Source organism: Bos indicus, chromosome 9 (assembly GCF_029378745.1).
Source record: "Bos indicus isolate NIAB-ARS_2022 breed Sahiwal x Tharparkar chromosome 9, NIAB-ARS_B.indTharparkar_mat_pri_1.0, whole genome shotgun sequence".
NCBI lineage: Eukaryota > Metazoa > Chordata > Mammalia > Artiodactyla > Bovidae > Bos > Bos indicus.
Genome location: NC_091768.1, coordinates 34497940 through 34615520, shown reverse-complemented (window position 1 = coordinate 34615520; position 117581 = coordinate 34497940). Strand labels below are relative to the sequence as shown.

Here is a 117581-nt window from a genome sequence, read left to right as displayed (position 1 = left end):
TAGATCTTCTGTTTTTATGAAGCATAAAGTGAAAGTGAAGTTGCTCAGTTGTGTCTGACTCTTTGTGACCCCATGGACTGTAGCCTGCCAGGCTCCTTCATCCATGGGGTTTTCCAAGCAAGAATACTGGAGTGGGTTGCCATTTCCTTCTCCAGGAGATCTTCCCAACCCAGGGATCGAATCTGGGTCTCCCGCATTGCAGGTGGATTCTTTACTGTATGATCCACCAGGGAATCCCCTATGAAAATATATGGTTCCCTATGAGGACCATGTATCTAAGAAAATGGTACTATCAAAATAGAAATTCTCAAAATAATTTCAGTTTCATGTATCATATAATGAAGTAATGAAAAGAGACTAACAAACGTGTTTGTATCTGAAACTACAAAATAGAGCTATCTGATCACCCTCCTTTTTGATGTATATTATCTAGATTATTAATATTATTTTACATATATGTATGTCATTGTATTAAAATCTACACTATTTTCGAACCAAAAAGATCCTTAGAGATCTTCTACACTGGAACTTCTCAGACTGGAGTCACCTGCAGAGCTTTAAAACTTGCTTAGAGTAGGCATCCTGTAACAAATCAAAATTTCTGGGATAGGGCCCCAGGCATCAAAGGTTTAAACATTCCCCAAATGATTCAATGTGCAGCCTAGTGTAAGAATAAGTGGTCGAAGCCAGTAATTCTCAAACACACTGTGCCTAAGAACCACCTGTAGAGTTTGTTAAAACATGGACTTCTGGTCCTTACTCCCAGAATCTGGGCTTGGCGCTGACATTTTAAAAAATCCCATGGTTCCCAGAGGAGAGGGGTAAGTGGGGAGGAGAGATAAATTGGAAGATTGGGATTGACATATATACACTGTACATATAAAATAGATAACCAATAAAGACTTACTGTATAGTACAGGAACTCTACTCAATGCTCTATATAGGCCTATATAGGAAAATATGCTAAATAAGAGTGGATACCCACTCCAGTGTTCTTGCCTGGAGAATCCCAGGGACGGGAGAGCCTGGTGGGCTGCTGTCTATGGGGTCACACAGAGTCGGACACGACTGAAGTGACTTAGCAGCAGCAGCAGCAGCAGACATATGTATAAGAGATTCACTTTGCTATACACCAAAACTAACACAACATTGTAAATCAACTATACCTCAATAAAATAATTAAAAAAAAATTTTTTTAAGTCCCAAGTTCCATGTACTGAACTGTATCCCCCACCACCTTATATATTGAAGCCCTGACCCTATATGACTATATTTGGAGATAGGACTTTTAGGAAGTAAAGTTCCATGAAGTCGTAAGTGTGGGGTGATAATCCAGTAGGACTTGTCTTAAAAGAAGAGGAAGAGAGAGAAAGTTCTGTTTCTCTCTCTACACTTGCATGCGCCAAGGAAAGGCAGTGTGAGGTTATAGCAAGAAGACAGGAAGAGAGCTCTCACCAGAAACTGAATCAGCTGGCACCTTGATCTTGGACTCGCCAGTCTTCAGAACTTTGAGAAATAAATTAATGTCATTTAAGCCACCCAGTCTCTGGTATTTTGTTGTGGCAGCCCAAGCTGACTAATATACCACGTAATGCTGATGCCAGCAGTCCATGGGCCACATTTTGAGTCCTGCTAGCCTAGGCTGCATTCCCCAGAACTTGTTTTAATTTGCCTGAGGGTACTGCAGAGTGTCATTATTTTTTAACGTTTGCTGGGTGATTCTAGTGTATAGATAGAATTGAAAACCACAGATCAAGCCCAGTTTCTTCAACTTATAGCTAAGGACACTGAGACTCAAAGACGTTGAGTGATTTTGCCCCAAGTTTTAAATGCTGAATTTTAAATTGCTGAAGTTTTCCAAATTTATAGGGGAAAAAAAGAAAATGTATTCTGGGGTTACACTGCTGGCATCTGAAAGACTTAGCCCTAGAACCCAGTACTCTCAGTTTCTAGTATTAACCCATTTCCTGTTTTCCCCAAACAACATTAACATCCTGTAACAAATCAAAATTTCTGGGATAGGGCCCCAGGCATCAAAGGTTTAAACATTCCCCAAATGATTTTCCATGATAATACAATCCAAGAATGTTGTAGTCTATACTCTGAGTCTGCTTAATAACAGTTGCTGTTTGTTGCAACATGCTTAATGACTAAATAGAAGGTGAGATCATACACACACACACACACACACACACACACACACACGTGTATATGGGCTTCCCTAGTGGATCAAGCAGTAGAGAATCTGCTAGTAATGCAGGTGCCATAGGAGTTGAAGCTTCGATCCCTGGCTCAGGAAGATACCCTGGAGGAGGAAATGACATCCCACTCCAATATTCTTGCCTAGAGAATACCATGGACAGAGGATCCTGGTGGGTACAGTCCATGGGGTTGCAAAAGAATCAGACATGACTAAAGTGACTTAGCAAGCACGCATACATGTATATGAATATACATGTGGTTGACCTTCACACAATAATATTAATTTGCTCACCGTGAACAAAAACACTGGTACTGTCCTTCTTGTATAATAGCAAGAAACTTAGAAAATTGACTTGTGCAATAGAAAGATGAAAATTTAAGACTTCTGAATGCCTTAAAAATCCCAAGTATAATGTGAATAAATTACCAAGATGAGTAAAATTTTACTGAAGATTTCACCCCAATGACAAAAGTTTGGTTTGGTAGCAATTGCAAGTATGTGGTACTGAGCTTACTTTGCCTAAATCTCAGTGGAAAATTATATCATGAGTAACCTATAGCATCAAATTTAACAATGATAAATGTGCTATTTGGAGTAGACATTTGATTTTTCCCTAAAATAAAGCTTATTTCTCCTTATACATTGACATTCTGTTAGTGGAAAAAATGAATCTTGACATTTTAAAATAAATTGCCATAGTTCATGTGAAATATGAGGACCTCGAAAAAAAGAAGTTAATTGTGCTTTTTTGGTCAATGATGCAGCATGCAGAAGTGGGAGAAATGAAGCTTGGCTAGAAACCAGGAGGACTGACATCTCTTCCCATCCCTGTCAGTAATTAGCACCAGGAACTGTAACAACGACCACTTATGTTAACCTCAGTTTCTTTGTAAGATGAAAGGGTGGGTATTATTCCAAGTTTCTTTTTACCTTCATTGTATAGATCATAAGCACCTCTAAGGAATAGTGCTTTTCTGTCAAACTTTACTTGGGTTTTTAAATTTTGTTTCCATTTGTCCACAAAGAGTAAAAATGGCCACTCAAAATTTGCACCATTCTAAAATAAAAACTAACACAGAAGAAGAAACAATCTGTATTCTTTGGAGTCAGGTTAGAAAAAGATGTTGAAAAATACCACTGGATCACATCAGTTCAGTTCAGTTCAGTTCAGTCACTGAGTCGTGTCCGACTCTTTGCGACCCCATGAATCGCAGCACACCAGGCCTCCCTGTCCATCACCAACTCCTGGAGTTCACTCAAACTCAAGTCCATCGAGTCGGTGATGCCATCCAGCCATCTCATCCTCTGTCGTCCCCTTCTCCTCCTGCCCCCAATCCCTCCCAGCATCAGAGTCTTTTCCAATGAGTCAACTCTTCGCATGAAGTGGCCAAAGTACTGGAGTTTCAGCTTTAGCATCATTCCTTCCAAAGAATACCCAGGACTGATCTCCTTTAGAATGGATCACATACTTAGCTTTAATATCAGTAAACTGTTAATTATTCCTCATCTAAAAGATGCAATACATGAAAAGCAGACAAGAATTTCATTGCTTCATACAGTTAATCTCACCAGTATAAGAAAAAGCCTGAATAGCCTGGCTATTGGAATTCAGTATTTATAATACTTGGGCAGCAGAGATGTGAAATGAACATTACAATCTGAAAGCAGTTTCACTAGTTCAACCAATACTGAAATCAAGTATCACTTCCCCAAATTGCATATCCAACAAATGTATTTAGAAATAAACATATTAGTGAACTGATATAAATGAAACTGATCTTCACAATATTTTATATAATTATTAAACCAGGAGAAGCATGACAAACAAACTTATTTTTTAAATCTAATGCTTCGTTTGATTCAAGTGCCCATTACCCCTGTAGAACAGTGGTTCTCAAGCTTTCTCTACACTGGTGTCATAGGGCTTTAAACACTGAGTTATTATGCTTTGATTGGTACAGGCTACAGTCTGGCATCACAAGTTCTAAAAGCGCCCCCAACCGGGTAGTTCTAAAGTACAGCTGAGTTGGGGAACCATTGTTGCGGAGTATTGGTTCTAACTTTGGCTGCATTCTGGAACCATCTGTCACCTTAAAAAGAATATGGGATGCCTGGACTTCGTCCTAGAAAGAATTAAATCAGAATTCTGAGAGTAAGTCTGAGCATTGGTGTGTTTTAGGTCCTCCCCTAAAACAAATAGTTCAGTTCAGTTCAGTCGCTCAGTCCTGTCCGACTCTTTGCAACCCCATGAATCGCAGCATACCAGGCCTCCCTGTCCATCACCAACTCCCGTAGTTCACTCAAACTCACGTCCATCGAGTCAATGATGCCATCCAGCCATCTCATCCTCCATCGTCCCCTTTTCCTCCTGCCCCCAATCCCTCCCAGCATCAGAGTCTTTTCCAATGAGTCAGCTCTTCGCATGAGGTGGCCAAAGTACTGGAGTTTCAGCTTTAGCATCATTCCTTCCAAAGAAATCCCAGGGCTGATCTCCTTCAGAATGGACTGGTTGGATCTCCTTGCAGTCCAAGGCACTCTCAAGAGTCTTCTCCAACACCACAGTTCAAAAGCATCAATTCTTCGGCGCTCAGCTTTCTTCACAGTCCAACTCTCACATCCATATATGACTACTGGAAAAACCATAGCCTTGACTAGACAGACCTTTGTTGGCAAAGTAATGTCTCTGCTTTTGAATATGCTATCTAGGTTGGTCATAACTTTCCTTCCAAGGAGTAAGCGCCTTTTAATTTTGTGGCTGCAGTCACCATCTGCAGTGATTTTGGAGCCCCCCAAAATAAAGTCTGACACTGTTTCCACTGTTTACCCATCTATTTCCCATGAAGTGATGGGACCAGATGCCATGATCTTTGTTTTCTGAATGCTGAGCTTTAAGCCAACTTTTTCACTGTCCTCTTTCACTTTCATCAAGAGGCTTTTGAGTTCCTCTTCACTTTCTGCCATAAGGGTGGTGTCATCTGCATATCTGAGGTTATTGATATTTCTCCCGGCAATCTTGATTCCAGCTTGGGCTTCTTCCAGTCCAGCGTTTCTCACAATGTACTCTGCATATAAGTTAAATAAGCAGGGTGACAATATACAGCCTTGACCTACTCCTTTTCCTATTTGGAACCAGTCTGTTGTTCCATGTCCAGTTCTAACTGTTGTTCCTGACCTGCATATAGGTTTCTCAAGAGGCAGGTCAGGTGAAACAAATATTAGGTGATGTTAATATTCAGCCTTAGGGTGAGTTACTATTATAGAACACTGCCTGAATATTCCCCATGGCCTCCCAAATATGTAAGTGTGAAGTCCCATAAGGTTTGTCTTCCACGTTAGTGGAAACCTGGCATAAACTCAGCTACTTTCAGCAGGGCTGTGAGGGGGTGGGTGCATGAAGACAGAAGTAAGGCTATTTCTTGAAATAACAGACCATAACAGTACACAGACATTGGGCAATCATATTCCTGGACCATGAACCTGTCCTCAGAACTTTAACATAACTCTTCACTAATTGTACTTCTCTAGAAAAAGCCAGAGTTTGGTAAAAAGAGAATTAAGTACTACCTGAGCACCTGAATAGCCCAAATTAAAAAGTCTCAGTAAATATTTATTTTCTAATCTTCTCAGTGATACCCACATTGCTTTACGTTCTCAAAAGCCATGTTCAAAAGCATGCTAATGCAATGTCAGCAGTGGCAGGCATCTGAGAATGAGAACTTGAATGTTGACATGGCATACAGACTCAATTTGCAGAACACATGAAGGTGGGAGGTAGAATTATTCAATTACCTCGATGATACCTAACATGTCAAGGTAAAAGGGCCTCACTTAACATGTGATTCTATTAAATTTTATTGTGCAAAGTGCTGAAAAAACTATAATGGGAATAGGCTGGGAAGAAGTACTTTGGAGAAGACATGAAAAAGTCTTTTCTGCTTTCGAGTTTTAGTAGGTTACAACATAGGAGTCAATAGGGTGACATTGCTCCCATAATAGTTCCTAGGATTTACTTGGGAAAATACAGTAATTAGAACAAAGCCATTAAACATTTGTGTTATTTGAATGAAACCTTGAATTTCATTTTTGGGGGTCAGATTTTGAAACGAGCAATGGCAAAGTAAACCACCTTCCAAGGGCTTTCAGAAAAGAGGAGGAAAAGCTGATGGAGTTGGTAGATATCCAGGCAAACTGAAGCACTCTCCCTTGGAATTAAGGCTACAAGCATCCTGGAAGACTCCAGAGGGCAGGATTACAGATCTTTTGAGTCCTACTATATGGGGGACCGTTTGCAAGAGGTAGATGTTACTCAGAAGCAGATTTCCAGGTCAATTTACAGCAAAACGGGGGGCAAAGGGGAATAAATGACAGTGGGTACTGTCTCCTTTGAAGATTTCTTAATCCTGGTTGCACATTCTGATCACCAGGGAAGAGATTTTCAAATGCTGATGCTTACATGTTAGCCTTAGAGATTCTGATTTATTGGTCTAGTGTGGGGTCCCCATTAAAAACTATTTTATCACATCTCCCCCGTTGCTTTAACGTTTTGGGTTGGAGAATCACTGAGTTAGATGACTACTTATGGGGAGGTTAAATAAATCAAACCAGATGCTTTTTCTAAGGTCTCTTCCAAGTTTGGGAAGGTAAGTAGAAACAACACTTACGGGTTACATACTACAGCTAGACCCTTTCACAATTAATCTTCTCTAATAGCTGAATCAATACATGTAATTCGCTTAGCACAGCATCTGGCATGTAGCAACTCTCAAATATTTGATATTCTTCAATGGAGGTATTATACCTCTGTTACAGTTAAGAAAACCAAGGCTCCGGGGTTAGCTTTCCAAGGACCCTTGTAGTAAACTGCAAATGAGGATTATCATTATTATTTATTTTTGGCTTCGCTGAGTCTTTGCTGCTGCACCTGGGCTTTCTCGTTGCTGTGAGTAGGAGGCTACTCTTCTTTGCAGTGTGCAGGCTTCTCACTGGGGTGGTTTCTCTTGCTTGCGCAGCATGGGCTTCACAGCACCAGCTCAATAGTCAGTTGCACTGGGTAGTTGTGGAGTTCAGTTGCCCTATGGCATCAAGGATCTTCCTGGACCAGGGATCGAACCTGTGTACCCTGCATTGGCAGGCATATTCTTAACCACTGGACCACCAGGGAAGCCGCTCAAATGAGGAGTTAAACCAGATTAAACTAGTTTTAAGTTCTAGAGCTCCTTATCTCCTCCACCATCCGCCCCTAAAACATCTGGAAGTTTATGCAAATCAGTGGTGTACTTGATTGAACATTTAATATATTTAACAAAACCACTTCCTCTTGTCCATTTTGTAAGGAATCTCTCTGCAAATGCAATTTCTGGAAAAAAAAAAAAAAAACAGCAGAAAAGTCGACATCCACATTTTTTTTTTCTTTTTTTCTAATGTGGCCTGAGGAAATCTGTAGGTCTTGAGAGCTTCTAAGGACCGGGAAAATGGACAGAGGTGGTCCTTTAGAAGTCATAACAGCGGAGAGGCAAGGGAGTAAAGCACTCCTCTCAGGTAAAACTTCTCTAGTGCTAACGAATGGATGAAGATCTGTCACTTCTGTACCTTGTAGCTTCTGTAGTTTAATTACATGCTAATACTGATGGAGGCGAAGTTATTAGCCCTGGGATGATGGCTCTGGTCTTATCTGACACCTTTCTGAGGTCAGATTGAACCAGGCTGTGTGCAATGGCTGCTTCAAGAAAATGTAGGAAAATTCTCTAAAGACTGTGACTACTAAGGTTGCAGATTGTCCACCTGAAAAACTCGGATGACAGTCTCTCTCTCTTGTCCCCCCAGGATGGGAGATAGGGTAAATTAAATTTCTTCCTGTCAGCTGTATATTTCGAATGTTCTGTTCCTGACCCTTGACCTTTGATTGTAATCTGTTTCATTTGTAGAGTCCCCTGCTTTTGATTTACTGTATTTTGTTCGAAGGGTTAAAGCGGGAACTGCTTCTAAATAGATGATTTCCTCCTTTCTCTCTGAAGAGAGTAAAAACCGAATCCGGGAGAAACGGAGTAACAATTTTGGAAAAGGCGCGGGGAGCGGGGAACAGTCTCCGGTGTAAAGTTCTCTCCACGTTTTCCTCTCCCGGAGCTGTTGTGAAGCATCCATCAGCTCCTCCCCTCGGGCCTCCAAAAGTACCCCGCGGTTGGGGCGATTCTAGAGTCGAACCCAAAGCGTGTGGGGTCCTTAGAAACTAGAGCAAGCTGAAGCCAAAGAGGCCTGGCAGGGTAGGGGTACGTGCATTCGGGCCCGAGTGGAGGGGAAGGCCGACAGCCGCGAGTCCTCGGAGAGGAGGAGGAGAGCGAGAAAGCGGGGCGGGCCGGAGGTTGGGGTCCCGCAGCGGGAAGGGGTCCCCGTTTCCCCCTCCCATCCTCGCCGCCCGGGGCTCTGGTGACGTTGCGGTTTCCTCCTCCCTCCAGCGAGCCTCAGCGCCCGCCGCGTCCCGCCCTCCTCCCCTTTCGCCCACACCCACCCGCCCGCGCCGGCCCGGCTCGCAGTAGCGCCGCCCGAGGCTGCAGCGGCGCATCCTGTGGCGCGGCGCCCACCCGCACCCATGGCGCGGCTGGCGCGCTGAGGGTTCGGCTCCGAGGCCGCCGGGGGCCCGGGCGCCTTGGAGAGAAGGGGGCCGGGAAGGGGTTCCGGAGCCTGGGCCCAAGCTGGAGAGGCGACGCCCGAGAGGACGAAACCGCGGCGGGGAGCGGTAAGCGGAGGGGCGCGCGAGTGGTGGGCAGCGGCGCGCGGCGGACGTGGCTCTGGACCCCGCGCCGCGCAACTTTCTTCCGGAGTCTCGGGAGGGTCGTCGGCCAGACTGGCCGGGAGTCGGCGGGAGGCAAGCGCAGAGCCACGTCCCCCGCCGGGCGCCGAGCGCCGAGTGCCGCGACCTGCGCGCCCGAGCCCAGCTCAGCTGGGGGGCGCGCGAGGCGTGAAGCCGGAGCCGTGAGTTTCCCCGGCGGCAGGGCAGCTTTGAGTCCCTTTCCAACCCTTGGGCGCCCAGCGCAGAGCTGGGCGCACGGTAAAAACTCGGAGATCACTTTTCTGTGCGTCGGGTCCGGCCGGCCCAGCCGCGATTTCCCGGACGGCCGGGGGCTCCGGCTTCCCTCTGCCCGGTAGGTTGGCACAGTTTCGCGCCCTCCTTTCCCTCCGTCTCCCTGTTAATTGGGGTGGTGGTGGTCGGGTGTGCCGATCCTGGCGCTGGCAGCCAGCCTCTGCGACTGTGGAAGCCAGGCGAGCACGTCTCGAGCCTCCCTAGACGCCGGATTCCAAAGCCGCCAGGCTCCACCGACACTTGGAGAAATTGTTGGTAAACCTCACTCCCAGGCAGCCCCTGGTGGTGGGGTGGGGGGTGGGGCGTGCTTGACTCACAGGCTGGGAAGCTCTGTGAGCAATGCCACATGGGCTCTGTCGCGGATGGAATCTAAGCTGTTTGTGACCTCAGAATTTTCTCATTTTCATCGCTCGGCTGAGGCATCAACCTCTGCTCAGGCTGGCGGGCATTGAAGGCTGAAACCGAATCGATTGCTTATAAGTAGGAGGTGAACCTCATTTACTTGGAATTCCTTAGATCAGGAAATGACACTTTTAGTTTCTAGGGATCTCCGTGTTATAGGGTTCTTTTAAACATTTTTTCGTTAGTCATGCTTTAGAGAGTCATGGTTTAGTTGACATTAAATTTGAGAACGGACGTTCTCAACTGAGAAATAGTTTCAAAACAATTTTTTCCCCCAGTATTTTATGTTTCACATAATAGACCTTAACCTTTCAGGAATTTCCTTTTCTTCAGTTGTTTTTTTTTTTTTAATTTCGCAATAAATGATAACTTGTATGAAATGAAATAGGATATGCAATATTTTGTAGAATATTCTGACTACTTCTAAAATGAGATCCCCAAATTGTTTGCAGGATTCATGCAAGAAATTTGTATATCATGTACTACAAGGTTACCATACAGATAGATATGTGTCCTTTTGTAAAGTGTGCAGGTAAGATGTGTTCTATAAAAATAGAGAAGAGAAAATGTGGACAAAAGGGAAATTTGCAACAGAAAACAGTATAGACCCCTTGTCACTGAAGGACTTATTAGCACCTTCCTGGGCCTGCTGGGTAGAAGGTTTTTAAAGTTCCTCTCTCTGAGGTTTGGGGCCTGGTTATGGAAAGACTGGGTAAGAAGTTAGCCACATGAAGTCAGGACCATCATAATACCTAACATTTGTGTGTCTATCTACTTTAGTATTTATAAAGTTAGTCCACAAATTAGCTAATAACATGTTTTCAGTGAGATTTGTTGACCAGTCCAATATCCCACAATGCTGCCTTGAGGGGATCTGATGGTCATCCAGGAGGTTCTTAACTTCACTGAGGTTGTACTGCCCTTCCCAAGACCTCATTATAAAGGTTTCTTTTAATCTCTGAAAAAGTATTTTAAGATCATAGATGAAAATACATTCTGCAATTAAGCAATAAGATGTTTGTTTATACATTTCTTAATATTTGTAGTTGAATATTTTGGTATTTATTTCTACTTGCATTGGATGACACTCTGTCCCATGAAAGAAATTACATGGTTTCCACTCAATATTACAATTGCAACAAATGATTGGAAAGGAATAAGGAAGATACAGCATTTAGATTGGGGTTTTACTGTATCAATAATGTTTGTTTCCCAAAGGGGTAAAGAAACTAGTAAAAAATTAGCATTCTGTAGTTGCAGTGTGTATTAAATATTACTTGCATGCATGCTAAATCGCTTCAGTCATACCCAACTCTTTGCAACCACATGGACTGTATCCATCCAGGCTCCTCTGTTCGTGGAATTCTCTAGGCAAGAATACTGGAGTAGATGGCCATGCCCTCCTCCAGGGATCTTCCCCATGCAGGGATTGAACCCGTGTCTCTCATGTCTTCTGCATTGGTGGGGGTTCTTTACCATTGGCGCCATGTGAGAAGCCCAGATATCATTAGCATGTTTGTACATGTTCTTATCCTTTTTTCACCTTCTTCCCCCATAAATTAAAAAACCAAAACTTTTTTTATGTTAGAATATGTTTGTGGCAGGCCTTTGAGGAGATCAAGACCCTCTTGTAGAGGGAAGGTCATCATTGTAGTGGATCCTTTTATTCCGATTACTGAGAAGGGCTGGATCTTTACTATTATGAAGGAGTGGGTAAGGTGGAGATTCCATGTCCATCAATCCTTCTGAAAGAATGGCTCCAAGTAGAGGACAGGACAGTTCTTTTGACTATATTATAAAATGCCTTAGGATTTTCTCATCTTGGAATTACATTATCTTCACCCATGGTAATTTGTGGGCTTTGCAGGTGGCCCTAGTGGTAAAGAACCTGCCTGCCATTGCAGGAGACATGAGAGACATGCGTTCAGTCCCTAGGTAGGGAAGATTCCCTGGAAGAGGGCATGTCAGTCTACTCCAGTATTCTTGCCTGGAGAATGCCGTGGACAGAGGAGCCTGGTGGGCTACAGTCCATGGGGTCGCAGAGTCAGATGTGACTGAAGTGACTTAGCACGTATGCTTGTTGATTTGTAGAAAAAAAACTTGTTGGGAGTCACCAAATTACCAGTGGGTATTTGGATGACACAGTGTAATCTAAACCAAGAGTCAGTGCCTGACATGGGAATTCGGCAAGTGTATAAGTTCAGAGTACCAAAAAGAAATTACTTCCCAGTGAAATTCATCTGATGAATTAAGGGCAGAATGGAAGTAGAGTTTAAAGTCCTAGATTTCAGTGGCACTGATCCATGCTTCTATTTGATGATGGCAGTAATTAGAAATGGATGAATTTCAAAAAGTCTTACTGATTCTAATGCCCAACTCTAATATAAATTATATATTTTAAAAGTGAAACCTTGCATTAAGTGGATAATATTTTTAATTGAAGTGATTTTTCTTTAAAGAAAATCTTTCTATATATTTTAATAAATAAATGTAGTCCCAGGTTCTTACCCATCTAACTTTAGTGTTTCACAGCTCCTACTTGCATGTAGAAGAGTGGTTTGATTAGGGCGTGGTGGAGAGATATTACTGAAAAGAATCATACTAGAAAAAAAGGTAGTGTTGTGGACAGGATAAAAAGGAGCCTAATAAACTCTTGCTTATGAGTTCCTGTGCATTAGACAATGGAAGGAAAACAAGAGTCCCTGGTAGATCATACAGCTATGTGAATGCTTCTATTTAAAACTGCCTAGGGCTTCCCCATGGCTCAGTGGTGAAAAACCTTCCTGCAATGCAAGAGGCACAGGAAGGGTGGGTTTGATCCCTGGGTGGGGAAGATCCCTTGGAGGAGGAAATGGCTACCCAGTCCAGTATTCTTGCCTGGAGAATCCCATGGACAAAGGAGCCTGGTAGGCTACAGTCCATGGGGTGGCAAAGAGTCAGACATGACTGAGCGTGAGCGTGAGAAAGTAATTCAATATTTTTCCAAAGAATTCTAATATTTTCATTTTTTAGCCTAGCGGAAATGAAGAGTGATATAGAGCAGGTGTCTTATCCTTATTTTAGAGCTGTAGAAATGGAAATACCATGAAAAGAAGAGACTTGTCTGTCATTTACAAGTAATGACGGGGGAGCCTGGTGGGCTGCCGTCTATGGGGTCGCACAGAGTCGGACACGACTGAAGTGACTTAGCAGCAGCAGTAGCAGTGGCCTATTTTAAATTTCAGATTAACCTAAATGGCATATTTCATTCTACTTTTCTCCTTTATGATTCCACATCCATGTTATTAAAGACTCTTACGTTTCATTTTCTTACAGATCTAATTTATTATCCCATTTACTACTCATTACTGTCCATGATTTGTCAGCTCCCTGGAATGCTTGCTTATGTGTTTTTCAGGCTTCTGTAAACTGGCTGCTTTGGGGCCCTCTTCCCACAGCACGCTCCTCTCACTCTGCTTATCTCTTATCATCCTCATCAGGGTTCCATCCTGGGGCCCCTTCTGATTCCCATAGAGCCCTATGCTCATTGCTCAGCTCTCATTTGCTGGCTTCAGGTTTTTGGGTGTTTTACCAGTTGTGTTGCTTCCGTCTGCATGTCTCAGCAAGCTCCAGCATATCAAGGGTATGGATTTCAGATCCTCTGTCAGATGCCCAGAAGAGTATAAACCTGCAGGAGGCAGTGTTTAGAGAGTCTGTTAAATACCACAGAAAAGAAAAGGGAATGATTTTACTTTGGAAAAAGAAGAAATGATGGTTGCGACCATCTGTTTATTTTTTCTTTAATTTTTAAAAATTAATTTGTTTGGAGTACAATTGCTTTTTTTAAATTAATTTTATTGGAGAATGATTGCTTTCCCACCCCCACCCCACCCTATCATGCTGCACAGCATGTGGGATCTTAGTTCCCAGACCAGGGATGGAACCTGCACCCCTTGGCTTTGGAAGCGTGCTGTCTTAACCGCTGGACCACCAGGCAAGTTCCATCTGTTTATTTCTTGAATGGAGTTCTGTCCTTAATTCCAGATAACACTATGAATTTTAGTGTGCTTTAAGATTACCACTGGATTTCCTTCTATTTGTTCCAGCTCCCTTAGGGTAGTCCATAAACATGATCTTGGTAAGTGCTGTCATCAAATGTTAGTAAACAATTTCTGAAAGAACAGAATTTCCCTCTTTAGTAATATGTAGAAGCTATAAACATCCTGGTAATAGCATGATTTGTTTGGGCATTTTATATTTGAGAATAGTTATAACCATTAGGTAAGTGTAGTCCTGTTTTTAAAAATATAACAAAACACATGTGTGTAGTTAACTCTCAGTTATGCGTATGTCGTGTATCCATTGTAGACTGCATCCATCTGCTTTGCTCTAGACAGAGAGAATTTGCAACTGAGTGTATGTGTGTGTCCACATGCGAAAAATATTTTTGGTATTATTTATGGAATTAACAGGGCCTCTCTACTTAATTAGTGGAAAATATTAGGATTATCATAGTAAAATTCCCTGTGTGTTTAGTGTACATGATCATTCAGTAGAAATTGAGTAGGTCCACAGTCATTTAACTCCAGTACTCTTGCCTGGAAAATCCCATGGATGGAGGAGCCTGGTAGGCTGCAGTCCATGGGGTCGCTAAGAGTCAGACATGACTGAGCAACTTCACTTTCACTTTTCACTTTCATGCATTGGAGAAGGAAATGGCAACCCACTCCAGTGTTCTTGCCTGGAGAATCCCAGGGACGGGGGAGCCTGGTGGGCTGCCGTCTATGGGGTCGCACAGAGTCGGACACGACTAAAGTGACTTAGCAGCAGCAGCACAGTCATTTAAATGTTTCCATTTGAAATATTCATTTCATATACAGATGCCATAGGGTTGTAAATTTGTTGATTAAATTAAGGTTTTTGCCTTTTTCTCATGTGTAACAAACTTAGCTACTAAGCAAAAGGGATTTAATGCGTGCAGATGTTATACCACAACAAAGCTGAGTCAGCATTTCATAACTCTTAAAAAGAATTTGTAAAGGAAATGGGCTCACCAAGCTGTGGGTCTATAATATTTTTATTGATGAAGTACACAGGCAATGTACTGGCTTTACTGTTGGAGTCTAATGACTATTGTGAGAAAAATGGGGATATTTGTTAGCAATTCTTGAAGTGGGAGTTAACAGCATTAGTGTAAAACGTAGTGCTCTGCATATTGTGTTGTGAACCTAGAGATTACTAATTTAAAAAAAATAGACTGGGAGCACAGTTGGTGAACCAGGGGATGCCAGTGATGTCCTAGATGAAGCGACAGTCCTCCCTAGCAGAAAGATCAAATGGATCATGGTAATTGGCTGAGGCCCATGGGCCTCTTGAACAAGTCTGTTCTGTTCCGGAAACCAAAAGTGCCCTTTTTTATCTTTGCATACATTTTACTGTCACATCCTCTTCTTCAGACTGTGTGGTCTCTACTTCTTAGGGATTGGAAATCCATGCTGAAGTCACTTTTCATTAGAATTTGCTCATCTGCATTTGTATGAGATGGATGTAGGGATCTTTGGCAGGTTGGCAGGGGAGAAGGGATTGTCATCCCTCTAAAATACCTATTATGAAAAAAAACAGGACAGAATGCAAAGGAAACAGAGGTGGCAGGGAAAAAGGAGCAGAGAAGAGCTGTGAACAATGCTCATTTATTTCAAATAAACATATTTTAAAAAGTGAAAAAAAAGAAATAAAAGACTACAAATTAACACCTTCATTTAGAGTAGTTCTGCACCTTGGAGTATTGAAAGGGTTATTGCATTTCTAAAGTAAGCTTACATCCAGAAAGTTGCGTTAGTGACAAAGGAACTCAAGAATTGCATGATAAAAATCATCAAGTAGTTTAAAAATGTTTCATGCCAGGGTGCACTCAACACCCTGACACCGGGCAGAGTGGTAGTGAAGCCCGCCAGGCTGCAGGATAACACTGCTTACCTTCTTTACAGTTGCAACTGTCAGCTTTTCTTCTTGACACAGTGCTATTCTTGTTGTCTTGACTATATCTGAGGACAGACTCTAAGTAAAGGATTTCTGGAATTCCACAGATTCTGGTAAAGAGCTCTTCTTGGGGCCTTGGCAGTTGGATGACAGCATCCTAGGAGGCTCGCACGGGGCCGAGCTCACCAGCCCCTTGGATAATCGGTTAGGGGCCAGCTGGATTTAGGAATCACCTGCAGTGTTTACACTTCTCCCAAGGGGGAAATGGGCCTGGCAGGAAGGAAAAAGGGGCCTGAAAGGGAATGTTGAACAGCTGTTTTCCATCTTCCCTGAAGAAAAAGAAGAGGAAATCGACTTACAGCAGGCATCAAGAGGGATTTATGCTAAATACGGGGAAGTTTTTCTGAATGTTTTAACCTTTAGAATGGATTTATGAAGGAGGCCTTTGAGTTCTTCTCTGTTTAGAAAGGTTTAAGTGAGGTTGTCCAGGAGGGATGTAAGCATTTGTCTTCTGGGGTTCTAATTTTATGACTGCTGCTCATCTGGATTTGAAAATCTTGGAAATTAAAAGTGACTTAATTATGTGAAGGTAGACGATATGGTGAGTTTTAGTGTTTGAAATACAAGTTGTGTATAGTTTCTACTTAGCACTTTTATTTGTTAGAGCAAAGTATTAATATTTGCTAACTGGTTAAGTATTGATCATGCATAAGATTGCTTCAGCGTTTCATTCAGATACACATAACAGTGTCTGAAAGCCCTTCTCCCCTATGTCTAATCTATTTTCTCCTCAAACGGATCACTTTCCTCTACATTTCTTTTTTATTTTAGAAAATCTTTTTTAAAAAGGGCTTGGCAGCAGATGTGGTGTTGCATTTGGACTTTCAGTAATATCTTTTACATTTCTCTACCCCATTTTTATGGGAGAGTGAGACTGGCAACAGTGGTCACATGAGTGTATGGGGCATTCATTAGCCATGTGGTCAAAACATAGAGGCTGCCCATGTCAGAAAGAGCTCGGAAACTTCGCTTATACTCCAGACTTCTTAACAGCAGTATTTTTGGTTAAAAAGAATGGCATGTATAGAAACAGAACGTGAGCTTTGTTTCATTTTTGTTCAGGAAAATAGACTCTAGTAGAATTAATTTGTGGTTGCAGGCCAGTGGTCGTGTTTTTTCACAGTAATAAAATTAGGCAGGACTTAAGATGTAATCATTTTAAAAGCATGTTCATACTGATGCTGCTAAAGGTGTTAGAAAGCAGACTTAGCCAATATTGGGTCAGTGGGTTTGGGGGATGCCAAGAACAGGAGCCCAACAATGTCAATGTCTTAGGCAGCTGAAATGGAATGTTTCCACTTAGTTTTACAGCCCATAGTTTTAAAGCAATTTTGAAATGTTTTTCACAGTTACCTTTCTCAGAGGAAACTGATTTCTTAGAATCACTGAAAAGCCTGCAGAGTTAACCAGTTAAAGTGTCTTTTGCTGTCTCCCTTAGATATGAGGTTGATTTCTTCTTTTTTCCTCTAATTTGAATGTAAGTCTTTCACAAGTTAGAGCATGTTGGTTCTAATGAGAACCCAGGTGAAATAGAGAGCAGAATAATAATTGATCTATTACTTTTATGCAATAGTTCAGTTTATCATTTCTTAAACTCTAGTGTAAAAATTTAAGATCCACTTCTTTTCTCTTACGGAAACCAGTATTGTTTCCGTAAGAGATCCTGTTAATCACATACTCTGTTAGGGTTCTAAGCTTTTCAGCATGAATAGTTTTTAGATTTACTGTGACTTGCATAGAGTTATTCTAAATAAAATTCAAATTAACAAATGGTATTTGAGTATCTGCTGCAGGAACTTGAAAAATTCAGTTTCACTTCAACTTGTTAAATGTAATCTGGCAAGTTTTAGGGTAAGTTGGGCCACTTTCAATATCTCTTTCTTGGGGAAGAAATGTGTTGGCAGTATTTATACTACTAAATTGCCATAAAATGATAAATCCTGTGCCTAAAGTTGAATGGAGCTAGCAGTGTTCGGGTGGTTATGTAACAGACCCTTCTTTGTGCGCTTACACCTTTTTTTCTTGTTGGTGAAGCCACTGAAGTTTGGTTCAGTGATTGCAAGTTTTAGAAAAGATAAATCTGTGTTACCAGGAATGAATGCTTTGATATATAATTTTTTCCAGTGTACTTTTGAACCTGAGAGTCAGATGAAAGAACGTTCTACTTTAGCGATAGAAATACTGAAAGGATTTAGTCATTCAGCAAGTACTTGCCAGGTACTTCATGTTTGAGGGGACGTCTGGTTGAAGCCAAAGCAGGGCAGCATGCAAAAAAGAAAAAAAAAAACAACATGGTTTCCAGCCTTCAGGAGCTATAAAGTCTGGTTGGAGAAGGATAACTGAGTATGAAACTTTATGAGAACAATTAAGTGTTGAACAGACAAATCCTTGCAACAGGATTGCAGGAAGAAAAATGTCTGTGAAGGTTACGTGGGCGAAGAATACTCAGCAAGGAGGGGAGAATGAACTGGGCCTCAGAGGATTTTATGCCAAAAGGAGGAGGAGAGAAAGCCTTGCACGCATAGCCACCAGCTAAGCAAAGGCGCAGGAAGAGGAGTGAGCTAAGGAGTGGGGTAGCCGCCAGGTCAAGGAGAACTTCTTAGAAAAATCATGCTAATTCCCTTATCTCCTTTCATGACAGTCTCTCTCCTATCTTCTGTACCTTCTTCATGAATTCTTTCCTTGTTTTCCACAAATATTTTTGAAGGCCTGTGTTGCACATAATCATTTGTGCATGACACCATAGGGAAGACAAAGAAGATCTAAGGGGATCTAAGATCCCCGCCTCCCAGAGGCTTATACCTGAGCAGGTGTGATCTGTCTCAGAGCCCTTTTGGATTCAGAGAGGACTGAAACAATAAATGTGAGAAAAGGAGAAAACAAGTATCTTCAAGTAACTCAGTGTGCATGTTATTAGTACTGAGTGTATTAATTAGTGGGCATAGTTAAAGATAGTTATAGATAGATAGCTATAGACATTCTTCCTGATCCCTTTTTAAGACCCAGTTCAGATGCCCCTCAGTGTATCCATCCTTCTTCAACTCAGTTGGAAGTATTGATTTCTATGAATTTCAGTAGTACTTTGTAATTCTCATATAATTCTTTTTCTTTTGGCCTGTAGGATCTTAGCTCCTCAACCAGGGATCAGACCCATGCCCCCTGCAATGGCAGCTCAGAGTCCTAACTACTGGACTGTCAGGGAATTTTCTTACTTCCTTTTTCTTTAGTGGTTTGTGTAGATATTTTCTTTGTTTTACCATTTTATAAAAGGGCAGATGCACTTTCTTGGTTGGCATCATCCCTGAATTCCCAAAGAGTATTGAGCAATGCGTGTATGGGGCCATAGGGGAGGCCACTTGTGGATAGAGTTGCTAGGGAATGCTGTTGCTAGATAGTACTGTTGCTAGATAGTACTGTGCTCTTTGAGAAAGATAGGAGGTTGATGTGGAGCAGGTAGAGGGAACCCTCATAGAGAGTAACAGTGGGAATCGAGGATAAAATATGAGTTGTGCTCAAGCAAGGATGAGCAGTTAAGCATGAAGGGAGAGTTTGTGTGGGGAGGAAGTGAATGCTAAAGTTGAAGAGACAGGCCAGAACTAGACTGTGGAAGCTCTTGGAGGAGAAAATTGTTATTTCTGCTGTGGGAAATAGAGGCTCTTGAGTAGGGAAGTGGTTATGATGATGGTGATTTATTTAATTTGGAAGGACCTTGATAGTTTACAAAGATAGTTATTTCATGGGTAATACTGTCAGACTGCATGGGTTTATATCTTGGCCCCTTCACTTTCTGTGTGACCTTGACTGGTAAAGAATCTGCCCGCAATGTGGGAGACCTGGGTTCAATCTCTGGGTTGGGAAAATCCCTTGGAGAAGGGAAAGGCTGCCCACTCCACTATTCTAGCCTGGAAAATTCCATTGACTATACAGTCCATGGGGTTGCAAAGAGTCCGACACTACTGAATGACTTTCACTTTGCTTTTCCTTACTATTCTGCTGTGTCTCGGTTTCCTCAGCTGTGAAAAGGGGACAATATTAGTATCTGTGTTACGGCATTGTGGTGAAGATTAAATGAGTTAACCCATGTGAATTACCTAGCGTAGTTCCTAGTATTTGGTAAGCACTATATGTTTATTTTTTATAGCAGCCTTTGGTGTATATATAATAAAAATTACGATCCCTACTTTAGGAATGGAATGAGGCCTGGAGTGCTGCAGTCCATGGGGTTGCAAAGAGCTGGACACGACTTAGTGAACAACAATTTTAGGAATGAGAACATTGTAGGACTAGGACTGCATATAGTTTATTAGGGCTACTATAACAAAATGCCTCCACTTGAGTGGCTCACACAACAGAAATCTATTGTCTCACAGTTCTGTGAGGCTAGAAGTCCCAAATGCAAGCATCAGCAGGATCGGTTCCTTCCAAGGCCGAGAGAACCAGCTCCATGCCTTTCTCCCGGCTTCTGGTGGTTTCCGTCAGTCTTCAGTGTTCCTTGGCTTGTGGACACTTCACCCTCATCTCACGCTGCATCTTGTCATGGCATTCTCCCTGTTTATGCATTTCTGTCATCAAATTGCCCCTTTTTATAAAGATAACCATCGTATTGGATTAGGAGCCCATCCTACTCCAGTAAGACATCATCTTAACTTAATTATAATTGTTATATCTTAATTATATCTGTGGTTTATTTGGACCTTGTTTCCAAATAAGGTCATATTTTGAGGGTATTAAAACTCCAACACAGGAATTTTTGTAGGACCCAATTCAACCCATTACTAATTTCAAGTTAGATCTTTTGAGTCTACCATACTATGCCATGACATGCCTAAAGGACTGTAGAAAAGAGGAGACCTCTGTGGTTTTACATGGGAAATAAGTAATGAGCTATCCATGGCTCTCCTGTCTCCTCTTTGTCTGGACTTGCAGTGTTTCCTGAACAGCAGTGGACACATTGTGCCTGGTTGGCCGTGGATATTTGTGTGCTCCCTAAGTCCTGAAAAGATCTTTTTGCCTTTCTTCTATCTTTCCAGGATGGCACTCTCCATGACTTCTTTCCATTTAGGATTAGAGAGAAAGATATTAAGATAAGTTTAGGGACATTGTACTTACACCGGATAATTTCAGTTTTCTCTGTAAATTTGGATGATGTGTCACTGTCCCCAAATATAGGTGATAAAGGAAGAACTGAATACTTTTGAGAAGAGGCAAAAATCTAATGTTTCAGAATAAGGATTTTGCTGAGGAGTTAATTGAAAATGAGTAAGTGAGTAGGTATGCAGCTGTGAGGTAAGATGGAAATTAATGCCTCTGGGCTTCCCAGGTGGTGCCAATGGTAAAGAATCTGCCAGCCAGTGCAGGAGATGTAGGAGATGTGGGTCGATCCCTGGGTTGGGAAGATCCCCTGGAGAAGGGAATGGCAACCCACAGCAGTATTCTTGCCTGGTCAATCCCATGGACAGAGGAGCCTGGGGGACTACAGTCCACTGGGTTGCAAAGAGTCGGACACGACCACACATGCATGCACACAGGTTTTTAGTAGGGTTGAGTTTCCCAAGTCACTGAGAGGTTGAGAACTATTCGAAAACAATAGAAATGACCCATGAAGATTAAAAAGAGTAGAGACAAATAACATTTGCAAGAGATGAACGCGCCAGGAGAGTCACCCCTGGCAAGTCACTGAGGAAACTAAGGTGGCTCCAGGAACGGAAGAGGCTGGTTCCCATCTTGCTTGTGGGTTGGGGAGAATGGCTTTCAGCCTCCATGGAGAGCACAATACAGGATGTATCACTGAAAGAGTCAAAATTACTTCACAGAATCTTTAATTTGGAGCATCTTAGGTGTCATCTCTGCCCCCTGTCCCATTTACCTCAGGAATTGACCTGGCAGATGGTCATCTAGTCTCCACATTCATGTAGGACAGGACATGAGAAGAAGGTCTAAGAAATAAAATCAGTACAAGAGGAGTTTTCTCTGGCATAGATGAAGAGAATTCCTTCAGGTTTGACTAAAAGAAATAGCTAGGTAGAATCCGGCCATGAGCAGAGACGGGGTGAAATGAGTAGGGTGGATATGAGAGGTGTATTCCTAGTTTTGGAGAAGGCAATGGCACCCCACTCCAGTACTCTTGCCTGGAAAATCCCATGGATGGAGGAGCCTGGTAGGCTGCAGTCCATGGGGTCGCTGAAAGTCAGACACGACTGAAGTGACTTAGCATTCCTAGTTTAAGAGATACAAAGAATGGGGCTACCACTGCCAGAGTAGAATGCTAAAGTCAGGAAAAAATGCAGTAAATGCACCGATATGAGGTTATAGACACCAAGTTAAATGTTCATGACCTGGAACATACAGACACAAACATTAGATATCTGGCAGTTTCAGGCTCTGAGTTGGGCTATTTCTTACTGGAAAATGTGTTTTGGCCTGTGAATCTGTCACCATCAATTCAGAAATTATTGTCTTATTCTTCACAGCATGCATGGTCTCCACTGTCTAGTAACATATCTCCGCAAAAATTGTTTCTTGACTAGTAATGTTTTATAGACCGAACTATAAAAACTGTTACAAGAAGTTTTTAGCACAAAATAATAGGAATAATGTAGGTGTGAAAGGAAGAATAATTCATTAGAAAGCACCCTTATTCTTTTGACATCTCTGCATAAAAGAAATGTTGGCAGTACAGAGGATTTTTTAAAAAAATTTCCAGTAGCATCGACATATATACACTATCATGTGTAAAATAGATAGCCAGTGGGAAGCTGCTGTATAGCACAGGGAGCTCAGCCTGGTGCCCTGTGATGACCTAGAGGAGTGGGGTGGAAGGGAGACTCAAGAGGAAAAGAATATATATATATATATATATAATTAATGCTCATTCACATTGTTGTAGGGCAGAAACCAACACACATTACAGAGCAATTGTCCTCCAATTTAAAATAAAATATCCAAGTAATAGCAATAATAAAGCCTTTATAACAAACCATTATGTTATGATGATAATCTTTGGGAATGTGGTTAAAAGAAGGGACATGAAGGAAATTACTTTAAATTTCAAAACAGAAGATCCTCAGTGAAAGTCTTAGCATATGCAGTCATCGTGCATGAAGCAGGTCTGGCTGGTCTGAGCTTGAGAAAGGGGAGCGGCAGAATGTCTAATCCCATGCAAAAGGGGCTGAAAGTTTTGAGGTGACATTTAGGAGAAAACTCTGAGGAAACCCATGAAAACCACTTGTGGAATGCTGGGAAACAGCAGGGAATCCTCAGGGAGTGGACTGTGGTCAGAGGCAGGCCAGGCACGTTGACCAGGACATGGTGGGCTTGGGGGTACGGGAGCCAACCACAATCAAGGGTATACGTGGGGCTTTGCTTGAGTGAGGGTTGGAAGGGCACTGGGCAGAGGGCAGCTCTCAGTCAACTCTGTCATTAATAATCACACTCAGCAGTCTTCTAAGGTTCAGGCATTGTAATACATTTTACCTCCAAAAGTTATACTCAAAAGATCATTATTTCTTCTTTTTATGTAGTTGTATTTATATAGTTATCTAACTATATGTTTAGTTATCTCTGAGTATTTAGAGCTTTGCATCTTAAACACGTTTATTAAATTCATCAATTCCATAAATATTTTCTGTTTCTTAAGTGCTGGGCATGCTTAGGTGGCGGGGATATAGCAAAAAGCAGCAAAGTGCCCTCATGGAGCTTACATTCTAGAGGGGGAAGCCAGGCACACACAAAAAATAAGTAGGTTGTATAGTAATTAGAGAGTTATAAGTGCCATGAAGGAAAATACAACCCAGAAGGGAGTTTAGGGAGTGATGGTGGTTAAACGTGGTAAGGATATAACTTAGATGAGATGGTCACATCTGGCCTCACTGAGAAAGTGACATTTGAGCAAATACTTGAAGTGAGGAAGCAAGCCATGTAGACGTCTGGGGGAGGAACAAGCACACGGGTACTGGGGACAGAGCACCCACATGTGTATGAGGATAGCAAGGAGGCCATGTGACTGGGAGGGAAAAGAGGGGGAGAGTTGTAGGAGGTGGAGACTCCACATAAAGACTTGAGAACTATTGGTGGTACTTGGGGACTTCCCAGGTAATGCAGCGGTAGGGAATCCTCCTGCCAATGGAGGAGATCCAGGAGATGCAAGTTCAGTCCCTGGGTCGGGCAGATCCCCTGTAGGAGGAAATGACAACCCACTCCAGTATTCCTGCCTGGCAAATCCCACAGTCATAGGAGCCTGGCAGACTACAATCCACGGGTTCTTGAAGAGTCAGACATGACTTGCACGACTGAGCAAGCATGCATGTTGGTACTTTGGTGCTGACTCTGAATGAGATGGGAAACCTTTGGAGGGTTTTAAACAGAGTGGTGACATAATCTGAGTTATGGTTGAACAGGTCAGCTCTGGCTCCTGTGTCGAGAATGACCACTGTAGGTGAGGGCGAAGATGGAGATTAGTTTGGAAGCTATTGCAGTGATTTGGGCAAGACATGATGTGGCTTAGGCTGTTATGGTGGTGGCGAAAGTGGCTGGATTCTGGATGTATTTTGAGAATGGAACCAACAGAATTTGCTGATGGTTTGAATATGGAGACAAAGCGGGGAAGGGAAAAAAGGGAGTTTGGGCCTGAATTTCTGGCAGGATTGATTGCCAGTAACTGAGACTGAGATGGGGAAGTCTGAGACAGCAGTGCCTGCGTCTTTGGGTTAATTACATCTCTGTATCTTTGTTCTACAAACCAAGTCTGTGGTATTCTGAGTTTTGATTATGATTCATAGGAGGACATTTGGAAAGTACTCAGGGATTTTAATGCCAAGGAACTATGATCCGTTAGACAAAAATGAGAATGAGAACAAAAGTACACATAAAAATGTTTGAGAATGTGAAGACGGCAAAAAAAAAAAAAAAAAAAGAAGATTAAAAAATGGAAGAATGCTTAAATATAAGTAAGAGATGAAAAGGAACTGTGTATAGTGTTAAAAGCATCACTGCATACCTGCCATCCAATAAATGACATTTTAATTTTAAACAAATGAACTGAAATTGTATGTTTAGTGCCAGCAAATTACTTCCTAGAGAAAATCTTTTCCACCTAACATTATGTATTTCATTTTTAGACTGTATCTAAGGCTTTTAAGTTGTTTAATCCTAAGTCCAGTATTCTGCTGTGTCCTTTACTTCAATAGCAACATCCTTGGACACAATCATATTGAGGGGTTTAAAGTAGAACAATATCAGAAGTTAAGTAAGGAGAAAGAGTTGGTGAAAAGTATCATGACATTTTCTTATGTAATGGGACAAAGTGCTATAGCAAGACTTTCAGAATTCTAACAGAAATTTCGATCATTGAACTAAAAAGGAGGTCAGGGAGTTCCCTAGGACCACGGTTGGGCTCAGTGATTCACTAGAAGGACTCAAAAAGCTGTTACAATTGTGGTTATAGTTTAACACAGCTGAAGGATAGAGACTGAAATCAGCGAAGAGAAAAGGTGCACGGGGTGAAGTCTGGGAGGAACCGGGCACAGGCTTCCACTGTCCTCTGCTAATGAAGTTCCACTCCTGGCACGAATCTGTGACAACCCTCACAAAGAGTTGCCAGCCAGGGGAGCTCACTTGAGCCTTGGCGGTCAGGGATTTTTATTGGGGTTCAGTCTTGGAAGCATGTAGCGCCTGCATGACTGACTGTAGCTATTCAGATTCTGGTCCCCCAGAGCAAAGACAGTTCATTGTGAATCCCATTGTTAGTATAAACTGTCCCATCTTAATAGTACCACATGGCCCAAGGCCTCAGACACCCCAAAATCCTCTTATCACATAGAATATAATGAGAGCTCAGAACTCATCTCCCATGAACCAGACATGGGCCAGTCCTTTCTTAGAAATGTGTAGGATTTGAGTTAACCCTTTCCTGCAATGGCATCCCAGGAGAAGGCAATGGCACCCCACTCCAGTACTCTTGCCTGGAAAATCCCATGGACAGAAGAGCCTGGAAGGCTGCAGTCCATGGGGTCGCTGAGGGTCGGACACAACTGAGCGACTTCACTTTCACTTTTCACTTTCATGCATTGGAGAAGGAAATGGCAACCCACTCCAGTACTATTGCCTGGAAAATCCCATGGATGGAGGAGCCTGGTAGGCTGAGTCCATGGGGTAGATGAGGGTCGGACATGACTGAGCAACTTCACTTTCACTTTCACTTTCCTGCATAGCTAGGTAGGGCTTTGAACATGGTATTAGTGCTTCCTAGAGTCATTATTATTAGAGGGTAAATTTATGCTATAAGGACATATTCTAAATATGCATAGTTTTAGGTAAATAGGTAAATGAATGAACCAGAGTAGATTATGTATGAGAAGTTAAATGTATTTTGTGGTACTTTGCCTGAAAAATATATAATTGTTGTCATGACTTATTCCACAGAAGTTTGCAGATACTGGGCTAGAAAAATAGAGGCATTGACCTCCAAGTATGTGGTATTGATTGGAGTCAGGAAAGAGGTAGAAAGGAGAGAGGGTAGCCTGGAAGTTGATGTTGAGGCAGAAGAATTAACTCATGCAACTCATGCAGCTACGGAAGCTGATTGTCTGCAAGCTAGAACCCGGGAAAGGTTGATGATACAAGTTCCAGTCTAAGGGCAGGAGGAGATGATGTCCGTGCTCATCAGTAAGGCAGAGAGAAAGGGAGGGAGTGGGAGGGAAGAGGGGATTTCTCCCTTCCTCTGACTTTTTGTTCTATTCAGATCCTCACTGAATTGAACAAGACTCACCTACATTTGAAACAGCAATCTGCTTTACTCAGTCTACCACTTCTAATGCTAATCTCTTCAGGAAACCTTTCACAGACACAACCAGAAATAACATTTCATCAAATATCTGAGCACTGTATGGCTGCAGTCAGGTTGACGTATAAAAGTAATCATCACAGGTGCTAAGAAAAGAAGTCATATAGCTCAAAAATCAAAGGAGGAGATTTGGCTACAGAATTAAAGATACTTATGTCCACAAATTCAAAGAATTACATTGCTAACTGAAAATTAATATATAATGCCATTTATGACTTCCCTGGTGGCTCAGACAGTAAAGCGTCTGCCTACAATGTGGGAGACCTGGGTTCAATCCCTGGGTTGGGAAGATCTCCTGGAGAAGGAAATGGCAGCCCACTCCAGTACTATTGCTGGAAAATCCCGTGGACGGAGGAGCCTGGTAGGCTACAGTCCATGGGGTTGCAAAGAGTTGGACACGACTGAGCAACTTCACTTTCTTTCACTTTCATGGGAAGTAGAAAATGTATTTCGATCAAACATAAGATTTAAAAATTTTAAGTTCAGAAGTAAGTTTTTCATCTTTAAACTTCAAAACTGTTGTTTCTATGTTTAGGATATTTTTCTGACTGGGTGAGCACATATACAATCAGAATGGTTATCTCTCTCTCTGTATAAAATTTGGTTGCCGAAGAAATAGTATTAAATGTAGAAACTTCTTTTCTCCTCACATGTGTTCAGTTACTTGGAATGTGTAGCCTCAAAGTTATAAATGTGCCATTGAGCAGGAAGAAAGGCCAACTTCTTGGCATCAAATACTTTATATTTGTCAAAATATCTGATATTTGTAGGCTTTTGAAGACTCTACAAGGTTATGAATACATGGTGCATTGTACCTGTTTTAAAAATAACCTTCTGTGAGTGATGGTTTGTGAGCACTTCCTCCTGGTGTCATAGCACGCTCTCTCTCTTGTGGACTGACCTTGGTGTTCTTATTGGCAAGATGATGACAACTGCTAGCGTTTGTGGAACACTTTCTAAATCCCAGTGACCCTTTTAGTGCTTGAAGCTAATTTAAGATCACAGAAACCCTGTGAGGAATGTATTATTTTACCCATTTTACAGAGGAGGAAACAGGAACATCGCTAAGGATGTGGTGGTGCTGGGATTCAAACTCTTTAAGTCTGGCTCCCGCTTGTGCCCTCAATCACTAATCGGGTTCTGAGGTGAATGATGAGAACTAGCATTTCGGGGGAACCCTTACCAGAAAGTGTTAATTACTTTATAGGTGTTATGTCGTTTAATCTCCCACCCAGCCTGTGAGACAAATACCATTGTCCTCTTCATTTTAAGTAAGGGATTTGGTTTAGCTTGTCCACAGTCACACAGTGGTGAAAAAAGCCACTCTGACTCCTGGGCCAGCCTTCTTAACTGCCTCAGCAGTCTGCCCTTATGAATCTGTGGCAGGAAGAAAATTTTTCCTTTACTTTTCATGGACATTTCCTGGTTTAAATTAACTGTTATTTGAAACTGTATGAGGTTATATTTAGCTCTTGGCTTCATTATCTTTATTCATTTTCTTTACATGCTTTTTGCTTTTAGTCAGTTATGCCAGAAAATAGTGTTTTCATGTTTAAAGCTATTGCTGAGAAAGTCACAGCTAGTTTTTGAAACTCTTCTAGAAAAATCTTTGATTACGAAAAATTTTGAAAACAAAAAAGATTGCTAATTTTCTTTGGGGCCAGGTACAATAAGTTAAATAAATTGCTTTGGACTAAGGGAGAAATTTTACCTTGTAGCCTCATGCCTAATATAGTTTCTAGGTTTATAGCTGCTCAATACATAGCTGAATTAATGAATACATACAAGAAAGTCTTACTCCCAGTATAGGTAGGGAATTGGTATTCCAATTCTGGAAAACAATACAGTGGAAAACTTAAAATACATAAGCTACCACTTTTTAAAAGATTCAGAATGCCAAAAAAGAAATACACTTAATTATACTAAGATCTGCTGAAGAAGGGATAGGCTACCCACTTCAGTATTCTTGGGCTTCCCTGGTGACTCATCTGGTAAAGAATCCACCTGCAGTGCAGGAGACCTGGGTTCGATTCCTGAGTTGGGAAGATCCCCTGGAGAAGGGAAAGGCTACCTACTCCAGTATTCTGGCCTGGAGAATTCCATGGACTGTATAGTCCATGGAGTCACAAAGAGTTGGACATGACTGAGCGACTTTCACTTTCATACTCAGCATTAGATTGTTCTGAAAATAATGTAAGAATAAAAAATTCTGAAAATAGGATTTTGTCGTCCAATGTCATCATTAAGAAAATCCATTAAAACTGTAACAAGTACCAATCAGAAGATATCCAACTGTTACACTGCTAGATAAACTAGAATTTACTTATAGCTTGTCTTAGAAAGTATAAAACCATTTCATTTTCTCTTTGAGCATTTTTGCAGGCAAAATTCAGTACTGTAGTAGTCTCATCAGTGACGTTGTAGATACTTCTCTCCCCCTACTCTCTGTCCTGTTCTCTGTTTGCCTCCATGAAAATTTTACTTCCTCTCTGCTTTCTGTACGACAACCACTCTCTCAAAAGAAGAATCTTAATGGTTTTTAGTTTTGTAGAAATGTGTAGCAGGCAAAACTCTCCGCCTGAATTATACCGTCAGTTTGATAGCCACTAAATTACTCAAACAAAAGTCTGTGGTGCATGCGAGATGGAGATTTCAGATTTGACACCAGAAAATATGTATGACCATTTAAAAATATAATCTAGCTTAATTCTTCTTCTTATATAAAGAAGTTATACAGTTACTATTGTTGATGCTGCAAAGATGTGAACTTCAGAGAAAATGTGGAATGAGAAAATGTGGAATCTTTTAAACAACTCTCCTAGAGACACATGGAAATTTTCTTTGACTGTGCAGGGCTGCACTTAACTTATAGACCTAACCTAAAGTTTCTCCAGCGTTGAGTGTGAAGGGGGTGAACACCATTATTATACACAGTGTGGTTTTGCCGTGTGGGTTCAGGGTTATGATTACTCCCTCAGTAGTTTGTGTAAATTCTTGGGGTTCTGCATGTTATAATTTCATATTGTGGACTTTTGTTTGGAAATGACTTTTTGGGGAGATATATTTCATTTCACCCTTAAGTAAGGAAACAGTAAGCCATCAGTAAAAAAAAGAACTTTCATTTTGATTAAGAGTGCTTGGTTTTTAAATTTTTCTTTTTTGGCTGAGTCCATAGGCTTTACACATCAGGGAGTATAATTTTAGGGAATGATTGTATGGTACCAAAACCATATGTTTTCTTAGCGTTTGATATATTTAAGAATAATATTAGATTTATTTCACTACAAAAGTCTACCAAGGACCTATAAGGTTTTATTTTGATATTGAGGAAAAATAATTTTTAAAATTATCCTAATGATGCATTTAATAAAATTGAAATAGAAAAGCGAGGAGAACTTTAAATATATATATATTCTACTTAAAACATATGGAAACGGTGCAGTAGTATGTGTGAGACCACGGCAAGATGTTTCTCAAATACTTGGAAATAGGTTTCTTTGAGAGTCAAACCCTAAAATAGATCAGAGAAGGAAATATATAGCTCTGCTGGGAGATATTAGTGCTCTCAGACCATTGGTTTGCCTAAAACCTGACTGGAGGCCTAAACAGGAAGGGAACTTGGGTTTCATTGGAAGCGTGAAGAAGAAGGAGCTGTAGCTGCAGACTTCTGCAAGGTCCACGTGTTTACCAGGGCATAAGGTACAATGTCAGGGGCATTCAGTTGTCTGGTTTACTAGACTGTTTTAGTCCTTCATCAATAAGGGCACCTCCAGTTCTAGTGTGGGAGGGTCAGCTATCCTTGACATATATTTGGTTGGCCAAAAAGTTTGTTCGGCTTACAAGACAACCCAAACGAACTTTTTGGCCAACACAGTATTAACTATTGGGCCTGTCCATTGGGTTGGGCAAACTAGAATGGTTACTATTGAGCTGAGCTTAGTGTGGAGGTGGTGCAGGAGGTCTGGGGAGGGGTTGGTGGTGCACGTTTACTCTTCTTTCCTAAATAACATTCAGTTCAGTTCAGTCACTCAGTCGTGTCCAACTCTTTGCAACCCCATGAATTGCAGCACGCCAGGCCTCCCTGTCCATCACCAGCTCCCGGAGTTCACTCAAACTCACATCCATCAAATGAGTGATGCCATCCAGCCATCTCATCCTCTGTTGGCCCCTTCTCTTCCTGCCCCCAATCCCTCCCAGCATCAGTCTTTTCCAATGAGTCAACTCTTCTCATGAGGTGGCCAAAGTACTGGAGTTTCAGCTTTAGCATCAGTCCTTCCAAAGAACACCCAGGACCGATCTCCTTCAGAATGGACTGGTTGGATCTCCTTGCAGTCCAAGGGACTCTCAAGAGTCTTCTCCAACACTACAGTTCAAAAGCATCAATTCTTTGGCGCTCAGCCTTCTTCACAGTCCAACTCTCACATCCATACGTGACCACTGGAAAAACCATAGCCTTGACTAGACAGACCTTTGTTGGCAAAGTAATGTCTCTGCTTTTGAATATGCTAACTAGGTTGGTCATAAATTTCCTTCCAAGGAGTAAGCGTCTTTTAATTTCATGGCTGCAATCACCCTATCACAATTCATTTTTTAGCATTTATTTTTAGTGGTATCCCAGGGGCATTTGTGACAGGGGCTGACAACGCAGACTCCATTCAAGTGCAGTTGTGGTGGTATTCTTGACCGTTTGAATTGCTCCAAGCCCAGGGCCCTTCCCACTGCCTTGGTTCTGATTCCTTATACACCAGGCAATTATCTAATACTTCTGCTTCCTGTGTATTTTTCTAATGAAGCCAGAAAATATTTCCCAGTCTTCTTGATTGTTGTATTTCTGAAAAATGAATGCACTGACATTTATATATGCTGAGGGAGGAGGAATTTAGTTTTATTATCATAACATCAGCTGCCATCTCCTAGGATGATCAGCTGAGATGATAATCTGAGCCAAGACCAGACCCTGGACTGAGGTGAAATCATTAACTCTGGCAATGGCAGTAGATATCCTCCAAGTACTCATGTACTCCTTCCACGATATAAACCTGTTACTAGGAAATAGCTCCCCAACCAGAGATTGTTTTTCCCAGCACTATCCCTTTCCTTCCAAAGAATACAGTAATAAGCAGTCACTTTTTGTACACCGAGAGTAATTAACTGGCCTTGGAAAGCAATCAAACTCAGTTAATAGTTCATTTAATGTTAATGCTTTTCTTTGGGGGCAAAACCCCCCCAAAAATTTTGAAAAATGTCAAGGATTATATGCTTTCCTTTCCAATGAGCGTTGAGCTTACTATGAATGATGCCTTAAAGAATCGGGAGCCTTGAGTTCTAGTTTCAGCTAAGTCTCTTAACATGTGGCATGACCTTGCCCTAGTCAGTTGACATCTCTAGTTCTCATTCTTTTACTTATGATATTTAATTTTTTTCAAATAAAATATTTTATGGGTCAGTTCAGTTCAGTTCAGTCGCTCAGTCATGTCTGACTCTTTGCGACCCCATGAATCGCAGCACGCCAGGCCTCCCTGTCCATCACCAACTCCAGGAGTTCACTCAAACTCAAGTCCATCGAGTCGGTGATGCCATCCAGCCATCTCATCCTCTGTCGTCCCCTTCTCCTCCTGCCCCCAATCCCTCCCAGCATCAGGGTCTTTTCCAGTGAGTCAACTCTTCGTGTGAGGTGGCCAAACTACTGGAGTTTCAGCTTTAGTATCATTAGGTTAATATAATTCTGCATGTCTGAAACGTCTTCCTTTTTGTTAAAAATAACAAATATTTATGGAGCTCTTATTTCATGTCAGGTTTTATGCTAAGTGCATTATATAATATTTATTTGCCTCAGGAAGTTGGGACCATTTTATGAATGAGAGAATGGGGGTTCTGAGAGCCGAAGTCAGTTGATCAAAACCAGTAGACAATAGAGCTGGAACTTATACACAAGTCTGCCCAACTCCACGCCCATAATGTTAATTAGTGCTGTGCTCCTTAGACTTGGCACATATTTTAAGGGGTTTTTAAATCCATCTTAATTTGGGACATGGTTTACTTTCTATAGGGTGATTTCTTACTTCCATCTTTATACTTTCTATATTTCTGAAACCAGAGGAACTGAAAGAACTTTTGTACTACTCTGTGTTTCGTTTATAAATCACCCCAGACTGTTTGGAAACCCACTTCATTTTTGAAACCCAGCGTGCTGGTATAGTTTTCAATTCTGTTCCTTCTCGGTATATGCTTTCTGTGCTTTCTTTGTGTAAGGACGACAAAAATGGAAACTTTTAATGTTATTGAATGTTAAACATTTGGCTAAAGGAGAGAACTTTGGTTTACGCCTTAGGAGATTCAGGTTTATTTCTGTCTCTAGATATTTATGCTGAGATATTGTGAGAGTAACTCTTAGTACTGTTTTGCCACGTTATTAAATATGTGAAGAGCATTTCACACAAAATCGCTGTGTGTCAGCAATCATGGTATCTGCAGTGGATTGTTGGAACCAGAATTAAAGCAAAATAACTTTAGGCTTATTGTTGCTCTGTGTGGACCTACTTAAGATAATTGGAATTCGGGCGGTTTGTTAAATCCTTTTTACGTTATTTGACTTGGCCTTAGCATAATGCCAGTTGGACGGCTGCAGATATATGTGGTGCATACAAGCAGATAAATGATTATATTTCTGTCTGAATTATCTCAACTGTACTGTATTCATTGATTAGGTCTAAAATTAGGAATGTTTTGCTCTCTGAGCTGTGTCGAGTGAGGTGAAAGAATGGGAAGGAAAACTGAATTAGGAGAGAGAGTTGGTGGACGAGAAGAGGAAAGAAAGGCTGTTGGGGAAAATGAGGCTAAAAAGCGTCATTCAGAACCATTCTGAGAACTGAATTATGAGTAAACTGTGCACTACTCATAGGCAGCCTCTGAGCAGAGCTCACGATTTTGCCATTTTGAGGGTGCCTTGCTCCTGAACTGGGCCAAGGGCAGCTTAAAGATGTAAGGGAACTGGCGGTTGTTTTGTGTTAAAGAGATGGGGAGAGTCACGGTTGGTCATTTTGGTAAACTCTTTAGCCTTTAATAACCATTGTTTCACTCAGCATTTTCAGCATCTTCCAAACTTTGGTCATTCAGGCACCACCTTCAACAGTTTTTGCCTTATCCATTTGCTTTTCTTTTAAACTTACTTTTAAACTTAAATGTATTTTAAACAGGAACTTTATGTGTCTGTTGAAATCTGGTTTGATATGATAGTTATAGCTTTTCCTAATGTGCACTGAAATAAGTACATGAAGTTAGCATAAAGCCTAGACACCAGTGTCCACCTAAAATTACCTTGAGAAATGCTCCTTTCATCTAATTCCAGCTCTTCCCTTGGCAAAGAGGGTACACAGAACACTGAGGGTAGATGGTTAAAGGGAAACCCAAAACTTGGATATAGGGGCTTTTCAATAAAAACCTAGACAGATTTAAGATGGTAGATGAGAACTAGGTCTCCCTTTGGGTTACCAGCCTAAAGACTTTAGTTAAGTTTCATTTCTTCTTTCTTTTTTTTGGTAAACTACTGAATGTTTTTTAGGCTACAGGAGTGTCTAGGCCTCATGAGTATTTTTCTGTATTTGTTTCCTCGCAGAAACTGTATCTCGAAAATTCTGAACTTGCTTTAGCTTCAAGTAAGGAGGAGTAAGATTTCTCCTTGCTCATTTTAGTGATAAGATCCCCTCTATCACTTCCTAAGCCCAGAAGTTCAGTGTCTGTGAACTGCCTTGTACATGCCAGGCACACACTGCTAACCCCTGTGATGCAAAAAGGAAGCTGTGGTCCCCTCTTTGGTGAGGTCTGGCATAAACAGCTGAAACAGTCCCATGTAATACAGCCATCAGCCAGATACAGGAGATGTTAACTCTTTGGGTAGATCAGCAAAGGCCTTCATAGCTGGTTGCATGTATGCCGTAAGGAGAGCAGCACAGTTTGTGCCCCTGTGAGTGTCATAGTCTTTTCTCCTCCGTCTTCGTAGATGATCGTTTAGCAGAATTTCTGTGGGTTGTACCCTGGCCCACATGTGTTCCAACAGGAATGTTTTCAATGTGTGGTAACTCAAGCCTTGCTGCCCTGACACCTCCACATGAATTTGAAGCAATAACTAGGGAACCTTCAGTAACAGTTGGCATATTGAGATGGCATCATTCCCAAAACAACATCTTAATGAGGTCTGTGCTTCAGGAGCAATGCTTCTAGTTTAAATATACTCGGGCATGTCCTATGTAACTGGAAGCCATGTGGCAGAAGTGGCTGTGATCACAGCGTGGTTCAGTCCTGCATTGGGAAGGTCTCATTGGAGCAGCTTCTCTAACCTCAGCGACTCCAGACCTGGGTAGGAGGGTGCTGTACATAAGGCAGGAGAAAGAGAATGTAACAAATCAGGGACTTCTCAGAGATTAAGACTCTGCCTTCCAATGCAGGGGGTGTGGGTTTGATCCCTGGTTGGGGAACTAAGATCCCACATGCTGCAGGGTGCAGCCAAAAATTTAAAAATACAACTTTTTTTTTCTTAGAAAAAGAGAAAGTAAGATAATAAAACATATCAGCCTTAGCCCCTTTTAGGGAATGTGTGTATAGAAGAACCCTCCTGCAAGTGCAGGAGACATGAGAGACCCAGGTTCAATCCCTGGATCGGGAATATCCCCTGGAGGAGGGCATAGCAAGCCACTTCAATATTCTTGCCTGTAGATTCCCATGGACAGAGGAGCCTGGTGGGCTACAGTCCATGGGGTCGCAAAGAGTCAGACATGACTGAAGCAACTTAGCATGTACAAAATCTGAGATATAGATTCTAGTCTTCACAGAGCTTCCAACCCATCCCTCCAAACCCCACGCCACCTGCTTACCCACCTAGAACCTGAGCTGCACATTTAAAAACCAGTAGTTCAGAGAAGATTCTCAGTTCTATCTATGTAGAGGTCAGTTAAAGGAGAAACCTCCAAGCCATCCTCACCCTGGGATGCTAATTGCTAATTAAGTGCTAATTGCATTGATGGCCCCATCCAGTTTTAGACCTTTGGGGATTTAATAATGCAGGCTTGTTTTTTTAATTAGCGCACTTGTTCTCTTCAAGAGCAGAAAATAAACTCCAGGGTGAGGGTGGTGGGGAGTGAGCTTTCAGACCAAGCCACGTCTCTTGTGTTACCAGAGACCACACCCCTCCTCAGACATAACCACCGAGAAGACTTGTTTCTTTTGGCCAGCTCTCTGACCTTGAAGGATCCAGCCAGCCGCCTTGAAGATTTGGGTGCTAGACATAATACGGGTAGAGTCCAAGAGTTATTTCTATTTTATATATTTTATGTAGCTTGGCTATATTCATTTTGTATTCGTTAAAAGTTCTGTTCTTGAAGTAAGTCTAAAATACTTAACACACACACTGCTACTGACTTTTTTTATATATAGGCTAAAGCACATTCAGAAATATAAAGAATACTAGAATTTATGGCAGCATCCGCAAATGATGCTGTGTTGCATCACTTGGACACAGACCAAGTTAAGAGTATGGATTGTTCTCCACTGTGTGTTAAACCCTTGGTTTTCTTTCTTCTGAATGTGATGAGGCAGATTTTCCTTGGAAAAATGGTTTGCGTTCAGCTGGGGAGATTGATTTTTTTCCCCATCAGTTTCTCCCTTTAATAATTGAAAACTACTGTTCATTATTTACATAAAACTGTCTTTTTCTGGTCTGCTTTCCATAACCTTTCCCCTCTGAAGAATTTTAAGAATTCCCTGACTTGCCTCTGGGGGATTTTATGCCTGCTTTATCCCAGATGTGGGACATAGACCAGGCTGAGGGGTTTCTTTTTTTAATGTTCCTACTTTGAAAGACATTCTTTAACTAGTGAGCAAAGCTGCCACTGAAGAAAAGGATTTTCAAGAAAGTTAAGCAGTTTAAGAAAAGATGTGAGCTTGGTTTAAATGTCTGACTTAACTGAATGACACCAAAATCCTGAGTGCGAACTAAAAAAAGTAGACAGTAGTTTCAAATAATAATGGGAAAATGCACACGCATTCTTTCAGCCTTTTAAGTTTGGAATTGTATTTTCTGAATGAAGGCATGTCAGTCTCCAGTCCCAGCAGCCCCGTGTCTGATCTTGCCTTGCATGCCTGCTGATGTCATCTCAGGGAGCGCACGGGCTTAGCAGATGTTTACCCTACTTCTGTTAGTCCTGTCCCCACCTTCTGCTGACACAAAGAGGATATTCAGCCTTACTCATAATATTTTGTCTGCTCACATTCATATAGATGTATTGATCCTAATCCCTCATTCAGAATGGAGAATGTTAGAAGGAGGGGAGAACTTAAGAGTGCAGGAGGCTGTATTAAGACAGGATTTTCTTATTTTTTTCCTAACGTCCATTCAGATTCCCAGACATTTCACCATCAGCTTTTGGTTATTGTAGCCTTCATAGTAATGTCCAAAAATACCATAAAATTGAAACGCTTTTGTGTGATAAAATGTGAGAAGAATGCCAGCTAGGGTTTTTCTTCTCTACTCTAGCAAATATTACACCATTTTCCAAGTCCAAAGTTCTGTTTTCCATGATGAATATATCTGATGTATCCTGTGTAATTAAATTATTAGGTTTTGGTTTCTTTCTAGTTCAAATTTTTGTTGCATTTTTGAAATATCTGAAAATTCTTAAGCTTAATTTTCATGTATGCAAAGTGGCTGCCTACCGTATATTTCCTGCTTCACCACGGTCCCCTGGCTGACATAACCTCCTCTCCTTTTTATTCTCCTGTAGGATCTTTCGAAGATGGTTTGGCTGCCTTGGAGATTTGGAGATCTGATGCCACGATGAGGACTCACACACGGGGGGCTCCCAGTGTGTTTTTCATATGTTTGTTTTGCTTCGTGTCAGCCTGCGTCACTGACGAGAATCCAGAAGTCATGATCCCCTTCACCAATGCCAACTATGACAGCCACCCAATGCTGTACTTCTCTAGAGCGGAGGTGGCCGAGCTCCAGCTGAGGGCCGCCAGCTCCCACGAGCACATTGCCGCCCGGCTCACTGAGGCCGTGAACACCATGCTGTCCAGCCCCTTGGAGTACCTCCCTCCTTGGGATCCCAAGGAATACAGCGCCCGCTGGAATGAGATTTACGGCAACAACCTGGGGGCCTTAGCAATGTTCTGTGTGCTGTATCCTGAGAACATGGAAGCCCGAGATATGGCCAAAGACTACATGGAGAGGATGGCAGCTCAGCCTAGTTGGTAGATTTTTGTCTTTTTCTTCTTACTGTATTAACTCTGTGATTTAAGGAATGAATTCATAGGGACATGAAATCTCAGAAGCCAGATTTTCATATACTGTGTATGTGTGTGTGATTGAGGGGGAAAGATTGCTTGTTATTTATGTTGTCAGTGGCTTCTGAATGGTCTCTAGTTTCAAAGACCTAGTAACTTCCAAGTTTAAAGTTAGAAGAAAAATATTTATAGATACAATCTAACCAAAGAAAAAGTAATTTGCTGCCTTGAGTAAACAGTATCATCTTGATTGTTGAGATTTCTTTCCCCCTTGTTTAACACACTTGTATTACTATCATCAGGTCTTAGGTTCTGACCGACCCCCAAGTGATTAAAACCTTTTGCCAGCAAGAGATTTCCTCCAATTAAGATTTCTTTCCATTTTAGGACAATTAGGAGCTTGAAGAGCTAAAAGTAAATGTGATAGGATTAACTGACAATTTATAAACAAGATCTTATCCAATAACCAGCAAATTGCCCAAACCTGTATGAAAACCAAAGTTGTAGTATAATTATGTGAGGAATTCTAATTATGTAATAATTTACTTTCAGAAGTTCAAAATTTGAGAACAAACTTCCTGTCACTTCTTGATTAGCTTAAATTTATTTGTTTATAATTGATGTGCCTACCTGATTCCAAAAGGTATGGGATGAATTAATTAGAGATTCTGTGGGTATTCTTATTTAAACTGTGTTTTAATACATAGTCAAAGACCAATTACATTAAAACAATTGCAAACTATATGAAATATCCTTTTAAAATTACATAGGCTGTTAATTGTCCTAGGGTTAGAAAGAGCTCATTTTTAAATGATTAGAAAAATCAGTGAATGCATTTAATGTTGTAGGGAGTTACATCTCCCATATCATAGGGGTGAAGAATGGTAGCTTGCAAGCTTCCTGAATTCCGCCAATACAGTAAATAAATGTAATTCTTCCTAAATTTCTGCAATATTATAAAGAATGTTGTTTGCTTATAGAGTTTGAAGGATTTCCTGAAATTTCTTACTGAAAAAGATTATAGAAGCATTGGTATTACATTCATATCAGAGCTTATTTTTAAGGCTTATTGTTAGGTATGTATAATCATTTTGAAGCTTACAATATTTTAGATTGAAAAGAAGCTTTTTATTTGGATTGTTTCAGAGCTGATCCATATATGCCATAGTTTCTGTTCTTGATTAACTCATTCTATTCCTGACTCCAAGAAAGAACATAAAAGATGTATGACTTCAGTTTTTATTTGCCAACCATACCTCAGTAAAGCTTGCAAAATTTTTTTAAATAATAAAACAATGATGTATGAAAATTGGATATTTGAACTATAAATTTCTGTTAGCAGATATCACAGTTACTTGACATTGTACAGTTAGTTAAAAATGGCAGCCATGTTCATAGTATTTGAGGAAAAAATCTTTTTTGTCTATAAAGGTAAAGTCCTTTTTGTTTTAGATAGATAAGTGAAATTTGACAGATTAAGATACTGATGAAAATGTTCCAGAGAGCCATTCTGGAACATTAATTTCACTTCATGAAAGAGTAGGTAACTGGGAAGTGCCACTTTATAATGGAGACTTTATCAGTATAAATACAATCACATTAAGAGACTTGCACAAGACCTGTGCAATTTTATTATAATAAAAAACATTCAGGCATATAAACACTAACTTAAACAAATGCTGTCATTAGAAAGGATTAAAAGAAGGAAAATAAAACTTAAAAATGATCATTTTCATAGTTTCTACAGGTTCAGAATTACTGGTTGATGGAGATGTTGTAGAAATATACTAGAGGCCTGGCACTTTTTTTGTGGCAGTATTAATAAAAACAGGTATAACTCTATGCCATTATCCAGTAACCCAAAAGCCAGCCTGTGATTTAATAGAGCTGAACAGTTGATTTCTTTCTCTTGACCTCCTGGTAGATGAAGGTCAGAAATTGAGAATTTACCTTTATATCTGCTGTGTATTTCCAGAAGTTATCCTAGCATAAAAAGTCAAGCTACTGGAATATTTTTATCTTGGGAAGGACTGTTAGGAGGTGGTACTTTTAAATGGTTTTATGGAAATTACAAGTTTTAAGAGCTATCGCACCCAATCCCTAGACCTTTTTTTTTTTTTTTAACTTTTTTATTTATTTATTTTTTTAAATTTTATTTTATTTTTAAACTTTACAATATTGTATTAGTTTTGCCAAATATTGAAATGAATCTGCCACAGGTATATATGTGTTCCCCATCCTGAACCCTCCTCCCTCCCCATACCATCCCTCTGGGTCGTCCTAGTGCACCAGCCCCAAGCATCCAGTATCGTGCATCGAACCTGGACTGGCAACTCGTTTCATACATGATATTATACATGTTTCAATGCCATTCTCCCACATCTTCCCCCCTCTCCCTCTCCAACAGAGTCCATAAGACTGTTCTATACATCAGTGTCTCTTTTGCTGTCTCGTACATAGGGTTATTGTTACCATCTTTCTAAATTCCATATATATGCGTTAGTATACTGTATTGGTGTTTTTCCTTCTGGCTTACTTCACTCTGTATAATAGGCTCCAGTTTCATCCACCTCATTAGAACTGATTCAAATGTATTCTTTTTAATGGCTGAGTAATACTCCATTGTGTATATGTACCACAGCTTTCTTATCCATTCATCTGCTGATGGGCATCTAGGTTGCTTCCATGTCCTGGTTATTATAAGCAGTGCTGCGATGAACATTGGGGTACACGTGTCTCTTTCCCTTCTGGTTTCCTCAGTGTGTATGCCCAGCAGTGGGATTGCTGGATCATAAGGCAGTTCTATTTCCAGTTTTTTAAGGAATCTCCACACTGTTCTCCATAGTAGCTGTACTAGTTTGCATTCCCACCAACAGTGTAAGAGGGTTCCCTTTTCTCCACACCCTCTCCAGCATTTATTGCTTGTAGACTTTTGGATCGCAGCCATTCTGACTGGCGTGAAATGGTACCTCATAGTGGTTTTGATTTGCATTTCTCTGATAATGAGTGATGTTGAGCATCTTTTCATGTGTTTGTTAGCCATCTGTATGTCTTCTTTGGAGAAATGTCTATTTAATTCTTTGGCCCATTATTTGATTGGGTCATTTATTTTTCTGGAGTTGAGCTGGAGGAGTTGCTTGTATATTTTTGAGATTAGTTGTTTGTCAGTTGCTTCATTTGCTATTATTTTCTCCCATTCTGAAGGCTGCCTTTTCACCTTGCTAATAGTTTCCTTTGTTGTGCAGAAGCTTTTAAGTTTAATTAGGTCCCATTTGTTTATTTTTGCTTTTATTTCCAATATTCTGGGAGGTGGGTCATAGAGGATCCTGCTGTGATGTATGTCGGAGAGTGTTTTGCCTATGTTCTCCTCTAGGAGTTTTATAGTTTCTGGTCTTACGTTTAGATCCTTAATCCATTTTGAGTTTATTTTTGTGTATGGTGTTAGAAAGTGTTCTAGTTTCATTCTTTTACAAGTGGTTGACCAGATTTCCCAGCACCACTTGTTAAAGAGATTTAGACTCTTAAATTTTTAATAAATTGGAGTTCAATATAATCAGTCCCTTTTTGAAACTTAAAATACTGCTGAATGTTTTCGTAGTTCAACTATCTATATTTAAATAAACTAAATCGTATGTTCCTATTATGCCCAGAGAAAGTATTGTAGGTGTTGTCACTGTCTTAGAATATAGTTCACCTATATTTGGTTTCAGGGGAAAATAAAAGACTTTTATTTATAAAAGAGATCAATATTTAATACTATTTAATTTTTAAAAGCTTCCTACAATGGCTTCATCAAGCTTAATACATTTGCCATGTTCCATGAAGATCCTTCCTACTCTTTATAAAAACCTATGAGTAAATTGTGTCCATTCACTTGTTCAATTAATCAACATTAACAAACATTTATTGAGCATCTGTTATATGTCATGTACCATATAGATGCTGGGGATTCAATGATGAAAAAACAAATAGCTCTGTACCTTTAAAATTTGCACCAAGGATAAGGGCTGCAAACACTGGGTATTTGAAACCTAAGCTAGGACTATATTCTCTGCTCAGAATTAAGTGTAAGGATCACTTAATGCGGGGAGGGGGGTGGTGGTCATTAGTTTTTATTCATGAATTACTTAAAGATTTGAGGAATAAATGAGATATTGTAAAATACTTTATTAGCACAGTTCCTGTCACACAGTAAGCCTTCTATGAATAAGAATGACAATGATAATTATTGTTACTGGTATTTACTTAGTATTTAGACCTTGTTTAGTTTATAATTTGGTGTATGTAGGCTGTAAGGAAACAGTGTTTGTTTGGGATTTATTTGGAGACTTTGCTTATCTTTGTTCAAATTGCTCTCAAAACTAGAACATCTGTTTAACGTATAATATGTTCCTTTTGGCATTGTTCCATTAAAACTTTCAGTGTTGCTCCCTTGGGCCCTTTTTGTTAGCAGATAAGAATCTGATGGTAGCACCAATTGTGACGGCTTAGGGAAAAGGAACAATGATGTGTCTTTTGTCTGGTATTAAAAAGAAGTACACCTGACATACATATGCATACAGATTTATTAATGTAGTTCATTTAATTTGAATATTTTTAAAGTAAAGAGCTAAAAGGTCACAGCTGTAGATTTACTTAACAGTCTAAGGCCATTGGAAAAGTTAAATGGAAAATATTATCTAGTTCTATACTGATCTTATGTGTTCATCTGATAAAAAGAAAGGGATCTCATAGATTGATAATGATGTTGGTGATTGAAAAACAACCGCATGCAGTACTGTCATCTTTTAACATTATAATTTTGTGTGTCAGTGAGTACACAAGGATGAGACGTGTCTAAGTCCTGTATCTGCTTTTGTGGAGATGTCCATATTCTCTTTCAGAAGCTCTCTCTGCTTTGTTCTTCTACCTTTTGAATGTCATGCATTCTTCAATACATTCTCCATAACAGTAAAAGTAACAAGGTAATTGAATTGTTCTTAACTTGGTTGTAAAAATCAAATTTTAAAAGATGTTACTTTAACCTATATATAAAATGGCACATTATTTTTAGCATCACCAATAATGTCTTTGACCTTTTAAATTAAGCCTTTTTTCCTCTATAGATCTCCTCTTCCAAATGAGAGCTAGGATTTGGGTTACAGTTGGCCCTGTTTTATATAAAAGAGTGATTAGAACTTCATTTTACAACTGCTTTAAGAAATTAAATGAGCTGAGATCATAAATCTAGACCGGTAACAATAGAAAATGTGTTTCTATTACACTTAAAGTCATTTCATTTTTTTATATCATTTAATCACTAGAGCAAGTTCTATATATGTCAGTTGGCACATGGGGAAATTCTCTTTATAAATGGTTGATTTCTGCATTCAGTCCTTACCTAATTAAAAAGGGAACACTGTTGGGTGCCAAAAAATGAAAAATTTTCCATCAGTTTTTTTTCCTCAAGAGCTTAAACTTTAAGGTGAGAAAATAATAAAAGCAGATCTTAGTCAAGATTTAAGAGATTTCTAAAGAGTCGGTTTTTGAAGTTTTGGAATAAGCACATATTGCTCAGTTTTCCTAAAATTTTCATATGTATGTATATTTTTATTTACTTATCTTTACTTTTTTCTACTGTACCTTTCTTCCCAAAGATTAAGGAAACAAAGTATAATACTCAAATAAGAACTAGCTGAGAAACAAAAGAGGAAAGGAAAAGATTAAGAATATCAGCTGGACTAGCAAGGAGGCAGTTGCTGAAATGCATCTTATGTCCGATGAGTGAATGGGCCACAGGTGGGCCCTAAATTCTTTTATTTTTTTTGTTTTTATTTTTATTTTTTGCAAATGCCAACTGGGAAGAGTGTTTATTTTAAAAGTAAAAAAAGTAGGTTCAGTTAGTTTTGAAGTATAGTGTCCCTGGGATTAAAAATAGATCAGGTACTCCAACTACTACTCTTGACTCAAGGATCAGAAAGAAATTTCTCCTGGAATTTTCATGAAAAACTCTCATGGTAGTTTCATGAACATCCTTCCAGTGCATGTATGATGAATTGCACAGTGCTATCTTTTTTATACTATACTAGACTAGACTGAGGGCAGGACTGGATCTGTTTTGCTCATACATACCTCTGTCATCTCCTAACAGAGTATCAGGTATATTTTTGCCCAATGAATGAGTGCTCTAGTATCCTTGGATGAAGGTTCTTCAAAGTGAAATTGACTAAAACTAGAGTGGAGGTAGAGGGGATGGACATATGGTTTAGTCCCAGGCTACTCTACTTTTCTTTCCTAGTCTAGCTTAGTCCTTCAGTAGAATTTTGCTCATGCAGAAAAGTGAGATGACGTATACCTGTCAGGTGGCCTCTCTGTACATTGTGTGGCTCAGCTGAGCTTATGATAGATGGGTTCTCTGAGCTTTGTATTACACTACTCTGCCTGTTCTTACAGTAATCTTCTATACCTAAAAACAAACAAAAAACTCACTTAAATGATCATCGGAAATCACACCACACCTGAGTCACTTAAGAAAGATATAGATAAGTTGACCATATCACACCTACTATGAAGAAATGAATGTATTGAACATAGGTTTAAAATAGAATTGTAACAAAAGATTTGTTGTTCAAGCTCTACTGACATCATATACTTATCCCATGTGCATTTCTGAGCAACGGGCTTTTCAAGGCTTTTGTCTAAACATTGTAAAGCCTGGGGAAGGAGCCAAGCATAGCAGTCCTCGGATGCAGAGCTGCACTTGTATCTTGATTCTACTTTATTAGCCTTTAGCAGGTTTTTTTTTTTTTTTAACTTCTATAAAACCCCAGTGTCTTTGTCTTTAAAATGTGGATTGATTCTTCCCATACGAAAAATGTTGTTCCAAGGGTTAAATGAGATAATGCATGTAAAGCTCTTAGCATTATGTGCCTGATACATATTTTACTAAAAAGTTTATTTTTACTATGCAGAAATAGATATGATCATGTAGCTTTATTCTTGACACACAGGACTTCATTTTACCTATTCACTCTGGAGTTGGGTTTTTGAGAAGTACTCATTTTGCATCATTTTCTTCCCTTTACAGTATTTTTGCTTACTTATCATCAGAAAATAAATCATAGAGGAAAGAAATTACTTCACTCTTGCATGGCTGCCAGTCAGCTACAGGAATTCAGAACTGGTGAGGGAAACAAAGAAAGTTGAACTTTTGGACAGAGGAGTAATTATTTTATTTGCAACAGACGGTGTATTAAATTCTTTGCTTGTGCAATGCAAACTTCTGGAGAGTGACATCTGAGGGCCCCTTTGCAAAATAAAATACAAAAAAAATAATAAAGTAAAAAAATGCCCTTGGCATATCATAGTGAACCAATCAGTTTTCTTCCTGTATGTTCCAAAATGAAGGGTGAGCACGTCACTCAGCATGGTGTGCTGGGCTTCAAATGCAGTTCCCTACAGCTGTCTCTCAGGCTTTTTACTTCTCTAAATTGCACAGTAAAGCTGGGGATCAAAGTAGGGGAGGATGTAGAGCCACAGCACCCTAAGTAAAAAGATCGGGTTTTCCTCTCATGACCTTACAGTGGTGAAGACCTGGAGGCGTAGCCCATAGTGCACCTGGAATCCATCCAAGGAAACAAATCCAGTGGACTCAACTGCAGGGTCTCTATTAACCCAGCCCCCAAGTCCCCTGGCTTTTTCTCCTTCATGCTTTCCCTCCCTTCTGCCCTTCCTCCTCCTTCCCCTTCTGCCTCTCTTTTTCTCTCTGTTCCATTCATTCAGTGATCTCAAGAAATACACTGCTTTTACCCTGCTATAAATCCTTGCAAACAGAAGTCTGAAACTGATGACAACAAGGCTTTTTATGATGATCAGATTCTTTAATATTTACAGAAACACATTTTAGGAACCTGGCCATTGGGAATTCCTTTCTGGTATACCATTTAATAAACAGGTTTTTGCCAGCATCATTCCAGGTGAGGGCAGTGGGCAAGGACTGGTGTTGCGAGACCTGTGGCAGAAGGAAGCAGGTGAGGAATTGCTCAGGGAGAGGCCAAATCAGGTGTTAAGGTTAGCTGAGCATCTCAGTGCTGGTTTTCATACACAACAAGGAGACTTCTCCATTCAGATGAAGTGAGGTTAAAATAGTTTAATAATGCTTCTTTCTAACAACAAATGTGAGACATTTTATATCATCTCTGTTGTTGTTCAGCTGCTAAGTCATGTCTGACTCTTTGTGATCCCATGAACTGCAGCACACCAGGCTTCCCTGTCCTTCACTATCTCCTGAAGTTGGCTCAAACTCATGTCCATTGAGTCGATGGTGCCATTCAACCATCTTATCCTTTGTCTCTCCTTTCTCCTCTTGCCCTCAATCTTTCCCAGCATCAGGGTCTTTTCCAGTGAGTCAGCTCTTAGCATCAGGCAGCCGAAGTATTGGAGCTTCAGCTTCAGTGTCAGTCCTTCCAGTAAATATTCAGGATTGATTTCCTTTAGAATTGACTGGTTTGATCTCCTTGCTGTTGAAGGGACTCTCAAGAGTCTTCTCCAAGCACCACAGTTTGAAAGCATCAGTTCTTTGGTGCCCAGCCTTCTTACGGTCCAGCTCTCACATCTGTACATAACTACTGAAAAAACCATATCTTTGACTATATGGACCTTTGTCAGTAAAGTGATGTCTCTGCTTTTTAATATGCTGTCTAGGTTTCTCATAGCTTTTCTTGCAAGGAGCAAGCATCTTCTAATTTTATGGCTGCAGTCATAGTCTCCAGTGATTTTGGAGCCTGAGAAAAGAAAATCTGTCACTGTTTCCACTTTTTCCCCATCTATTTTCCATGAGGTGATGGGATTGGATGCCATGATCTTAGTTTTTTGACTGTTGAGTTTTAAGCCAGCTTTTTTACTTTCTTCTTTTCACCCTCATTAAGAGGCTCTTTAGTTCCTCTTTGCTTTCTGCTGTTAAGAGTGGTATCATCTGCATATCTGAGGTTGTTATTTCTCCTGGCAATCTTGATTTCAGCTTGTGATTCATCCACCCCGGCATTTCACATGATGTGCTCTGCACGTAAGTTAAATAAGCAGGGTGACAATATACAGCCTTGACGTACTCCTTTCCCAATCTTGAACCAGTCCATTGTTCCATGTCCCGATCTAACTTTTGCTTCTTGTCCTGCATGTGTGCGTGCTAAGTCACTTCAGTTGTGTCCAACTCTTTGCGACCCCATGGGCTGCAGCCTACGCAGCTCCTCTGTCCATGGGATATTCCAGGCAAGAATACTGAAGTGCATTGCCATGCCCTGCTCCATATGGTCTTCCCGACCCAGGGATCAAACCCAGGTCTCATGCTTTGCAGGCAGATTCTTTACCACTGAGCCACTGGGGAAGCCCTTTGTGTCTTGCATACACCTCTAAACATACCCAGTTGAAAAGAAATCCGAAGTTAGTTTTCCTGTGGGGTCTGTTTGTTGTTTGAGTGTATTGTTTGTTGTTTGAGTATAACATTCAGTATTGATGCAACCCTCAACTGTCTCCACAATGAGTAACACTCTCTCCTACCTCCTGCTCTTTTAGTGTCACTTGTTGCTTTTTTAATAAAAAAAATCACTGTGGGCTTTTAGAGTTGTCCTAGGGAGCTGTGCTTAAGGCCAGAGGAATCCTCATCCTTCTTCTGAAGGGGTTCTAAATCTGGGCTGCTCACCCCATATATACAGCAAAGATGCACATGCGGTAAGTGCCACACCATCTTTACAGTCTGGCTCTCACATTTATCTAACGGTAAACTTGCCAAGTATGTTGCTTAAATTGTATGCATTCCTTGCCCTGTATCTTGAGAGATTTGAGTTAGCAAGTGCTACATACACACACACACACACACACACACACACACACACACACACATATATGTATGTATGTATTCTATTTCAATATTGCTTTATAATCTTTTTTTTTAAGTTGCCTTTATTAAGTGAAATAGTTAGTACTAGTACCACTTAAGATGTAGGGCCTTGTCGACATTAAGTTCCTACTAGTAGTGTATGAAGAGATATTTACAACTACTGGAGAGGAGCAGTGACATGAGTATGTCTGTGCAGTCTTTTGTAAGGCTGGCTGGTTCTTTTTACCGTAGTTATCTTCAGAATGGCTCTTTCCTTCTTCATCTCCTTCTGCCGTATCTGTCAAGAGAGCATGTTTTAGCTGTGTTTAACACAGTCTCTTTCCTCCATCCTTCCTTTTTCATTGCAATGTCAACATGCTGGTTTAGGATAGCAGGAAAAACCATAGTCAGGAGACAGATCATTATGTTTCTCACATAAGCCTGCAGTTTAGAAGCTTTGTGTGTGGATGGCTTTGAGGAGAGGAATCAGGCGGAGGGGAACTAGGTGGAAGCTTAGGGAGGAAGTGAAGATCACGGCTAAGCCAGAGAGAAGAGGAACAAGAAGGAATGAATTTAAGGGACATTTAAGACAGAGAATCTACAAAGAGATTGATTGGATATGGGACACTGTTCCTCAAACTATGGTTCCTTCCTCAGAATCATACAGGTGTTCTTAAAAACAGAGCTTCCCGGAACTGGCCCAGACTCAGGGAAACACGATCATTTGGAGTAGGTCAAAGAACTTCTCCTTTTAACAAGTTCCCCCTATGGTTCTAAGGTACCTACAAATTAAATAGTGAAGGGAAGGGAGGTAGAAAGCTTGGGACTTGGTTTTTGTCTTGGGCAAATGGGTGCACAGTGATGCAGACAGGAGATGGAAGGTAGAGTGTGTGTGTGGGAGAGAAAAGATAGTTCACATTTAAAAATATATATTTATTTATTTTTTGGCTGCACCGGGTCTTTATTGCCACGTGCGAGCTTTTCTCTGGTTGTGGTGAGTGGGGCTGTTCTCTAGTTGCAGTGCGTGGGCTTCTCACCGCAGTGGCCTCTCTTGTGAAGCATGGGTTCTAGGGTGTGCTGGTTTCAGTAGTTGCAGCGTGTGGGCTCAGTAGCTGTGGTGCACGGGCTCAGTAGCTGTGGTGCACGGCTCAGTAGCTGTGGTGCTTAGACGCAGTTGCTCCTCGGCACGTGGGATCTTCCCAGACCAAGGATCAAACCCGTGTCCCCTGCATTGGCAGCCAAATTCCCAACCACCGAACTACCAGGGAAGTCCGTAGTTCACTTTTTGCATGACTTTTCCCTCCACTTTAATGGTCTCACTTTGTTGGTATCACCAACTATATGGAGAGATGAATTCAAAGCCCCCTGTCCTTGTAATCATTACAAGTGCTCATAGATTCTCTTGGCAAATACTTTGGTATATATTTATTAGTATAATTTTAAAGACTTCCTGGCCATATCCGTTCATTTTTACACATTCATCACCTACCACTTTCTCTGTTCTATGGCTGCCACAGAACAGAGAAAGTGCCACACTCCTTACCTCTAGCCGTTTCTCTCCTTCCTCCCCTTTATTCAGTGCTTCACTCTCACTACCCTGAATACATTTTGCTGTTGGTGGTGGTGGTGACATTGTTGGATATGGGTGAGCTCTTCAGGAAGAATTATCTTTAGGTGGTTAAAAAAGATCAGCCTGTCATCATTCCTGTAAAACATGCCCCCATCCACAGCTTTCGGATTCTTGAAATCTTTTTATTTCCTAGAATGTTGTGATTTTAGTGTTTTAAGCTTTTCACCGGCAGGCGTTGATGTGCTTCCTCAGTGATTCACTGGGCCGTGTGCACTGACATTTTCAACTCTGCCTCAATCTGGGTGGTAATAAGTTTACAGACCAGCCCTGAGCAGACCTTTCTGCCTGCAGAGATCCAGACTCATCCACCCCTTTCCTTCCTCCTTTTCCCCAACTCGATGTAGACGTCAGGATCCTGTTTAACTTCTCCTTCTTCCATAACATTTTCTCTAGCCCCTCATCCATCTCAGTTCTCATAGGTATTATTTTTCATGTGAACTTGTTGGTTTCACAGTAGTAACGGGGTTACTTACCTCGTTCTCTGATGAGGAGTGTGTGTGTCTTCAAGATGCAGCTTAAAGAAACTTCTTCGTAAAAACCATTTGAACTCCAGTTTCTACCCTGCCCTGGCCAGTGTAATTCAGGTGTGCCAGGGAACCCATGCAGAACTCTCACAGGATGTTTCGCCTGCACTATAATTGTGGAGATTCTACCATTTGTCTGCCTCTGGCACATAAGCTTATTGAGAGTAGTACCATCATCATGTTTTACTTCTCTGGCCTGAGAGTGGAATATGCTATAGGGGCCACAAGGACACTAATAATAACTTAAATGGAATGAATGAATGATCATATTTTGATGAGTAGTCTAGGCTTACCATGAGCAGGAGTCCAAGATCTGTTTTCAGTTTCGAATCTGATCTGGTGCCTTGTGCACTGTGGATGGTCACACTTATTTGGCCTCACTCTCACTCTGAGGACCTGCCTGCTGTTCATCTGTAATCAGAGGTGTTGCACCTTTGGCCCACTCAGAGGCTGGTAGTGGGTATGTCAGGATTTGACATCTCTGTCTCTAGTTCCCCAGGGAGTCTCAGATTCCCTGCTCTTTGAAGCACTTCTCCTGCACCTGGTAGTCTCTCCTGCCTAATCTCTTGAGTTTTGGTGTCCATCATTTTAACTTCCACATAATATTCATGGGTACTCCTGGTCAGGTAACCCCAATAGAATTTTGTTTTTATTTTAAAGCCACCTGCTTCAGTATTTGGAATGAATGGTAGTGATGTTAGGTGGTGGGAGTGATACTTAATTAGAATTAAGATCAAGGACCATGGTGTCAGACTTTCATGTTCTAATCCCATATGTGAACCATATGACATGGAACATGTTACTTGATATCTTCATGACTCAGTTTCCTCATCTGTGAATTGGTGATAAACATTATATAATACTTACCTCGTAGTGTTTAGAGGGTTAAATGAATTAATGAAACAGTAACTGGCATAAGGTGTTAGCTATTATTTTTATCTTTATTGCTTTGCTTTTGTGTTCTTATACTTTGATGTCAGTAAAGGTAGTTTTCATTTATAAACAAATGTATGCATATAATTCATTTTATGCAAGGTTATTGTGTACTTACTCTGTTCTAGATGTTGTACCTAGGCATTGGGATATAAAAAATTGACACAAGTTATACATCTTGCCTAGAATTGTTGATCTAAGGAAAATATGAACTAATAGACAATATTAATGCAGATGATAAGGCTGTGATTGAGAAAGTACAGTGTGCGGTGGAAGACAGAGAGGTAGTTAATACTTCAGCATGCCCAGCATTGGAGTGTTGGAAAGGCTTTCCTCCAGGGGCCTGAAGGACAAATAGGAATCAGCCAACTACCCTTATGGCAGAAAATGAAAAGGAACTTAAGAGCCTCTTGATGAAAGTGAAAGAGGAAAGTGAAAAAGTTGGCTTAAAACTCAGCATTCAGAAAACGAAGATCATGGCATCTGGTCCCATCACTTCATGGGAAATAGATGGGGAAACAGTGGAAACAGTGTCAGACTTTACTTTTTTGGGCTCCAAAATCACTGCAGATAGTGACTGCAGCCATGAAATTAAAAGACGCTTACTCCTTGGAAGGAAAGTTATGATCAACCTGGATAGCTTATTGAAAAGCAGAGACATTACTTTGCCAACAAAGGTCCGTCTAGTCAAGGCTATGGTTTTTCCAGTAGTCATGTATGGATGTGAGAGTTGGACTGTGAAGAAGGCTGAGCACTGAAGAATTGATGCTTTTGAACTGTGGTGTTGGAGAAGACTCTTGAGAGTGCCTTGGACTGCAAGGAGATCTAACCAGTCCATTCTGAAGGAGATCAGCCCTGGGATTTCTTTGGAAGGACTGATACTAAAGCTGAAACTCCAGTACTTTGGCTACCTCATGCGAAGAGTTGACTCATTGGAAAAGACTATGATGCTGGGAGGGATTGGGGGCAGGAGGAGAAGAGGATGACAGAGGATGAGATGGCTGGATGGCATCACCCACTCGATGGACATGACTTTGAGTGAACTCCGGGAGTTGGTGATGGACAGGGAAGCCTGGCGTGCTGCGATTCATGGGGTCTCAAAGAGTCAGACACAACTGAGCGACTGAACTCGCCTGAACTGAACTGAACTGAAAGGGAAAGAGCATGTTTCAAAGTTCTAAGCAGAAGTAACTGATGTTCAGAGACTGTGACATAAGGAAGCACGGTGCTTTTGAGGAACTGAAAATTTAATGTAGGGTGGGCACAAACAAGCATCAAGGCTTAAGTGGACAGCCAGATGCTGCAAGACCTTGTCCACCATGTGAAGGAGTTTGGACTTTTTCTTACAAGAACTGTGAGGCCACTGAAGGGTTTTAACAGAGTAACAACATGGTCAGATCTGTGTGTGTGTGTGGGTGTGTGTGATTTTTTCATTGTAAAATAAAAGTAGAACAGCATAGGAACAAATGTGTGGCTTAGTTAAGTATTTTAAAGCCTAGCCCTGGTAACCACAGCCCAGCTCCAGAAAAAGAACTTTGCCAGCCACCCTGGGAAGCCCCTCATTGGCCCCCTAGTCACAGCTCCCTCTGCCTCCTACAAAGACTCCCCTGACTTCTAGGGTCATCAGTCACGCCTTATGTTTCTTTATAGTTCATTCAAGTGTGCATCCCTAGGCATAAGTTTAGTCTTGTTCATTTTTAAAAATGTTTTTTAAGTCTTTATCTGCAGTTTCCCCTCCATCCCTTTATTTTTGTTACAATTTATCTGTGGAAGAACTTGGACCCTTTGACCTGTTCAGCGTCCTGCCGTCTGGATATTGTTGACTGCAGCCTCAAGATGCAGTGTAGTGAGTTCCTCCACCCACAGCTGGGTGCCAAAGCTTGATCCAACTCCTGTTTTGATCACTTTAACACAAGCATAGGTGGTGGCTGTTCTCGCATCAGGAGACGCAAGCAGGCTGCCAGTTTCTCCATGGGAAGGATTTGTGTTGTAGGAAGAATCTCTGATCACACGGGAAGAGTAGATTGCAGAGGTCAAACCAGGAAGACCAGTTAGGCATTTAGTGTTTATCCAGGTGACAGCCTGGATTAGGGGTTCTGAGAAGGGAAAGAATTGATGGGTTCCAGAAAGTTCTAGGGCTTCCCATGTATGTGCTGTGTGTGCTAAGTTGCTTCAGTCAGGTCTGACTCTTTGCGACCCTATGGATGGTAGCACACCAGGCTCCTCTGTCCAGGGTATTCTCCAGGCAAGAATACTGGAGTGGGTTGCTGTGCCCTCCTCCAGATGATCTTGGGGATCAAACCCATGTCTCTTGCGTCTCCTGCATTGGCAGGCAGGTTCTTTACCACTAGCGCCACCTGGGAAGCCCCTTAGCATGTATAAGACTTGACAATTATATTTGAGGACAAGAAGGACAAGAAACGTTCTTTATGGGATGCTGAGAGGATGGTGGGACCTTTCAGTGAGATAGCAACACCTGGAACTCTTGGAGAATACTAATAGAGGGTTTGGTTTGGGATCAGCAAAGTTTGAAGAGCCTATGGGCCCAAGAGGAGATGTTGAGTTCATGACTCTCCAGCATTATTTTTAGCTGCCTCCTGTTTGCTGGATGTATACTGTGACTTTAAAAAATGTCATTAGGGAAAAAAAATGATTTTATCCAATAAAAAATTTGCTTCTAAATACAATGGACTTAGTTTCTGTTGATGATAGGAAAATTTAGAAGGAAAGTTCAGAGCAGGTCAGATTTAATTAAAGTAGGCTTACCACAATAAATAAATGAATAACAACAAGAAGAATGAGAAGGCAAGGTAATGTGCTAAAAGAACATTACAGCCACTTGGGTGTCCTCAAATCACTTTCTGGATGTGAAGCCAAGATGAAACATCATGCAGGCGGCACTCCAGGAGGAAAGTATCCACTTGAGTGAATCATGCTATTTTTCTGAAGTTGAGGGGAAAAAAGAAAAAAAGATTCTTGATGAGGTATGGATGGCAATTTGAGCTTCTAACTATTTAATGTGCAGCTTTTGGTTTGTTTCTGTGTTTCAGTTACAGGGAATTCACTCTTCTTAGAAAAAATCTAGGGAGAGGGAGAGATGAGAATAAATCCACACATACTGCTTAAATTTTACATTAACTTTAGTATCTTCCCACCCTAGACTTTGAGCCATTATTTTGAAAAACCATATGAAGTTTACTATTTTACTTTCTTTGGAGAACCTGTTGACATGGGAAGGATTTGACATTATTATTAAAGCCCGTTTGACTCTTCCGCTCTTTGCTTTTCTGTCATAGCCTGTTGCTTGGTTAAAGCATATGTGGTTACATTCAGCCTTTGGGGAGGCTAATGAGTTAATGTGCCCAGTTGTTTCTGACTGTGGGACCCCAGGGACTGGAGCTCACCGGGCCGCTCTGTCTATGGGATTATCCAGCAAGAATACTGGAGTGGATTGCCATTTCACTTTTATTTTCAGTATAACACTTTTATTTTCAGTATAACAGATAACTCTGGATAACTCTGGATCTAAAACTTGGGGGTGTGTTTCGTGCCCATGGCATGTTGAAGGGGCTTACAAGTGTGGCTCATAATTTAATCTAAATTTACTTTACCCATTAATTCTGTTTTATGGCAAATAGCGCATCTTCCAAATTTTTTATGATTCACAAAGAAAAATCCTAAACTGGCTTTTCCCACTTTGTTGCCAGATGACTTTTTAAGAAGGACTCTTTAAAATTGTGTCCCCAGGACATGAATAAAATAAACATTATTGGACAGGATGCTGTTCATAAGTAGTATTTCATTATCTCTCTTAAAAATAAATGACTTCAAACCCAACAGATTGAGGGGATGAGAAATGTTTTTTTGTTGCTTTTCTACATGGTGACAAATTATTTTTCGTTCTTGAATTGACTGTGTGGACCCGTTTGCTGTTTTATACCTGCCTCCATTGTATACCATCTTCTGCCCTCTTTGAACATTCTGAGCTTCTCTAGTGGTCTGGGTTCCTGTCCAGTGAACTCTCAGTGGGTTTTCCCTTTTGGCTAGCTCCAGATCCTCTGCTGGAAAGTGCTCGGGGAAACCTGGTTTTGACCTTGATCCACGCACGGAAGCCAGCCCTGAGCCTGGGTCCTCTCTGCCTACAGGAGGCATCTGATGTGGCACATTTATCCTCTAAGACAGTGACTTTCAAACCTTTTTTGACTCTGACCTATAGTAAGAAGTAAAATTGACATCATAACCCTTTATACACATAAATGTATGTAATATTACTTATGTACACTACATATGTAAATGTGTAAGTAGAACCAGGCCTAGCATTTAAGTTATGCTCTGCACTCTATTTTCTATTTCATGCCATTAAATTCCACTAAAAATAAGCTGGTCACAGCCCCTTATATTCATTCCACAATCTATTAATAGCTTGTGATTTATAATTTGAAATCTCCTTCTAACATGCTGATAGACACATTCCCTTTCAGAGAATCCCTTCTTAGTATCCCTCTTCTTGAAGATCTCCAGTGAGGGCACTGCTCCACTCTTTGAGGTGGCTTCTTTATTCCATAATTCTAGTGTTCAGAATATTTGTTCCTAAGATATATTATTAACCATCTTTTTTTCATTAGGAAACAGTGCAAGTCTGTGATTAATGATTACATTTCAGGTTTCCAGGGCTGAGTGGAATAAATTCTGCAGCACATTACTTCCAATTGGCACCTAGCATAAAATCAACCACAGTTCATTCACTGTTTTAAAAAGGCAACTTCAGCAAAACCTTGAAAAAGCATATTGTAAAAGAGAAAAATTGTGATAAAGCATAAAAAAAGTAGTGATCTTGGGTAAATATTAACCGTATTGAGGAAACCATAATAGAAAGTAAAATATTGTTTTATGTATCCTAGCACCTTAGGGTCAGCCTCATTTTGAGTTTGATATTTTGCTGCCATCAGGGCGGCAAGACTTAGCAATTTGAGTACCATTTTTGCCATTGTTAAAGTGTCCCTCACTTTTTTTTAATGTGTTTTTTTAAATTAATTTTTATTGGAGTGTAATTGCTATACAGTAGGTTCTCATTAGTTACCTATTTTATACATAATATCAATAGTGTATATATGCCAATCCCAATCTTTCAATTCATCCCACCCTCCCCTTCCCCCTTAAAGTATCTCTCTCAGTTTTTAAACTCAATGTCACAGGTAATTATTTGCCCTTTGGCATGTGGTGAAGTCAGAATGTAAGAGGATTGCTTTAAAATAAGTAGGAGTCACCACGTGTTCAGACAGCAGCGGGAAGGTGGAAGATGGTGCATGCAGATGGCGGTGATGACAAGTCAGATTCTGTAAGGTCGGTGCCTTATTCTTAGGGCAGCTGTAACAAAGTACCACAGACGAGGTGGCTGAAAACAAAGAGAAGTTGATTTTCTCACAGTTCTGTAGACCAGACGTCTGCAGTCAAGGTGTCAGCAGGGTTGGTTCCTTCTGGAGATGCTGAAGAACCGTCTTATGCCACTGTCCCAGCTTCAGGTGGGCAACCCGTGGCATCCTTTGGCTTGTAGATGCGTCACTCATCATGTCTCACACATACCATCTACCATAAACACGTACGGACTTCTTGTCCCTCCAGCTTTCCAAGGTAGATATGTTGTGATTTTAATTGAATGAATATTGTGTTTGCATATTTAATTGAATAAGTATTGTGTTTGCATAATGAAGCAAAAGCTGTTGACAGCTGAGCCATATCTTATACTGTGATTACATTCAATATGTGTACAACTTTTTGTTTTCTCTAGGATTACTTATAGCCTTTTTGCTTTATTTGCTTAGTTTCCTGTGCATTTATCACCAGTTGCCAACCAGACTGTCACGCAGTTATGTAAATCTCTTAACCCATTCCAACAAGATATTTTTAATAAGGCATTCTTAACAATTTGTTTTCTTGAAGAGGAAACTGCCACAGCGTTTGACTGATTATAATCTAGATCTGCTGTATAGCTGTTGACTTACTCTTCTTTCCTCTTGTGTGGTGGATCCCCTGTGCCATGAATCTCGTGTTGTCTTCTCCTTGGTATATATCCTAATTTGGGTGGAGAAATGAAATTCTCCACTGGTTTCCAGAGGAAGTATTCATGAGAGGTAAATTTTGAAACCTTGGTTGTCTTTTTACATTGTGTATCTAATAAAAATTATTATTAAAAAATGTTTACTTATTTGACTGTACCAGGTCTTAGTCGCCGCACACGGAATCTCTTAGTTGCAGGATACAAACTCTTAGTTGTGGCATGTGGGATCTAGTTCCCTGACCAGGGATAAACCCGGCCCCCTGCATTGGGAGTGCAGCGTCTTAGCCACCAGACCACCAGGGAAGTCCCTAATAATTATTATTATATGGTTATTTTTTAATGCAGTCTTCTTTTAACTTTTATACTAGAGTTATAAGTGATTTACCCACCACTGTTACACTATTACTCTGCATTTAAGTGTATATTTACTTTTACCGTTGGATTTTATACTTTCATGTGTTTTCATGTTACTAATTGGTGTCCTTTGATTTCAGTTGGAAGAACTCCCTTTAACATTTCTTGTAAGGCCAGTTAGTAGTGATAAACTTCTTCAGCATATGTTTATCTGGAAAACTTTTCATCTTTCCTTCAATTCTGAGAGACAGTTTTACTTGGTTATTTTTGAGCCACAGTTGTTGTTTTTTTCTTTCAACACTGTGAGTGTATCATCTCACTTTGTAAAACTCTGCTGATAGTATTATGGGAGTTCCCTTGTGTATAATAAGTTGCTCTTGTCTTTCTATTTTTTAAATTTAATTATGTTATGTGTCTTGCCGTGGGTCTCTTTAGAAGCATCTTTTTTGATACTCTGGGCTACCTTTATCTGGGTGTCTGTTTCTTTCCCCTCAGGCTAGGGAAGTTTTCAATCATATCTTTGCATAAACTTCTCTTTCTTCTTCCCTCTTCTTACCCCTATAATGTGTATACTGGTCTTCTTAATGGTGTCCCAAAAGTCCTTTCCCATGGACTGCAAGGAGATCCAACCAGTCCATCCTAAAGGAAATCAGTCCTGAATATTCATTGAACAGACTGATGTTGAACATGAAACCCCAATACTGTGGCCACCTGATGTGAAGAACTGACTCATTTGAAAAGACCCTAATGCTGGGAAAGATTGAAGGCAGGAGGAGAAGGGGATAACAGAGGATGAGATGGTTGGATGGCATCACTGACTTAATGGACATGAATTTGAGTAAACTCTGGGAGTTGGTGATAAACAGGGAGGCCTGGTGTGCTGCAGTCCATGGGGTCGCAAAGAGTCAGACGTGATTGAACTGAGCTGAACTGATAAATCCCTTATGCTGTCTTCACTGGGGTTTTTTGTTGTTCTTTTCCCTTTTTTCTCCTCTGACTGGATGAATTCCACTGTCCTCTCTTTAAGTTCACTGATCCTTTTTTTTTTCCCACTTAATGTAGTCTGCAGTTGAATCCTTTTGAATTTAGTTCAGTGCTATGACTACAATGCTTGGTGCTTTTTAATATTTTCTATCTCTTTTGAAGTGCTCTTTGTTCATGCATTGCTCTGCTAACTTTGAGCATGTTTATGACTGTTGTTTTGATTCTATCAGGTAATCACTCATCTCCATTTTGTTAAGATTGATTTCTAGAGATTTATCTTATTCTTTTGTTTGGAACATATTTGATTTCTAGAGATTTATCTTGTTCTTTTGTTTGGAACATATTCTCTTATTTGTTCTTTTTATATTGAATCAAATCCCAAGTGTATCATTTCATTTCAGTGTTTATTTCTGACTTATGTTTAATTTTAAACATCTGAAATATTTACATGGTTCAAAATTTACCATGTTAGGATCATATTACAAATAATGCCGTGATAAATAACCTTATGCATATATGGTTTTCAGTTTGTGATATTACTGGGTCAAAATATAAAATCCATATAAAATTTGTTGCCAAACTCTACCCCATAGGATTTATACTGTTCTGCATCCCTGACAGCATTTTTAAGAGTGTTTCTATTTCTCCACAGCTTTTACTGGAGTGTTTATCATACTTGATTTTTTTTCACTGATTAGTTGTTGCAGATTTAATATAAGTGGAGATGAAAATTTTGAATGGGAGATGTTTGCCTTTTTGTTGTTGTTAACTGTCTTGTTTGTCATTTGCTCATTTTTCCAATGAGTTTTTTTTTTCTTATTTTTAGGAGCCTCTGGTATATTAGGATAAGTCTAACTGCATTTAAGATACATGATTAAAATATTTTCCCCAGTTTATTCATGTTCATTTGTGGTCTTTTTTTTCCTATGCAAAAGGTTTTTGGGTTATTTTTGATTCATTTCATTTATAAATGGCCAAAATTGTCACTCTTTTCTTCTATTGCTCCTTGTTTTTGAATCTTAGTTGGAAAGGCTTTCCCTTCTGGTCACAAGGGAATTCATCAATGTTTTGCTTTAAGAGTTATATTTATTAATTTACATTTAGATGCCTGATTGATTTAGAATTTATTTTCTTATGTTCTGTGAGGTTTGAATTCAGTTTTCTTTTTTCTTCAAATAACTATCTAATTGTTCCAATGTAACCTGTTAAAAGGTAATTCATTTCACTGTTGATTTTGGATCACATACCTTTATCATATACCAAGTTTCCATATGTTTTTGCATCTATTTCTAAATTTTCTGTTTTGTTCCATTGGTATGTATATCTGTTCATATGTTAGTACCACTCTGTTCTGATGAGTGAAGTTTTGAAGTGTGTTTTCTTCTCTGGCAGAGCTAGTCACCCTCCATCATTGTTATTCTCATTGACTTCCCTGGCTCTTCTTGCATGTTTAATTTTTTCTTAAAATTAAATTGTCTACTTTTGGCATTTTTTTCTCACATAATCACTGGATGCTTGCATAGTCATTGACTAAAGTGATGACATCTATGACCTGTTGAACTGAAACATTTAGAAATGTTTTACATATATAAATATAAAGCATGCTAAACATATAAAATACCAAGCTACTTTTTAAATGGCCAGAAGTCATTTTATTAAGCTTTTCTGAACAATACAGGAAAATCTGTGTTATTCTCTCCTACACCTTTTCAAGTTTCAGAAATTTCTCCATTATAACTGATTCTTTCATAATTCATTATTAGAATTTGATAGGTAAGCCTGTTTTAAACTCTACTCCTTTGAGCTCTGCCATTCTTACAGAACAGAGGTCTTGTTATCAAATTTGAATCATACTTACAGTGTTTCTCCTACTTACCTTTTTAGGCTAGGCAATAGCCCAAAGCACACTTGGCCAGCAAAAATGGATTACAATTACGAATGCTGTTTGGTTCCATTTATGTAGATTATACTTGGGGTAGCATAAATTGAGTATTTGGGTAGAAAGACTTTGTGTCAGTGAATTAAACATTGGAATAATGACATGGCAGTGCCATTTCCCATTTAACAACACTCTTCTATGTTTTATTTATATTAACTTGGTATGTTTTGACATTCAGACTAATTCATTTTCTCTGTAAACCATATAGAATACTTTTTAAGTAAAAAAGAATATTCTTTTTAGTTTCTGCTTTTGCATAATTGACTCCTCAGTATTCTTGAGTAGGGCCAGACTGACCTAAACTTTTTAATTTTAGAATTTAATATTTGCAATATTAAATGTGTAGCTTTAAAATGAAGTTAAATGGTAGTGCTCTATATTGAATCCAGTGATTTCATGAATATAGAAATGAAGATTGTGGAAGAAAATGGTCTTTTTTAGTTCTGAGTTGATACATCGTTTTCCCCGAAGATGTCTTTCAGTTCAGTTCAGTCGTTCAGTCATGTCCAACTCTTCGCGACCCCATGAATCGCAGCACGCCAGGCCTCCCTGTCCATCACCAACTCCCGGAGTTCATTCAGACTCACGTCCATCGAGTCAGTGATGCCATCCAGCCATCTCATCCTCTGTCGTACCCTTCTCCTCCTGCCCCCAATCCCTCCCAGCATCAGAGTCTTTTCCAATGAGTCAACTCTTTGCATGAGGTGGCCAAAGTACTGGAGTTTCAGCTTCAGCATCATTCCCTCCAAAGAAATCCCAGGGCTGATCTCCTTCAGAATGGACTGGTTGGATCTCCTTGCAGTCCAAGGGACTCTCAAGAGTCTTCTCCAACACCACAGTTCAAAAGCATCAATTCTTTGGCGCTCAGCCTTCTTCATAGTCCAACTCTCACATCCATCCATGACCACAGGAAAAACCATAGCCTTGACTAGACGGACCTTTGTTGGCAAAGTAATGTCTCTGCTTTTGAATATGCTATCTACGTTGGTCATAACTTTCCTTCCAAGGAGTAAGTGTCTTCTAATTTCATGGAAGATGTCTTTGTATACAGTCAATTCTAGTTCTGTCCTTCTGCTATCCTAGCGGTTGTTCTAAAGTGGGCTTCCCAGGTGGGTCAGCAGATAAAGAATCCGCCTACCAATGCAGGAGACACAGAAGATGCAGTTTCAGTCCCTGGGTCAAGAAGATCCCCTGGGGAACTAGACACAGAGATGTCAAATCCTTCTCCAGGGGATCTTCCTGTCCCAGGGGTTGAAACTGCATCTCCTGTGTCTCCTGCATTGGTAGGCGGATTCTTTATCTGCTGACCCACCTGGGAAGCCCACGCCAGTATTCTTGCCTGTCTGGCAGATGGCAGTACATAGAGTTACAGAGTTGGACATGACTGAACGACTAAGTACACACACAGGGTGCAAAGTAGAAGTTCAAAAAGGAAAACTCATTGTCTATTTGTGTCTCTAGTCTTGGCTAGCTTAAGGAGTTGAAGATTCTCAGCATGCAGGTTCAAGCCCAACAGCCCCTGGACCAGCCGCCCCTGGAACAGTACATTAGGAGCCCCAGGCTCACCAGAGGTCTGCAGGGAGAAGAACTGTTTCAGGAATGTTTTGTGGTTGGAATCACATGTTCCTTGGGTGGACCCTGAAGAACCATGTAAGCACATTGTCATTTCTCATGTCTGCCCCTTTCCCCACATCTTGTACCTTCTTTCTGTCTTGAACATGGTGGGGCTTTGGAATCCTGTGTTATATTTCAGCATAAGTTCCCTTCTGCCTAGTTTAGCTCTTGGTAGGTTTGCTGACTAGCTCTTTCTTCTGGCTGGGTTCTTATGCAAAATTGGTGACTTTCTTTAAAAGCACAGTACTTCCCACCAAGAAGAAGTAAAAATTCTAGATTCAGATAGTCCTGGATTCCGTTCATGACTCATCATTTACCTTAACTATGTGATCTTCAATGAATAATTTTCCTGTCCAAATACCACTTTTACAATCCATGAAATGGGGATATTATATCTAATGTCAGTTTTGAAGATTAAATGAAATAAGTATGTAAAGGGTGTGGCACACACTACGTGCTTAATTAACATGAAGTATAAATTTCTCTTGCCTCCCAGCTATACTTAATTTTGCTTCATGTTGCAAATACCGCCCCTTAGTCTCCTGATCAAACACTTGGAATATGGACTACACGCCAGGCCAGAGTTGAGTTGAACATGCCCCTTGGGTAGCTTGCTCCTGCTCAGAGGCCCCCAGATCAAGTTTCTGTGTATTCCAGGCTTACTTGGCTCTTGTTGGCCGTTCACAATTCACAGTTCTCAGGGTCCCACTGTGCTTCACAGACACAGCCAGGTTAGAAATCCACTTCCTTTGGCTAAATGTTGTAGGAATTACTTACAAAATGTAACGTATTACTGACATTTAACATTTATGGCTAGTTTTTATGTTTAACTTCACGGAAAAAAAGATGAATCACAACTGCCATTAGTCATACTTTTAAAAGCCTTGGTAACACAGGACTCTCCTAACTTACAGGAGTTTGTTTCTAAGCATACAGAGGCATTGGTTGAAAAATGGAATGACTGTCTATCTGGTAACTGTCTTTAGGACACTTTTGAATGAAATGATTTACATTTAAAAATAGAACTGGCCTTATATTAGCATGTTTTGTTGGTGTGACCAAGTACATGCTGTAGGCAAAGGTGTGGCTTATGTGCAGTAGACATAACTTCAGTGAAGCTGGCAAATGTGAAATTGGTGCTGCTCTGCTCTGTAAAGTTATATTTGGGAATTTCTGAAGAGTTCATCACTGTATTCTACATTCAAATTCTTAATTCCTTTAAATCTTACTTCATTTTCTCTTAAATTTATATTTACATAAACATCTACTGTCTAAAATAAACCAGATTTTTAAATATGTGTCTTCTACTTTATGAATTTACTATATAAATATTTTATAGATCATAAAACTATGTATTATCTTAAAATGAAAAAAAAAAGAAGGATTATTTTGAGTTCCGCTTTTCGGGAAGGTTTAATAAACAGTGGAACCTCATTCAGACATACCTGTGAAAACACATAAACTTACCTATACCATGAATCAATCAAATCATGACCTTCAAAATGTAGTTACATATGAAAAGCCTGGTATAAAATTGTCAAGCTGTAAAAAGTGCTCGAAAACAGAACTAATAATCAAAATATTATAAAGGGAGTTACATTATCCCATTGTTTCTAGTATTTTAAAAAATAAATTATTGATGCATTTAAATAAATATCAGTGATTTCTTGACAGTTCTTAGGTTTTTGAATATAGAACCTCTATTACTCCAAATATTCACTTTAACAGTATTTGTCAATGAAATAGTATAAAAATTTAAATGATATTATACAGAGTATTCTGCAAACATTGTAGTGCCTAAGGTTAATCTTAGATATCTAAGTATTAATCTTTTCACAGATAATAATTTTCTACAGACTGTGTTTCAGACTACATTTCTACTAAGACTATATGAAAAAGTTTTTAATATAATTATTTGATCATTTAAAACTCAAATCTATGCAAATGAAAGTAGATGCCAACATTGTTACTATGGTGACTGTTTTATCATTTCATCAAGTAGGCTGTCAAGCTTTTAAGTAATAGGCTCCTTAGAGTGCCTATTTTTGTACTCTTTACATAGTAGTTCAAATGCGTTTTTGATAATAGAAGCAATCTGTCTCCATAAAATTATCATAAAAATTCTGGTTAATGAAGCTACTCATTTTGGAAAGGTTACTGTGTCTCTTCCTTTTACAGTCATAACTTGATTTATGGTAACAGCACATCGTGATAAATCCTATGCCTTTCCCTATCAATACTGTGTGTTCCAACCTGGGTAATTCATAGTTTCTATGTTCACATCATTCTTTTTCACATAAATTCACTTAAATTCACCTTTGGAAATATTCTAGGCAGCAGATTTTTAAAATGTTGGACTCAGAATTCTTTTACACTCTTAAAAATTAATGACACTGAACATCAAAGAGCTTTGTTTATGTGGGCTATGCCCATTAAAATTTACCATACTAGAAACTAAATCTAAGAAATTTTAAAAAATATTTATTCATTCATTTGAAAAAAAAGACGTCAATTTCATATTAACATAGGTAACATATTTTTAGGAAAAAATAGCCAGATTTTTAGAAACAAAATATTCAGTGTGAAAGAGGTCATTGTTTTACACGGTTGCAAATCGTGAATATCTGCTTCTGTGTTCAGTTGGTTGCAATGTAGTATTTAGGTTGAAATACATGAAGAAAATCCAGCTTCATACAGACATGTGACTAAAAAGGGAGGGGTATTTGAGGAGTCTTTTCAGATAATTATGCATAGCTTTGGAGAAGGAGATGACAATCCACTCCAGCACTCTTGCCTGGAAAATCCCATGGACAGAGGAGCCTGATAGTCTACAGTCCATGGGGTCGCAAAGAGTCGGACACGACTGAGCGATTTCACTTTCACTTTCTTTGATACCATACTAGAACTTGACATATGGTAGTTTTGTATAAGTTAGTTTTATGTGGAATCTGTATTTTATGTTAGTTTCAATGTGGATTCTGAAATTACGTTAGTTAATAAGCTCCTTATATATTTTAACTGGTAAAAAGTCCACTGCTATGTTTTGCAATTAAAATGAATCTTTTATCTTTGCATGGTTTTGTAATGTCATGCCTATTTATTTGAATGTTTATTCTCTGAGTTATTCCTATCTCTGAAATGTTGACACATTTGTATATGCATGCTAAGCTGCTTCAGTCGTGTCCAACTCTGCAATCCTGTGGACCATATCCTGCCAGGCTCCTCTGTCCATGGAATTCTCCAGGCAAGAATACTGGAGTGGGTTGCCATTTCTTTCTCCAGGGGATCTTCCCAACCCAGGGATTGAACCTGCGTCTTTTACATCTCCTGCACATTTGTTATCACTGACCTCATCAGAAAAGTCTTATTAAAATATTTTAAACTTTTAAGTTCATGGTAACAAGTTTTCCAAAATTCTTTTTTTTTTTTTTTTTTTTTTTGATTGAAAGCTCAAATTTTGTCACTGTCAGCAAAACCTTTTCCTTGAACTGGAAGGCTTCCTTGTTTCAAGAGAACTTCCACTTAAATACCCAAGTCTAAAAAACTGAAATTTGTCAGTGAGTCATTCTTTCATGTAAAAATGATATTTCATAAAAAAACAAGGAGCTGGTTGCTCTCAACTCAATGCACAATTTCTTCTCCTCATGACAGTTATGTACTTTGCTACCCACAGTGCTTTATACATACTTTACATTTCATCACTCAGGATATTAGAAAGATATGTACTAAAAAGGTTGATATTTTATAAAATCAATCATTTTTACCACTTTATGAAGGATATTCTTAAATGAAACTGGGTTTATTAAAGATATTCGTAAGTGTAAGTGTTTTTCTTTAAAATTTATAGTGCATGGCAGTGTGCAGAATCCTACAAGGATTACTAGAGCAGTTCACTGCTCCTACCTGGATTCTTGCTGAGGTGCCAACATTTTTAACCCACTAGTGCTTCTGCATCATCAGTGTGAATATCAATATATAACATCTTTATACTATTATGTGAATAATTTTTATTCATGAATCCCCTGAAAGAGTCTCAAGAGACCCCAGGGGTTCATGGGCCTTAGTTTAAGAACAGCTGTCTAAACAGGTCAAAGTACAGCTTATAAAAAGAGGAATACAGTAAAAATTTTCCTAACTAACCTCTTAACTTCTTTAATTTTCTTAACTAACCACCGCTTAACTGAATTGCCAATGAAATTAACCTCCATGCCTTGTGTAACTGGCAGCAGCCCTCACAGATTGCTGAATGTCAAGGCTGCTGGGCCACCTTCTACTGTGTCTATTCATTTCTGTTGCCACCAGTAGGATTATGTGCTTAGCAAGTATCAGTTGTATTTGTTCTCAAATCAGTTTATGCCACTTTCACTAATACGTTGTTGTTTAGTCGTTCAGTCATGTCTGACTCTTTGCGACGCCACGGACTGCAGCACGCCAGGCTACCCTGTCCTTCACCATCTCCATGAGCTTGCTCAGACTCATGTCCATTGGTGATGCCATCCAACCATCTCATCCTCTGTCGTCCCCTTCTCCTTCTGCCTTCAGTCTTTCCCAGCATCAGGTTATTTTCTTCCCATCAGGTGGCCAAAGTATTGGAACTTCAGCTTCAGCATCGGTGCTTCCAATGAATATTCAGGACAGATTTCTTTTAGAATGGACTGGTTTGATCTTGCAGTCCAAGGGACTCTCAAGAGTCTTCTTCAGCATCACAGTTTAAAGCATCAGTTCTTTGACACTCAGCTTTCTTTATGGTCCAACTCTCAAGTCCATACATGACTACTGGAAAAACCATAGCTTTGACTAGACAGACCTTTGTTGGCAAAGCAATGTCTCTGCTTTTTCATATGCTGCCTAGGTCAGTCATAGCTTTTCTTCCAAGGAGCAAGTGTGTTTTAATTTCATGGCTGTAGTTACCGTCTGCAGTGATTTTGGAGCCCAAGAAAATAAAGTCTCTCACTGTTTCCATTGTTTCCCCATCTATTTGTAGTGAAGAGATGGGACTGGATGCCATGATCTTAGTTTTTTGAATGTTGAATTTTAAGCCAACTTTTTCACTCTCCTCTTTCACCTTCACCAAGAAGCTCGTTATTTCCTCTTCACTCTTTGTCATACTTGGCTGTCCAGTGGCTCAGACAGTAAAGCATCTGCCTACAATGAGGGAGACCCAGTTCGATCCCTGGGTTGGGAAGATCCCCTGGAGAAGGAAATTGCAACCCACTCCAGTACTCTTGCCTGGAAAATCCCATGGACGGAGGATCCTGGTAGGCTACAGTCCATGGGTTCGCAAAGAGTCAGACACGACTGAGCGACTTCACTTTCCTTTTTCCTTTCTCTGCCATAAGTGTGGTGTCATCTGCATATAGCTTACTGATATTTCTCACAGCAATCTTGATTCCAGCTTGTGCTTCCTCCAGCCTGACATTTCACATGATGTACTCTGCATATAACTTAAATAAGCAGGGTGACAATATAGCACTGATGTACTCTTTTTGGAATTTGGAACCAGTCCATTGTTCATGTCCGATTCTAACCGTTGCTTCTTGACCTGCATTCAGGTTTCGCAGGAGGCAGTTAAGATGGTCTAGTATAAGAATTTTCCACCATTTGTCGTGATCCACACAGTCAAAGGCTTTAGTGTAGTCAGTGAAGCTGAAGTAGATGTTTTTCTGGAATTATCTTGCATTTTCTATGATCCAGTGGGATGTTGGCAATTTGATCTCTGGTTCCTTTGCCTTTTCTAAATTCAGCTTGAACATCTGGAAGTTCTTGGTTCACATATTGTTGAAGCCTAGTTTGAAGAATTTTGAGCATTACTTTGCAAGTGTGTGAAATGAGTGAATTGTGTAGTAGTGTAAACATTCTTCGGCATTGCCTTTCTTTGGGATTGGAATGAAAACTGACCCTTCCAGTCCTGTGGCCACTGCTGAGTTTTCCAAATTTGCTGGCATATTGAGTGCAGCACTTTTAACAGCATCATCTTTTAGGATTTGAAATACCTCAAATGGAATTCTGTCACCTTCACTAGCATTGTTTGTAATGATGCTTCCTAAGGCCCACTTGACTTCGAATTCTAGGATTCTGGCTCTAGGTAAGTGATTACACCATCGTGGTTATCTGGGTCATGAAGATCTTTTCTGTATAGTTCTTCTGTGTATTCTTGCCACCTCTTATTAATATCTTCTGCTTCAATTAGGTCCATACCACTTCTGTCCTTTATTCTGCCCATTGTTGCATGAAATGTTCCATTGGTATCACTAATTTTCTTGAAAAGATCTCTAGACTTTCCCATTCTATTGTTTTCCTCTATTTCTTTGCACTGATCACTGAGGAAGGTTTCCTCTTCTCTCCTTGCTATTCTTTGGAACTCTGCATTCAGATGGGTATATCTTTCCTAATACATATAATCACTAATACATTTAATTGTACAGTTTTAATAATCTACAAATAGAATAAGTGTAAGTTAAAAAAAAAGAATGTTTCTAAATGCTTAAATGCTTTGGAATGACTTACTATAAAAAACTTCCATCATAATTTAATATGGATGAGATTAGAAAAAGTTTAGGGAAAAACTCAAAATTCTGGAAGGATTCTATATTCCTTCACAAATATCTTTAATTTCTTCCTATATTAGAGAAACCAAGGCTGAAAATTGTGTTATTATGTGTTCTTTGCAGGGAAAAATGATGACACTGATCCATAGACCCACATTCAAAGAGAAGGCTTTTGGCTCACCTTCAAAAGATTGGTGGATATGTACATATATATATTTTAAAGTGAGATAAAATTCATAAATTAATGTCTATCTTTTTTATGATTCACCTCTTAATGTGATTCTTTAGTATAAACCGACAAACTGATGGTTAGGATGACACTGAGTAAGATAGATCTTTTACTGCCATTCATGAGCTAGAAGCAAATTTCCTTTGGTTTCCATGATAGTAAACTATACTCTCATCCTTAATTACTCTCTGTATCTGCATAAGAATTAGCAAAGAATTTAAATAATCTCTTAGAAAAGTAGCTATCACAGGTCAGATTTCATAATGATACAGTGATGCATCTGATGGTACCAGGAACTTTTTTTAAAGATTTTTTTTATTACATAATTTAAAGTTTTTTTTTTATGAAGCATTGACTTACAATGAGGAACTTAAAAAAAAATTCAGTGTACTAGTGTTTTGTTGAATTGGAAACTGCTTAGAATAAGCAGCTGTATGTGGGAGCTTGGAAATTGTTTTTTATCTATAAAAGTAAGTTGACTGGTAACTTCATGGGTGTATCAGACATGTCAGCCTGCAGTAGGTGGTCGCAGCTCGTTGATGTCAGCTTTATCACAACTGGGCGCGTGTGCTGTCATTTATAGATGACATGGTTGCAGAGACGCAGGGCTGGGGGAAAAATGCCTTGGGCTCTCTGTCCAGCTCCACGGTCACCATGAATCAGTGAAGACTGTGTTTCTAACTCCCTGGCAGTGAGCTTGCAGTGTGAGTTGTTTTCTTTCCTAGAAATAGGGAATTAATTCACCCTCCTCACAGTCTGTTTACAACCAGTACACACACTGGCAAGCGGACTGGCAGGGTGGCTTTGTCCGTGGCCAACTGGTTAAGAAGCTCATCCACTTCAGTCATGTTAGCGCCAGGCTGTATAATTAGCACAGCTAACCAAACACTGAGATTATTGTTAAATACCAAGCGATTCTTCCAAACTGCTGATTTCTTAATCATCACATATTCACTGTCAACAGTGTGGCCTACAGGCTTGTTCCTTCTTTTTTTTTCTTGCTTCCCCAAAAGATTAATTGACAGTTTCCTGTGTGCCAGTCACTGTTATGGGATTGGGGATCCAGCAGTGAATACAGCAGAGGAGAAAAAATAACCCTGCCTTTTAGAACTTCAGTTCTGGTAGAGGATACGTACACATAAACCTGGGCTTCCCTGGTGGCTCAGACAGTAAAGAATCTGCCTGCAATGCGGGAGACCTGGGTTCAATCCCTGGGTTGGGAAGATCCCCTGATGAAGAAAATGGCGACCCACTCCAGTAGTCTTGCTGAAGAATTCCATGGACAGAGGAGCCTGGCGGGCTACAGTCCATGAAGGTCACAGAGAGTTGGACATGACTGAGCACACACGTGTCTATTGCGTGTTACTTGCTCAGTCGTGTCCAGCTCTTTGTGATCCCATGGAGTATAACCCGCCAGGTTCCTCTGTCTATAGAACTGTCCAGGCAAGAGTACTGGAGTAGGCTGCCATTTCCTTCTCCAGGGGATCTTCCCAACCCAGGGATCAAACCTACGTCTCTGGCTTCTCCTGCACTGACAGGTGTGTTCTTTACCACTGCGCCACCTGAGAAACCCACACACAGACAGACGTACTTAAATGCCAGGAGGACAAAGACATGAAGAAGGTGAATGAAATGCTGTGGGCTGAGGAGTAACACTGACAGAGTGGGCAGAGAAGGCCTCTCTAACATGATCAGGTCTTTAGTATTGGGTTGGCTGAAAGGTTCGTTCGGGGTTTTCCGTTATGGAAATGGAAATGATCCTATTGGCCAACCTGATATAAAGTCCTAGAGGAGAAACACAATCTAGAAAAAGTAGTCTCTCAGAACTTAAGTTTTCTTAATCTATGTCTGTGGGGTTTGTATGAGAGAAGTATTACATCTAAATTTTCACTGTGCCTGAAATTTTAGCATCTCTTCTAAATCATGTATCTGGATAACCAACTATAGCAATCTGAGAACCTGTGTCTTTGTCACAGATATTTTCCTATCATACAGTTACTGTATACATCTCAAAATATTATATATATTCATCACTACTTACAAATTACCATAGTTACTATCCTAGCCATTACATTTTGAATTTTAATATCTTAATAAAGGAGCACATATATCACAGTTTTTAAAAATATCTGTACTGATCATTATATTTCAAAATAATACATTTCCTGGTACCCCTATGTATTATATGTTAGGAGTTTTAAAACATATTGAGAAAGAAGCTGAGGCTTTACTAGTTTGCCAAAAAGAGGCTCTGGCATAGAAATGTTAAGCTTTCGTTTAATCCCTAGTTGAGAGCTGTCTTCCACCTCCCACAAGTACAGTACACCCTTCATTTGTTTCCCTCTTTGAGAGATCACTCAAATACATCCTGAACAGATAGGGAGGGTTTCCTGGATCATTCCATAGAACCGTGATTGTGAAAGATCCTTTTTAGCTTCCTGTTTCCTGTAGGCCACATGCTATTAATGTATTGGGTTGGCCAAAAAAGTTTATTCAGGTTTTTTTTTTGCCAACCCAATTTTGCAGAATTACATAGCAAGTCAAGCAGACATGTCTTTTTCCTTCCTAGAAAAGGACAATTTTAATACTTCACAGATTAGCTTTTAGACTTCCCTAAAAAAGTGCTTGACGATCCTTGAAATCGATGCAGTTCACTCTGAGAAAAAAATGAGATGCAGAAATCTGAGTTGCAATCAGCTCACTTTACTCACTTACACCAGCTTTCTAGCCACTCTCCTCATCATGATGTTGACCAAGTGCATCTGCCTAGATTGAGAGGACCTAGACTATATACCATGGTACCTTCACCTGGATCAGCCTATGGGAAGTAAGATGGGATATATAAACGCTTTTAACTGTTTTAGCATGACTGTTGTAGAACAGAGCCAAGAACCCTACTGCAGGTAGAAAGGGGAGGGCAAGCACTAGTTAATGGGTTAGTCCAGAGAATTTTGCTCGGCCACTACATATTATGTACTTTCAATCCTTTGAGAATATAAATATACTCTTCTATCTCTCATCAAGAGTTAAAAAAAAAAAACCTAAAAATTAACATTTTAATATTGCCTGAAACTGGAAAGAGAAAATGTTAAGTCTGTGATTTTCACATTAGACCGTCTTTTATGCTTGTGTCTTACGTGGAGGGAAATCTGTTTTTTATGCCATTAAACCTTCTGGACTGTACCTTCACTTGTGTCCTTTGTTGTTCTGAGAAGTAGATTCTTGAAAAGTGTGCTGAGAGCTCTGAGCCGTGTGGCCCTCATTTGCATGGTCTCTTTTCCTTTATAGGTTGGTGAAAGATGCTCCTTGGGATGAAGTCCCACTTGCTCACTCCCTGGTTGGTTTTGCCACTGCCTATGACTTCTTGTACAACTACCTGAGCAAGACACAACAGGAGAAGTTTCTTGAAGTGATTGCCAATGCCTCGGGGTATATGTATGAGACTTCATACAGGAGAGGATGGGGATTTCAATACCTGCACAACCATCAGCCCACCAACTGCATGGCCTTGCTCACAGGAAGCCTGGTTCTGATGAATCAAGGTAGGTACAGCCAAGGAATGCCTTGAACTGACATCAGTCACAGTTACCACGTTGTGAGCCAAACATTTCTATAACTAGTCTAAGTACATGGTCACACTTGGCTCCTAACTAAGCCCAGACGATGATACTACCTCGGGCACCACGTGGAGAGTTGAGAGACCTCTCTTTCCTCATTTCTGCTTGTTACGTGAGCCTGCTTATTACTTTAGTATGCTCTCTTATTGTCCCAAGTCATATCCTTACACACAGGATCAGTGGTGAATATTCCTTTTTTCAATTTTTGACAGTGAAGGCAACCAGCCTGGATAGAGTTTATAAAAGCTAAACAGGTGGTTTATTATTTGAACTGAATATTCCTTACACACAGGTTGTGTGTCAATATATTGCTTCTTTTTTTCCCCTCTAAAGACTTTAAAAGAATCTATCTAAGGACTTCCCTGGTGGTCCAGTGGTTCAGACTTTGCCTTCCAATGCAGGGCATCCTGGTTTGATCCCTAGTTGAGGAGGTAAGATCCCACACACCTCGGGGCCACAAAACCAAATATAAAACAGAAGCAGTATTGTAACATATTCAATAAAGACTGTAAAAATGGTCCACATCAAAAAAAATCTTTAAAAATAAAATCAGTTAATCTAGATCATTCAGGTCAAATTTACAGTTGACTTTTATGGACCATATAGCTGCTTTGCCTTATTGTATTATATAATTGCTAATATCACATTTTCTTTCTTTATAATTAAATTTATTTATTTTTAATTGAAGAATAATTGCTTTATAATAATTGTGTTGGTTTCTGCCATCACATTTTCTTTGTTCTTGTAATTGTGACTTAATTACAACTCCTGTTGAGAGACATCTTTAAATAACTAAATAAGGTTGTGTATAAGAAAAATGACCCTTGGTTCACAGTGAATTATTAGAATATTAAATATATACTAATAACTGGAAAATCTAAAATAGTTTAACTCAAAAAAATTTTTTTTAATTAAAAAAATTAAAAGATTTTAACTCTTGATTATTTTCCCCATAAGACTTAGTAAGCATTTTGTAGATTATCCAGCATCAGATTTTACCCAAGCCTAAGTTTCTCCCTTGTCATATCAACCATCACTTTTAATTAGGTCTTAGAGGAAAGGAAACTAAAATTAATGGAGCATATGGCATGTGCTAATCCTTGCCCATATTTTATTTAATTCTCACATCAACTATATAAGGTAGCTGGGCTTTGGACCCAATTCTAGCCAAATTCAAACTTCATTGTCTTTCCACTATATTTTGTTGCCTTTCTGAAAATAAAAATTCAGTTTATAGTAACTTAAGGAAAGCTTGACTAAGAGTGTAAATTTTTGCCCCCCACTCTCACGAATACAAACCAAATTTTAAAAGTCAAAAAGCCAGCCACGTGAACACCTACCATCAGACCATTTATAAATCCTCAGGCCTGTGGAAAGATAGCATCATGAATTGGTGGAAGGAACCCTAGAGTGAGCTGGATGGTAGTCTAGGGCCTTGGATTTTAGTCTAGTACAGTTTAATTCCCTTAGATAAATTTTTAGTTCTTTACCAGCAGGAATAGAGCTTATTTCTTCATTCTTCACAGTAGATAAAATTGTTCCAGATGATAAACAGGCACCTAAAATACTGGCTCGAATTGGATCACAGTTTGTATTTGGCCTTGGCAGGAGTTTTCACAGGCATTTGTTTTCTGAGTAAAGTCATGGTTTGCTCTGGGATGCAGTCTTCCAGGGCTTTTCCACAAGCAGGGCCCGCACTGATGAGAAGAGGGAGCAGAGAAAAGAGTGGAATCCCTGGTCCTTTACCTCTCTGTTAGTCATCAGGCTTACAGCCCTGGCTTTCTCAGCTGCCTCGCTCTCACTCTAGGAGCTACCTTGGGCACACTGCACCGGTAATTCCATGTGCTCAGAGCAGCCTTGTAGGTCCTGACTGTGGTAGCTTTGACAGGTATAGCTCCCACTGAATTCACATGACACTCAGCAGTGGGAGAATTAGGATTTGGTGGCTCAGTTGGTAAGGAATCCACCTACAGTGCAGGAGACCTGGATTCAATCCCTGGGTGGAGACCTCCTGGAGAAGGGAGTGCTACCCACTCCAGTATGCTTGCCTGAGGAATTCCACAGATAGAAGAGTCTGGCAGGCTACAGTCCATTTGGTGACAAAGAGTCGGACGCAACTTAAATGAACTAACACTTTCACTTTCTGTTCTGCTAACCCTGTCTGAGGCTTGGTACAGAGGGCCCACAGGATCACATGTATTCAGTTTACAAATCAACTGGAAAGAAGACAAATGTTTAAATGATTACACCATACTTGTAATAAGACCAGGGAATGAGATAAAGAGTCTCATGAAGTTATGATTAAATATCAAATGAGTGTATTAAGTTTGCATTCAGCAGAACAAGTTTAGGTGCTGGTTCATAGAACTTTGAAGGATAGATAGGATATGGATAAGTGAAAATAAGGAGAAATCCAGGCAAGATATATGGATGTTGGAAAAAACACAGGGCAGAACATTAGTAACAACAATATTGGTGCCTCGTATGGATAGATTCAAAATTTACAAAGGTAGACATTACCTCATCTCTCCTGGATAAAGTTTTTTAGAAGGAAAAAATAAGGAAAATCAGGTAATGAAATATGAGGAGCAGTGGAATAGCAGTCCTGATTTTAAACATCATTCACATTTGTATCTGGCTGGAGATGGAGGATACAGATGAGGAAAAGATGAAGATGATTGGGATTTAAACCCTAATAATTAGAAAATGGAAATTAAAACCTATCCAGAAGGCTGGTATGTCAGGTGTGGAGCTGGATGGGAGAAGGGGCCAGTTCACAGCAGAGCCTGAGAATGGTGCTGCCCCCATGAGATGAGATCTGGGACTTACTTAGGCTGGGACTTTGGCTTTAGGCTTGGACACAGCTGGTGGTACCTGGGCCTCTGGAAGCCCCCATACCCAGCACATCTAGTAGGCCAAGGTAGAAAGTTCAGCATGGATGACCATGCACATGTCTCTGGGAAAGAAATAACAAGTCTACTCACATTAGGAGACTGGGAGCTTAATTTGATCCTTAGGAGTTGTGTATTTTAAATACAAGCAAACAAAACAAACTTTAAAGACCCGGGTTCAGATCAAAGCTCTGTTCACTTTTAGTCGTATGCCAGAGGACAAGTCAACCTTTCTGTAATTTTGGAGAAATAGTGCATAATTGAGTTGTTAAAAGGATTAAGTAAGGTTATGTTTGGTGCTATGTAACTTCTAAATGCTACAAAACGTGAGGAATTGTTATTGTTGCCTAAATGCTGGTTTCACAAAAATGATAGAAAAATAGCATTTCTGAGTCAAAAGCATTTTATAAAATATTTTAGACCTTTAACTCTCAGTTGGGGAAAATGAAAACGGTGGCAGGTGAAGAAGTACTTGAACAAAATCATGTAGCTCATTTTTGGCAGACGTGGGACTCGCAGGTGACTTTTGTCACCTTAGATCACCACTCCAGTGCTCTCTCCACCCCTCTGTGCTGCCTGGTCCGATGCTGTGACATCTAAAAGCACATAAAGGACGAGATGCTGTCTTCTAAGAACAGGATAAGTTGGAGACTGTTCATTTAGCATTTATAGAATTTGCAGCTTATTACAGATTCTGTAAAATAATGGCAACAGTTGTTGTGAAGTGGAAAACTTCAAAAATATTATCAGTTGATGATTTAGAGAAATTGAATAAAAGCCTCAATATACATGATCTTTTCTTGCAGGCATGAAGTATGTCAATTTGTAACCTCAGATGTGGTGTGATTTCAATTTATTAATGATTATTAAATTACTGATACTTATTTAAAGGTTTGCCTTTAATTAATAAATGACCTGTATCAAGAACTTCTTAAATTATGGGCTCATCATAAACCTGGATTAGCAAGATGCTGTTTATAACATTGATAAGTAAGAGTTTTACAAAGTGCAATTTGCATAAAATAGTTAGATAACTAAGAGGGTTTAATTTGGCCACATTTTTGTTTTTGCTTTGTTACATCCTTAGTCATTGTTTTCATGTGTTTTCATCCTTTAGGGTACCTTCAGGAAGCTTACTTATGGACCAAACAAGTTCTGACCATCATGGAGAAGTCTCTGGTCTTGCTCCGAGAGGTGACAGATGGCTCCCTCTATGAAGGAGTTGCATATGGCAGCTACACCACTAGATCACTCTTCCAGTATATGTTTCTTGTTCAAAGGCACTTTGACATCAACCACTTTGGCCACCCATGGCTTAAACAACACTTTGCATTTATGTATAGAACCATTCTGCCAGGTACAGTAAAGACTTAGAAGTGAAAAAAACTTTATTATAATTTTTTCTGATTATGAAGATGGGTTAGATTAAGAAATGTGGGATTTGAGCCATATTGAGGTTAAAGGGATGTTTTTTTTTAATCAAAGAATTTAAGAGTTGTATATAGCCAAGAATATTCTGGATGTTAATGTGGGGATTTCTGATTTAAATATTATAAAACGTGGAGTATAACAGATCAAATATAATTTGTAGTCCCATGGTACTTTTATTTTTGTGTGTGTATACAAACTTGGGTACATATACAAACTCTTTTTCATGAACCTAAAAATATAAATATTTATGGTTACATGTTATTTTCCTTTATGTGTAAACCCTAGTTAATCCTATTTATTATTATTTTTTTTTAGTTTAAAATTTTTTCTTCTAAACTATACAGACATAATTCAAAATAGAGATTACACTTGGAGGTTTAGTATTCTCTTTAAATATTTTTGGGTTTGATCCGTGGGTCAGGAAGATCCCCTAGAGAAGAGAATGGCTATCCACTCCAATATTCTTGCCTGGGGAATTCCATGGACAGAGGAGCCTGGTGGGCAATAGTCCATATTGAAATAAATGGTATAAAATATAGAAAGCTAACCAAAAAATGAATTTCTATGAAACCCCTAATTTCTTGTTGTTATGTCGTAAGCTTTTAAGTAAGCATTTTAAGAGAACTGGCTTTGAAGAGAGAAGCCTTTTATTCTCACTAAATTCATTTCTAGGACAGACTATAACTCTGCTTACTTCTAAACAGGAGTAAATTTTCATCAGGATGGGTTTTTCCCCAGTGAAATGCAATTTTTAGTTGAGTGATTCTAGACCTACAGCAAACAATCCAGGTTTTAAATCTTTTTGCTCTGGCTATATACACGTGGATTGGATAGAACCTCCATTATTGCATTAGTTATCAAAAAAAATACTACAGAGCCCTCAGAAGAACCATGTTATGATTTGGTTTAGACTCACATTCAGAACCCTGTTGTTTTATTGCTTATCCTTGCACATTCAGGAGAAGCCTCTTGTTTCTTTGTTTATCTTGGTAAACACAGGCCATCTAAAGCAAGGGCCTTTAAGGAGCTTCAAAGCTTTGTAATTTGATCTGAGATCTAATAATCCGCCACAGTGGGGCTTTGACTTGCTGTGAACTGTGTATATGGCCACTTCCTACGGTGGAAAAGACAATATAATCACCTTTAAATGGAGAATTCATGTGTTTGTTTCAGTTAGTCAAACAACCTTTATTGAACATTGATGTGCCAGGCACTATCATAGGCAAGGGATTCAAAGAGTAATAAGACATACCATCTGCTTTTAAGATATTCACAGATTAGCAGAAGATTCAGAAAGTCACAATTTATAATAAGATTTACTTGCTGCCAAGTCACTTCAGTCATGTCCGACTCTGCAACCCCATAGACGGCAGCCCACCAAGCTCCCCCATCCCTGGGATTCTCCAGGCAAGAACACTGGAGTGGGTTGCCTTTTCCTTCTCCAATGCATGAAAGTGAAGAGTAAAGTGAAGTCGCTCAGTCGTGTCCGACTCTTAGCGACCCCATAGACTGCAGCCCACCAGGCTCCTCCATCCATGGGATTCTCCAGGCAAGAGTACTGGAGTGGGGTGCCATTGCCTTCTCCGAGATTTACTTGGACAAGCATTTACTAAACTGGCAGGAGCAAAAACATTATCTATAAATTATGTAAATACGATCATGCAGGGATTTTTAGAAGGGATTTTGTGTTAAGTCAATCTGTTCTCAACAACATTTTTTTTCCTCTATACTATCTATTATAGTAACAATTATTCCTGTCTGAACCAGAGTTTTCTTCCATTATTCTTTTTCAAGGATGCCTGGAGTATTCGGTTCTTACTTGCTTCTGTTTTTCTGACCTATTCCAATATGATCTTTACATTTTTTTCTCTTTTCTTCAACTTCTGACAGTACATGTGGGCAGGATCTTCTCTGGGAATGGTTTTGTTTTCTTCCTACAGATACTCAGTTTCTCCCCTAACCTTCTAATTTCTACTGTTGTTGTTGTCCATTTGCTAAGTCATATCTGACTCTTTGTGACTCCATAGACTGCAGCAAGCCAGGATTCCCTGTCCTTCATTATCTCCTGGAGTTTGCTTAGGTTCATGTCCATTGAGTCGGTGATGCCATCCAACCATGTCATCCTCTGCCACTGTCTTCTCCTTTTGCCCTCAGTCTTTCTCAGCATTGTGGTCTTTTCCCATGAGTTGGCTCATGGCATCAGGTGGCCAAAATATTGGAGCTTCAACTTCAACAGCAGTCCTTCCAGTGAATATTCAGAGTTGATTTCCTTTAGGATTATCAACTGGTTTGATCTACTTACAGTCCAAGAGACTCTCAAGAGTCTTCTCTACTTCTACTGTATTGAATGCCAAATTGAAACACTTCATGTTATTATCTTGGCCTGGGATATGGGATGTGTTGGTGGAAACTCATTCCAGGTTCAGGGACTCACCATGCACAAGAGGATAGATAGCCCATGTATCCATACAAGTATAATAGCATATGGCATGGACACTGGAAAATGAGGAAGCTGAGCAACACGTAAGCATTCCATTACCAATGACAAGTTGCCACGTAACAAATATATACACAAGGTTTGTGGAAGACCTTTGGAAGGATTTTGATTAATTGGGGTAGAGCAAAGGGATCATGGTTCTGTTTCTTATTTTTATCCTAGAAGACAATTGATTCCAATTTGCAACAAGGATTCAGAATGATTGTTTGGGGCTTTATGGAAGTATGTAGTTTTAAATTTATCTTAATTCTGTCAAACATCTTTCCTCAGGGTTTCAAAGAACTGTGGCTATTGCAGACTCAAATTACAACTGGTTTTATGGTCCGGAAAGCCAATTAGTGTTCCTGGATAAATTTGTCATGCGTAACGGCAGTGGCAACTGGTTGGCTGACCAGATCAGAAGGAACCGTGTGGTGGAAGGTCCAGGGACGCCGTCCAAAGGGCAGCGCTGGTGTACTCTTCACACGGAATTTCTCTGGTATGCTACATTGTACTGGCTTGAAAGAGAAATTGTACCCAGGGGCACCGTGTGTTAAATTTTTTTGCATTAAAAAAGAAAAACTCATCTCTTCATGCCACCTACGCACTCGCAGCTTCTGTTCAGTTCATATTGCAGTATTGAGACTCTGTTAGAAACATTTCCTTCCATTTAAGATCTAATTACTGTTTGCTGTTTTTGCTTTTCTTGTATTAGAGATATCCTTGGCTCACACTGTTTCATAGATACGCATGTTTTGATTTACATCATTTTTGAAATCATCTAAAGAGAAAAACCACAAAATTTAGACCTAGTTTTTCTGCTAATCACACTGAAAGAAAAAAAAGGTAGTAAAATGTTTTGTTTTGGTAAATGGAGCATTATAATCTTCTAATAGCAAAGCTGTTACTAAATTTTCAAAACTATTTAAAAGTGTTTGACAGTATTTGACAGTTTTACTTTGATAATAAAAGAACCATGTAATTTTTTTTGCCTTAATCTTTTAAGCCTAGAAAGAGCAGCCAGGGTCTCCTTTTTTAAAGTACTGCCAAATACATTGTTGGCATCCAATAAATTAAAGTTAAAATAAAAGGTACAGAGAATTGGTTAATCATTAATCCCTGATGTCTTTTCAAGCTATTGAAATTTGCATTCAACTACAAAGTAAGCTTGCATGGTTTGATTGCTGCTTTTCATTAAAAAAAAAAAATAAACAAGAGGAAGAAAAATGTTAGTAGAGTGATAACTGTCATAGTTTAACCATCATTTTTAAGAACAGTCTTCACAGATGAACTACATATATTAATATGTAGCCATTCCTGACTCCATTTAGGGGTATGAAGTAATTACTTAATAGTGTCTTCTGCTGCTGCTGCTGCTGCTAAGTCGCTTCAGTCGTGTCCGACTCTGTGCGACCCCATAGACGGCAGCCCACCAGGCGCCCCCGTCCCTGGGATTCTCCAGGCAAGAACACTGGAGTGGGTTGCCATTTCCTTCTCCAATGCATGAACGTGAAAAGTGAAAGTGAAGTCGCTCAGTCGTGTCCGACTCTTCGCGACCCCATGGACTGAGGCCACCAGGCTCCTCCGTCCATGGGATTTTCCAGGCAAGAGTACTGGAGTGGGGTGCCATTGCTTTCTCCAAATAGTGTTTTCACTTACCCATAAATAAAAAACCAAGAGAATTCTATAAAGTTGCTTCTAGGAGTCAGATCAATGGTAAGTCTAACTTGGTTCAGAATGTGCCTTTATGGAAATATGAAAACTGACTAAGGGATTTCTCTGGTGGTCTTAGTGGTTGAGGAAGTAAGATCCCGCATGCCGTGTGGCCAAAAAAAAAAAAAGAGAGAAATAAATGGTAAATACCTGAAAAAATGACCAAAACCTGAGAGAAGGATGACCAGTTTGCTTATATCTAGATTTGTTAAACCGTGGTAATTAAGCCAACCCTCTACTCAAAGTAGATATTTTTGATGTCCTGAAACAAACTCCAGAACAATAGACAAAACAGCCCAAATCAAGTATCAATAAGCCAAACTGCCACAGCTGATGGATTCGCTTTAGAGCCCTAAGAGCTAGTGCAGGTCTGCCTTTCTTCCCTTGAGCAGCAGATCATGTGAACCTGTCAAGGCTATTGTCTGAAGTCACCAAAAGCAAAAAGTCATCTTCATTATTATTTTTACAGCCTTTCTGAATCAAGACCTGTGTTCTTAATCACGGGTTAATTAAGTAATGTTAATTATTGTCTTACTTTGATAATAAACCTGTATCATAAATTAAGATAAGAAATTTATTATTAAAAAAGCATGCAGATTAAAACAAAACAAAACCTTTGGATTTTTGTCTGGATTGAACAATGGGAGGAACAATCATAAATCCCCCCACTATTAGATTGTTTCCTGAATTTCATGCATTTATATTCTTAGGTATTGCATTGGCAGTAAATTTTATCTAATATGTGGAGTTGGACTGTATTTAAATTTATTTTTTTAGAGGGGAGGTAAGTACCAAATTTGAATTTCAGTTTTTTGCAGAACAATACTTGCTTATCACTAAGTGATGGTGCTGTGCTGTGCTTAGACACTCAGTCGTGTTCGACGCTGTGACTCCCTGGACTGCAACATGCTAGGCTCCTCTGTCAATGGGGATTCTCCAGGCAACAATACTGGAGTGGGTTGCCATGCCTTCCTCCAGCAGGTCTTCCCAACCCAGGGATCGAACCCAGGTCTCCCACATTGCAGGCAGATTCTTTACCGACTAAACCACCATGGAAACCCAAGAATACCGGAGTGGGTAGCCTATTCCTTCTCTGGGGGATTGTCCCAACTCAGGAATCGAACCGGGATCTCCTGCATTGCAGGCAAATTCTTTTACCAGCTGAGCTACCAGAGAAGCCCACTCAAGAATTGCTAGAGTCTAAATATTTTTTTAAAGAATTTTTTTTTTTTTTGATGTGGCCCATTTTTAAAGTGGTTATTGAGTTTGTTACAGTATGGCTTCTGTTTTATGTTTTGCTTTCTTGTCACGAGGCATATGGGATCTTTGCTCTCCAACCAGGGATTGAACCTGAACCCCCTGCATAGGAAGGTGAGGTCTTAACCATTGGACCATCAGGGAAGTCCCTAGAGTCTAAATCTTAGTGTGTGGTTTCCTAGAATAGGAGCCCCTCAACTAGAGGTTTGGGTGAGCTGCTTAATTCTCTGAGCCCCAGTCTTATTTGGGTGGCAGTTCTGAAATCATTAAGTGAGGAAGGTCCATGTAGAGATGATCAGCAGCGGTCATTTCAGGCTCACACCCTTCACAGATGTAAAGGTAAACTCGTCTCCCATTCACCAAGGACATTCCTCTACTCATGCTGATTGTGCATGGGTGTTTCAGAAAAGTCCATAATGCAATCTACACTGCCAGTGCTCTGGGTAGCATTTGTGTGTTGTTTCCTCTAGCCACGTTGCCATGTGGCATCACCGTTCTGATATGTCCTTTCACTTCTATCAGAAAATCACATAATTTTTAAAAATTAATTCTTTCAGGTATGATGCCAGCTTGAAATCTGTCCCCCCTCCCGATTTCGGCACCCCGACATTGCATTATTTCGAAGACTGGGGCGTTGTGACTTATGGAAGTGCGCTGCCTGCAGAAATCAATAGATCTTTCCTTTCCTTCAAGTCAGGAAAACTTGGGGGACGTGCAATATATGACATTGTCCACAGAAACAAATACAAAGACTGGATCAAAGGCTGGAGGAATTTTAACGCAGGGCATGAACATCCTGATCAAAACTCATTTACCTTCGCTCCCAACGGTGTGCCTTTCATTACTGAGGCTCTCTACGGGCCGAAGTACACCTTCTTCAACAATGTTTTGATGTTTTCCCCAGCTGCCTCCAAGAGCTGCTTTTCTCCCTGGGAGGGCCAGGTCACAGAAGACTGTTCATCAAAATGGTCTAAATATAAGCACGACCCAGCAGCTAGCTGTCAGGGGAGAGTGGTTGCCGCAGTGGAGAAAAATGGGGTGGTTTTCATCCGAGGAGAGGGTGTGGGTGCTTATAACCCCCAGCTTCACCTGAGGAACGTTCAGAGAAATCTGATCCTCCTGCATCCGCAGCTTCTCCTCCTTGTGGATCAGATACACCTGGGAGAGGACAGCCCCCTGGAGAGGGCAGCAAGCTTCTTCCACAATGTGGATTTTCCTTTCGAGGAGACGGTGGTAGATGGGGTCCACGGAGCTCTCATCAGGCAGCGAGATGGCCTCTATAAAATGTACTGGATGGATGATACTGGCTACAGTGAGAAAGGAACCTTTGCCTCAGTGACATACCCTCGCGGCTATCCCTACAACGGGACGAACTACGTGAATGTCACCACGCACCTCCGAAGTCCTGTCACCAGGGCAGCTTACCTCTTCATAGGGCCATCCATCGATGTTCAGAGCTTCAGCATCCACGGAGATGCTCAGCAACTGGATGTGTTTGTGGCCACCAGCGAGCATGCCTACGCCACTTACCTGTGGACAGGAGAGACTGCAGGGCAGTCTGCCTTTGCGCAGGTCATTGCTGACCGGCAGAAAATTCTCTTTGACCGGAGTTCAGCCATCAGGAGCAGCGTTGTCCCGGAGGTGAAGGACTACGCTGCTCTGGTGGAACAGAACCTGCAGCATTTTAAGCCCGTGTTCCAGCTGCTGGAGAAGCAGATCCTGTCCCGCGTCCGGAACACAGCCAGCTTTAGGAAGACTGCCGAGCGCCTGCTGAGATTTTCAGATAAGAGACAGACCGAGGAGGCCATCGACAGGATTTTTGCCATATCACAGCAGCAGCAGCAGCAGCAGAGCAAGTCCAAGAAGAACCGAAGGGGAGGCAAGCGCTATAAATTTGTGGATGCTGTCCCTGATATTTTTGCACAGATTGAAGTCAATGAAAGAAAGGTTCGTCAGAAAGCTCAGATCTTAGCACAGAAAGAACTGCCTGTAGATGAAGATGAAGAAATGAAAGACCTTTTAGATTTTGCAGACATAACATACGAGAAACACAAAAACGGTGATGTGATGAACGGCCGGTTTGGCCAGGCTCGGATGGTGACAACGACTCACAGCAGAGCCCCAGCGCTGTCCGCCTCGTACACCAGACTGTTTCTGATTCTCAACATTGCTATTTTCTTTGTCATGTTGGCAATGCAACTGACTTATTTCCAGAGGGCCCAGAGTCTTCATGGCCAAAGATGTCTCTATGCAGTCCTTCTGATAGATAGCTGTATATTATTATGGTTGTATTCTTCTTGTTCCCAATCACAATGTTAGTATTGAAACTATAAGTGGCTTGATTGTTTTGTGGTCACAAGTCTATGCAAAAAGAAGAGAAAAATTCATTGCCCTAGTTTATTACCGGATTTTTTTTTTTCAGATTCTTTTAACAAATTAAGGGGAAAGTACTTCCACATAAGAAACCAGGAACATGGAGAACTCAGTATGCATAGAGGCAAAGAATTAGGAATAAGGGTAACTTGGTTGTCACACAGTGTTTCTGGAAATGTTTGTTTTGGCGGATTTAGGAATCCATATAATACTACTCTTAAAAGAAAAAAAAGTCTGGTTTTAAGTACTGTTTCTTTTTAAGAGAAAGAGATAGAATTGGATTTTATTAATATTAATTTAATGCTATTAGCACTCTCCAGATACTATTTTATGGAAAGACCCAGGCACACAATTCTGAAAAATACAGAAAGTTTTTTAATGTTGTAATCATGTTGAAAATAAATGTTGGTAGGTCCTGGTTATGATGGTGTCGACTTCCTTGGAGAAAAATTCATGTGAATAACAGTGTCTGCATATTGGGTTATTGTTCAGATAACATGGTAAAATGATGGCAAAAGGTTGTTAAAAACTTGAGATATATCTCCAGCAGAAAACATATATTAATGAATGAACATTTCCTTGATGATGTTGGTTTCTGCATACACATAATTGACTGCTTTTACACATCCATTGGTTGTTCAGTAAGTAAAACAATTACAGATAACTTCCTATTTTCCTTCTATGGACAACTGTTACAGACCCAATGACTAACTTCAAAATAAAATATTTTATATTTGACTTGATTTCGATACCAAAGAAGACGGGGAAGCTAAAATTTGAATATAATTCTCATGTTTTTTTAATAGAAAACTTTCTCTAAGTTTATTTTGCTAAATAAACATCATAATTGTGATTTTTCTGCAGTGTCTTTCTTTTTTCCATTCCATTCCATTTCCATTCCATTCAACATGTATTCAACAGTTTTGAAATCTTTGAAGAAAACTGTTTATTTGAACTTGCGTTAATTAAGCATAAGTTGGAATAAGCAAAATAAGTTGCTTATTTTCTTTTTTGTTGTTTAAACATATTTTAAACAGTTAGACAAAAGCCAAACTCTGATATTTAGGTAATATCAAACTTTAAAAAACGATTTTTAAAGTTTTATTTAATTCGATAAGAGCAAGGGCTGCTCTCTGGTTGCAGTGTGCGGGCTTCTCATTGTGGTGGCTTCTCTTGCTGCAGAGCACAGGCTCTGGGGCACTCAGGCTTCTGTAGTTGTGGTGCACGGGCTTCGTTGCCCCGAAGCATGTGGGATCTTCCCAGACCTGGGATTGAACCCCTGCATGGCAAGATGTATTCTTAACCAGTGGACCACCAGGGAAGCCCTGTACCAAACTTCTAAAACATAAAATTTTTGAATTTTGATTAAGTCCTCAGGAGGTAATAGCAGTACAGAATACTGGATATGTATTCCACAGATTGGTATTTCAGCATAAGAAAATGATATACTTAAAAGGAACTTGAGTGGATTGTCTTACATTTAGCATATTTTGAGTTTTCTGTATTTCTCCCTCAAAAACAGAATATGTTTGGCTCAAGTTTATAGTAATACATTCGCTGATACAAATCCAAGGTAATAATGACCACCTTTTCGTTGTACATGTCCTTTTGGTTCATGAAAATACTGATAAGTAACAGAAAACAAGAACGTGGAGAAACTTAGGAGCCCCTTTTCTCAGTTTTAATTTTGAATCTTCTTACACTAAAAAAACCCCACAAGTCTGACTTTTCACTGTGCTTTACTCATACTGGAAATCTAGAGAATGACTTCTGAGGAAGTATTTTTTTTTTTCTTTCATGGAAGAAATCTCTGGGGAGGATGTCATTACACACTGTTTGAAAGAATAATGTTTTCAAAAGAATAATGCTTCCGTTTGTCCTGCATGGATGCTGTTACGGGGTTTTAAACTTGCTTTATGTGACAGATTCTCCGTTTACTTAACCTCATTCGACATTCCTCTCTTCTACTCTTTCTCATTCAGAAAGGATGAATTGTCTGAAATGATCAAAAGCAAATTTTGAAAAAGAGGGTAAATTGCTCTTTGAGGCTACCAAGCAAACCTGATCCCAGACCCAAAAACTCAGGCATACTTTCTCATAGAGATGAAAAGTGCTTTCCTTTTGTTTTCACTAGTTTAGGGCAGGCAGTGAATTTGTCCCCATAGCATGATCCAGTGTAATACATGAGCTCACTTAAAAAGCAACTTTTAAAAATACAGTAATTGCATATCTTTAAAACAAAATTAATTACAGGATTTGTTTTCCTTCTAGTGGATCTTGTATTTATTTTAATTGAAAAGATATTTCCACAGTCAGTGACTTAAGTGGTGAAGCAAGAAAAAAAATGCTAAGACAGATCACAGCTCTTCATAACAAGACATGCTTTATATCAGGGATACTGCATAGATGGGGAAAGAGTGGAAACAGTGTCAGACTTTATCTTTTTGGGCTCCAAAATCACTGCAGATGGTGACTGCAGCCATGAAATTAAAAGACGCTTACTCCTTGGAAGGAAAGTTATGACCAACCTAGATAGCATATTCAAAAGCAGAGACATTACTTTGCCAACAAAGGTCTGTCTAGTCAAGGCTATGGTTTTTCCAATGGTCATTGGTCATTCCAACCTCATGTGAAGAGTTGACTCATTGGAAAAGACTGATGCTGGGAGGGATTGGGGGCAGGAGGAAAAGGGTACGACAGAGGATGAGATGGCTGGATGGCATCACCGACTCGATGGACTTGAGTTTGAGTTGAACTCCAGGAGTTGGTGATGGACAGGGAGGCCTGGTGTGCTGCGATTCACGGGGTCGCAAAGAGTCAGACACGACTGAGCGACTGAACTGGACTGGAACTGGACTGCATATTTGAATAAAACTAAAGAACTCTTTGTATCTTCCAGAAAAAGAAGCGATGTTAAATCTGTCTTGAAACTGAGTAATTAATTATGGAATCTGTTTCAGCACTGCTCACTGAAAGGAGTATTTCAGGTTTACTGGATAACATGGGAACTTTGTTCAGAGGATTGGCAGGACTTTGAGTCCTCACCCTAAAGAAAATTTGGGCATCTTGAGCCTACAGAGCTTGTCTGTGTAGTGGAAGAGGCCTGTTTCCTGGTTGGTAACTGATTAGATTCTTAACAGCCATAATGATGGATGAGACCTATTTGCTGAGAGAAGTCTTTTGAGATCCTTGTTATAACTTAATAAAGTCAACTGGAAGACATTCTTAAACTGTTTTAATAATTAGAATCTATTATGTCACCTAGAATTTGAATTTAATTCTGCCACAAAGATTTTAGTCATAGTTTTTAAGAAGTACCAACTGTTCGAAGGTTACTAGAAAATAGTTTTAACATACAGACTTTAATTTTTTAAGAAGAAAAATTTATATTACAACGTAACCTGCTTTTAAAAAAATTTTGACAGTTCACAAACCACCACAAAAGAAATGGAAATTTCCCCAAATTTTTGAGAGCAAACAAGTGATGAAATGCTTGTATTTTTGTTACTTAATAAAAAGTAAATGCATGTTGATCGTTAGAAATATAAATCAAGATCAACTGGACACTTCTGAGAGTTAAAAGAGAAGCAAACAAGATTCCGAGACTGTTCTAGGCAAATTAGGACATATGGTCATCTGTGTCTTAGAGTAATTCAGGAAATAAAAGGGGCGGGAGATGTATATGAACATCTGAGTTCAGTGCTTAAAAAAGAAGCTTGAGATGATCTTGTCAACTACAAATTGCCACTTGGCATTGGCTTACCTACTTATCTGCCTCTACAAGGATTAAATAATGTGCTACTGCAGCTGCTGATTTTCAGCAACCCCTGAAAGGAGTTCAGGGTGGAGAGCAGAAAAGAGGCACTCCATACTCAGAAAAAATTGGCAAGACAAGTCTTCAGATAGATATTTTCAGGAGCTGATTTTATGAACCCAATTCTTACATCTCCCCATATCTAGAAAAGCACTAAAATCCTTCGTGGTGATGACTGTTCCTCATGACTAGCTAAGCTTCATGAGAGTAGCAAAAATCTGGAAAAATACGTGCTTGATGGCAAGTATCCCCCTTCATCAAAATCACATATATACTGATCTTCCCCCCTGCCTCTTGGGAGCAGTTTCTCAGAGTTCTCTGGGGTGCCATCTCCCCGACTGTGGTCCTCACATTACCCCCAATAAAACTTAACTCACAACTCTCACATTTCACATTTTTTTAAGGTCACCAATCTAAGCCTCCAGGTGCAGAAACAAACTCAAGCAAAGGGAGGTTTTATCTACTTATTCCTGTACTTACATCACTTCTGTTGGCAAATCACTTGATTTTTTCCTCTTTAGGTTTGCATTGAGAAGAGTTCAGTTTCTGCAGCTTATTTAGCTTATTGGTGTAGGTAACTTGTTTTTCCAGCAATGTTTCAGCTAGATATGTGCTTTACACTATATAGTATTAGTGAAGTACTGACAAGTTTTCAGGAAATGACAAAGAAATCATGCATTCCAATACATGGTCTAAATATTAAAATTTCAGTCATCAATTATTTTAATAGGTTCAAACCCTATTAAGCAAGATGTGATTGCCATGCAAAAGATAAAAGTTGATGAAGTTACATTATGAGTTTCCTGTTCTTGGCAGTGCAGTTTCTTTTGGGGGGTTTCCTTTCTGTTTTTGTTTTCTGTAAGTTATAAGCACACATCATTGGAAAAGTAAAATAGCACCGCTGCTGCTGCTAAGTTGCTTCAGTCGTGTCCAACTCTGTGCAACCCCATAGACGGCAGCCCACCAGGCTCCCCCGTCCCTGGGATTCTCCAGGCAAGAACACTGGAGTGGGTTGCCATTTCCTTCTCCAATGCATGAAAGTGGAAAGTGAAAGTGAAGTGCTCAGTCGTGTCCCACTCTTAGCGACCCCATGGACTGAAATAGCACTAGAAGGCTTGTAGTTTTAAAAGCCTCCTGCCCTCTCCCTTTTCACTCTAGATTCCTGCTTCCTGGAAGTAACCAATTTCAGACCATCTTAGCTGTTGGGTTCATTACATCCTTGTTTGTGTTTAAGTCTAAAATTTCCTACCAATGAAAAGAGGATTTAACTCTTTCACTCATCTCCCCTTTCTTCACACTTGCCTCACGCACCACCTTTCTTCTCACAGAGCTATCATAACTTTTGGCCCACTCTCGGGAATTTATTTTACTGACAGTATTTGTATATTAAAACTATGTAAATATGACTTAAGGGCTGGCCATGTTCTTACTTCCTTTCATATACAACTTTGTTTTTCCCAGAGTTAATGATTATTTCTTTTTTTTTTCTTCCATTTGCTTAGTCGTCAAGCAGCATCATCTTATCCCCAGACTTTCCAATATAAACATGCATCTTATTCTGTTCAATCACATCTAAGTCATCTGGCAGTTCTTTTTGTTCCTGGGACCATCCTTGAATGATGGTTGTTGTCAAATATTTCTCCATGATTCTGAGGATTCTCTGCACCTCTTTTCTGTGTGTATCTTTTGTTTCCTGGCCCCAAGTTTCCTTTTTCTTTATTAATATCTTTTTGAGATATTAATATCTAAAAATATTATCTCAGGTAGGATAGATATGATATCTTACCTGAGATTCCTGAGAAAGGAGGCATGGGGAATAAAGTTTTGTCTCCTTCCATTTCTGAACAATTATTTATTCTCTCCTTCACTTGATTGATCACTTTGCCAACAATTTATTCTGGAAATAACTTAGAGTTGTGAAGTCATGGCTCCATGACTTTCCAATTTCTATTGTTGCCATTGCAAAGTCTGTTACTGAGTTTTCTCTTGGACAGAAGTTTTAACTAGAGAGAAAGTCTCTCACCTCCTCCCTGGTTAGTTCAGTGGAGAGATGTTGGAGGAGGAAGTCACTTAATAGGCCTAACTGTTGTGTTCTCAAAGTCAAGTGGAAAAAGGGGCTAGAGTCTCAGTGTTTGGTAAGTAGACAAGTATTCTCTAAGCCCGTGCCTCCCCTCGGTTGTGCTGTGTCTTTAAACCACAATCCTCTTCTCAGTCCCTCTTGGGAGCCGCAGCCTCATCTTCCGCTGGCATCCAGGTGAACTCTGCCTGCTGTGATTCCATTTTCCACTCCCTTGCATTCCAACACCCACAGGCACCAATTCCTTAGCATACTTGCTCTTTTGCTGAGTGAATTGGCTTGTTTCTGTCAACTCAAATCCCATTTTCTTGTTTATGTGGATTTCAGCCTCCTGTTTAGTTACCATTCACCCGTCTACTCTCAGCTCCCACCGTCTTGTTCTATTCTTCATTCATTCACTCTGAAAATATTTTTGAGTACCCACTAAGTATGAGGCACTGTTCTAGTGCTTAGAATACTCCATCTGTGAGTAAAATAAAGAAACATCCTGCCTTCTTGGTGCTTACCTTCTAGGAATGGTCTGACAAATTTGCATAATTCATAAGTAAATTTTATAATCTATTAAAAGCTAATAGGTGCTGTGAGGGTAAGGGAAAGACGGGATAAGGAAATCTGAGAAGGGAAGGGTGTCATGGGTAGTCAGAATTGTCTTTCTTGACATCCTCATTCCTAGTCTCTTTTTCATTTTTAAAATCCCTTAAGTGGATTGCATAGAGTTTCGGTAGGGATTATAAATTCGTTCATATCCAGTATGTGTGACTAGAAGCCCCACATCACCTTTCAGGTGAGTTGACAATAAGAATGACAGCGACATGTGTTTATTGGGTACCTACAACCTGCCAGGTACTGTGTGAGGAAGTAGAGGTTTGGTAGAGAACAACCACAAAATAAAACATGGTCCTCAGGTAGTTGATGATATGAGTGAGTGGGTGGGTGGGAGGAACAAAGAGCAACAATCACGACAAAAACATTCTGCCAAGTAGTGCTGAATATTGTGGCGAACAGTCTAGATAGGAGATAATCAACTCCCTTGACTAAGTCTAGAGAGGGAATATTTAAGGCCCAGCTCATAGGCAAAACATCTGACCAAAGAAGTGCCTGTTCTGTGGGAGCGTGTTGATAAAACATGATGAATCAAGGGGCCCTGAGGATATTTGTCGGACACGACTCAGCAACTGAACTGAACTGAACTGAACTGAACTGAGGATATTTGTCTCTGAGTCTCATTTACTATAGGAGAGCAGGCTGCCTGCCTTGGCTCTGCCCCAATCACCTGTCTCACCTGACTGTCCCTTAATAAACAGAAAATTGTCCAAATTTTCCTGCCATTTCTATTTTCAGCCTGCTTGTCTAAGGAACTTCAACTAGACTGATGTGGCTGGAGTGCAGGGTGAGTAATAATATAAGGTGATGGGAAACAAGACTGAGAAGGTAAAAACAGGGTTATGGAGGAGATGCTCCTTTCTTCTCTTTCCATTTAATTAAAAAAAAATAACACCAATTGGGACTTCTGTGGTGGTCTAGTGGTTGACTCCACACTTCCAACGCAGGGGGTGAGGATTTGATCTTCGGCTGATCCCACATGCCCACTGCATGGCCTAAAAATTTTTTCATTAAAACAGTTACCACCAATTGTACGAGCATTTTGAATAATCTAGGCAGTTGCATTACCTTCTAAATGAGAAAAGTTGAAGTACTTCTTCTACATGTCTAATTGGGAAGTCTTCGTTACAGAAGAATCATATGATATCAATGGTGAATCTCAAAGGAAACATCGATGATCTGGGATGGGCTTTTGAGGCTTTGGTTTAAGGCAGACTTTGAGGCACCAGCTTCTAAAAACACTTCAATCAGCCCCTCACTTTCCACATCAAACAATGAAAATTGATTTTAGTATATATTTATGAATTATTTTCTGAGCAAGAGTTCGCAGTAGTTTAGGTACCTTCTTTTCCTTTCAAAGAAGTGGTAATAGCAGGATACTGGAAATACCTTTCTGTCTGAGGGGAACATCTTGTAAATTTCCCCTACTTTCCATTTTTCCCCCATTTTTCAGCATTTATTATTTACCACTTTTAAAATTTTGTCCAGGATAAGAGACAAAAGGTGAAAGAAAAGAAATTCCCATGTATTGCCTTCCTGTGAGATATTCTTGATTTCTTAGCTCCCTCACCTCACTCTTTGAGGAATTTATTTTAATGACAGAAGAATGGATCCATGACATTTGTTAGGGTTCTGAGGAGAATTCTTAGAGCCCTGTGTATATTTAAAGCTCTGTTCTTAATACAAAAAAAAAAATTTGAAGAGAGGAAAGTATGATTATTTTGAAAGATGAATTCACAGAACTTTTGTCAAAGTTGAAAATAAATTGCAATAATAATTTAAAACAGTGAAAAGAAAATTTTAAACATTGCTGTTATTGAATACTGCCCTTGAGTCACACTTAAGAGACATAAAGAGATCATTAAAATTGCTACTCCATCTGTCTTCTTCGCTGGACTACACTTGGACTACACTCTCTTGCTTATTGTATATACATGGTTCTAACACAGTACCTGGCACATACATGGTACCTAGAAGATACTTGATGAATTGATTGACTGAATACATGAATGGAGCACAGAAGACTGCAGCATCCCAAGACCTTAACATACAAAGCTCCAGCTCTTACCGTGAGCTGGTATCATTAACCTCCCACACATTAGATCCTGGAGCTGTTTCAACATGGTCATCTCTGGGTTACGTGGTGGCCCTAAAAATCAATCTTCAGGACAGAGTACATGACAAAGACAGATGTGAACAAGATACACTTGCAGCTGCTCTATGGCCATTACATATATGGTGGTCCCACATGGGATTGAAAGCCCAGATGTCAAAGCACAACTTAAAATAACACACCACTAGTGTGGGATGTTGTAAACCACCGGTAATCAGCAGACTCTTGCTAAGCTTCAGCTATTATCTGTGAGAATGCCTTTTGAGTTCATGTCATTGTGCAATCTAGGGAGCGAGGCTATGCCAGCACAGCTGACTTCCTAGAGAACATAAGACAATGTGACGTGGGCACCAGGAATGTGGGCAGGCGGTGCGGCTGCGAGGGTGGGTTATTCATCTGGCTTTACAGCCACACCTACACCGTGGAGAGTCACACCTTGGCACCTCGGGGTACACCCGACTTCCTGAAAAAGGTTCTGGCAAGGGGAGGATCTTGTCTAAGTTATTGAATGTTTTCCTCTGTTTCTAAATGAGTTTCTGTGTTGCCTAGTGGATGTTTTAAGAACCTTATAGGTGATGAGAGGACCTTTGTGAATTCACTGCTGAGGAGAGGTCATTTCTTATTTAAAAAAATAATTTAGATGCCAGAGGAAGAAATCGGGAATGAAAGAGTATTTGATAGTTCTGTAAAACAAATTTTGTGGGTTTTTTTTAATAGGATATAAAGAGCCCACATGCTAGGCTTATTTTATAAAATGTGCTAAGATTCTTGAAAACGTTGCCTAGTCCATGTTTATACCACAATTATATTAAAGCATATGGATGCCAATGATGATAATAGGCAAGAACTCTGCACACATCTGCATGCTGATTCTGTAAGGACGGAAGGAAGACGCTAGCTACAGCCCCGTCTTATAAAGTAGGAAGCTAGGCCCAGAGAGGTTAAGGAATGTGACCAGAGCCATACAGCTTGCAATTTTCATGGGCTAGTGCATGAAGTTCAATATAAAACAATGTTTCACTATTTGCCGTTAATTATTTAGAATGTTCAAAGTGCCACATTATAATTGTTTATTAATTGAGTTATCAGTATAGTTATATCAAACATATTTTGATATACGAATTTTTTACCTTTAATCTTGTGAAACTGAAAAGAGTAAGCAAATTTTTTTTGTCAAAGTAGATTTTTTTAAAAAATAAGACAGACTAAAGGACATCCCTATAATTTATTTTAAAAAATAAGTTGGTAATACTTCCACATCCAATGTCATTATTACTTCATCACTCTGCCCTCATTTTAGAAAAGAGAAAACTGGGACTCAAATCATCAAATAATAATGAACATAATTTAGAAATCACTACAACTCTGTCATAGTTCAGGACCCTGCAGGATGGTTTACAGAGAGTATAAGCTATACAATCAGCTCAAAATCAGACTTTTATGTTTTATTTCTAGTCTCATCCTGCACTCGAACTGTGAGTTATTTTTCTTCCAAAGTAGAAGAGTTTCATAAACATAAAACAAATTATTTACCAATTTTTTCACTTCCATCTTTAATTTAGTATTGTTTCCTGGATTTTTACTTTAGTCATAGATGCTTGCGGTTTTTCAGGTGGTTGAAGTCAATAAAGTCATTGTAAAACTAGTGCTTTTGGTTGGCTGGCCTCGACAAAATAAGCCACATTTTCCTAAAGATGAAAAAGATTTGGCTGAATTAACTATTGACAATAGTTATTCTCAATAGTGGAGATATAGAAGAAGCTAAAAAATATTTCTTTCACAAACAATACATCTCTTAGACTTCCAATCCTTTGTCACACTGATTTTTTTTTAAACCCCAGTCTTATATAGAAGAAGAAAAATGGAACTTTTGTCTTCTGTTTTGACAGATTCTCAGAATTCTCTGTTTTTCACTTTTGATTAAATTTTGTCACTTCTTGACTGAGTGTTTATATTTTTGGCGACCATGACTGTTTCTTTAAAAGGCTAGAATTGTGTGTTATAGAATGTTAGAGTTAAAAGGGACCCCAAAGATGGTATAGTCCAGCCCTCCCATTTTATTGTTGAGGAAACACCTTGCCTGGCATGTCTGCACTTTAGTGCAGGTGAGGGCACTAAATCATCATTGCTTATTTTGACTTTTCTACTGCTAGTTGGACCATCCCCAGGTTAGGGAATAAGGTTTATGATGCCATCAATGACTGTTGGATTGTTCTTCTCCTAAATAATCTCAAGTGAGTTATAGACTTAAATTTTTAATTATATTATTTCTTTGAATAAAGACAGCTGATAGCTTGCTTACTAAATATCTGATTCTTCCTTTTGTTCTTGTTTAGAAGAGTTAGTGAAAGTTGCTCAGTCGTGTCCGACTCTTTGTGACCCCATAGACATCCATGGAATTCTCCAGGCCAGAATACTGGGGTGGGTAGCCTTTCCCTTCTCCAGGGGATCTTCCCAACCCAGGGATCAAACCCAGGTCTCCTGCATTCTTTACCAGCTGAGCCATAAGGGAAGCCCTTAGATGAGTTAAAAGTGAAGTCGCTCAGTCCTGTCCGACTCTTTGCGACCCCATGAACTGTAGCCTACCAGCTCCTCTGTCCATGGGATTTTCCAGGCAATAGTACTGGAGTGGATTGCCATTTCCTTCTCCACTTAGATGAGTTAAGTCAAGTGTAAATGCCCGTAGAGCACAATAAAACTATTATGTGGTGAACTAGCGCCCTCTAGTACAAGTCTGAGTCAGCACTGTTAAATAGTCTTTTACAAAGTGTAATTTGTGAAACTAAAATGTTCTAAACGCTGTGCCGGGTTCTTTACACTATCTCATTTTATTTTTTAATACAAGCATTGTATGACAAAGGTTGAGACAGCTCTGTAAGGAGATAGAGTAAATATGCAACGTGGTGAGGGCTACCTCAGGTGTGAGGGGAGAGTTGTAGACAGGGAATGACTGATTTTATTGAAGGATGCAGTGATATTTAAGAGGAGGAATTCTGGGAGTTCTCAGGTTAGTAGGGGAGACAGAACTCCGGAAGGGACTCTTGTAATAATCACATTAGTTAAGAATGATTGCAGAACTATATTATATACAGCGGGAGCAAAGAAACATTACCACTAAACTCTTGAGGTTCTGGAGGTAGTTTCAATGAAGAGGTGACATCGGGCTGAGTAATAAAGAAGAGGAGTTAGTCAGATGAAGAACTGCCAAATGCCATTTAAGGCAGCAAGTGAGAAGGCAGGGAATTAAAGAAGACCGTGACATGTAAGTACAGGAATGTTGGGGGCCAGTGCTGTCAGAAACTGAGGTACATGGGATGAAATGGGGCAGAGATGGCTGGGGCAAGACTTGGAAGAGCCTCTGTGCTAACACCGGGAGCATACAACTTGTCATCCTGACAACTGGGAGCACTGTGCGTTTTCAACTGGAAAATAACATAATTACATTTCTTTCTTTCCCTGACTTACAAGTTGAGAGATATAATCTATGGTCAGAAGACTACTAAAACAAACATACCTTGTAAACATAATCATAAAGCAGACATTTTTGTAACCTTTTTCCTGGTACAGAAATATAACCTTGGAAACACCCTACCCATCTCCCAACCCTAGTCATAATCCCACTCAAGCCCTCAAGACAACAACCACTTTTCTTGTGATTCTTTTTTTTTTTTAATTTTATTTTATTTTTAAACTTTACAATATTGTATTAGTTTTGCCAAATATCGAAACGAATCCGCCACAGGTATACCCGCATTCCCCATCCTGAACCCTCCTCCCTCCTCCCTCCCATACCCTCCCTCTGGGTCATCCCAGTGCACCAGCCCCAAGCATCCAGTACTGTGCATCGAACCTGGACTGGCGACTCGTTTCATACATGATATTATTCATGTTTCAATGCTATTCTCCCAAATCTCCCCACCCTCTCCCTTTCCCTCTCCCACAGAGTCCATAAGACTGATCTATACATCGGTGTCTCTTTTGCAGTCTCGTACACAGGGTTATTGTTACCACCTTTCTAAATTCCATATATATGTGTTAGTATACTGTATTGGTGTTTTTCTTTCTGGCTTACTTCACTCTGTATAATAGGTTCCAGTTTCATCCATCTCATTAGAACTGATTCAAATGTATTCCTTTTAATGGCTGAGTAATACTCCATTGTGTATATGTACCACAGCTTTCTTGTCCATTCATCTGCTGATGGGCATCTAGGTTGCTTCCATGTCCTGGCTATTATAAACAGTGCTGCAATGAACATTGGGGTACACGTGTCTCTTTCCCTTCTGGTTTCCTCAGTGTGTATGCCCAGCAGTGGGATTGCTGGGTCATAAGGCAGTTCTATTTCCAGTTTTTTAAGGAATCTCCACACTGTTCTCCATAGTGGCTGTACTACTTTGATTCCCACCAACAGTGTAAGAGAGTTCCCTTTTCTCCACACCCTCTCCAGCATTTATTGCTTGTAGACTTTTGGATCGCAGCCATTCTGACTGGCGTGAAATGGTACCTCAAAGTGGTTTTGATTTGCATTTCTCTGATAATGAGTGATGTTGAGCATCTTTTCATGTGTTTGTTAGCCATCTGTATGTCTTCTTTGGAGAAATGTCTATTTAATTCTTTGGCCCATTTTTTGATTGGGTCATTTATTTTTCTGGAGTTGAGCTGTAGGAGTTGCTTGTATATTTTTGAGATTAGTTGTTTGTCCGTTGCTTCATTTGCTATTATTTTCTCCCATTCTGAAGGCTGCCTTTTCACCTTGCTAATAGTTTCCTTTGTTGTGCAGAAGCTTTTAAGTTTAATTAGGTCCCATTTGTTTATTTTTGCTTTTATTTCCAATATTCTGGGAGGTGGGTCATAGAGGATCCTGTTGTGATTTATGTCAGAGAATGTTTTGCCTATGTTCTCCTCTAGGAGTTTTATAGTTTCTGGTCTTACATTTAGATCTTTAATCCATTTTGAGTTTATTTTTGTGTAAGGTGTTAGAAAGTGTTCTAGTTTCATTCTTTTACAAGTGGTTGACCAGTTTTCCCAGCACCACTTGTTAAAGAGATTGTCTTTAATCCATTGTATATTCTTGCCTCTTTTGTCAAACATAAGGTGTCCACAGGTGCATGGATTTATCTCTGGGCTTTCTATTTTGTTCCATTGATCAATATTTCTGTCTTTGTGCCAGTACCATACTGTCTTGATAACTGTGGCTTTGTAATAGAGTCTGAAGTCAGGTAGGTTGATTCCTCCAGTTCCATTCTTCTTTCTCAAGATAGCTTTGGCTATTTGAGGTTTTTTGTATTTCCATACAAATTGTGAAATTATTTGTTCTAGCTCTGTGAAGAATACCGTTGGTAGCTTGATAGGGATTGGGTTGAATCTATAAATTGCTTTAGGTAGTATACTCATTTTCACTATATTTATTCTTCCAATCCATGAACATGGTATATTTCTCCATCTATTAGTGTCCTCTTTGATTTCTTTCACCAGTGTTTTATAGTTTTCTATATATAGGTCTTTAGTTTCTTTAGGTAGATATATTCCTAAGTATTTTATTCTTTCTGTTGCAACAGTGAATGGAATTGTTTCCTTAATTTCTCTTTCAGTTTTCTCATTATTAGTGTATAGGAATGCAAGGGATTTTTGTGTGTTGATTTTATATCCTGCAACTTTACTATAATCATTGATTAGTTCTAGTAATTTTCTGGTGGAGTCTTTAGGGTTTTCTATGTAAAGGATCATGTCATCTGCAAACAGTGAGAGTTTTACTTCTTCTTTTCCGATTTGGATTCCTTTTATTTCTTTTTCTGCTCTGATTTCTGTGGCCAAAACTTCCAAAACTGTTGAATAGTAATGGTGAAAGTGGGCACCCTTGTCTTGTTCCTGACTTTAGAGGAAATGCTTTCAATTTTTCACCATTGAGGATAATGTTTGCTGTGGGTTTGTCATATATAGTTTTTATTATGTTGAGGTATGTTCCTTCTATTCCTGCTTTCTGGAGAGTTCTTATCATAAATGGATGTTGAATTTTGTCAAAGGCTTTCTCTGCATCTATTGAGATAATCATATGGTTTTTGTTTTTCAATTTGTTAATGTGGTGTATAACATTGATTGATTTGCAGATATTGAAGAATCCTTGCATCCCTGGGATAAAGCCCACTTGGTCATGGTGTCTGATCTTTTTAATGTGTTGTTGGATTCTGATTGCTAGAATTTTGTTTAGGATTTTTTCATCTATGTTCATCAGTGATATTGGCCTGTAGTTTTCTTTTTTTGTGGGATCTTTGTCAGGTTTTGGTACTAGGGTGATGGTGGCCTCATAGAATGACTTTGGAAGTTTACCTTCCTCTGCAATTTTCTGGAAGAGTTTGAGCAGGATAGGTGTTAGCTCTTCTCTAAATTTTTGGTAGAATTCAGCTGTGAAGCTGTCTGGACCTGGGCTTTTGTTTGCTGGAAGATTTTTGATTACAGTTTCAATTTCCGTGCTTGTGATGGATCTGTTAAGATTTTCTATTTCTTCCTGGTCCAGTTTTGGAAAGTTGTACTTTTCTAAGAATTTGTCCATTTCTTCCACGTTGTCCATTTTATTGGCATATAATTGTTGATAGTAGTCTCTTATGATCCTTTGTATTTCTGTGTTGTCTGTTGTGATCTCTCCATTTTCATTTCTAATTTTATTGATTTGATTTTTCTCCCTTTGTTTCTTGATGAGTCTGGCTAATGGTTTGTCCATTTTATTTATCCTTTCAAAGAACCAGCTTTTGGCTTTGTTGATTTTTGCTATGGTCTCTTTTGTTTCTTTTGCATTTATTTCTGCCCCAATTTTTAAGATTTCTTTCCTTCTACTAACCCTGGGGTTCTTCATTTCTTCCTTTTCTAGTTGCTTTAGGTGTAGAGTTAGGTTATTTATTTGAGTTTTTTCTTGTTTCTTTACGTATGCCTGTATTGCTATGAACTTTCCCCTTAGGACTGCTTTTAAAGTGTTCCACAGGTTTTGGGTTGTTGTGTTTTCATTTTCATTCGTTTCTATGCAAATTTTGATTTCTTTTTTTATTTCTTCTGTGATTTGTTGATTATTCAGCAGCGTGTTGTTCAGCCTCCATATGTTGGAATTTTTAATAGTTTTTCTCCTGTAATTGAGATCTAATCTTACTGCATTGTGGTCAGAAAAGATGCTTGGAATGATTTCTATTTTTTTGAATTTACCAAGGCTAGATTTATGGCCCAGGATGTGATCTATCCTGGAGAAGGTTCCATGTGCGCTTGAGAAAAAGGTGTAATTCATTGTTTTGGGATGAAATGTCCTTTTTTTTTTTTAAGACCTTACTTCTCTGATGGCTTTCAGGGAAGGGTTTTTGTTTGTTTTTTCTTTTAAATACGGTATTTTAAATTTTATTTGTTAATTTATTTTGGCTGTGTTGGGTCTTCAGTGCTGCAGGGGCTTTCCTCTAGCTGCTGCGAACAGGGGCTACTCTCTGGTTGCGGTGTGCAGACTTCTCATTGCAGTAGCTTCTCTTACTGTGGAGCTTGTTCTAGAGTGTTCAGACTTCAGTGGTTGCAGTCTCTGGGCTCAGTAGTTGTGGTTACCAGGCTCCAGAGCACAGGCTCAAACACTACGGCACAAGGGCTTAGTTGCTTCAAGGCATGTGGGATCTTTCAGGGCCAGGGATCGACCCCTTGTCTTCTGCATTGGCAGGCAGATTCTTTACCACTGTGCCACTGGGAAAGCCCCTCCTTGTGATTCTTAATCATTTCTTTTTAGTTTTGTCACTTATATATACATCTTCAGAAAGTGAAGCTTCTGTTTCTGAACTTTTTATAAATGGAATCATACTGAATATATTCCTTGTGTTTGATTTCTATTGTTCAACATTATGTTTTTAAGATTCATCCTTGTTGATTGTTGCTGTAGGAGTATTTTTCTACATTGCCGTATAGTATTCTCATTTGAATATTTCACAGTTTATCTCATCTGCTGTTGTTCGATATTTGTTCTTTGATTTTTTAACCAGTTTTTGCATAATATGAACAGTAGTACTATGATTTTTTTTTACCCTATTCACAAGTGCATAACAGTTTCCAGAGTATATTAAGATTCCTTTTTCAGGAAGTTAACTCTACCAGGACTGTGTGGCAGAAACTAGAATGGGATGAGGTATAAGAGCCTGTCCACTTTCAAGGATGATGAAGAGGTCCAGTTTGAGAAATGGTCCTCAGAAGAATGGAGCTGCACAGGAAATGGAGGGGCACCCACAGCTGACTCTGAGTTTTCTAGCTTGAAAGACCGATAGCCTTAAAACTCTGGAGGAGAAATAAGTCTTAAGGAAAAGTGAACTCTGTTTTGGGTTGGAGTCGACTGCTGGGCATCTAAGTGAAAATATCCACTAGGCAATCAGAAATGCCTATCCAGAACTTAGGAAAAGAAGGGGCAGGGGATGAAGATTTTGGAAATGGTAACATACAGTTGGGATTGTCACAGTCAGGTGAAGGGAGAGTAAGGATAATGGACAACACTTTTTGAGCATTTGCTAGGTGCCAGGCATGTTCTGGGCTTCCCTGGTGGCTCAGAGGGTAAAGTGTCTGCCTGCAATGCGGGAGACCTGGGTTTGATCCCTGGGTTGGGAAGATCCCCTGGAGAAGGAAATGGCATCCCACTCCAGTATTCTTGCCTGGCGATTCCCATGGACAGGGGAGCCTGGCAGGCTACAGTCCATGGGTTGCAAAGAGTCAGACACGACTGAGCAACTTCACCTTCACTTTAGGCACTGTTCTAAGAATGTTAGTTGTAACAACTCACTTCATCTACCCAACAACCCAGTCAGGCAGGTAATGTTACTGTTTTCATTTTACAGATGAGAGATATGTAGTTAGTGTTAGCACCAAGAGGGGATTACACAGGCACTTTGTGTAGAAAGGAGTGAACTTCAGTGAGGACTAATATCCTGGTTGGGAGTCACCGAGTTAGGAGGAGAGCCAGAAGAGTATAATTAATAGTCAGACTTAACTTAATTAGGAAAGTACTGCAGGTGCCTGTCACTGCTGGGAGAGGTCAAGGTAGTGTGCCAAAGCAGAGTCAAGAACAGTCAAGCTCTGAGGCCAGGTGTCAAGGAAACCTACTCCGATTTCATTCATTGCTTCCAAGAAAGGAAGTAAAACCCCTCTAAGGAACCTAACAATAGAATAGAGAAGAAAATAGTTATTTCCCTTTGGTTGCTGTCTACAGCTAAATTACAAAGAAAAATCCCTCCTTTAAGTAATTCACTTATGCATGCGTATGGGAGGGGCTCCCCAGGTGGCATAGTGGTAAAGAACCCGCTTACCAGGAGATGCAGAGGACCTGGGTTCTATCCTTGGGTCAGTCCCCTGGAGGAGGAAATGGCAACCCACTCCAGTATTCTTGCCTGGAGAATTCCATGGACAGGGGAGACTGGCAGGCTACAGTCCACAGGGTTGCAAAGAGTCAGACACGACAGTTACCGAACATGAGCATGACCATAGGTATGAGAAAATGGTGCAGAAATGGGGCAGATAGTGGAAAAGTTGACCACTACATCCCAGAGAACTCTGCTGAGTAAACAAACTGAGCTGGGCAGGAAGGAGGGCAGCAGGAAGTCATGGGAAAGTCCCTGCTCCGCCAAGACCTGCAGCCCTACCAGCCCTCACTGTGGTTTGGAGGCTCTGAGGAGAGAGGGTGGGAGTGGGTGTTCAGGCAGCCCTACAGCCGTATCGGGACCTGCCCTGGTATGGCCTTGTCTTCTTCCTGGTGTTGCCCTGCTCTTATCTGGATAGACTTATGTACTGTCCGTCAGAAGGTTGGCAATTCAAGAATCTTTATGTTATTCTGAGCTGAATGACATGCACAGAAGGAATCAAGTTCTGAACTGAATAAAGCAGGCATGGTGCTGACTTTGCAGTGAGAGCAGAGACCATCAAAGTCTGCTTCTCATTCATTCACTGATTCACCCATTAGTACCACAGATATTTATTGAACACTGATAATGTTCTGGGTACAATGCTAAGACCTGCGTAACCAAAGAGGGATTAAATCAAGCATGGTCCTTGCCTTCATGAAGTGGATAATCTAGTTGGGGATTTGAAAGACATAGCAAGCAGCAAATAGGAGGTTACAAAACTGTCATATGTAACAAGGAAACGAATATGAGGCTAAAAATAATCAAGGAATGGGTGAGGGAATCCAGAGTCTAGTCATAGAAGATCTGGTAGGCATGTCCCATGTTCAGTTCTCTTCGCCTCTAAGGCCTGGGAGAAGACCATACTTATTCTTTCCCTTGCAGTTAGCTAAAGCTTTGTGTCTGGTTCTGATCAGATGTTGCTACCAGAACAGGGCATTTCCAAAATAAAAATCATCTTTTCTCATCGTCACTATTTGTCCCATTTCTCCACCTTCCTCTCATATTCACACATAAGTGAATTACTTAAGGGAGGGATACTCTTTGTAGCTTAGCTGGGGGCAGAAACCAAAGGGAAAGAACTATTTTTCTTTATTTTATAATTAGATTCTTTAAAGAAGTTTAAGTAGTCATGTATGAATGTAAGAGTTGGACTATAAAGAAAGCTGAGCACCGAGGAATTGATGCTTTTGAACTGTGATGTTGGAGAAGACTCTTGAGAGTCCCTTGGACTGCAAGGAGATCCATCCTAAAGGAGATCAGCCCTGGGTGTTCATTGGAAGGACTGATGTTGAAGCTGAAACTCCAACACTTTGGCCACTTGATGCGAAGGGCTGACTCATTTGAAAAGACTCTGATGCTGGGAAAGATTGAGGGCAAGAGGAGAAGGGGACAACAGAGGATGAGATGGCTGGATGGCATCACTGACTCAATGGACATGAGTTTGGATAAACTCTGGGAGTTGGTGATGGACAGGAAGGCCTGGCGTTCTGTGGTTTATGCGGTCAAAAAGAGTCGGACATGACTGAGCAACTGAACTGAACTGGAAGAAGTTTCAGTTCCTTTCCTAAAATGTGGCAATAACTTAGCAGTCCAGTGGTGGACAGACAGAATGGAAACTGATAATGAAGGCTAGAGAGATGGCAATGCTTCTTATATGGTTGTTGATAAAACTGACTGTATTAACTTGGAAAGAAGATTATGTAGCTTAAAAAATATGACTCTGGGGGAAAAGACTGGAAAACAATGTTTCTAGTGTGTTGGTTGCTACTGGATATGTTTTGGCAAGGCTTTATAACGTCAAAAAAGAAACTGGCTGATTTGTGAGCAGAAATTAACAGGAATAGAGATATTTCACAAAACTGAAGTTTGAAAAATTGGAAAACCTGATTGGTAACAGCCTCCATATACTAAAAGAAAAACTGAGGAAACCTCAAAAGACAAAGTCCATTAAAATAGATCTGGGGAAAGGCCAAATTGAATGGTCTCCACATCTATTGATAACACCTCTCAGTAAATTAAGGAACTCCAAGGCAAAGACAAAATTAAGATACTCAACAGGATAAAGAGCTGAGACAAACATCAAAGTATAATTTTTCTCTAAAAAACATAGTCTCATGTTTATTCAGGGTACCTGTAATGGCAAGAAAGAGACAGCTTGTATCTGTATCTATAGTCTATACCTTTGTCTATATCTAGAGAGAGAATGGAACAAGAAAGCAAAAAAATATAGTAGATGTGAAAAACATGTTTTGAAAACAACTATGAGTATAGGTATTGAAAAATATATATAGTTTACTGAATTAAAAATAAAGAAGCTTATGAAAATTTGAGAGACATTTGAGCCAGAGGAACACAATCCCAACTGGACCTGTGGTCTTCCAACATTTTACAAGTAGTGCACGAACTAAGAAAAATACTCAGCCATCAAGGGCAAATGCCCATTAAGTATTTAGCTGAAGATGATAACACACAACCTTTCAGAAAGTCAAGTCTTGAGAATCAAATAGCATTTTGCAGTTCCCAGGGTAGGGACCTTTATGGTGTTTGGTGGTGCTTTAGTCATCAAGTCACCAAGTCGTGTCTGGCTCTCACTTCCTCATGGACTGTAGCCTGCCAGGCTCCTCTGTCCATGGGATTCTCCAGGCAAGAATACTGGGGTGGGTTGCCATTTCCTTCGGTCCAGGGGATCTTCCTGACCCAGGGATCGAAGCCGAGTCTCCTGCATTGCAGGTGGATTCTTCACCGACTGAGCTACCAGAGAAGCCCTAGTTTTTGCCCAGAGGTAGTTAAGAATTAAAAATTCACCAACAGTTCAGTTGGTGGCTGCTGCTCACTTCCATTTTGCCCTTTCAGAATGGAGTGTTCCCTGCTGTCCTGGCCTTGTTTCTTCACTAGGCATTGTCTATGGGAAACAGATAGTTCACAGTCTGAGGACCAAAGGGGTCACATGAAGACCTGATGTAGAGATTCTGGGTTGTGAACTCCATGTCATGACTGGTTTGGACTTTCAATTTTTTGGGGGGTGGGGGTGGGGAAGAAGGTTAGTGAGTTTCAGCCACCCGCCCGCCTCCTTTCCTCTCCACCCACCTTTCCCGCCTGCCTTGTCTCTGTCCCAACAGTGGGCACAAAGAAGACTCTACAGAGCACAGGTGGAGCTTTGTCTGAATGAGCAGATGGCTCTTTCCTTCCTGTATCCCCCAGGGCCGGACAGACGCCACCCAATCCCATCTTCATCAGGTCTTTTCCTTTTATCCTCCTACTGGTTTCTGACATTTTTCAATTCTTAAATACTCAGTTCTTCATCTTCCATATTCTTTAATCACAGTCAGTGTCTCATTAGGATTTATTACTTTGGGCAATAAGAGGTGAGTTATTAGGATTCCAGGTTCAGGGATCAGCCCTTAATATAAGCCTTGTGTGCAAAGAGAGAAAGAGTGAAAAAGCCTCTTCCCAGAGTTGTTCCTTAGACCTTCTCATTACATTAAGACATTTTATATTAGTATTTTTTAATTGTTGAAATAACATATGCATGTTAAGAAATGAGACACTATATATATCTTTCATTTTTTTCTTTATTTTTACACAAACGCATTGATTGTATGACAAGCAGGGTTTTTGCTTGCCTTTTTCAATTACCATGTCTACTCTGTCTTTTCAACCATATCAGCACATACAGATCTGTCTCAATCATATGAATCTGCTCTGTATTCTATTATATAGATGCCCATAATTTATATAAGTAGTCCTCTACAACTGAACCTCACCTTGATTGTGAATGTTTTAAATATGCAGCATATTCCACATGGTTTATCCTTTTAGGGAAGATCTTTCACAACAGTTTAAGTTCTCCAATGAGTTGTTAAATAATTTTTTGACATTTTGAAATATGACATTTATACTTTGAGAAGCACAAATTTCCCCCTATTGAGTTACTTTAATTTTCTTTATCCTAATCCTTTAATCTTATTTGTTACTCATTATTATTATCTTTGAAAATGCATATCTTTGGTCATATTTCATAAACTAGCAAGCCAAATCTGAGTTCAGGGGAACTGAGCTTGTGGTAAAGCAAAGTATAAATGACCATTGGCAGTGAATTGTATCCCAGGTTAAAATCACCTCTAAAATAGCTATCTGAGTCTATGAGGAAAGGCAGTTGAATGTATGTTTACCAGGATTCCTAATAGTTGAAGGTCTTAAGAACCTTAGAAAGAAAACCAGGACTTTAATAGCTTTTTATGGTATCAGATGATGATGATGATGGTGACAACAAAGACTGGCTACATCTAGGTCCTCAGAATTAAAATAATCATCTACCGTAAGAAAAAAAATTGGAGGGATCACAGAATACTTAAAATTTTGTGATAGGTTTAGGAAATTCATGTTAAGAAAAGGGGAAACTATCCATTAAAAGGTATTTGAAATGTCATGGGATTGCTACTTAACAAATGACAGTCCTGTACTAAGGAAGAGATCTGATCTTTCCTTCTTTCTGTTTCATAACTTCCAGAGGAAGAACTTTAATAGACATTCAAAAATCATATAATAACACATCCCAAATTTTCAAATACATTTCTTAACATAAAAAATATATTCCACATGCAGAAATGTATAGTCTAAGAATGTCAGACTTTCTAAATTTACTTGTTATTTTGGTTTTTAAAAATAATTTCATTTATTTATGTATTTTTGGCTGTGTTGGGTCTTTTTTGCTGTGTGGGCTTTTCTCTAGTTGTGGTTCTCACTGCAGTTGTTTCTCTTGTTGCTGAGCACAGGCTCTAGGGTGTGAGGGCTTCAGTAGCTGTGGTTCCCAGGCTCTAGGGTGCAGGCTCAGCAGTTGTGGTGCAAGAGCTTAGTTGCTCCGTGGCAAGTGGGATCTTCCTGGAACAGGGATCAAACCCATGTCTCCTGCATTGTCAGGTGGATTCTTTACCACTGAGCACCAGGGAAGCCCCTACTTGTCATTTTGGCATCTAAAGTTGTATCTTGCACATTGCAGACCTTAATTTGATCTTACTGTTGTGGGTCTTGTGGCCAGGACTGACAGTTTGCTGGAATCTAGCAGCTGTATTCCAAGCAGGACCATACAATTAATTAAAGTTCTCATGAGCGCTACAGAGAATGTTTGGGATCCAGCTCACTTGAGGATGACTGCAAAGAACTTTCAGATGCACAGTGTGAATGTGCATTTTCTTTCAAGAGTTTCTCTTGCTTTCTTTTCTGAGAAATGTTTTGTGGTCTCTGAAACCCATTTCTGACACTGGTAATGATAGTGCTGAGAAAAAAGTACTACAGTTAACAAAACAGAACAAAATTCATAACCATTGGTTTTTCACTGTGTTTAACATGAGAATCTCTCACTCATTTTCTTAAAAGTTAAATTGGTACTAAATTATAGATTTTCAAAATTATAAAGTCTTTCATGGCTTCCCAAGTGGCTCAGTGGTAAAGAATCCACCTGCCAATGAAGGAGACTCAGGAGATGGGGGTTTGATCCCTGGATTGGGAAGATCCCTTGGAGGAGGAAATGGCAACCCACTCCAATATTCTTGCCTGAGAAATCCCACGGACAGAGGAGCCTGGCAGGCTACAGTCTACAGGGTCACAAAGAGTTGGACACAACTGAGCACACACACAACAACAACAAAGATCTTTCAGGTATTAGTCAGTGTAGTCTTAGAGAAAATTCTTGCATCTTCTTGACTTACTATTTACTTGCAGTAAGGGCTGAACTTCTAAGCAATGTCCTCTCAGAATAGAGCTGGGGATAAAGGGCTGGACAATCTTCAATAGACCCAGAACTGGAACTAGGCACTGTTGCAGAGGTGGTGGGGTGCATGTCTGGGTCCTAGACTCAAATGCAGTGGCTGGGAGGAAATTCAGGCTGGCAGGCAGTAGCTGGACTCGAATAGTTATGAAAGTGCAAGTTGCTCATCGTGTCTGACTGTTTGCAACCCCATGGACTATACAATCCATGGAATTCTCTAGACCAGAATACTGGAGTGGGTGGCCTTTCCCCTCTCCAGGGGATATTCCCAACCCAGGGATCGAACCCAGGTCACCCACATTGTAGGAGAATTCTTTACCAGCTGAGCCATAAGGGAAGCCCAAGAATACTGGAGTGGGTAGCCTATCCTTTCTCCCGCAGATCTTCCCGACCTAGGAATAGAACCCAGGTCTCTTACATGGCAGGCAGATTCTTTGCCAACTGAGCTAATAGTTATGGAAACTTGTAATAAGTACAGAATGATCGTCTTACCTGGGAGATCTGTGATTGAGGGAGCGCAGTGGTGGCAACCCCAGGAGGTGGGGTCTGGAGACACAAGCGGACAGGATAATGGGTGAGGATGCAGGTCAGTCGGTACATTTCAGGGTAGGATTGTAAACTGCATACTCTGGTCTACAAAGCCCCTGAATGACCTTCCACCTGCAGCTCTGCCTTCCTTCTCACCCTCCGTGCCCTCATCACTCTGACTGTCTTTCTAACCACAGAATACTAAGCTCCTTTACACACAGAGCCTTTGGCATTCCCATTTCTGCTTTAATGTCCTCCCCCCATAGAGGCTTTCTTAGGACACTCTGCAGCACATGAGTCCATTTTAATTACCTGCATCACTTGAGGACTTTCACCCTAATTATCTATATCCTCTCCACTAGAACACAAGCTCAGCGAAAGCAGGGTTTCTGTTCGTCTTGTTCCTTGTTTTGTACAATAATACCAGCTACTTTTACAGGTACTAGCATACCTGTAAAAGCATACTGGGTGCTTATTAAATATTGAAATGAGTGATTGCATCAGCAAATGAACTAATTAATACATTGGGAATGAATTACTCGACTTGAAATAGGGGACTGACAAGATAAAAGTTTCTGTAACTAAAAATATTTGAAACCAAATCCTTGACAGGAACTGGTAAGAAGAGGAAGGCTGTCTCCAGATGCAAAAGTCTTAGTAAATGAAGGGAATGAAAACAGACAGCAGAACTAGGTGATGGGAGAGGTCATGCTAAATAGCTTGAGTCTTGATGGAGAATAAGACTTCTAATAAGAATATTAGACATGGTGGAAAAACCCAGGTTTGGATGTTCCAAATAGGAAAAGGAGTATGTCAAGGCTGTATATTGTCACCCTGCTTATTTAACTTACATGCAGAGTACATCATGAGAAACGCTGGACTGGAAGAAGCACAAGCTGGAATCAAGATTTCCGGGAGAAATATAAATAACCTCAGATATGCAGATGACACCACCCTTATGGCAGAAAGTGAAGAGAAACTAAAAAGCCTCTTGATGAAAGTGAAAGTGGAGAGTGAAAAAGCTGGCTTAAAGCTCAACATTCAGAAAACGAAGATCATGGTATCCGGTCCCATCACTTCATGGGAAATAGATGGGGAAACAGTGGAAACAGTGTCAGACTTTATTTTGGGGGGCTCCAAAATCACTGCAGATGGTGACTGCAGCCATGAAATTAAAAGACACTTACTCCTTGGATACATCACAGCAGGATCCTCTATGACCCACCTCCCAGAATATTGGAAATAAAAGCAAAAATAAACAAATGGGACCTAATTAAACTTAAAAGCTTCTGCACAACAAAGGAAACTATTAGCAAGGTGAAAAGGCAGCCTTCAGAATGGGAGAAAATAATAGCAAATGAAGCAACGGACAAACAACTAATCTCAAAAATATACAAGCAACTCCTACAGCTTAACTCCAGAAAAATTAATGACCCAATCAAAAAATGGGCCAAAGAACTAAATAGACATTTCTCCAAAGAAGACATACAGATGGCTAACAAACACATGAAAAGATGCTCAACATCACTCATTATCAGAGAAATGCAAATCAAAACCACTTTGAGGTACCATTTCACACCAGTCAGAATGGCTGCGATCCAAAAGTCTACAAGCAATAAATGCTGGAGAGGGTGTGGAGAAAAGGGAACTCTCTTACACTGTTGGTGGGAATCAAACTAGTACAGCCACTATGGAGAACAGTGTGGAGATTCCTTAAAAAACTGGAAATAGAACTGCCTTATGATCCAGCAATCCCACTGCTGGGCATACACACTGAGGAAACCAGAAGGGAAAGAGACACGTGTACCCCAATGTTCATTGCAGCACTGTTTATAATAGCCAGGACATGGAAGCAACCTAGATGCCCATCAGCAGATGAATGGACAAGAAAGCTGTGGTACATATACACAATGGAGTATTACTCAGCCATTAAAAGGAATACATTTGAATCAGTTCTAATGAGATGGATGAAACTGGAACCTATTATACAGAGTGAAGTAAGCCAGAAAGAAAAACACCAATACAGTATACTAACGCATATATATGGAATTTAGAAAGATGGTAACAATAACCCTGTGTACGAGACAGCAAAAGAGACACTGATGTATAGATCAATCTTATGGACTCTGTGGGAGAGGGAGAGGGTGGGGAGATTTGGGAGAATAGCATTGAAACGTGTATAATATCATGTATGAAACGAGTCGCCAGTCCAGGTTCGATGCACGATACTGGATGCTTGGGGCTGGTGCACTGGGACAACCCAGAGGGAGGGTATGGGGAGGGAGGAGGGAGGAGGGTTCAGGATGGGGAATGCGAGTATACCTGTGGCGGATTCATTTTGATATTTGGCAAAACTAATACAATATTGTAAAGTTTAAAAATAAAATAAAATAAATAAAATAAAAGCACTGAGATGTAAAAAAAATAAATAAAATTTATAAATAAATAAATAAATAAATAAAAGTCGCTTACTCCTTGGAAGGAAAGTTATGACCAACCTAGATAGCATATTCAAAAGCAGAGACATTACGTTGCCAACAAAGGTCCATCTAGTCAAGGCTATGGTTTTTCCAGTGGTCATGTATGGATGTGAGAGTTGGACTGTGAAGAAGGCTGAGCACGGAAGAACTGATGCTTTTGAACTGTGGTGTTGGAGAAGACTGTTGAGAGTCCCTTGGACTGCAAGGAGATCCAACCGGTTCATTCTGAAGGAGATCAGCCCTGGGATTTCTTTGGAAGGAATGATACTAAAGCTGAAACTCCAGTGCTTTGGCCACCTCATGTGAAGAGTTGACTCATTGGAAAAGACTCTGATGCTGGGAGGCTTTGGGGGCAGGAGGAGAAGGGGACGACAGAGGATGAGATGGTTGGATGGTATCACTGACTCAATGGACGTGAGTCTGAGTGAACTCCGGGAGTTGGTGATGGACAGGGAGGCCTGGCGTACTGCAATTCATGGGGTCGCAAAGAGTCCGACATGACTGAGCGACTGAACTGAACTGAACTGAATGGGAGAATGCCAGCCTTCCCTCTTGTTTTGAGAAGTGGGAAAATAAATATATCTCATTCAAGAGAATGGGAAGGTATATTTTAGCTCTGTTACTATTAAGAGGGATATGGATAAAGCCATCTACACAAAAGTGTTGACAGAGTGGTATTTGTTCATGACAGTATGTGAAAATCGTGGAAGGGGAGACAACATCTCAGAGGAGTGTGCTGGCGGTGAAGACTCCATCAGTAAGAGGAGTGTTGAGTAACCCAAAGGATAAGGGAAGGAAGCTTTTCTGCAGATGTGGGATTACAGAGATGATAGTCATAGCAGAAGTGATTTGCTGCAAACATGCAACTTAGATGCAAGTTTACACAGAACCTGGAAGTACCTGGTCTAACCTCAGAGAAGAGGCCCCATCTGCCCGGCGTGACACAAAGGACATTTATCTGGGGACAGCTTCTTAACACTCAAACAGAGAGAATAGTTGTTCATCACAGTGCTGGGGAATGGTGGTTTTGTGCCAGGCACTGGTGGTGGGAGATAGCTAAAAAGGCAAGTTGGACTAAGAATAGGGTGTTTCCTGCCTTCTCTGCAACAATTCACTCGGCTCTGTAGGCTACTTATTCTTCCCAGAAAAAATAAGGCAAACCTAGTGGATAGGCTTGAGCAGCAAGCAGTTCACCTGCCCACCCAGACTCTATATCAATGCACCTCCCCCTCCTCGAGGTGAAATGGACAACTGAGGGCACAGCGATTTTCTGAAGGTAGTCACTGAATACAATTCTTGGTCTAAAATGGAGCATTCATTTGGATTCTTAAATACTACACAGCTATTTGTTGTCTCTTCCTAAAGTTGCAATGCAAAAGGTAATCTCTCACACTGGACATCCATTAACAGGCACATCCTGCATATCAAAGCACTTTATGGATGCTACTCACTTGTCTCAACAATCTCACTGTCTGCACTATATTCTGTTTTTACGAATGAGGATGGTGAATCTTAGAGAAGATAATGTATTAAACACACACGCACACACACAAAATGCACCTGACTTCAAAACCCATGTTCTTTCGAGTACACCTCACCTCACTCTAGAGCCACATAGAGTAAGGCTCAGTTTCACAGAAGTGGTTTTAGCTTGTCAGAGGAATGCTGCTCTGAGCAAACTGAAAGTGGAGGAAACAACACGTTAGTTAGAGGTAGTTGTCGTTTAAAGTGTTTTTGGTTCAACTAGTGTTTTTTGAACAGCCAGTACCCTGCTCCTCTGCTGATCAATTTGGTGGCCCCTGGGTAAGGATTTGATACACTTCTATGTACTGCCAGTGTTAGGACGTACCTGAGTGGGGAGAAAAAGAGGTAGAAGTCAATACAGTATATTCAGGCTAATGTCCTGTAGGAGATCAGGTTGAGGAGAGAAAAGTGGCAGTTCTGTTCAGAAGGGAGACAGGAAGGGGGCAGAATATCATGGATATACTGGAATTTGAGCGGGGCTTTGTTGCAATTCAGTTTATATAAGAGAAACTGGAAATTTGCCCTTGAATAATGTTTCCTGTAAATCATCGAGGTTTGTGGGGGTTTGTTGTTGCTGGTAACTGCTGGGTCTGATTGGGAGTTGGTTTAGGAGCCAGGGTGGCTGCAATAGAGGAAAAGTTGGTGTTTCCCCCAGTTAACTCAAGTAAAAAGTATTCTTTCCATAAAGGGATCATTAAGGGAAAGGAAAGTCCCTGGTTCCTTGTCAGTGTGGAGGAAACAAAAGCTACAGTGGAACAGGCCCTATCTTCCCTCAGTCAGAGTTCCTCAATTGAGGGATAAAGGTCACCAATGCGCCTGCTTCTGGAAAGGGGTGGGCATGGGGAGGTCGGCGGCCTGTGTGCTTGGATCTGCCACAATTAGTTGGGTTGAAATAAGAAAGCGAAAGCTCAAGACACCCTGAGAAACCCTCTTCCCTTTTTTGGAAGGTGCTACTTGGCGGGGCACGGGCAAACGCCAGATCTCCCAAATCATTTCAGGAGCTGGGCGGCGAAGAGGCAGAAGCAGCCGAGCCTTGTCCACGGCTCCCTAGGGTAGGAGACCCATGGAGAAGTTTCGGGAGGTGTTGAATTTGCACCTCAAACACCGTAACGCTCTGGGCTACTGCCTGGTGAGCCTGCTGACGGCGGGCGGGGAGCGCATCTTCTCCACCACGGTGTTCCAGTGCCCGTGCAGCGTCGCCTGGAACCTGCCCTACGGTCTGGTCTTCCTGCTGGTGCCGGCGCTGGCGCTCTTCCTCCTGGGCTACGTGCTGAGCGCGCGCACCTGGCGCCTGCTGACCGGCTGCTGCGCGCGGAGCTGCGGCTCGGGGCTGCGCGGGGCCCTGGTGTGCGCGCAGATCAGCGCCACCGCCGCGGTGGCGCCGCTCACCTGGGTGGCCGTGGCGCTGCTCGGGGGCGCCTTCTATGAATGCGCCGCCAGCGGGAGCGAGGTCCTGGCGCGGTACCTGTGCGCGGGCCGCGACCCGCGCTGCGCCGCCCAGCTGCCGCTGGTGCCCTGCCAGCAGGCCCAGGCGCCCGACGTGAAGCAGCTGCAGAAGGAGCTGCAGAAGGAGCTCACGGCGCACTCGCAGGTCGGGCGCCCGCGCAGAATGCGGTGCGGGGGTCGGAGAGGGACCGGCTTCTGCGGGGCGGATGGGAGGTGGAAATGCGTCCCCTTTCTCCTGACACCGAAGGCAAGCTAACTAGAATGGCTGTTGGCTTCAAATGAGCTGATAGGCAAATCTGTCATCTATCTTCCCAGGGCTTCCCAGGTGGCGCTAGTGGTAAAGTGCCAATGCAGGAGACCCAAGAGATGAGGGTTCCATCCCTGGAGAAGGAAATGGCAACCTTCTCTTGTATTCTTACCTGGAAAATCCCATGGACAGAGGAACCTGGCGGGTTACAGTCCATAAGGTCGCAAAGAGTCAGACACGACTGAAATGACTTACCACAGCACATCATCTATCTTTTTTTTTTCTTTCTCTCTCTCTCCCTACCCCTTCCCTCCCTCCTTCCGTCTCTTCCCCTCTCTTTCTTTCATCTCGGTGCTATTTCTTTTTTTCCCTTTAATTGGAGTATAGTTGACTTAAAGTAGTTTCAGTCTTACATATGCGTGTGTCTTCAGAGTCTCTTCCCTTATGAAAGTGAAAATGAAGTGGTTCAGTCGTGTCCGACTCTTTGAGACCTAGTGGACTGTAGCCTACCAGGTTCCTCTGTCCATGGAATTTTCCAGGCAAGAGTACTGGAGTGGGTAGCCATTTCTCCCGTGTCTCCCACATTGTGGGCAGACACTTTACCATCTGAGCCCCCGGGAAGCCCATTATAGGTTTTTGTAAAAAATTGAGTATTACTAATGAAAGGAGGAAGGCACTTAGGCACTCTCTTGTGTCAGGGATCTGCTCTGTGCCCCACACCCGACACCTTGCTGGGTCCTTGATCTCTATTATCATTCTCTTTTGTCGTAACAGTGGGTACACTGAGTCCAGGTCTGCCTGACTTTAAAGCCATCACCCCACACTGCTTCTGGGCTTGTAAAGCTCAGAAGTTCTTGGAAATGAATACTTGTTTCACTGGATTTTCCGAAATTCCACATTTTGAGTTCCAGGGATTCCACATATAAGCTCCTCCGTGGATCCTTAACATGATTTGGAAAATGACTGTCTTGTCAAGCAAGTAATTCTACTGAGGGGTGGGGGGAGGGGTTACTGCCACTTCTTTCTCTTAAGGGAATAAGACCTAACTGTTGCTTGTTCATCATCTTAACTCTGAGTAGTTCAAATTTTACCTGTTGATTAAAAAAAATTTTTTTAAGTGACTAAATCACTGTTTTGTTGTGTTTACCTAAGGTGTTAGGCTGGGTCCTGATAGCAGTTGTTATCATCCTCCTCCTGATTTGTACATCAATCACTCGATGCCTGTCTCCAGTTAGTTACCTGCAGCTGAAATTTTGGAAAATCTATTTGCAACAGGAGCAACAGATTCTTAAAAGTCAAGCCACAGAACATGCAATGCAACTGGCGAAAGAAAATATCAAATGTTTCTTTGAGTGCTCACATCCACAGGAATACAACACTCCAAGCATTAAAGACTGGCAGCAGATTTCATCACTATATACTTTCAATCCAAAGGAGCAGTACTACAGCACTTTGCACAAATACGTGAACAAAAAACAGAAGAATCAAAGTAGCACATCTTCTGAAGAAGATGCAATGGTTCCTGTTCTTGGCTTTGTAGATTCATCTGATATGAACAGCACTACAGACTTATGACCTTGTTAATGAATGAGAAAAGAAAGCTCTTCTGAATTATTGATTCCTTTAAAAAAAATAAATGTGGGTATTGTTTATGACTCCTCTGTTTGGTCTTCCAAGTTATGGAAACATAGAATATTAAATAAAATAGAAATTTAGAATTTTATCTTTTTATTATTTTATTTAAAAAGTAAGCAAGGTTAAATGGTTCACTCAGTGTGACAGTTCAGTTCAGATCAGTCTCTCAGTGGTGTCCAACTCTTTGCAACCCCATGAACCACAGCATGCCAGACCTCCCTGTCCATCACCAACTCCGAGAGGTTACCCAGACTCATGTCCATTGAGTTGGTGATGCCATCCAACCATCTCATCTTCTGTTGTCCCCTTCTCCTCTTGCCCTCAGTCTTTCCCAGCATCAGGGTCTTTTCGAATGAGTCAGCTCTTTGCATCAGCTGGCCAAAGTACTGGAGTTTCAGCTTCAGCATCAGTCCTTCCAGATCACTCAGGACTGATCTTCTTTAGGATGGACTGGTTGGATCTCCTTGCAGTCCAAGGGACTCTCAAGAGTCTTCTCCAACATCACAGTTCAAAAGCATCAATTCTTCGGCGCTCAGCTCACTTTACCCAACTCACATCCATACATGACTACTGGAAAAACCATAGCCTTGACTAGACGGACCTTTGTTGACAAAGTAATGTCTCTGTTTTTTAATATGCTGTCTAGGTTAGTCATAACTTTCCTTCCAAAGAGTAAGCGTCTTTTAATTTCATAGCTGCAGTCACCATCTGCAGTGATTTTGGAGCCCCCCAAAACAAAGTCAGCCACTGTTTCCCCATCTATTTGCCATGAAGTGATGGGACTGGATGCCATGATCTTAGTTTTCTGAATGTTGAACTTTAAGCCAACGTTTTCACTCTCCTCTTTTACTTTCATCAAGAGACCCTGGAACTAAATCAGAAGATTTATATCCCTAGCCTATATGCTATAATACTGCTTTCAAATAAAACAATTTAGTAGCAAAAACAGCAAACTAACAATTGAACATCATACCTTTCTTTAAGGTATCTGATGTTAATTTCAAGTTCACTTTCGTGCAGACAACACATTGTTTGTGTATTTAAAATACTGGCATTTAAAAAGCAAAAGTAATTGAGCATGGCTCATATTTAGCCCTTCTTCCTTTTTTGGCAGAGCCTTGCTTCTGCTTCTGTTTGCCTCTTGTAGTATAGAGGCCGTTATTTAGTACTGGTCAGCAGAACGGGATATTCTGGTTTTGCGAGTTATATATTTCAAGAAAGTTGGCAGCAGAAACTGCACGATCCATTTTTTTTCGATTCCCTACTGAATAATTTTGAAAATCATATGTCTACTTTCATTTTTGCTTCAGTATAAAAATTTCTTTAGTATATTCTTCTCTTCAATATTTTTTCTGGCCTATCATTTATACTCATGTATAATACTATATTCAATTGTATCATATGATCTCCATTTTATTGACTTATGCTCCATTTTCTCTTGCATGGTCTTTAATATTATTGTGAAAGTACATATGCTTAAGATAAAAATGATAATAATAGAGAACTGTGTGAAAGAAAAAGTGAAATTACCTCATTCCTTCGCCATGTGTTCTTCCCAGAAAAAGCTGTGCATTCTGTGTGTACATGAGCTTTATCTCTTACTATAAATGTGATTCTGCAGCTTTTTCAAATAAAATATCATTGTTCCATGTGTATATATACATAGCAATTTACCTCCTGAAAAATTACTGCGTAGTATTCTACTGA

The 117581-nt window shown here is 40.2% G+C and overlaps 2 protein-coding genes across 6 annotated transcripts; both read left to right on the top strand.

Moving 5' to 3' along the window:
* The first annotated feature begins 8722 nt into the window (after positions 1–8722).
* On the top strand, positions 8723–85095 carry DSE (dermatan sulfate epimerase). 5 transcript variants are annotated; one of them, XM_019967171.2, is made up of 6 exons: positions 8723–8936; positions 37317–37785; positions 71773–72026; positions 76110–76349; positions 79191–79398; positions 82427–85095. In XM_019967171.2, the coding sequence occupies exons 2-6, from the start codon at positions 37370–37372 to the stop codon at positions 84186–84188; spliced, it is 2880 nt and encodes a 959-aa protein (XP_019822730.1). In that variant the 5' UTR covers positions 8723–8936; positions 37317–37369; the 3' UTR covers positions 84189–85095. The 5 variants fall into 5 exon arrangements, with proteins under 5 accessions (XP_019822730.1, XP_070652036.1, XP_070652035.1 ...); XM_070795935.1 differs by lacking the exon at positions 8723–8936 and adding an exon at positions 9099–9342; XM_070795934.1 differs by lacking the exon at positions 8723–8936 and adding an exon at positions 9369–9768.
* Positions 85096–113379: 28284 nt separating this feature from the next.
* On the top strand, positions 113380–115894 carry CALHM6 (calcium homeostasis modulator family member 6). Its single transcript, XM_019966974.2, has 2 exons — positions 113380–114137; positions 115392–115894. Exons 1-2 carry the CDS (start codon positions 113610–113612, stop codon positions 115812–115814), a joined length of 951 nt encoding a protein of 316 aa, XP_019822533.2. The 5' UTR covers positions 113380–113609; the 3' UTR covers positions 115815–115894.
* The last annotated feature ends 1687 nt before the right edge of the window (positions 115895–117581 follow it).

Coding starts and splice junctions, on each gene's coding strand:
- DSE (XM_019967171.2), top strand. CDS start 37,370: ATGAGGACTCACACACGGGGGGCTCCCAGTGTGTTTTTCATATGTTTG. Junction 37,786..71,772: donor ATGGCAGCTCAGCCTAGTTG/GTAGATTTTTGT, acceptor TTTCCTTTATAG/GTTGGTGAAAGATGCTCCTT. Junction 76,350..79,190: donor GTATAGAACCATTCTGCCAG/GTACAGTAAAGA, acceptor ATCTTTCCTCAG/GGTTTCAAAGAACTGTGGCT.
- CALHM6 (XM_019966974.2), top strand. CDS start 113,610: ATGGAGAAGTTTCGGGAGGTGTTGAATTTGCACCTCAAACACCGTAAC. Junction 114,138..115,391: donor AGCTCACGGCGCACTCGCAG/GTCGGGCGCCCG, acceptor TGTTTACCTAAG/GTGTTAGGCTGGGTCCTGAT.